The following is a 144,179-nucleotide window of genomic DNA, read 5'->3' on the forward strand; positions in this document are numbered from 1 at the left end:
AAAATAATCAACAGGGGCTTTATGAATGTCAAAAGGTGACTGTAAGATAGTACCATCTGGCAAACACATCTCCTGAACTCTTTTATGATGTTTGGTCTTCAAGTAAGCATGAAAGAATTTAGAGTTCTGGTCTCCATCTTTTAGCCAGCTCTTCTTGGCCATATGAGCAAGCCTAGTATCCTCTCTACCCATCCAGGTTAAAAGTTTCAACTTAGATGCTATGAGATCATTGTCATCCTCACCATTGAAAGAGACTTGAAGACTATTTTTCAAATTATCAATATGAGGCTCTAAGTCTTTGATTATGACATTAGTCTTACCAAATACACTTTTATTCCACAAAGCCACCTTGACCTTTTTAGTTTAGAGGACAGGTTAATTAATCCATGACTAAAGACCTCACGCTTCCACACCCCCTCCACAAAACTATAGAAATCCATATGATCAGTCCACATATACTAAAAGCGAAAAGGACTAGGACCATACCAGAAAGGAGCCTCCCCCATCTAAATAACCAAAGGGGAATGATCTAACATAGTACGCACCAAAACCTAGTAAGAAACATTAGAAAAAGAATTAAGAAAATTAGTATCAATAAAACATCTATCTAATCTGGCCCAACTACGAGCTAATCCACCTTGACCATTGCACCAGGTCATTTTCGGGCCTTTGGAGCACATGTTTATGATACCACAGGTTTGAATACACTGGTTGAAATCTTCCATGGCTGCAAAAGGACGAGGATGACCACCTCTTATTTTTTAGTCATCCTTAATGATATTGAAATCCCCATAGAGAACCCATGGAATGCTGGCAGTCCCCGTTGTCTCCATCTCCGCCCAGAGTTATTTTCTTTCAAATCGGCTGCACTTCGCATATATAATAGATAGAAGAAATACATGACCACTCTCCTCTACTGTCACAGTAATAAGCTGATTAGACCCTGCCACCCATTGTATTGAAACTGCTGAGTTCCACAGCAACCAAATTTTAGCTCCATGCACCTCATTTGTAACAAAATAATTGCGACTGAATTTACCTAAAAAGGACGAGATTCTCTCCTCCAACAAGAAAGGTATAGCCAAGACTATAGTATTAGGATTAAATTGTTTAATAATTTTCTCAACCTCATTTAAGAAGTGTCACCTCCCCTAATATTCTAAAAAAATAATAGGATTGATCATAAATTAAGTTTGGAAGGGCGAGTTACCACCTTGGTAGAGCTCCTCTTATGACATGTATCCACTGGATTGCTGGGTCCCTTAGAGTCTGTACAATAATCCTTGCACATATCTTCCTTTAATTTGTCTCTCTCACTTTCGTGATCAGAATGGGAGAAGTGTACAACCATGAACTTTTCCCCTTGATCTACCAGTTTGGACCCGTCTGTAGAAACATCATTACCATGCTGCATGTCTTCTTGTTCTTTATCAGGAACCATGAGAGCCGGCAATCCTCCTGCTTCATATTCAGCCTACTTCTCATTTACCCTGGCTGCTGGGGACCTTGATTTATTCTTCTTCAATTTCTTTTTTAGGCTTCTCAAAGGATTCTCCCATTCTTCATCTAACTCAGTTACTCTATTTGCAACCAGGTTTATAACTTTTGCACTTACCTCTTGTGATTATGGCATAGGATAAGTTGATTTTATGATTTGCGGGCTCTCTTGCTCTTGTAAAACTTTCCCTGTGTCCTCAACAACTAAATCTTCAAGTGCTAGCGTAGAGGGGGAAAGAGGCTTCTCTGGTTGATTGTCGTTCCACTGAGCAGCAATACTAGTATTGTCCTATCCTTGACTTGGAACTTCGAGGGGCCTATCTGTCCCATTATGCTCCTGGTTATCAACCAGGCCCAACTGTGCTTATTCATCAATCTGGTTAAGAGCTTTCCTGCATCCTCCAAAAATATAACCAAAGCCCCTTCCTGCTCCGTTGGTTGTATTACTTCCTTCTCCCCTCCTTTCTCCTTTAGCAAAACCTTGTCATTGTGTTTGATGCGGTATTCCTGCCGGATACATTTCTGGACTTCCCCATCCTCTGTTTTGTTCAGATTCTTTCCTTTTTCCTGCAAGTGGAATGATTGTAACCCTGTTGGTTGCATTTTGTACAATAGTCGGGCAAGGTCTCATAGACCACTTCTTGCAAATGCCTCGATGGTCTTCCTAGGTAACCAATCCAAAAGGATTAAAGCGGTGACTTAGAGGCATCCATTTCCACACACTCTTGCCCCATCAATGCGTGTGACACATTTTGTAGCATTATCCCGTCTAATAAATGTTCCGATACCTATCGTGAGGATCTTGAGCATCGAATTGTGATAGAAATATGGCGGCAAGCCTGGTAGAAAGACCCAAACAAGAACCAAAGGGGGTTCGTAGTCCTTATTGAAATCTGGAGTCAATTGGAAAGCACGGTAAGGAACCCCCTCCATCTCGCAAGATTCCAAGAAAGCCTTGTTAAAGTCTTCTTCATTAGTCATCCTCATGAAGACATTTCGAAATCTCCTCATAGAAGAAACCAGGCACGTACCAGAAAGGCCCCATCTTGTCCTGGTAAAAGCTCTTATCGTGTCTAAAGAAAGCCTCTTGTAGAGGAACTTGATGACCATGTAGAACTGGAAGGATGAAGCCGCTTTGTCGATCTCTTCTTGAGAAAAGAGAAAACAAAGCTCTCTGTCAATGGTTCTTGGAGGTCTCATCGCTATCTCAACCTTTGGGAGATGCTGAGGAGTTGTTTGGAGCAGATCAACAAAGGATCGATAGCTAGGGATCCCCCTACTAGGGAGGCCTCAACGGCCATCAGGGGCCCTAGCACAAAACCCTAGCAAGGACCTACTACTTTGGTATCTCTCTGTTATATAGCGAATCTGCGCATTTGACAATTAACCAACCAGAGGAAAATAATCTACAAACACAACTCCTTAACCAGTCGAGAAATACGAGAACTTAATTTTGAAAAAGAAATGAATGCCAGCCGAGAGGTACCAGAAATACTCCTTACCCGTGAGGCTCTGCTCAAACGAGGCTATGGTGACAGTCACCCAAGGTGGAAAGCCCTCTCAGTTGGGTGCAGCTTCGATGAGGACTGCTCTCATGAAGTGCTCTGAGCGACGACGACGAAGGCCGCCTCCCAACAATCAGGAGGCTCTTGGAGCAGATCAAGTGCCGAAAGACCCTCAACGAAATTGCCTGAGCCGGGCGATGGTGTCTATGCCGGCGGTGAGCAGCCCCTCACTGGTCTACATCGGCGTACGATTTTCTCTCTCCTCAAGAGTTTGAAAGTCGCCTCACATTTTTCTATCCTTTCCTTTCACAATAAATTTAGAGGCTTTAAAAAAAAAAAGATGTTTTCATATAATGAGCTCAAAAGAGCAACAAATAGTTTCAAAGAAGAGTTAGGCAAGGGCTTGTTTGGTGCAGTTTACAAAAGGGCTCTATACAAAGGTAAAAGACTTGTTGGAGTAAAGAGACTGGAGAAGCTAATTGAAGAAGGTGAAAGGGAGTTGAAAGCAGAAATGAAAGCAATTGGGAGAACCCACCATAAGAACTTAGTACGTTTGCTGGGTTACTATGCTGAGGACTCTAGAAGGCTTCTATTTATGAATACATGAGTAATGGCTCCCTTGCAGATCTTCTCTTTAGAGCACAAAGGCGTTCATATTGGAATGAGAGAGTACAAATTGCACAAGATGTTGCAAGAGGGATCCTCTACCTTCATGAAAAGTGTCATGCTTCAATTATTCGTTGTGACATAAAGCCACAAAACATTTTAATGGACAAGTTTTGGACCACAAAAATATCTGACTTTGGATTGGCAAAGTTTTTAATGCTAGACTAGACAAGGACCTTCATGGGTGTTAGAGGGACAAGAGGGTACTTGGCACCAGAATGGCAGAGGAAGACCCCAACCTCAATGAAGGTAGATGTTTACAGTTATGGAAAAGTTATCTTAGAAATCATATGTTGCAGAAGGAACATGGAATTTAACGTGTCAAACGAGGATGAGATTATTCTTTCTACTTGGATCTATAAATGCTTTGTTGCTGGAGAGTTGGAGAAGATTGTGAAGTGGGAAGAAGTAGATAATACCACCTTGGAGAATATGGTTAAGGTGGGACTTTGGTGTATTCAAGATGAACCAGCTCTTCGTCCTTCTATGAAAAGTGTCCTCTTGATGTTAGAAGGGAATATCACTGATATATCACTGTTCCTCCATGTCCAACCGCTACATCCATGTAAACTTTTGCCTAAAACACAAAACAATTTTATGCTTTCTGGAAGTTTTCATTTTGTTTTATTTATTTTCCTCTTTGCATTGTGGAAGGGCATATATATTCTATTCATTCCGCCATGCCCGGCTGCTATATATACATCCATGTAAACTTCTGCCTACAGTAGCAAAAGTCATTTCTACAGTGGAAGTTTTACTTGTGTAGTATTTTTTTTTTCTTTAAGAAGGAGGGTGTCACCTCCATTTATTAATAAAACCCCCACTCAGGCAGAGGAACAAACACAAATACATCAAAAAATCCAAAATAAAATGCATCCTCAAAAACTTACATTTAATGTAAGGGACGCCCAATCTATCCGTACGTAAAGGTCCCCTAAGCCTTCCCGGACCAACATCTTCTCTAATAAAATCCATATTACTGCCATCATCTCCATATTTAGCCAAAAAATCCGTTACCATACTTACGTGTAGTTATTTGCATATTCTGAAAGCTAGCCAACCCATCACAACACTTGAATCAGGTTCCATCAATAAACCTCTCAACCCAAGAGATTGACACAAACGAAGGCCATCAAGAAGAGCACGACACTAGGCAATAGTATTCGTCGCATGACCATAAAAGTGGGCAAAACCCGCTATCATCTTACCCCTGGAATCCCGAAGTATGCCCCCACCACTAGACCTCCCAGGATTACCACAAGATCTTCCATCAACATTAAGTTTAATAAAACCCATATCCTATGGCTTCCAAGCTATTAATCTTGGTAATTTGTCAAGAACCGAAAGCATAGGACAATTAAGATCCTGCAAAACTGAAAAATCATTAGCGCCCATCAACTTGAATTTCCGCAATCCATTTGAAATATCCTTTAAATTCGCTTTCACTACTCTCAAAATGCCCCTCCAATCAAAATTAACACCCTCCATCCGAGAAGCACGTCTAGTACTCCAACAAGCCCAAAAAATAATAATGGGAAGCACACTAAAGATCCAACCAACCTGCGAAGAAGAAGCCTCATGCCTCTACCATAAAACCATCATCCCATTCCAAGTCAGAACCTGTGGCAACCGAATCCCACAAATCACTGCAAAATGACTCCATATTTTTTTTTGGCCTTTCCCCCTCACAAAGAACATGGTCTAATGTCTCCATATTAGGCTCTGCACAGCAAGAACATTTTGATACCATCAGAATACCCAACTGCATAATAGTCTCATCAATTGGTAATGATTTGCTTCTAGCTCTCCAACAGCAAAATGACATTTTCTTGGAAACTACATCATGCCACAACCATCTGCACTAGGAGCACAAATTTCCTTTTTTTCCGCACGAGCTGCCATGCAGATTTAGTGGAGAAATTACCATCAACCGAAGGAACCCAAACACATTTATCCTCTCCCTCTTTCAATCTAATATCTGACCAAATGATTTTCTGCACCAATTGCTCAGAAACCAAGTAACGTAGCAACTCTACATTCCAACCTAATCCAAACCAAAGAGACTTGATCTGCAACCCAGAATCTCCAATCGCCGATGTGCACTCTGCCAAAATCCCATCTCCTAGCCAATTATCGAACCAAAAGGTAGAATTTCCATTGCGAATAACTCATCTTCAATTTTCCAACACAATTGGCGTTAACCACATAAATCCGCTGTGGAAACGAGATCCCTTCCTCAAATTTATAATCAAATAAATCTGCTTATCCCCCACATATTTAGTAGAGAAAAAATTGGCCCACAAAGAATTACCTTGTTGAATTTTCCAAGCAAACTTCATAAGCAAAGAAGTTTGCAGTTCTAATAAATCACATATCCCAAGCCCCCTTCTTCTATTGGCAAACAATTTTTTCTCCATAAAATCCACTTCCTTTTATTATTCTCGAAGGATGAACCCCATAAAAATTTGAGAAAATTCCTTTCAATGCCGACAAAACTCCCTTTGGTAAATAAAAAAAAATGAAAGTATGTGAATAGGCATACTGTTCAAAACATGCTTAATTAAAACAATTTTACCATCAAATGAGAGAAGTTTACCTTTCCACCCTCTAACTTGATCTGAATCTTAGTAATCAAAGGACCAAACATTCGTAATCTCATTCTCCCCACATGCAATGGATACCTAAATAAGTACAAGGCCATGCACCTTCCTCAAAACCATAGATTCTTTTTAATTCCAATTTTCTATCAATTGAAAAATTAGAAGAGAAAAACATAGAAGATTTATGAGCACTAACTCGCTGACCCGATATAGCCTCATATAAATGAATTACCTCCAAAAGTCTTCTGATTGAAGCTTTACCAACATTAGAAAAAATCAATAGATCATCCGCATACAACAAATGGCAATCATGGTACCCCCACAAGAATTGAAAGGTTTAATCCTTCCCAAGTGAAACTCCCTATTTAACATACACGAGAGTACTTCCTCTGATAAAATAAACAAATACGGTGAGAGAGGATCACCTTGACGAAGACCCCATGAAGCCTTGAAAAATCCTCGAGAACACCCATTCAACATAACTGAGAAATATGAAAAAGAAATACAATTAAAAATCATGTTCCTCCATTTATCCGAAAAACCCAACCTTTTCAATACCTCCAATAAAAACCATCAATTAATCCTATCATATGTCTTGGCCATATCTATTTTAAACATAACATTCCCTCCTCTCACTTTCCAATTCATCCCCTGAACCAACTCCTGTGTAATAGCCATATTATCAAAAATACTTCTCCTCCTAATAAATGCATATTGCTCCTAAGAAATAACTTTATGCAACAACGGAGCCAAACGATACACCATCACCTTCGACAAAATTTTATAAATCACCGGACAAAGGCTAATAGGTCGGAATTGCCCAAAACCCATAGGTTCATCAACCTTAGGAATGAGAACCAGATTAGTTGCACCAAAAAACGTTGATAAAGGCTTCCCCTAAAAAAAATCAATGGCCATCTCCAAAATGTCGTACTTAATAATATCCCAAATAAGAATAAAGAAACTAGCCGAAAAGCCATCAGGGCCCAAGCTACTATCCAACGGAATAGACCAAAGTGTAGATTTTACCTCTTCCATTGAAGGCTTCGCATTTAATGCTTCATTTTCCAGATCTGTGATTGACGGCAAAAGCAAAGAAAGGGAGTCTTCATCAAAATGAACTCCATCAGTAGCAAGTAGATCCTGAAAAAAAATCAATTGTGCCATTATGTACCTCTTCCACAGATTCAAGAACCTGCCCATTCTCCAGCCGCATTTTCTCAACCCTTTTATTCTTCTTTTTAATATGCATCATAGCTTGAAAGAAAGTCGTATTCGAACCCCCCCCCCCCCCCCATTAACCATTTAATGCGGGAGTTTTGACAACCCAAGATTTCCTCTCTATGCAACCATTGTAAATGTTGTTGTTTACAACTTAATAGTTCTGCTTCAGTCTGAGAAGAAAAATCAGTCAAAACCAATTGCTCCAAGGCAACTATACGATTTTCCAGATCCTTTAATTCAACTTCGACTCTTCCAATCACCTCAACATTCCATTTTCTCAAAGCACCTTTCAATGCTTTCAATTTCCTACTAATCCGAAACATTGGACAACCATCTATAAATACATACCACACCTCCTTAACCAAGGGAAGAAACCCCTCGTGTTCCGCATATGCACTGAAAACGAAATGGCCTGGCAACCAAACTTTGCTCACGACATAACGATACCACCATCGGCAAATGATCCAAAGATGATCTCAGAAGCTATTCAACACGTACATCTCCCCATAAATTAATATAAGTCATATTCACCAAAACTCTATCAAATCTCGCCCAAATACACCTCACCCCAAGTCTACCATTACTCCAAGACAATCGATTTCCTACATAAGGCAAATCAAGCAAACCACAATGTTGAATACAAGCATTAAACTTAGCTTTTGCACTGGGAGCCCACACAATACCATCAACTTTGTCATCATTGCAACAAATAATATTAAAATCACCCCCAATGAACCATGGCCAACTACCTGGGTCTTGATCACACAAAAAATCCCAAAGCTCCAATCTCTTATTACTAAAACAACTTACATAGACAAATGTTCCAAGAATTCGCAAACTACCATGAATAAACCAACTATTAACAGCCTGATCTGTCATCGAAATTAATTTAAACTCAAGGTCATCATCCCAAAAAAGCCAAAGTTTTCCCCCCAACCTCAGTATTATGAAAAAAATTAGGCAACTTCATCCATCTCGCCCATCGGCGACATTTATTCTCACCAAGAAAAAAGTTCTAAAAGGGCCACCACAGATGAACCACTTTTATTTAATAAATGCTGAAGCCTACTCTTCGACGAAAGAATAACCCTAATGTTCCACGTCAATATGTTCAACATCAATTAAAGTAATTTTTTTGAGCGAGTACGTCGCTCCAAACAAAAATAGATTTTTCTTTTCTTATCCCTCTAAATTTCTTCAAAGGTACATGCAAATCTGGGTCTGAGTCAAAATATTTTACTGCTAACTCATTCAATTCCTCATCAGGTTCAACATCTGAAATCGCTCAGCCATGCAAAAACAACTCCTCTTCTCTACTCCCTTCCTCCCTTATACATCCCCTATGTGCCAATCCTCCCAGTTCAAACTCCAAAGCCTCATCAATAAGTCTAAGAGAACTCCTAGGAGACAAACAAGCACCCATCCCAGAACCTTCCTCATCCTCAGAGTCCTTTTCTGTTAACTCAAACCAACAATCACGCCAAACCAGAGATTTTTCAATCAAGACAGAACCACCTATCACAACTTCCACGACTTCCATCAACCCAACATCAGAATCCATACAATCAAATTGAGTTTTAGAGCGAACCTGACCATCAGCAGTAACAAACAAAACCTCTTGCGACCCTGTATCCATCCTTGCCTTCCTCAATTTAATAGCATCCAGAATTTCTTTTCGGCACAGCCATTAAAACCAACTTCAACAATTTTTTGTTCTACAGATGGCTTGTCCTACTCCTTAGAACTCACAATTTTCCACACCTTCTTTGGCTTCTCTGATTTCCCCACATCAAGTTTCGCAGTTTCTCCTCTATTTTAACTTCTCTCTTGCCGTTTGCATTGGTGAACAAGGTGACCTTGCTTCCGATAGTGTAAACAAAAGGCATGAATTGTTTAAAAAAAAACTCTTAAAAATGGCTATTTTCCAGCCCTGGCGTTCCCAACCAAAAAGATTGACGTAGTGGCTTTTAAACATCAATCTCAACACAAATTTGCGCTGCTTTCGGATAAGTTACACATGCCGTCGCATTATCCCATTTCAAGAATCGCCCAAAACCTCCACCAATACTTCTCAAGATCGATTCATGAGAAAAATTAGGAGGTAATCCCGACAATGTAATCCATATAGGAACCCAAGGCGAATCCTCCTCCTCAACAAAATTCGGTGTCCAGTGAGAAATTCTATAAGGAACCCCTTCTATATCAGAATTTCCTCGAGCCATCACACTAATAAAATTCTCCTCATTTGAAATCCGAACAAGAACATTCCGCGGATTATGCATTGCCCAACCACAGGAACAGATCACAACCCCAACGATTTTTTATAAAACCACGAACATGGTCAAACGTTGACCTTCTACGCAAGAATTTATGAACCACAGCAAACCTGAAAGGTTTCGCTAATTGCTTGATTTCAGACTTGGAAAACATAAAATACATGTCCTCCTCAGTGAATTTTGGATTCCGAAAAGGAAGCTCGACTTCAAGAAGCAACTGCGGCCTCGCGACCACCACCTCAGCAAAAGCAGGTCCAAACGAAGGAACAGTACGACCATCTAACTTCGAAAACGATTTATGCGCTACAACCCGATTAGAACCAACACCAACACCCTGTCCTACCGTCCCTGACAAAGGTCCAGAAGCAGGGCTGGAGGCTAATGCCATCAGCGTAACCCTAATTGCCTCTCCAAACTAAAGAGAAAAAAAAAAAAAAAAAAAAAACCCTCCACATCATCCGTTTATGATCTCATATCATTATATATATCAATTCACTCAACCAAGTTAACTTGTAATTACAACAACTACTAATGCATATATTTCTATTTGGATTTGTGTTATGTAAATGAGTGGTTTTGACGCTGTACTTCAAGTTGTTGCTCTTGGTTTTTAAAAGCAAGGTATTAATCAGTTTGCCTTAGTATTTCTTTACTTGCTTTTTGTGCTATATATTATGTCACCCAAAAAAAAAAAAAATTGTTGCAACAACCCGTAGGCACTCTCAGTTATTCAAGTAAACCATGATACAAGTTAATCAAGCATTGCCTTGATTTAATTAGCATAAAAGCTTGAAAACAACTTCAAATCATCTGCAAAACTAGCCCTTAAAAACTCCCAGTGACTCAAAGCTGTGGCACGCGGCAGGCGAGGACATGCATGACAGTCAAGAATAACCTCACATATTATATATATATATATATATAAAAAAAAAAAAAAGAAGCTTCATTAAAAATGTAGATGATACATAGATAAGTTTGTTTGAAATTAGGTAGTTCTTTGCTTGAAAATCTACATGATTGGTATACCACGGCGGCGTCCCATCTCATCCCATCTATGAAGAGTAGTCCTTAACAAAAATGTTGGAAATTTTTCCAATATAATTATATATTATATTTATTAATAATAATAATTTGAGATTTATTTTGAAATTTATGAATTATTTTAAAAACTGATAATTTATCGAACGTTTATAAGCTTATACTTATGGTTATAATATTTCGGGTCGAGATGCATAACATAAGGGTTGATTCAAAGTGATGGGGTTCGAATCACCCCTATGCCAATATAGCAATTTTTATTGAGAGAATAGGCTTCACACGGGCTTATGGCCCAGCAGCCCAGCCCAAGAGAAAAAAAAAATTAAATTCCCAATGCGCTGAACGGGTACCACATGTATTGATTGGAGGAGGCCAGGGCGTGTAATTGTTGGACACGTCGGAACAAATTTTAGCAAAATGAAAGATGTAGCTTTTCGTTGGCATCCCTTTATCATCTATAAATAGATTTATTAGCGTGTAGATTTACAAATCTCAAAAGCAAAATTCAAAATTTTCTCTCAAATATTTTTCATTTCTTCGAAACTAATTATTATGGTCTGTTTATTCTCAAGATAATAGATTTATATTTCATGAATAGTAAAATTTGAGAATATTCAGATTTAATTTCGTTTATACATAAACAGTTAGACAAACATACTTGTATTAGATTTTATTATATCTTTGAGATCAATTCGCTAGTAATTCGTGTGCATATCATTACTAAAGGGGACAAATATTATTTTAAGAAAAATGGCATTGTAACGCATCTCGGAACAAACTCTTTTCATTCACTATTTTCATCTTTTGTATCCCTCTTTGTACCAACATACAACACATTAAGAAAGGAAAACATCTATTAAGCAATGGGCATACAGATAGTTGTAACAATAGTTAGAAAGAAACAAAGCATATTGGATGCACCAAATTACAAGTCTTTAAACGGCCAGAACCTTCGGGTCATTACATATTGCCGGTTGCCCCTCTATAAACAAGCCCAAATCCTCCTTTTTCGGGCACTTCCTGGAAATCATCAGCTACTTGTTTTCAAGATAACAAATGACTACTCGTTGTTTTGATTTTGTATTCGACGACACCTAAACAAATCTCAAGTTCTCCATAACTAAATGATTTTGGAGCAACATTCTCACTCAAGGCAAATTGTTCCTTGTTTGTCAGATATGTTTTGGAATATCAAGGAGCGTTAGATATGTTTCTATACAGCCAAACACGATATTTGTAAAATAAAATTCCAGAAATTACCAAGATAATGCATGCAAATGAAAGCAATGAAACGCCAATAATCAGAATGTCCACTCGATTCTTCTTTTTGCTCTCTTTCGGCACTCTTGGATCCGGAGAGATCGGAGACGTACCTACCTTGATAAGGGCTACGCTCGATTCACCCTGTGTTCTTCTTCCAAATTTCAAAGGAAGCCTTTGTTTTCTGCACTCCCCGTCTTTGTACAGCGCAGCTTCACAGTTACAGTCCCCCAAACATGCTTCTCCACAGGCGTCTTGGGTTGAAGATGTTAGGATAGAATAACTATCATTATGCCATTCAGTATGAAGCTCTGCTTCCATGGTATATCCAGTAACTGCCTCGTTGCTTTTGCAACTTTTAGAATCGAAATTTCTTTCACAGCCTGAAGCCCAACTGTCTTGGTTAACACGTTTGAATCCGGGTAGACATTCGCAACCAGCATCTTGATCGCAAAATGCATTGATGCCACAGAGACCCTTAGGGTCACACACGTCTTTTGGACCTGACCATGTGACATTCCAAACACCATTCTGATCCATGTTGTGCGAGTATTGACGCAAGATCCCGTCAGGGTCAAGTGTCAAACGGTAGATTACACCTTTTGTTGGATTTCCCGTTGTAATGTTCACTATTGATATGCCGGTGCCATTGAGCAAGTAGAGGCGACCATCAGCATCAAAATTCAGTGTCACATCAGTTCCTTCTCCAGAAACACCAGCTCCCCAATAACCATACTCAATTGTGAATGGGGTTCCAACCGGGTACATCGCCAGCCATCCATCTTGTTGCATTATGAGACGAAATATGCCCGTTGATTGGTTGGCGGCCGAATAACTGGAAAACATCACTTCATCGGTTGTGAGTTTCTGACCTGGTAAGAAGGTGTCGGTTGGTTTGTCGAAACTCTGCCATATTTTACTGTTATCTGAATTATAGAGAACAAAGTTGCCGGAATCCAACATTGATGCCGCTGCTGCACCTTCGGTATTACCGGCGATTCCCGTCTCCATGCCTTGTGCCGTCTGCAGAACCAGCCGTCCATTGCTTGTGAAGTGCAATTTAACATCACCAGGAACTGGAGGATTGTCTCTGTTGGCTGTCCAGACCAGAGTCTTCTGTCGAATCCCGGCAACAAATATTCCTACAGCATAGCCGTTGCCCTGCTTGTAGAACCCAAAGGCATATAGACCGGAACGTGATAGCCATGAAGAGTTGGTACCCGTAGGTGTTAAGAAAGAGCCTGCCCTGAAAAAGGATTGCTCAGGTTGTTGAGCTTCTGCAATGGAAATTGTTGAGAACAGAAGAAGAAGAGGCCAGATGGTTGCCATCGTCACGGAATTGTTCTCTCTGCGTTATTCTTCCTCTGGATCTGCTTTCAATTGGAAAAGTCAAAGAATGCAGCACGCAAGGATTGAGTGAGGGGTGAATGTTGTGCAAGCGCCCGGATACAAAGGAATCTTAGTCTATGTCTTGGTCACCCAGAAAAATGTTTAAAACATAAACATGTTTAAAACCCCCAAAATAATATTTCGTCTCTCGGAAAAATATCTTCTAACACTTGGTAGATTCCAACACTTTCACAATAATTTTTTTTCCAAAAAAAAAAAACCAAAATCATATTACAAAAACCTAAAAAGGCACCCCTTAAAATTTTTCTTTCGAGATATCTTGTCAACGAATCCTACCGATTTCACAGACAAAAACCTTAAAATACAACTCAAATTTATTTTTTGTTGCAAAAATGCTCTGAGATGGGAACTGGATGAGGGGAGAAAAGAAAAGCTTTTAGTTAGGAATACATAAATTAAATTCTAATTAAGAGCTATTCATAGATGTGGTGCTGTATTTTGTTTTGTCTGAAACGTATAAACCCTAAGGGCATAAAAAAAGAAAAAAATAGCAACTCAATTTTTCAGAGAACTTACAATAGTGGAAGTTGATGACCCGTGTCTTCTCTTTAGAAATCTGTATTGAAACGCGTGTCCGTTTTGAAGACATCGAAAGTAAAAACAATAAAACAAGAACCAGACATTGAATTTATAGGTCTGAGTTAAATGGTGACTATGGAGGGAAAAGTCTTATAAAATCAAAGAATACATAGCCGCCGGTGGAAGGATTGTCCTGTTTTTGGTTGTTTTCCTCTGTTAACAAACCACATGTTTCTGTAATTACTAAAATACTCTTCTGCACAACGTACATATCATTTCTATTTCCTTTTTTCTTTTATAATTATGTAATAAAGTAGTATTTAATTTCGTTGTCGAGAAACATGGAGCCCCAAAAAGTCAGTCATTATTACCATACAGTCTTCCTTCCGAGCTGTCTTCGATCGTCTAATCAAATACAAGTCTTCTTTGTGAAATGAAGGGTGTTGAAGAGTTAGGGTTTGAAATGTGATGTAATGACCCTAATAATTCTGGAATGTATTATGGCGGTAATGAAGTCAGGTAGGAATGGATTTGAAGTGAAAAATGGAATGTAGATGATCCGTTTGTGTAAATGCAGAAAATAGTAAAAATGGAAAGGATTGATATAAGGTTCTTCGAGAGACTCTTAAACCTCTCAAAAGCTTTGTATTCAAATTGTTGATAATTGTTCGGAGATGCCTTTCCTTGTTTTCCAAACTCGACTAATGCCCACGCAGAGTAACAAATCAAAGCAATAAAAAGAGGATACATGTCCTGACTCTAATGGAAATAAAGCAAAAATATTCCAAAAATAATTTTTCATCTCTCGGAAAAATATCTTCTAACACTTGGTAGATTCCAACAATTTCACAATAATCTTTTTTTCAAAAAAAAAAAAACTAAAATTAACTTATTCCAAATCATCATTACAATTTTTTTAAATTTAAACACAAAATATAATAAACAATTCAATTTTTTCAAATCTTAAATTAATAATAATATTAAAAAATAATATTTTATTATTTCAACTCAATTCACTTCAACATCCAAACATAAAATTTTTCTTTCGAGATATCTTATCAACGAATCCTACCGATTTCACAGACAAAAACCTTAAAATACAACTCAAATTTATTTTTTGTTGGAAAAATGCTCTGAGATGGGAACTGGATGAGGGGTGAAATGAAAAGCTTTTAGTTTGGAATAATTAAATTAAATTCTAAGTACTTGGCTGAGATGCCACATTAAAAGCTATTCATAGATGTATAAACCCTAAGGGCATAAAAAAAGAAAAAAATAGCAACTCAATTTTTCAGAAAACTTACAATAGTGGAAGTTGATGATCCGTGCCTTCTCTTTAGAAATCTGTATTGAAACGCGTGTCCGTTTTGAAGACATGGAAAGGAAAAACAGTAAAACAAGAACCAGACATTGAATTTATAGGTCTGAGTTAAATGGTGACTGTGGAGGGAAAAGTCTTATAAAAACGAAGAAAGAATACATAGCCGCCGGTGGAAGGATTGTCCTGTTTTTGGTTTTGTTTTCCTCTGTAAACAAACCTAGGGATGTAACTTGTCCTATTCGGTTAGATTTTAGATAAAATTTATGACCGAATCGGTATGTATCGATTTTACATTTTTTAAAATCGATTACGCTCCGGTTACCCTCCTAAACCAGTATCTCCGATTTTACCGGTTTCTGGTCCGATTTTTCAATTTTTTTAAAATATAAAAATATATAATAAAGTGTTACCTCTTATAATAAAATGTTATTAATAATTTAATATATATTTTTTATGTTTAAAGCATATGATCAATTAAATTTTCATCTTTAAGATTAAACTTTTATTTTATAAATTATAATAACATTATCGTATATATAATTATATTAATAACCTACAATCAAACAAATTACAAATGTTCATATTTAAGATTAACATTTCATGTTATAATTTATAAATTATAATATGAAATTATTTCATATATGATATATAATTATATATATTATATATAAAAATTTAATATATAATTATATAGTATATATAAAACTTATATATATATAATATTTTGTATAATATATAAAATTAATTTTTATATATTTTTTTTCAACCAGTCCGGTTCGGTCCGGTCCGGTTCTGAAAACTACGGAACCGAAACCGGACCGATTCCGGCCGGTTTTCAAAATATAGGAACCGGTTCCGGACCGGACCGGTTCAAAAACAGGACCAACCGGTCCGGTTCGGTCCGGTCTGGTTTTCCAGTTTAAATTTACACCACTAAACAAACCACATGTTTCTGTAATTACTAAAATACTGTTCTGCACAACATACATATCATTTCTATTTCTTTTTTTCCTTTATAATTATGTAATGAGAAACTCTTGTTGCAACCGCCTGGGAACCCTCACGTAACCGGCGTCCACGTGGAAACAAAATGCAATAAATTGAATTCTGTCTCCCAAAGAGCTGCTCCAAGCGTCTTCAACCCTTAAGAAGACGAAGTCCCTCCCAAAGAGCAGACGACGACACACCTTCCTCGTTTGCAGGTTCTTCTTCTCATCTCCTTCTTCACATGCCCTAAACCTCCCTTAACCTACTCTAATTCCTGTATTGTCTTCCTCATACCCATTTCTCATTTCCATATTGCAGACCCAGAGCATTTGTTATCCCCAGACTCTGTAATCAACACCTAGGACCTCATGGACAGCCAGTTTCTTCGATTTTTAACCCTCCAGTCGCCACCCGAACAAACCCAGTTCGTACCAGCTATTATTTAGACCGATAATATATAAAATGGAAAGGAATGAGCTATTGAATAATGCTACTCTCTCTCTTTCTCTGATCTATGTTGTTTGGGACTTTGTAGGGGCACTTTGTTAGGAGGTCGAATTAAAACACAAATGGCCAAAGAACTCTGGAAAGACTATTTTGTTGGATTCCATAGCAGCACAGAAGTGAAAGGCAAAAATTTTGTTGGATTCAAAGTTCAGAGTCACATACGTTGTATATTTTTGGTTTAAGCCTTCATTATTTTCTCTTATTCTTCCATGATCTTCTTTCATTTATAAGTAAAAGAGGCTCTGTTATTTGGTCATGCACAAGGCTCGAATCTCCCTCAGTCTTCAACTTCAAAATCACGCAGATGTCAACTTCCAAGCATCTTTGAGAGTCCCAGTTTGAAGACTTCTCTTCTTGAAATTTCAAGCACATCCGTTTCCTTTTTTTTTTTTTTTTTGATATATCAATTACGAAGGCTGCAAATGGTTTCACTTTTCTATTTCTTGGTGGAGAAATGTTTGGAGAGACTTTACTTTCCCAGCATCTTCAACCCGTAAGAAGACTTTCCTTTTTCTATCTAGAACTCTACGGAAGAAGGCTTTACTTTGGCCTTCTCTTCACTTCTTTTCCTCCCTTTTTTTTTTTTTTTGACTTTTTTTGCTTTTTTTTTCTTTTTCACTTAAGCTTTGCCATGTACAGTCGGTTACACTCTGTTTGCGCATGCCGGTTGTACGTACCATTTTTGTATGTAATAAAGTAGTATTTAATTTCGTTGTTGAGAGACATGGAGCCCCAAAAAGTCAAGTCATCATTACCACACGGTCTTCCTTCCAAGCTGTCTTTGATCGTCTAATCAAATACAAGTCTTGTTTGTGGAATGAAGGGTGTTGAAGAGTATTAGAGTTTGAAATTGTTGTAAACTGTTTGAAATGTGAGGATTACAAATGTGAAATTGAGTAAATGAGTGGTTTTGACGCCATACCAAGTTGTTGCTAATTTGGGTTTTCTAGTCACTGCAAATCAATTTGTCTTTGTTATAGTCACCCAAAAAACTATCGTTGCAAAAATTAATGCACAACCAAGAGGCCGCACTCTTTGGTATTCAAGTTAAGTCGGATACAGGTTAATCAAAGTTCAAGCAGTGTATTGGTTTTGCAAAAAAAAAATAGAAAAACAACTTCAAATTATCTGCCAAACTAGCCTTTAAAAATGCCCAGTGACTCGGTGACTAAGTCAATGCTCATGTTTGCAATCAATGTAGCCGGCAAACCATTGCATCCCATATATGAATACAATACATTAAGAAACCAAAACACTAGTGTAGCAATGGAATATAGATATTTGGAACTACAGCCAGAACATGAGATCTTTTATCTTCTTTATCCACTTCTAAGCAACAGAACGTGCTGGGCACTTAATATTATTTCAAACCATTACATGCTTGGGTTTCGACTTTTGAGACAGATCAAATTCAAAACCAATTTAGAGGGCAGTGAGAAAAGATGTCGGACTGGGAGGGATTGGAATATCAACAGTTCCTTCCAACATATGTAGAACCTTCTTCATTGAAGGACGAAGTGACGGCTCATCTAGAATGCACCAGAGTGCTACCTTAACCATTCTTTCTAGTTGTTTCTTGTCGACCACCTCCTCATTCAAAAGTTTGCCCATCTCGCCACACTCAAAGCAATGGTATGCCCATTCTTCAAGGAGTGCTTCTTCCTCGGGAAGATCAAAGTCCGCATTCCTTCGACAACAAATAATCTCCAAGAGCATAATTCCAAAGCTATACACATCTACTTTGATTGTCACGGGCAAGTTCCGATGCCACTCTGGTGCGACATATCCCTTTGTGCCTCTTATGTCGGTATATGTTTTGGTTTGGTCTGGTTTCAGCAACTTCGCTAATCCGAAATCAGCGAGTTTTGCACACCCGTTCTCATCCATGAGAATGTTATGTGGTTTTATATCGCAGTGAATGATCTGTGGCTCACACTCTTCGTGGAGATAGAGAATTCCTTTTGCTATATTGCGAGCAATTTCAATTCTTCTATCCCAAGAAGGTCGTTGTTTTGATGGCTTGAAGAGTATATCTGCAAGTGAACCGTTGCTCATGAAATCGTACACCAAAAGCCTATTCGGTCCATCATGGCAATACCCAAGTAACCGGACTAGGTTTTTGTGATGTGTTCTCCCAATAACTTTCACCTCCGTTTGAAACTCTCTTTCCCGCTCGGCCAACAATTTGTCCAGTCGTTTGACGGCCACTATCTTCTCGCCATTCCATATTGCCCCTCTATAAACAATCCCAAAGGCTCCTCTACCAAGTTCTTCCTTGAAGCCATCAGTCACTTTCTCAAGTTCTGCATAAGTATATGATTTTGGAGCAACATCCTCACCCAAGCCAAGTTGTTCATTGTTAGATATGTTTTTGTTGGCCCAAACACGATATTTGTAAGCTACAATTCCAGAAACTACCAAGACAATGCATGCAAATGCAATCAAAGAAACACCAATAATGAGGATGTCCACTCGATTCTTCTTTTTGCTCTCTTTCGGCACACTTGGATCCGGAGAGAGTGGAGACGTACCTACCTTGATGAGGGCTACGCTCGAGTCACCCTGTTGTCTTCTTCCAAATCTCAAAGGAAGCCTTTGTTTCCAACACTCTCCGTCTTTGTACAACGCAGCTTCACAGTTACAGTCCCTCAAACATGCTTCTCCACAGTCTTCTTGGGTTGGAGATATTTGGATAGAATAGTTAGTATTTTCCCATACGGTATTGGGCTCTGCTTCCATGGTATATCCGGAAACTGCTTCGTTGCTTTCGCAACTTTTAGAATCAAAATTCCTTTCACATCCTGAAGCCCAACTGTCTTCTTTAACGGGTTTGAATCCGGGAAGACATTTGCAACCAGCATCTTGATCGTTTAGAACACAAAATCCATTGATGCCACAGAGACCCCCAGGGAGACACAAATCGGTCGGATTTGACCATGTGACTTTCCAATCTCCATTCTGATCTAGATTGTGCGAGTAATGCCGCGAGATGCCGTCAGGGTCAATTGTCAAACGGTAAATTATACCTTTTTTTGGACTTCCCTGTGTAATATTCACTATATATATTCCGGTGCCATTCAGCAAGTAGAGGTGACCATCAGTATCAAAATTTAGTGAAACATCAGTTCCTTCTCCAGAAACACCAACTCCCCCATAACCATACTGAATTGTGAATGGGGTTCCAACCGGGTACATCGCCAGCCAGCCATCTTGTTGCATTATGAGACGAAAAATGCCTGTTGAGTGGTCGGTGTCCAAACGACTGGAAAACAGCACTTCGTCGATCGTAAGCGTCTGACCTGGTAAGAAGGTGTCGGTTGGATGGTCGAAACTCTGCCAAATTGTCGAGTTATCAGAGTCATAGAGAACAAAGTTGCCCGAATCCAGCATCGATGCCGCTGCTGCAGCTTCAGGATTATTGAAGATCGTGGTCTCGTTGCCTTGTGCTGATTCCAGAATTAGCTGTCCGTCGCTTGTGAAGTTCAATTTAACATCAGCGGGAAGTGGAGGATCGTCTCGGTTGGCTGTCCAAATCACAGTCTTCTGTGGAATCCCAGCAATAAAAATCCCGATAGCATAGCCGTTTCCCTGCTTGTAGAATCCAAAGGCATATAGACCGGAATGTGATAGCCATGAAGAGTTGGTACCACCGGTGCCTGTAGGTGTTAACAAAGAACCTGGCCTGATAACGAGTTGCCCAGCTTGTTGAGCTTCTGCAGTGAAAATTGCTGAGAAGAGAAGAAAAAGCAAGATGGTTGCCATCACCTCAGAATTATTCCCTCTACGTTTTCTTCCCCTCGCTGTGTTTTCAAATTGGAGAATGAGAATAATGTTCATCAATCAAAGAATGCAATACGCTTCTATTTTCACTGATTAAAACAAGAGTTTTTTATGTCTACAATTTCATGTCGAAATTGTTTGTAATTGCTAATGAAATTTTTAGGTCTCCTGATTTTCTTGATTTATTTCTAGAAGAATTACGTGGATAAACAAAGTGAATTCGATCCCAAATATTACATGGATTAGAGCACGAGCATTGGTTTCTCTATATGCATATTTAAAATTACATCTTTTGAAGATTAATTTTGTATAACAAGGAAAACTCTCACATTGAATTATGCATTGTTGAATCAAATAATAATAAAATATTTTTTTTTCTTAAATATTTTTTTTTAACAATTAGTACCTTGTGCTAAAAAATACAAATTCTATATATCTAATTATTACAAATTTTATATATCAAAATGACTAATTTTATCAATAAATATTAATATATAAAATCAAAGCACGTATCAGAATATTTTTATCAATTACCTCTCTAAATCAATCAATCCAAAAAAAAAAAAAAATCAATAATCACTAAGTACACAAAATGCAAGCGAACACACCCCTTAATTATATATAAATAAAAGTCTATATATGTATTTTCTTTATTTTTTCTTTGAAGCTGGTTCACCGTACTTGGCTGAGATGCGACATTATAAGTTCTATTCATAGATGTGGCCATGTCGTTTTACGTTTTATATGAGATTTATAAAGCTAAGCATTTTCACATTAGCAATAATTTTTCTATATGCATATAAAAAATCACATATTTTAAATATTGATTTTACATATCAAGAAAACTATTTAATTATGCATCTTTAAATCAAATAATAACAAAATATTATTATTATTTTTTTCCTAAAATTAGTTTTTCTTGATATACTTCAAATGAGTAATTATCATATTATTTTTTGTTGATTTGCTTCAAATAAGCAATTACCAATCTGGTTAGGTCCTCTTTGGTTAATTTCTTTGTTTGCGCTGTTGTTGAGAGAGATAAGAGAGTAAGAAAAAATAGTAAAATAATATTTGGAGAGTAAATATTGTTCATATTATACTGTTCATAGCTATGCAAAATTTTGAAAATACATAATTTAATATGAAAATGAATATGAAGATGCATGTGAAAAATAACAAAAAAGACTACTCGATTTTCGATCAAAACACTTTGGGGCTACCTAACGGTACGAAAGAAAATCTGGAGCACGTTGATGTCGAAGGAAGAAAAAAAGCAAAGAATATAAAGAATGAAACCTTACAATAGTGAAAGTTGATGTCCAAGGAAAAAAAAAAGGAAAAAAAGAAAGTTGATGACCCGTACCTTCTCTTTTGAAATCTGTATTGATACAAGTCCGTTTTGATCGAAGGTAGCGACTTGTAATACCTATAATATGAGAGAGTTTTGGGGATGGAAGATCACACCGAGAACCAGACATGGATTTATAGAAATCAGATTAAGAGCACACAAGGCCTAATTAGTGAAATGGTGCATGATTGTGGGGCCCGCTGGGAAAAGTCTTGTACAAGATCAAGACAAAGCATAGCCGCCTGTGGAAGGATTGTCCTGTTTTTTGCATTTCGAGAACTCCCAATATATTCTTTATTTTATTATTTAAAATTTATTATTAAAATTTATTTTTTTATTTTAAATATATTATATATCAATTTGTTTATTTATTTTTATATCATTTAAATATTATATTTTTAATTTTTTTATTTATTAATATCTTTATAATTTTTAATATTTATAATATCTTCTTATATATAATTTCATATAATTATAAACATGTAAAACGTATGATATGAGATAGTTTTGGGGATGGAAGGTCACACCGAGGACCAGACATGGATTTATAGAAATAAGATTAAGAGCACACAAGGCCTAATTAGTGAAATGGTGCATGATTGTGGGGCCCGCTGGGAGAATTGTCCTGTTTTTGGCATTTTGAGCACGCCAATAGATCTTCGTCCTATCATTTAAAATATACCATCAAATTTAATTTTTTTATTTTATATAATAATTTTCATAATAAATCATACATTAATTTATCTTTTTTTTATATCATTTAAATATTATATTTTTTAATTTTTTAATTTATTTTAAATATTTTCTCTAAACTATTAATAATATCTTCGTATCTTTTAATATTTATAATATCTTTCCATATATAATGTCATATAATTATGTTATATTTTAAATTAATCTAAATTTCTAAGTTAAACTAAAATATAAATTAATTTAAAAATTAAAAAGAAGAGATTATATAATAAAATTAATCTAAATTAGAGAGTTATTTCTTTCCAAATGAGAGTATATATATATTTAATATTTTTATATAATTTATAACAATTCTAAAATATATATATATATATTTCATATTAAAATTAACATTACAGAGGAGAGTATAGGAGAGATGCAAGTATATTTGGATGTAGCAATAATATTGTAGCCAACTGGAAATTACACATCTATTAGATAATCCGTTGGATTTCATTTTTAGATTATTTTTTTAAAATTATACAGAAATAGGAGTTTTACACTGAAATATCTTGTCCACAACGCGTTATTTTCACTTTATCTGCTCCACCAGAGACAATTTTTCCACCAAGTTAGATTCCATCTTTCTCGATCGCCTACAGTTAATGTGACACTAGGAATAGCATGGTATTAGTCAATAAAAAGAAGTTGTAAATAAATCAATCTATTCAATAACCAGCTTGACACTTGTTTGAGTAAATTCAAATCAAACTTAACTTGTGAGGGGAAAAAAAAATTCTCCTTAAAACCAAACACCCACTCGATTAGTAAATGACATACATCCGACTCGACTCGACTAAAACTCCTTTATATCGGCTGGATTTAGTTTGGGTACTCAATTAAAGTTTATTTACATCGATAATTAATAATATAAGCATAACACCTTTTATAATTAAATATATAATATGTAACTTAGTTATTTATACTTATATATTGAATATATTTTATAATTTGTATAATAATTAGTCGATAAGATTTTATATTTCATATACTAATATGTAGGAACCATATATAAAATGTTGATATATACTACTATGTTATTTGTATCGTGTTAGTAATTTATATCGACATATAATATATGGTTATTATAGATAAATATCAATGGTTATATATTAATTATTTACAAAATCTTACAATTTTATAATTCAATAAATCAGGGTTTACTAAGTTGTAAAAGTTCTATTAAATTCAGAATTCTATTTTGCAATTTCTCTATTTTTTTTAATTATTCAATTTTATTCAAAAAATAAAAAACTCAAATCGAGCTAAGACAAGCTCGAACAAATATTAAATAAAATTTTCAAATCCGAACAAGACTAGCTCAACTTAAATCATTACATCCCAATTTACAAGTCATCATTAAATGGGCCTTTGTGGTCTATGACATCACATCCACCCACTTGTTGAACGGTGCAAGAATCGAAACCATGTTTAGACTTGAATGATTTTCAGTTGTTTTTTTATTTTTTTTTAACTTTTTTTAGTGTCAATTTGAATATATTTTTAAAAATTAATAAAGAAATATCTAAAATAAATTGTTTTATCTTATAATCTTCCTCCATTTTCATAAAAGAAAAAAATAAAAATAAAGATAGTTTGTAACTTTGTATAAGATAGTTTGATCGCATCGTATCTTTCCAATCACGATTCTAATTAATCCAGCCACTTTTATAAATAAAATAAGATAAAAATACATCCGGAAAGATTTTGTCAATGATTATAAAAGTTGTCGAGAAAATCATCAATCCAAACGAGAGAATTATTTTGAAATTAGGCTTCTCATCAAAATTATAAAATTGAATTGCATGCATAAATACTTTGCAGAAGTTACTTTTAAAATTTGGATGGTAAAAGCATTTATTTAAAGGTATAAATATATTATGATCAACGCATTATATGAATTTTAAATTGTATATTAATTCATGTGTACTGCATGAAACTATATTTTATAAATCGTTATTATGAACTTTATTTCTAAATTGTACATTAATTTTAAATTGTACATTAATTCATGTGTTACTACAACAATTTTGAATTTTTGGGACGATTTTTCTTTGTAATGAAATGAAAATTCTTCCAAATTGTAAGTTTTAAGGATGAAATTCTGATTTCGTCACAAAAAAATTTTGAGACATGCTTCCCGTTCGAACGCGTTTGAACTGTATACTTAGGGATGATAAATTTCATCCCTAGTGAAATAATCATTTGCGATTGGGGGAAAAATTAGTAGGTCGTTCGCGAGAAACTAATTTACTGTTCGAAAGGTCAGTTAATGTTCGAACGATGACACTAATTTAATAAAACATTTAATCAATTAAAGAATTAATAATAGTAATCGACAATTACTTTATAAAAAAAAAAAAGATAAAATGCATAATTAATTAAACTTAGAAAGCATCAAATATTGTCCATACTAAAAATAAAACAAAATACAAATAAAAGATATAAAATACTATGTCCTCAAGTCTTTGAAGATATCCTAGATTGAATCTATTTTTGCCTCTATCTGTGTCAATCGAGTAGATATCGTCTCCTGAGTCCAAGACATGCGATCAATGGCACCCTGAACTCTGTACGTAAGCCTCTAAAGGCAATCTGGATCTTTGTACGCACTATGTTAGTAATATGATCAGCCGTAACAATGCGTGATGCCTCGGGCTGCATGGATGTCTGACTGGCCAATACTCCATGATCAGTCGGGTGTGCATCTCTAGTCTAAGTATCGATTGGTTCTGTAGTAGGAGCACGAAGACGAAGTCTCGAGTGCCCCGTGCTTCGTGACAGGGTGGAGGTGTTGATCGATTCAATCAGCTCCCGAATACGCTCAACAACATCAAGTAAGACCCCAACTGACAATAGGAATCGTGTGATCAGGAGGCCGAACGGCAAAATATCTGTCTTAACGTATGAAACTTCTTATCGCATCCTAGTAAATATATAACCCACTCGGTCGATAAGCATCATACGAGCGACATGTATCAAAAATCTCGTCATATCCATGCCAACTTCTTTTTTGTGTTGTCGATGGTCAATATTGTTGGCGATAATTAAGTTCAGAATCTTGAAAAAATCTGAAAATAAACCTGTTTGATGCTCAGCATCCCATCATAAGAAGGAGCATTTAGACCAACCACCAACTGCCTCACCTCTACATCTGAGAGGCGATCCAGTCCATCAGGATCAGTGCTCTCATCCTCAGCTGTCTCCTCACCAGTTGTAGACTCCCTGGACACCATGTTTGGATATGCAGTCTCCAAATGTGCGATACCGATAAAATCGGCAAGTATGTCTACCGAGAAAGGGAATGAAATACCTTGTATGTCGATAATATATTTACCATCAGCATCCAAACTGGAGGCACCAAGCCCTCTATAAAAGTCGGTGATGAGATCAATATATGCAAAGAACTAGAACGCCTCATCCCTGTGGTCCAAAATCGGTGACCAACCGCGTTCCACGAATACCGATGTCAAGGAGCGGGCCTCGAAATGAAAATCCTGAAAAGCATCGATCTTCACTTGACGCTCCAGTAAAACGTTACGGCCTAACAATGTATCAACCGTACTACTAGAAGAACCTAATTCCCCTGGTCTGGCATGCTTTGACCTTCCCCTAGAATCTAATAGGTACAAATATAATATATAAAACAATCATAAAATTATATAATTAATGAAACAATGTAAATAAGTTTTCTGTATTTACTCGTTCGAACGCTGAAAATAGTGTTAGAAAGGTTTTGCTTTTGGGTTATAACCGTTCGAATGCTGACCAAGAGTTCAAACAGTGTTGCATATAAGCAGTCGAACGGTTGAGACACCGTTCACAAGAAAGTCTTTTGTTCTACTCGTTCGACTGGCATAAAACCGTTCGAACAATGTTGTATATAGGCAGTTAAACGGTTGAGACACCGTTCCCAAGAAAGTCTTTTGAGTTCTACTCATTCGAACGGTATAATACCATTCGAACGGTTTTGTATATAAATAGTCTAACGGTTTAGACATCGTTCCCAAGAAAGTCTTTTCGGTTCTTCCGGTTTTCACATTCGAACGGTGTTGTATATAGGCAATCGAACGACTGAGACACCGTTCCCAAGAAAGTCTTTTCGATTCTTTCCATTCGAACGAGTGAACGGTAACTGGATTAAGCTCAGCAATGGCTGAGTCAACTCAATGACCATTGAAATGAAACGAATCCACTGATTCCTTTCATTTCTTCAACAAAATAACACACACAAGGCCGAAATGTCCATAGACATTTCGGCCTTGTGTTTTGCAGTGCTAGAGTACTAAATCTAAACTTAGAATAAGTTTTATATAACTTCTAATCAATAGTGGAAAATAACAACAAAAATACAAAAATATGATTAAAAAATGTACCTATTTGATAGTGGTAGTGTTGGTCGACGGTGACAATAATACGATGGTGAAATGGTGTCTTATTCACTATCATTCGAAGGTTTTTAAAGTTTGAAAGGCCGTTCGTGGTGCTGGGTCCCTTTATTGTGCAGTACCATTCGAATGTGTTTGTATTCCGTTCTAATGTACATCCTTCTGAATTCCTGGTTGAACGCTCAATTGTAACGGTCTAACGTATATGCACTATATTATTACATATTACTATATACTATACTTTATGTTACCTTATAGTATAACTATACTGTAAGTATAGTTATCAAAATTTATAATAGCTATATTTATACTATACTTATAATAGTTATCATAACTTCTAATAGTAACTATAGTATAACTAACTTATAATAGTAACTATAATAACTATATAATAATTATATTATATATTATTAACTATATTTAGTGTTATATTATTATATAACTTATATCAGTATAGTTATCATTGAATTTTCACGTTCAATCACCACAATTAACCATTCGAACGCTTTTGCCAAACTTTTTCTAGCGGGAAAATTTTAGCGCTCATTAAATTTTCACGTTTGAACTCCACAATTAGTCGTTCGAACGGTATCCGACAACCCAGGTGACAACTTATTCCACTGTAATAAGTTGTATTTTAATTAGAACAACGCTGTTTCAAGGTGTGTAGAACTTATTACAACGACAAAAGTCGCCGTAATAAGTTTTAAAACCTACAAAACCCCTCAACCCACAAACTTCTCTCATTTTCTCATTTCTTCTTCTTCAACCAGCACCCAAAACACTCATCTTCTCCACAATCCTCAACTTTTCTCTCCATAATCCTTCGTTCTATCCACGAAATCTATAAACATTAGCACTATATTGATTCAAGGTAAGTTTATTTTATTAAATTTCTATATAAATTAACTCATTTTCTTCATTATAGTGATAATATTTGTTTAAAAGTCTTTGTCATTATCACCATAGTCTTCTTTCCAAGTCTTCTCTTTTCAATGGAGAGAGATTATTGGATGGATTGAGGCATCTCCGAGGAAACTGCAGCATGTTCATATATATAAGGATAAAAGGTTATACATTCTGCTGATAAATTAGCTCCGTTAGGTTAGTTTGGGTTGTGGAATACTCGACTATTACTTATTATTTTTATCTATTTTTATTAATATTTATTACTATTTACTATTATTTAATATTCTATCATTACTTTTTTACGACTATTTACAAAATATCTAAAATTACCTCACTACTTAAATGTAACTTCAGTCTTCCACGACGCGGCTAATCTTAATAAAATTGTAAGGGTGCAGTTACTTGCACCTACAGTGTATGGAGAGGATATTTATTCAATTTGTAATGATATTTATATATTTATTTTGAGATTACGACAGAAACAAATTTTCCACCATTTTAGATTCCATCTTTCGCGATCGCCCACGGTTAATGTGCGACTAGGAATAGCATGGAATTAGTCTAAACAAGAAAAGTTGTAAATAAATCAGTCTATTCGATAGCCAGCTTGACATTTGTTTGAGTAAATTCGAATCAAACTTGACTTGTGAGGGAAAAAAAAATGTCCTTAAAAGCAAACACCCACTCGATTAGTAAATGACACATATCCGACTCGACTCAACTAAGACTCCTTTATGTCTGCTGGACTTAGTAGTTTGACTCGATTAAAGCATATTTACATCAATAATTAATAATATAAACATAACACATTTTATAATTAAATATATAATATGTAACCTAGTTATTTATGTCTATATATTGAATATATTTTATAGTTATGCTTTATAATTTGTGCAATAATTAACTGATAAGATTTTATATTTCATATACTAATATGTAGGAACCATATATAAAATGTTGATATATACCACTATGTTATCTGTATCGTGTTAGTAATTTATATAGACATATAATATATGGTTATTATGGATAAATATTAACTGATTATATATTAATTATTTACAAAATATTACAATTTTATAATTCAATAGGTCAGGGTTTACTCAGTCTTCCTTCCAAGCTTTCTTCGATCGGCTAATCAAATACAAGTCTTCTTTGTAAAATGAAGGGTGTTGAAGAGTTAGGGTTTGAAATGTGATGTAATGACCCTAATAATTCTGGAATGTATTATGGCGGTAATGAAGTCAGGTAGGAATGGATTTGAAGTGAAAAATGGAATGTAGATGATCCGTTTGTGTAAATGCAGAAAATAGTAAAAATGGAAAGGAATGATATAAGGTTCTTCGAGGGACTCTTAAACCTCCCAAAAGCCTTGTATTCAAATTGTTGATAATTGTTCAGAGATGCCTTTCCTTGTTTTCCAAACTCGACTAATACCCACGCAGAGTAACAAATCAAAGCAATAAAAAGAGGATACATGTCCTGACTCTAATGGAAATAAAGCAAAAATATTCCTCAAGGTTCTAGAACATTTTAAAGAAATACAAATAAACGGTGCACTTTAGGAGATGCTGAAACGATGCGTGCAATTAGGTGAAACGGTGCGTGTAGTCCATATGAAGCGGTGTGTCTTATCTACATGCTGCTGTGCGTTTTGAAACTACGGTACTTCAAGTGAATTCCAACACTTAGCTTACTTCAGAGTAATTTCCTACTTTGTCTTCGCCTCTTCGATGCTTGTAACCCTAACCATCCATGTTCCTTCATCCTCCTTCTTAACTTCATAACATGTGAAGATTACAAATTTGAAATTGAGCTTTGCAGACAAGGTTACGCAGTCCCCCCCCACCCCTCCCAGAGGCTTTTGTCCCCTTGAAACCTCCAAAAGTCCTCCATGGAGAAGTTTGTGTTATTTTTTCAAAAGAGGAGATTGAGCGCTCTGCAGAACCATTATGACTATTATGGATAAATATCAATTGATTATATATTATTTATTTACAAAATTTTACAATTTTATAATTCAATAGATTAGGGTTTACTTGTAGTTGTAAAAATTCTATTAAATTTAGAATTTTGTTTTGTAATTTTTCAATTTTTTAAATATTAAATTTTATTCAAAAATTAAAAAACTCAAGCCTAAACTCTGTCATTATTACCACACAGTCTTCCTTCCAAGTTGTCTTCGTCTTAACTAAATACAAGTCTTCTTTGTGGAATGAAGGGTGTTGAAGAGTATTAGAGTTTGAAATTGTTGTAAACTGTTTGAAATGTGAGGATTACAAATTTGAAATTGAGTAAATGAGTGGTTTTGACGCCATACCAAGTTGTTGCTAATTTTGGTTTTCTAGTCACTGCAAATCAGTTTGTCTTTGTTCTGCTCGATCTACTTTTTGTGCTATTGTTGCAAAAATTAATGCACAACAGGAGGCCGCACTATCTGGTATTCGAGTTAACCCTGATACAGGTTAATCAAAGTTCAAGCAGTGCATTGGTTTTGCATAAAAAAAAATAGAAAACAACTTCAAATTATCTGCCAAACTAGTCTTTAAAAACGCCTGGTGAGTCGGTGACTCAGTCAATGCCCATGTTTGCAATCAATGTAGTCGGTAAACCATTGCATCCCATATATGAATACAATACATTAAGAAACCAAAACACTAGTGTTGCAATGGAATACATATATTTGGAACTATAGCTAGAAAGAAAAAGAAATTATTGCACCAATAACAGTAGATCTGTTATCTTCTTTATCCACTTCTAAGCAACAAAACGTGCTAGGCACTTATTATTATTTCAAACCATTACATGCTTGGGTTTCAACTTTTGAGACAGATGAATTGCAAAACCAATTTAGAGGGCAGTGAGAAAAGATGTCGGACTGGGAGGGATTGGAATATCAACAGTCCCTTCCAACATATGTAGAACCTTCTTCATGGAAGGACGAAGTGAGGGCTCATCTAGAATGCACCAGAGTGCTACCTTAACCATTCTTTCCAGTTGTTTCTTGTCGACCACCTCATCATTCAAAAGTTTGCCCAGCTCACCACACTCAAAGCAATGGTATGCCCATTCTTCAAGGAGTGCTTCTTCCTCAGGAAGATCAAAGTCCGCATTCCTTCGACAACAAATAATCTCCAAGAGCACAATTCCAAAGCTATACACATCTACTTTGACTGTCACGGGCAGATTCCGATGCCACTCTGGTGCGACATATCCCTTTGTGCCTCTTATGTCGGTATATGTTTTGGTTTGGTCTGGTTTTAGCAACTTCGCTAATCCGAAATCAGCGAGTTTTGCATACCCGTTCTCATCCATGAGAATGTTATGTGGTTTTATGTCGCCGTGAATGATTTGTGGCTCACATTCTTCATGGAGATAGAGAATTCCTTTTGCTATATTGCGAGCAATTTCAATTCTTCTATCCCAAGAAGGTTGTTGTTTTGATGGCTTGAAGAGTATATCTGCAAGTGAACCGTTGCTCATGAAATTGTACACCAAAAGCCTATTCAGTCCATCATGGCAATACCCGAGTAACGGGACTAGGTTTTTGTGATGTGTTTTTCCAATAACTTTCACCTCCGTCTGAAACTCTCTTTCCCCCTCGGCCAAAAATTTTTCTAGTCGTTTGACGGCCACAATCTTCTTGCCATTCCATATTGCCCCTTTATAAACAATCCCAAAAGCTCCTCTACCGAGCTCTTCCTTGAAACCATTAGTCACTTTCTCAAGTTCTGCATAAGTATATGATTTTGGAGTAACATCCTCACCCAAGCCAACTTGTTCATTGCCAAATTGTCGAATTATCAGAGTCATAGAGAACAAAGTTGCCCGAATCCAGCATCGATGCCGCTGCTGCAGCTTCGGGATTATTGAAGATCGTGGTCTCGTTGCCTTGTGTTGATTGCAGAATTAGCTGCCCGTTGCTTGTGAAGTTCAATTTAACATCAGCGGGAAGTGGAGGATCGTCTCGGTTGGCTGTCCAGACCACAGTCTTCTGTGGAATCCCGGCAATAAAAATCCCGACAGCATAGCCGTTGCCTTGCTTGTAGAATCCAAAGGCATATAGACCGGAATGTGATAGCCATGAAGAGTTGGTACCACCGGTGCCTGTAGGTGTTAACAAAGAACCTGGCCTGATAACGGGTTGCCCAGCTTGTTGAGCTTCTGCGGTGAAAATTGCTAAGAAGAGAAGAAGAAGCAAGATGGTTGCCATCACTTCAGAATTATTCCCTCTTACGTTTTTCTGCCCTCGCTGTGTTTTCAAATGGGAGAATAAGAATAATGTTCATCAATCAAAGAATGCAATTCGCCTCCATTTTCACTGATTAAAGTAAGAGTTTTTTATGTCTACAATTTCATGTCGAAATTGTTTGTAATTGCTAATGAACTCTTTAGGTCTCCTGATTTTCTTGATTTATTTCTAGAATAATTACGTGGATAAACAAAGTGAATTTGAACCCAAATATTATGCGGATTAGAGTACTAGCATTAGTTTCTCTATATGCATATTTAAAATCACATCTTTTGAAGATTAATTTTGCATAATAAGAAAAACTCCCACATTCAATTATGCATCGTTGAATCAAATAATAATAAATATTTTTATTTTTTCTTAAATTTTTAATTTTAATTTATTTTTTATTTTACAATTAGCACCATGTGTTAAAAAAAATACAAATTTCATATATCTAATTATTAAAAATTTTATATATCAAAATGATCAATTTTATCAATAAATATTAATATATAAAATCAAAGCACGTATAGGAATATTTTTATCGATTACCTTTCTAAATCAATCAATCCAAAAAAAAAAAAAAAAAAAAATCAATAATCACTAAGTACACAAAATGTAAGCGAAACACACCCATTAATTATATATAAATAAAAGTCTATATAAGTATTTTCTTTATTTCTTCAAATTTAAATAAATACTATTCATAATTATGTAAAATTTTAAAGATATATAATTTAATACATATTAATTTAAAGAGATATTATACAAATATAAATATAAAAATACATAAACAATTACCAATGCTCTAAGGAAGTATTAAAAAAATAAAAGACAACTACTCGATTTTCGACCAAAACACTTGGGGCTACCTAACGGTATGAAAGAAAATCTGAGCACGTTGATGCCGAAGGAAGAAAAAAAAGCAAAGAATATAAAGAATGATAGCTTACAATAGAAATAAGAGAGCACACAAGGCCTAATTAGTGAAATGGTGCATGATTGTGGGGCCCGCTGGGAAAAGTCTTGTGAATTAAGATCGAGACAAAGCATAGCCGCCTGTAGAAGGATTGTCCTGTCTTTGGCATTTCGAGAACTCCCAATATATTCTTTATTTTATTATTTAAAATATATTATTAAAATATTTTTTTTTTATTTTAAGTAATAATTTTTATAATATATTATATATTAATTTATCTATTTTTTTATATCGTTTAAATGTTATATTTTTAAATATTTTTTATTTATTTCAAATATTTTTCTTAAACTATTAATGATATTTTTTATATTTATAATATCATTTTATATATAATGTTATATAATTATATTTTATTTTAAATTAATTTAAATTTATAAATTAAATTAAAATATAAATTAATTTAAAAACTAAAAAAAAGAAATTATATAATAAAATCAATCCAAATTAGAGGGTCATTGTCATTATTACCTCCTTCCACCAGAGACAGAGGAGATAAACTAGTTTTAATTTTGTTGCCAGGACTCAGGACCCCAAAATGTCTTTGTCAATATTACCACAAGTCTATTATTTTTTAATTTATTATTTGTGATCAAATGAAAGACGATGGTTCGAAAGAAGATTCTTGGTTGTCCTTGAAAATAGAACGACGTATTTTGATGGCTTTACAGGCTCTGCACATTTGAAGTTCAAATATGAATACCACTTCAAAATGAGATGCCATCTAACTGTATTTTTCCAAACACATGCAGCAAATACGAATCTTTACCAATTCGTGAAGATTCAAGAAAGCAAGGAAAACAAATACTGGAACAACCATAGGAAATGGCCTCGCACCGTCATTATTGCGTGTTTGAATGTGTTTCTTTCTCTAGTGGATGTCATTATTGCGTTTCTTGCGTCTTATCAGGTTTGTTATGTATTTATTATAGTATAATGTTATATACAGTCGTAGAGTGCATAAATATTATGCAGTCATTTTAAAAAAAATAAAGTCTATTATTAAAAAATTAATTTCTTTTCATATGAATCTCGTATTTATTTATTTTTTTCAAAACAACTGCATGATGCTTACACACTCACGACTGTAAATATCATTTTTCTTTATTATATATTTACTTATTTGGGTTTTTGCGTTTTGTTTTAGTGTTTATGATTCTGATTGTTTTATGTGATCTTTACTGGTCCGAAAGGTCAAAGAAGCACTGCTTCACGTTTGTCTCTCTCATTTGTACCATTGCACCACTCACCACTTGATCATTTGAGTGTGTCCACAAACTTTGCATATAAATATTGTATTGGATCAAAACGGTTTGATGCTCGAAAGGTTTGTTGGAAACTGACCGGCATAAGGTATGTTAAGCCTATTAATGCGGGATGAATTCCAACTCAGCATGTCTGAACTTGGCTTAAATAGATATTCTTCTTTCCAAGTCTTCCTATTCTTTCCAAGTCTTTCCATGGAGAGAGATTATTGGATAGATTGAGGATCCATGAGGAAACTGCACATGTTCATATTAGGATAAAAGATTATCCACTCTATCAATAAATTAGATCAGTCAGATTAGTTTGGAGTGTAGAATACTCCATTAGTAAATGACATCTACTCAATTAGTAAATGATACATATCTGACTCGACTTGACTAAGGCTCCTTTATGTCAATTGGACATAGTAGTTCGACTCGATTAAAACTTATTCATACATCAATAATTAATAATATAAACATAGCACATTTTATAATTAAATATATAATATGTAACCTAGTTACAGGGCCGGCTCTTTCATTAGGCGAGTTAGGCAATTGCCTAAGGCTCCTAATGGAAGAAGGCCCAAAAAATATATATATATATATATTTATAGTAGAATTTTTAAGAAAAATATATATACTTAATAAAAAACTTTAATTAACTCAATGAGAATGAGAATATAAACAAGATCAATAGGTATTATGTCATTATTAGTTTTTAAAAGTATCATAGATAATAATTATTTTACCTATTCTTCTTTTAAAAATACACTTATCTTTTGTCATTATTAGTTTAATATATAATTAACATGAAAATTATAAATAAAAAAATCTAATTTTTCAGTATTCATAAAAGGTTTTTGTATAATCCTTTCAAGAGGCAAGGACCATTTTTCTTTTCAAATGTGTAAGTTGTTTATAGAACTTTATTGACAATAATGATTATAATTGTGTCTAAGAGTATAAAGTACTTCATGTAAAACTAGATTTGATAAAATTCTCACTAAATAAAAAATTTTCTAATTATTAAATTTTGTTTTGCAATTTAATAGAACTAGATTTGTTTTGGAATTTTTCTATTTTTCTAATTATTAAATTTTATTCTAAAAATAGCTAAATCGAGCCAAGCTCAAATAAATATTAAATAAAATTTTTAAATTCGAACAATTTCATATGCAAGCTCAGTAATCCAAGGACTAGCTCTACTTGAATCATTACAGCCCAATGTACAAGACATCATTAAATGGTCCTTTGTGGTCTATGACATCACATCAACCCACTTGTTCAATGGTGCAAGATTCAACCATGTTTGGACTCCAATGATTTTTAGCTGTTTTTTTCATTTTTCATTTTTTATTTTTTTTTAACTTTTTTCAGTTTCAATTTGAATATCTTTTGAAAAATTAATAAAGAAATATCTAAAATAAATTGTTTTATGTTATAATTTTCCTCCATTTTCATAAAAAAAAAACATAAAAATCAAGACATTTTGAACAAGACACTAAAGAATTTGATCGCATCTTATATATCTTTCCGATCACTTTTCTAATGAATCCAGCCACTTTTATAAAAAATTAAATTAAATAAAAATACATCTGAAAAGATTTTGTCAATGATTATGAAAGAATTCGAGAAAATCATCAATCCAAACGAGAGAATTATTTTGAAATTAGGCTGCCTGTCAAAATTATAAAATTGAATTGCATGCATAAATACTTTGCATAAGTTATTTTTAAAATTTGGATGTTAAAAGCATTTATTTAGAGGTATAAATATACTATGATCAACGCGATATATGAATTTTAAATTGTATATTAATTCATGTGTACTGCATGAAACTATATTTTATAACTTTATTTCTAACTTGTTTCTGTTGATTACATTTTGGCACGTAAAATGCGAGGAATTTAAACAAAATGTAATGGCAATAAATTTATCTGAAGGTGATGATCTGGCAAAATCTAGGGAAAAGAGCAGTGCTACTCTGCCGCCTGAGTAGCTCCACTCATTTATACCGATAATTAGTTTTTTTGTTTTTATTTTTATATTTTTTAATATATTTAAATATTTTTAAAAAATAAAAAAAAATACATCAATACATTTAAAAGTACTTCCTTAATCACTAAGTAAAAAAAAAATATTTGTCAGAGCGGTATACTGCAGCAGTCAAGTAGTGACGGTAGACCAGCTTTTCTCTTAAAGTAATGGGTGACCTGAAGAAAGAAAAGCAGAATGATCTCAAGAAGCTGATCTACACGAGAAATGATGATTGCAAAAGGAAGATCGCGTGAGAGGAAGTGTCTGTTGCAGCAAAATGCATCTCTCAATTGCCTCATCGAGAAACCGAGAATGATCTTGGCATTGCCTTTGAGCTCTTCTCATGAACTGCTAGAGGGATCTTCAACACGCAGTTAGCTTGTAAAATTTTGTGGACGGATTCAAATTTTATTTCTGATTTGAGTTAATGTATCAATCAGTTTTATAATTGAATTTTGCTATGTACAAGCAAGTTTGTGTACTAATCTGCATACTAATGTTGTTGCCTTCATATTCTAAATTCAAATTAGCACTATTTTTAATAAAATCTACTTTCTGACCAATCATATTAAATGGGTGCGCGTACTAGTGCGCATAATCGCTTATAATTATATTTTTCCTTTATAATTTGATGTTTACATAAATAGGATATTTTATACATTCAAATCCTTTGTCGAATTTCAAGAATTGATTCTTATGGACTAAGGCCCTGGCCGTTTAGATAGTGAAAATGTTTCATTTCATCTCAATGATCTCATCTTATCGTTACAACTTTCTCAAATTTTCATACAAAATATAATAAATAAATCAACTTTTTCAAATCTCATAACAACAATAATATTAAAAAATAATATTCTAACAATATTTTATTCAACTTTCATATAAAATTATCTCATTTCATCTCACTATCCAAATCGCATCTAAATGGATTTGTTTTTTCTTTTTTTTTTCTTTTTTTTTTTTACAAAACTTTTTTTGATAAACAACAGTGTATTATTCCCAAGACTCTACAAAAAAGGAAGAATACAAGAAGGAATTTCCTCCAGTACAATGAGAGAATTATGTAAACCCAGAGCATCTTTTCCAAGAGCATGTGCAATTTTATTACTGTTCCTATCAGTATGTTGCACTGCCCAAGTATCAAGATTAGCCAGTAAAGATCTTGAATCTGCCAATATCATGTTAGTGCTAGTTCCCATCTCTTCAGAACTTTTGAGCCCCTGAACTACTTGCAAAGAATCTCCTTCCAAAATAATATTTCTAAAGCCCAAGTTACAAAATAAAATGGCCTGGAGAGCAGCTATTGCCTTTGCTCAAAAAGGGTTGGGGAACAAGTCCCTTGTCATTCTAAGTGTGGCCTTGACATTGCTCTCCTAGTCATGAATAAAAGTTCCTATCCCCACCTTGCAATGAGCACTATCTAGAGCACCATCCCTGTTTAGCTTGAAAATACCTTGAGGAGGGGCTTGCCATGCTTCATTTATAAGCACACTAGTTTCGGTGCAACCAGAGGGTTTTGATAATTGTCTAACTTCAATGAGTAAATCCTTAGCTTGATGCACTAGTGTAGAAGGATGAGTAAATTTATTCTAGAAAATATATTCATTTCTCCTCTTCCATATCAACCAGCAAACTACAACAAATTCCTCCATATCTGTCTGATTCAAAGTAGCAAACATTTTCTCTACTTGTTCCTTGAAAACCTGGCTTTGTGGTCCACTTTTTTGAATACTACTTGTGCATTGTCCCCATACATTACTAGCTGAAATGCATTCCCACAACACATGCTCTCCTATTTCAGGACTCTCCTATTTCAGGACGTTGCTTACAAAGAGGACACTAAGGATTATTAACCACCTTTCTTATTGATAGATTGGCTCTTGTTGGAAGTGCATTGAGTCAGGCTCTCCAAAGGAAGGTTTTATTGGCATTTGGGATCTACAGGTGCCAAATCTTGGTCCACTCATCTTGCTTAGACTGTAGGGCCGAGGACTGACCTTTGTCACGATCTTGTAGTTCTCCACAGAGATGATATGCACTTTTGATAGTAAAATTATCCTTAGTAGTGCACCTCCAAATCCTCTTATATATATATGAACCGGTATGTTTCGGTTCAGTGTTAGGAAAAGAAAAATCAAAACCAGACTGATTTCGACTGGTTTTGAAAAAAATAAAATCGATACCAGACTGGACCAAACCCGGTACCGGACAAAACCCACCGGTTCGGGTCTAATTCTATCCGATTTGGCACTTCGCCAATTCTTTTTTCACCCCTAGAAGTAACATATAAAAAAGGATGAGGGTAGTGGTCATGAAAATCAACTGAAATAACCAATGGTTAGTGGTCAATTTCTCGGTCTCAATCAGGTCATCCTCAAATTAATTCAAGGGAAATCTTCTCTAACCATTTGTAGAAATGACGTGTTATTTCAGCATCGGACTTATATATTTTGTTAAAGGATCGTGTTACTGTGTCACTTATTCGTAACTCTTAAGTTTAACTTGAGCTATTTGTCGCTTATTTGTTACTACTAATTAGATTTGATGGTTAATTTTATATTTTTAATTATTTAAAAAAATACATAAATTCATTAGTGGTGACTTTTTTAAATATTTAAAAAATAATATAAAATATACTAGCGGTCAAATTTAAGGGACAAATTAGCATTTCCCTTTCTTAAAAAGTCCACTTAAATGTGTCACGTATTCACGTATTCATTTATTAAGGACTCATTTGGATACTATATCAGAATAGTTATGAATAGTAATGAAATAGTTTATGAATAATAGTGAAATAGATTGAGTTAAAATATTTTGTTAGATTTTGAAAAATAAGAGAAAACAAATTAAATATAAGAATATCTAAAACCAATTGTATTTTCAAACGAACCTTAGAGAAAAATATTAGAGAAAACATCTAGTACTTGTGATAGCACAAACCCATCTTGACAAAAATACTGTTCATTCTGAAAACATTCAATTTGATATACTCATTTCATCTGCGAAAACAAACGAGGCCTTAGTCTGCCGCCAAACCAAGATCCAACGTAAATATGTTATGGGTTTGATGTGCTTATATCACTACAAGAAAAATCAACATTTGTGATGGATTATTTATGATGATAATGACTATTTGTAACCTAGTTATTTATAATATGTAGCCTAGTTATTTATTCCTATATATTGAATATACTTTATAGCTATGTTTTATAATTTGTGCAATAATTAATCAATAAGATTTAATATTTCATATACTAATATGTAGGAACCTTATATAAAATATTGATATATACTACTATGTTATTTGTATCGTGTTAGTAATTTATATACACATATAATATATGATTATTATGGATAAATATCAATTGGTTATATATTAATTATTTACAAAATCTTACAATTTTATAATTCAATAGATCAGGGTTTATTTAGTTGTAAAAGTTCCATTAAATTTAGAATTTTATTTTGAAATTTCTTTATTTTTTTAATTATTAAATTTTATTCAAAAAATTAAAAAAAAATCAAATTGAGCCAAGTCAAGCTCGAACAAATATTAAATAAAATTTTCAAATCCGATCAAGACTATCTCAACTTGAATAATTACATCCCAACTTACAAGTCATCACTTGTTGAATGGTCCTTTGTGGTCTATGACGTCACATCCACCCACTTGTTGAATGGTGCAAGACTCGAAACCATGTTTGGACTCGAATGATTTTCAGCATCTTTTCTTTCTTTCTTTTCTTTTTCTTCTTCTTCTTCTTTTTTTTTTTTTTGAACTTTTTCCAATGTCAATTTGATTATCTTTTTAAAAATTAATAAATAAATATCTAAAATAAATTGTTTAATCTTATAATTTTCCTCAATTTTTCATCAAAGAAAAAAATAAAAATCAAGACAGTTTGTACAAGACACTAAAGAATTTGATCGCATCTTCTCTTCCCAATCACGATTCTAATGAATCCAGCCACTTTTATAAATAAAATAAGATAAAAATACAACTGAAAAGATTTTGTCAATGATTATGAAAGTATTCGAGAAAATCATCAATCCAAACGAGAGAATTATTTTGAAATTAAGCTGCCCGTCAAAATTATAAAATTGAATTGCATGCATAAATACTTTGCAGAAGTTATTATTAAAATTTGGATGGTAAAAGCATTTATTTAGAAGTATAAATATATTATGATCAACGCGTTATATGAATTTTAAATTGTACATTAATTCATGTATCACTACAACAATTTTGAGTTTTTAGGATGATTTTCCTTTGGAACGAAATTTTGATTTCATCACAAAAAAATTTCTAAGACATGCTTCTCATTCGAACGCATTCGAACTGTATACTTAGAGACAATAAATTTCGTCCCTAGTGAAATAATCATTCGCTGTCGGGGGAAAAATTTGCAGGTCGTTCATGGGAAACTAATTTACCGTTCGAACGTCCATTGAAATCGTTCGAACATGTAAATTACCATTTTCGAACGGTCAGTTAATGTTCGAACGATGACACTAATTTAATAAAATATTTGCTCAATTAAAGAATTAATAATAGTAATCAACGATTAATTTATAAAAGAAAGATAAAATGTATAATTAATTAAACTTAGAAAACATCAAATATTGTCCATACCAAAAATAAAACAAAATATAAATAAAAGATATAAAATACTATGTCCCCAACTCTTTGAGGACATCCTCGATTGAATCTATTTTTGCATCTACTTGTGTCAATCGAGTAGATATCGTCTCTTATGTCTAAGACACGCGATCAATGGCACCCATGAACTCTGTACGTAAGCCTCCAAAGGCAATATGGATCTCCATACACACTATATCAGTAATCTGATCAGCAGTAACAGTGCGTGATGCCTCAGGTTGCGTGGATGTTTGGCCGGTCGATACTCCATGATTAGTTGGGTGTGTATCTCTGGTCTAAGTATCGACTGGTTCTGTAGTAGGAGCACGAAGATGAAGTCTCGAGTGCCCCGTGCTCCGTAACAGGGAGAAGGCGTTGATTGATCCAATCGACTCCCGAATACGCTCAGCAACATCAAGTAAGACCCCAACTGACAATAGGAATCATGTGATCAGGAGGCCAAACGGCAAAATATCTGTCTTAACATATGAAACCTCTTATCGCATTCTAGTGAATATATAACCCACTAGGTCAATAGGCATCATGCGAGCGACACATATAAAAAATCTCGCCCTATCCATGTCAACCTCTATCTTGTGCTTCCGAGGGTCAATATTATAGGCAATGATTAAATTTATAAATGTAACGCCCTGATCCCGGAGGTCCGGAGAGTTAGCTCTTAATACTTAATATAAATTCCAATACCACTATTGGGGTTTGCACAACCCTACCACGGGGGTTAAACATAGTATTTGTTCTGATATGATAAGATGAGATATGATGTTTCAGTTTATGCTATGCCAAAGAGATTTTGATTATGAATATTTTCGAACTTTCGCTCTGATATTTTTGATAACATGCTCTGATACTGCATTTTGAAAACAATATTCCGATTCTGCATTCTGAAAGAAAATATTTTGTTCTACATTCTGAACTCTATAAATGCTCATGTTTACACACTAGTATATGTCCTATACTTACTGAGTTGTTGATAATTAACCCTTTATCTCCAATTATTTTCAGATAATTTTGATGGTTCGGCTAGAGAACAAAAATATGAAGTTTTAGCAAAGTGTGACGTCCATAGTGGAATAAGTGCCCGACGGTGTATAAGTGCTTATTTGAAAGTCATAGTTAGTAAACTGATTTATTTTTGGTTATTTTGATTTGATGAGTTAAGGATAATTTTGAGTTTTGGAGAGTGTTTAATTTATGTTATTGAGAATTTCTTTGTTGTCCCCCTGAAGGAACATAGATATTTGGGTTGATTAAATGGATTAACATTTTATGGAGTTTTTCTGAATTTTATAGTTGTGTTATTAAAGTTGATATTAAGTATTAAGAGCTAACTCTCCGGACATTTGGGATTGGGGCGTTACATAAACAGTTGAGAAGTTTTGGTTGTTTATGCTATGCATCAACTATTACTCAAAACAGAAATAAATTTTCACCTAGGGCTAGAAAAGGCATTTTTGTAGGCTATCCATTTGGCATAAAATGATATAAGTTGTATGACTTGGAACTTAAATTTTTTTTTTTGTTTCTAGAGATGTAATTTTTCATGAATCAATCTTCCCATTTATTTTACAAAATGATTCATCAACTCATAATTCAAATCTGGACATTAGTTCTCAATCTTTCCATTCGAAGTCAGATGACAAATTTCTTCCAAAGGCAATTCCTGATTACGTTGAAAATAACATATCCCTCATTTATAAATAATTCAAACCAGTTCAATAGTGCTACCATGGATATTAACACAAAGACCACAAATATACCATCTCTTAGTGATGAAAATCACTTTCCTTCTCTTAGAAGATCAACCAGACAACACAAAGCACCTGATTACTTGCAAAGATGTTACTGTAATCTAGTTGCTTCTGCTTCTCATTCATATCCTACAGCTCCTGCCATCAATTCAGGTAATAAATATAGCATTTCTGATGTTATCTCATATTCCAAATTATCTCAATCTCATAAAACTTTCTCTGTTGCAATTTTTTCTGAAATAGAACCAACTCTCTATCACCAAGCTATTAGGCATACTCATTGGAGAGATGCCATGTCTGCAGAATTATCTGCATTAGAGTCAAATAACACTTGGGTTTTAACACCATTTCCTCCAAATAAAAAACCCATAGGTTGTAAGTGAGTATATAAAATAAAATACAACTCAGATGGTTCTATTGAGAGACATAAGGCAAGGCTTGTAGCCAAATGGTACACTCAAAATGAGGGCCTAGATTTTTTTGAAACTTTCTCACCTCTTGCAAAAATGGTGACTGTTAGATGTGTTTTATCACTGGCTACTATACATAATTGGCATATTTTTCACTTGGATGTCAATAATGTCTTTTTATATGGAGACTTAGATGAAGAAGTTTTCATGAAAGCACCTCCTGGCTAAAGGGGACACAAGGGTATGTAAACTGCAAAGTTCCCTTTACGGCTTGAAACAAGCATCTAGGCAATGAAATTCTAAATTCAAATCTGTCTTGTTTGATATTGGATTCTCACAGTCAAAAGCAGATTATTCATTGTTTACCAAGAAGGAAGGAACTTCATTTATGGCATTACTCCTTTATGTGGATGATATTTTACTTGCTAGCAGTGATTTATAAGCCATTGAAGCTGTCAAAATAGCTTTAACAATGAAGATCAAGCTGAAAGATTTGGGTCTAGCCAAATCTTTTCTTAGAATGGAAATTGCAAGATCACAAAAGGGTATTTCTTTATCTCAAAGAAACTTTAGAATTGTTAGTAGATTTTGGTTTACTTGTTGCCAAACCTGCATTATTTCCTATAGATACTCATGCTAAATTGTCAAAAGATGAGGGTGAAGTAGTTAATGACATTTCTGGTTATAGAAGATTAATTGGAAAATTAATCTATCTTACTCATACCAGATCAGACATCACATTTGCAGTCCATCATTTGAGTCAATTTTTGGATAATTCTCGAACACCAAACCTCTAAGCAGCAATGAGAATTTTGAGGAATTTGAAGTCAACTCCTAGGCAAGGTTTTTTATTTCCCAGCTCTTCAAATATTCATATAAAAGCCTTCTCAGATTCAGATTAGGCTAGTTGTTTGGATATCAAAAGATCAGTTAGTGGGTATTGTGTTTTCATTGGTGATTAATTAATATATTGGAAATCAAAGAAGCAACACACAGTTTCAAGATCATCAACAGAGGCAGAGTATAGGTCAATGGCCTTACTGTTTGTGAGATAACATGGATTCGAGTATTGCTTAATGATTTGCATCAGTCACGCAGTCAACCATCATTGTTGTTTTGTGATAATCAGGCAGCACTTCATATTGAAGCCAACCCAGTTTACAATGAGCACACCAAACATATCGAATTGGACTGTCACTTAGTCTAAGAAAAAATTCAAGAAGGATCATTAGTTGTTCTTTATGTTAGTTCTGCTCATCAAGTTGCAGGCTTGACGACTAAACCTCTTGGGTCTAAGCCATTTGATACCTTGTTGTCCAAGATGAATGTGAATAATATATACACATCATCTTAAGTAGGACTATTATAGATTGATATAATTCAAAATGTATAGAATATAAACGCGTGGATGTTTTTCATTGGTTTACAATAGAGTTAGTTAAATGTTAGTTACATTTTACTCTATATAAGGACAGAGCATTCAGTTGTAACTCAATAAGAAAATTGATTACATCAGTTCTTCATGATATTTCTCTTCTCTTAGTTTGCTCTCTAGTTTATCCCTTGATATTCTGTTACATGCAATAAGATGGAAACCTTGTATTATATCCAGTAAATACTGCCTACGTAGAAGATGCTTACTGGAGCTCACAAACTGCCGGTCCCGTCAGTCCTAATGTTTACCTTTATCTCAATAATAAAGATGAGGATTATATTCAGATGCTTATCCTCGACGGCAATGGTTCACAGGTAGTTTCTCGATTATATCCAGGTAGCACCGACAGACATTGTTAGAAATGAAACAAGAACAACAAGAACTCGAACTGAAGTTTTAATATAGAGAAGAACTGATTCTCATTTCCTTAAGTTCAAAATGATACAAGGTTCTGTTACATATATATATATACATTACAGAAGGAGGAAAACGAAAAGATCAAAAGCAAAAGTCCTAAAGTTAACTTTTTATTTTCTACTGTTTTACAAGCAATCTACTGCAATTTGTGTCCTTGATATTGCTTTTTAGCACTTTATTTGCTTTTGTGTGTAATCAGTGCAGTCTTTAAGGTTGACCTGTCGTGCCATGCTTTCCTTTTGTTATTTTGCTTTTCTGTGCCAGTGCTTTACACTTTTCATCTGCTGCATTGTACTTTTCATCAACTTGCTTGTTGCATGGTGTTCTCTGCATGCTGTGGTGTACTTGTGCAGTGTCTTCATGCTTCTTTTCCTTGCCTTCATCAGATTTGGATTGACTAAAATCAATGGTAGTGAGTGAATTGGAGAATTTCGAAAACCATTGCCTTGATGCTTGTTTAAGTCCGTAGATGGACTTATTCAGCTTGCATACCAGTTTCTCCCTCTCAAGCTGCTCTCTGTGAATGTTGTAAGCAAGTGGTAAATCCATACAAATTTCCTCATCAAGATCCCCATGTAAAAAGGCATTATGAACATCCATTTGAGATAAAAACCAGTTTTGAATGGAGGCCAAGGCAAGAAAGACTCGAACTGTGGTGAGCTTGGCCATTGGACTGAATGTCTCTTGGAAATCAAAACCTTCCATTTGAGTGTGTTTCTTTGCTACAAGCCTTGCTTTGTGTCTTTCAAGTGATCCATCAGATTGGAGCTTGACTTTGAAGACATATTTGCAACCAATTGCAGCTTTGTTGGGGGGAAGAGAAGTGACAGTCCAAGTGTTGTTCTCTTCTAAGGCACTGAGTTCAGTGTCTATGGCATCCTGCCAATGCTTGAATTTGACAGCTTCATTATAGGAGGATGGTTCAGAAAATAATGAAAGGGAAGCAGAAAAAGACTAGTGGGAAGGGGAGAGGTGTTTGTAGGTCAAGCGATGGTGGAGTGGGTGAAGAGTTGAAGAAGATGTAGAGGTTGCTGTTTGACAGTGATATTGGTGGAGATAGGCAGGTTGATGCTTTTCTCTAGTGGATCTTCGAAGGGTTGGGGTGATAGGTAGCTCATGTTATTGAGGTGAAGGAGGAGGTGAATCAAGGGAGGTAAAGGGCTGTGGTGTTTCAAATTGTGAGATGGTTTGTGATATGTGATTGGGTGGAGGTGAGTCATTTGTTGGGACAAGTTGTGACATGGAAGTGGGTGAAAATGTGTCATCTGGTAGTGTAGGTGAGAGTACCAGATTTTAAGGAAATGAGAGAGGAGGAGAAGGAATGCAGGTGGGAGATTGGAATGGGAAGACAGATTCATGAAATATGACATTTTTGGAAATGAATGTGAAATGAGTTTCCATGTCATAAAACTTATAACCCTTGACATTTGCAGGGTATCCCAGAAAAATGCAGGGTTTAACACGTGGCTCAAACTTAGTTCTGTGTTGCTTGTTGGTGCTAACATAACTCAAGCGTCTAAAGACTCTAAGGTGAGAATATGAATATGGTGAGGAAAAGAGCACTTCATAGGGAGATTTATTTGAAAGAAGGGGTGTGGGTATTCTGTTGATGATGTATGCAGCTGTTAGGATTGCATCTCCCCAGAATTGAGTGGGTAATGTAGCTTGGAAGAGAAGAGCTTGGGCCACATTTAAGAGATGTTGGTGTTTCCTCTCAACAACACCATTCTGTTGAGGGGTATACACACAAGACTTTTGGTGGACAATGCCATGATCTTTATAAAAGTTTGCCATATCAAATTCAAGACCATTGTCAGTCCTGATTTTCTTTACTTTCTTATTGAATTGAGTGTTTATGAGTTGGAAGAATGATTGTAAAATGGATCTTGTATCTGATTTTAGTTTCATCAGGAAAATCCAAGTTACTCTAGAAAAGTCATCCACAATGGTTAGAAAGTAATGAAAACCTTGAAGTGAGGTTTAAGAATATGGTTCCCACATATCACAGTGTATTAAGTCAAAAGGGAGTGAACTAGATGATACACTTGAAGGAAAAGAAACATGCCTTTGCTTGGCCAAATGACAGATTTTACAGTGAGAATGGTCCTTAGACTTTACATTAGGAATATGAGAATAAATTAAACTCATCCTTTGTGAAGATAAATGTCCTAATCTAAAGTGCTATAGATCCAAATCTTGTTGTGTGGCAGCTTGATTGACTCAAGTTTGATTTGAGAGAGTTGAAGGAGGGTTGATGTTGCTGTCATAAGGACAATGCAGCAGGTAATATAGGCTAGCATGGACTTTAGCAAGTCCAATCGTCATCCATGAAGAGAGGGCCTGAATGAAGCACAAATCATTTGAAAAAAATAGGCATATATTTGGTCTCTGAATGAGCTTACTGACTGAGATCAAATTGAAAGCAAACGAGGGTACACATAGGACATCAGTTAGGATTAATGATTCTGAAAGTTTGACTGTTCCTATGTGTGTAACTTGAGCCTTTGTACCATTAGGAAGTTGTACAAAGGCTTGTATGCAAGAAGAGGGTTTGTCAAAAAATGAGGTGGAGCACACCATGTGGTCAGTGGCTCCTGTATCCATGATCCATTGTGTGTTATAACCATCAGATTGTTCATTTTGGGAAGGTGAGTTGTGTTTGCAGTGATTTATAGAACTGAGCTGATTTAACAGGCAATGTTCATTGTTCATGGGATGGAATAGTTTAACAGGTAATGAGAGAGTGGTGAGGCAGTGATGATTACCTGCTAAGTTTGAGTAGGGTGTGTTTGAGGAGCTAGTTTCAGTAGTGTCTGGTTTAGCAGAAGTAGGAGTAGGTAGAATTGGTTTGGTTTGTCCCAAGTTTAGCTGAGGAAATTGAGCATTGACAAGAGCCATGAGATGTTGTGCTTATGCCTAAGAGAGATTCAACTGAGAAGCAGCTGGAGCAGGTGCTTCCTGAGGTGATGAGGCAACCTATGCAGCAACTTGATTTGCAGAATATGATGCAGTAGGATTATTTCCAAATTTAGTTTTTGTAAATTTAAAATTTGGTGGGAATCCTACTAATTTATAGCACTTATCCTTCGTGTGTCCAACCTTACCACAGTGGTGACAAATCAGGTCTGATTTTTCCCTTTTCTCGAGAACATTTTGGTAGGCTAAAAGGGCAGATGACTCTGAGATGGGTAGTGCTGTATTTCTAGCCTGCCTTTGTCTTTCTTCTTGCAAAATCTGTGAAAAGGTCTTGTCTAATGAAGGTAAGGGACTTAGTAAAATGATTTGCCCCCTCACAGAATCAAAGCTGTCATTTAAGCCCATTAAAAACTTAAAAACATAATCTCCTTGTTGGACCTCGCCAATAGTTTTTAAGGCATCACAAGTGCACTTTCCACAAGAACAACAAGGAAGTGGTCTATAGCTGTGTAGTTCTTCCCAAATAGCATTAAGTTGTGTGAAGTAATCACTTACAGAGAGGTGCCCTTGAACAATGCTGCTGAGCTTGTGGTGGAGGTGATAAATTCGAGCTAGATCAGGTTGAGCAAATCTTTCTTTGAGTTTGTCCCAAATTTGCTTAGCTGAGGTCATGAAAAACACATTAGAGGCAATATCCTTTGAAATAGAATTTAGGATCCAAGCCAATAAAATGTTGCTGGAGTATTGATGGTGCCATCTAGGAAGCCCAATTTGTTTTTGATTGAAATGGAGTGCATAAATGACCTGCTCCAAGATATATAATTCGAACTAGTTAATGGGAGTGACACAATGACAGTATTGGCATTGTCACTGTGATTGTAGGAAGAATGGACTACTTGGGTCCTTAGCAATGGAAACAGGAGAAGAGGAAGAGGAAGATGTCATGGCTCAAGAGATGAAATTTGTTTGCAGATTCAAGCAAACAGAGCAGGACAAATAGCCTTCTCTGATACCATGTTAGAAATGAAACAAGAACAACAAGAACTCGAACTGAAGTTTTAATATAGAGAAAAACTGATTCTCATTTCCTTAAGTTCAAAATGATACAAGGTTTGCTACATATATATATATATATATATATATATACATTACAGAAGGAGGAAAACGAAAAGATCAAAAGCAAAAGTCCTAAAGTTAACTTTTTATTTTCTACTGTTTTACAAGCAATCTACTGCAATCTGTTTCCTTGATAATGCTTTTCATCACTTTATTTGCTTTTGTGTGTAATCAGTGCAGTCTTTAAGGTTGACCTATCGTGCCATGCTTTCCTTTTGTTATTTTGCTTTTTTGTGCCAGTGCTTTACACTTTTCATCTGCTGCATTGTGCTTTTCATCAACTTGCTTGTTGCTTGGTGTTCTCTGCATGCTGTGGTGTACTTTTGCAGTGTCTTCATGCTTCTTTTCCTTGCCTTCATCTTCTGTTTCGTGAGAGACATAGCAGCAATACTAATACCATTTACCATGCAACCCTTGGATCCAATGGAGTTTTCCAGCTTTATTCTTACCTCTATGATGAAAGTGGCAACTTCATTAACACATCCACGTTATGGGGAGTGCCAGAGAACCAATGTGCAGTGAAAGGCTTCTGCGGTGTTAACAGCTATTACACATTCAATGACTACAAACCATACTGTGTTTGTCTTCCTGGGACCAATTTCGTAGACCTCAATGACAAATCTCTTGGCTGCCAGAGAAACTTCTCGGAAGCAGGTTGTAGAGGTGGAAAATATAATTCAGACTTTTATAGCATCGAGACCATGGATAGCATGGATCTTCCTTATGTTAAGGCATCGATGTCAGAGGAAGAATGTCGCCAGTCTTGTTTGGAAGACTGCAATTGTGGGGCGGCACTCTTTGACGGTGGGTCTTGTATGAAACAGGCTCTTCCATTGAGATATGTAAGAAGAGATACAAAAAAGGGGTCCAAGGCATGCTTGAAAAATGGTATGAGAAGCATCAATGATGAAGAAAAACAGGCTCTCCCAAACAAGAAACTCGTTGTCCCACTCAAATAGACAACAGTGATGAAGATTCTTCTTTTAGCCTTTTGTTTTACTGTATTCTAAGGCGTTGCCCTTGCAATCTCTGGCCTCTTCATTTTCAAAAGTAGATTTTTTAAGGTACAAAAGGCTGTTAGAGAATGGAAACTTGGGGCTGACGGAGGAGGTCACCCTAAGATTGTTTTCATATAATGAGCTCAAAAGAGCAACAGATGGTTTCAAAGAAGAGATAGGCAAGGGCTCGTTTGGTGCAGTTTACAAAAGGGCTCTATACAAAGGTAAAAGACTTGTTGCAGTAAAGAGACTAGAGAAGCTAATTGAAGAAGGTGAAAGGGAGTTCAAAGCGGAAATGCGAGCAATTGGGAAAACCCACCATAAGAACTTAGTACGTTTGCGGGGTTACTGTGCTGAGGACTCTTGAAGGCTCCTGGTTTATGAATACATGAGTAATGGCTCCCTTGCAGATCTTCTCTTTAGAGCACAACGACGTCCAAATTGGAACGAGAGAGTACAAATTGCGCAGGATGTTGCAAAAGGGATCCTCTACCTTCATGAAGAGTGTGATGCTTCAATTATTCATTGTGACATAAAGCCTCAAAACATTTTAATGGACTAGTTTTGGACCGCGAAAATATCTGACTTCGGATTGGCAAAGTTTGTAATGCCAGACCAGACAAGGACCTTCACGGGTGTCAGAGGGACAAGAGGGTACTTGGCACCAGAATGGCAGAGGAAAACTCCAATCTCAGTGAAGGCAGATGTTTACAGTTATGGAATAGTTATCTTGGAAATCATATGTTGCAGAAGGAACATGGAATTTAACGTGTCAAACGAGGATGAGATTATTCTTTCTACTTGGATCTATAAATGCTTTGTTGCTGGAGAGTTGGAGAAGATTGTGAAGTGGGAAGAAGTAGATAAGACCACCTTGGAGAATATGGTTAAGGTCGGACTTTGGTGTATTCAAGATGAACCAGCTCTTCGTCCTTCTATGAAAAGTGTCCTCTTGATGTTAGAAGGGACTATCACTGATATATATGTTCCTCCATGTCCAACCGCTACATCCATGTAAACTTTCTCCTAAAACACAAAATAGTTTTCTGCTTTCTGGAAGTTTTCATTTTGTTTTATGTATTTTCCTCTTTGCATCGTGGAAGGGCATATATATCTTCTATACATTAATCCTCCATGCCCAGCGCGCTGCATGCTATATATACGTCCAGCAAAAGTCATTTCTACAATAGAAGTTCTACTTTCGTGTAGTTATTATTTTGTTTCATGTTATATTCTTGCATCTCACATTCTCAGTACGTAGGAGTGCATTATTATCAGTTAGAGGCGTAGAAGTGGATTCCATCGTGGACTCTCTTCGGCCCCCACCCACGTGGAGATCCTCTTTCCATTTCTTCAAAACTAATTATTAGGATCTGTTTATTTTCAAGAGAATAGATTTCTATTTCATGATTGAATAGTAAAATTTAATGGTATTTGGTCTAATTTCGTTTATACATAACTCAGTTAGACAAATATGCCTGTACTAGGCCTTATTATATCTTTGATGTCAATTCGCTAGTAACACATGTGCATACCGTTACTAGTGGGGACAAATATTGTTTTAAAAAAAGTGACATTGTAACGCATATCGGAACAAACTATTTTCATTCACTATTTTCTTCTTTTATATCCCTCTTTGTACCAGCATACAATACATTAAGAAAGGAAAACATCTATTAAGCAATGAGCATACAGATAGTTTTACTAGTGGGGACAAATATTGTTTTAAAAAAAGTGACATTGTAACGCATATCGGAACAAACTATTTTCATTCACTATTTTCTTCTTTTATATCCCTCTTTGTACCAACATACAATACATTAAGAAAGGAAAACATCTATTAAGCAATGGGCATACAGATAGTTGTAACAATAGTTAGAAAGAAACAAAGCATACTGGATGCACCAATTATAAGTCTTTTTGACGGCCAGAACCTTTGGGCCATTACATATTGCCGGTTGCCCCTCGATAAACAAGCCCAAATCTCCCTTTTTCGGGCACTTCCTGGAAATCATCAACTACTTGTTTTCTGGATAACAAATGACTACTCGTTGTTTTGATTTTGTATTCGACGACACCTCAAACAAATCTCAAGTTCTCCATAACTAAATGATTTTGGAGCAACATTCTCACTCAAGGCAAATTGTTCCTTGTTTGTCAGATATGTTTTGGAGTATCAAAGAGCGTTAGATATGTTTCTATACAGCCAAACACGATATTTGTAAACTACAATTCCAGAAACTGCCAAGATAATGCATGCAAATGAAAGCAATGAAACGCCAATAATCAGAATGTCCACTCGATTCTTCTTTTTGATCACTTTCGGCACTCCTGGATCCGGAGAGATTGGAGACGTACCTACCTTGATGAGGGCTACGCTTGAGTCACTCAGATTTCTTCTTACAAATTTCAAAGGAAGACTTTGTTTTCTGCACTCCCCGTCTTTGTACAGCGCAGCTTCACAGTTACAGTCCCCCAAACATGCTTCTCCACAGGCGTCTTGGGTTGAAGATGTTAGGATTGAATAGCTATCGTTATGCCATTCGGTATGAAGCTCTGCTTCCATGGTATATCCAGTAACTGCCTCATTGCTTTTGCAACTTTTAGAATCGAAATTTCTTTCACAGCCTGAAGCCCAACTGTCTTGGTTAACACGTTTGAATCCGGGTAGACATTCGCAACCAGCATCTTGATCGCAAAATGCATTGATGCCACAGAGACCCTTAGGGTCACACACGTCTTTTGGATCTGACCATGTGACATTCCAAACACAATTCTGATCCATGTTGTGCGAGTAATGACGCAAGATCCCGTCTGGGTCAAGTGTCAAACAGTAGATTGGCTTGGTTTGGGCAGTCAAAATACCTGAGTGTTGAGAATGTTTGTAAATAGTAATAAAAAAAATAATAATAAAATATTAAATAATAATAAAATATATGTAAAAAGTAATAAATAGTAAAAAAATAAATAAAAAATAATAATAAAATAAAAAATAGTAGTGAGATATTCTCACTTGGCAAACACACCACACCTTTTGTTGGATTTCCCGTTGTAATGTTCACTATTGATATGCCGGTGCCATTGAGCAAGTAGAGGCGACCATCAGCATCAAAATTCAGTGTCACATCAGTTCCTTCTCCAGAAACACCAGCTCCCCAATAACCATACTCAAGTTCGACTGGGGTTCCAACGGGGTACATCGCCAGCCAGCCATCTTGTTGCATTATGAGACGAAAAATGCCTATTGAGTGGTCGGTGTCCGAACGACTGGAAAGCAGCACTTCGTCGGTCGTGAGCCTCTGACCTGGTAAGAAGGTGTTGGTTGGTGGTCGAAACTCTGCCATATTATACTGTTATCTGAGTAATAGAGAACAAAGTTGCCCGTATCCAGCATCGATGCCGCTGCTACACCTTCGGTATTACCGGCGATTCCCGTCTCCATGCCTTGTGCCGTCTGCAGAACCAGCCGTCCATTGCTTATGAAGTGCAATTTAACATCACCAGGAACTGGAGGATTGTCTCTGTTGGCTGTCCAGACCTCAGTCTTCTGTCGAATCCCGGCAACAAATATTCCTACAGCATAGCCGTTGCCCTGCTTGTAGAACCCAAAGGCATATAGACCGGAACGTGATTGCCATGAAGAGTTGGTACCCGTAGGTGTTAAGAAAGAGCCTGCCCTGAAAAAGGATTACTCAGCTTGTTGAGCTTCTGCAGTGGAAATTGTTGAGAACAGAAGAAGAAGAGGCCAGATGGTTGCCATCGTCACAGAATTGTTCTCTCTGCGTTATTCTTCCTCTGGATCTGCTTTCAACTGGAAAAGTCAAAAGAATGCAGACGCAAGGATTGAGTGGGGTGAATGTTGTGGAAAACCACATGTTTCGTGGAGTTGTACTGCTTTTGTTTCTTGTTTTCCATTGCTTAAGAACCACATGTTTCTATAACCCTTTCATTCTTGATGACATCATGTAAAGAGGTGAATTCGAGCCCAAATATTATAAGTGCTATATAAGTATTTTCTTTTGAATATAAAGAATGAAAACTTACAATAGTGAAAGTTGATGTCGAAGAAAAAAGAAAGTTGATGACCCGTACCTTCTCTTTTGAAATATGTATTGATACACGTCCTTTTTGATCGAAGGTAGCGACAGGAAATACAGAGTAAAACTTGTATACCTATATTATGAGAGAGTTTTGGGGATGGAAGATCACACCAAGAACCTGACATGGATTTATAGAAATAAGAGCACACAAGGCCTTATTGATTGTGGGCCGGCTGGGAAAAGTCTTGTATAAGATCAAGACGAAGCATAGCCATCGGTGGAAGGATTAATGCACAACGCATTATTTCCACTTATCTGCTCCAATTTCGTTGTCAGGACCCCCAAAAATTAAATTCTATAGATTAGGGTTTACTTGTAGTTGTAAAAGTTCTATTAAATTTGGAATTTAGTTTTGTAATTTTTCAATTTTTTTAAATATTAAATTTTATTCAAAAATAAAAAACTCAAGCCTAAGTCGAGCCAAGCTCGAACAAATATTAAATAAAAATTTCAAATTCGAACAACTTGATTTGAGCCGAGAAACAAGGAGCCCCAAAAAGTCAGTCATTATTACCACAGTCTTCCTTCCAAGCTGTCTTCGATCGTCTTAATCAAATACAAGTCTTGTTTGTGGAATGAAGGGTGTTGAAGAGTATTAGAGTTTGAAATTGTTGTAAACTGTTTGACATGTGAGGATTACAAATTTGAAATTGAGTAAATGAGTGGTTTTGACGCCATGCCAAGTTGTTGCTAATTTTGGTTTTCTAGTCACTGCAAATCAGTTTGTCTTTGTTCTGCTCGATCTGCTTTTTGTGCTATTATATATGTAACCAAAAAAACTATTGTTGCAAAAATTAATACACAACCAAGATGCCGCACTATTCTGGTATTCGAGTTAACCTTGATACAAGTTAATCAAAGTTCAAGTAGTGCATTGGTTTTGCATAAAAAAATAGAAAACAACTTCAAATTATCTACCAAACTAGCCTTTAAAAACGCCTAGTGAGTCGGTGACTCAGTCAATACCCATGTTTGCAATCAATGTAGTCGGTAAATCATTGCATCCCATATATGAATACGATACATTAAGAAAACAAAACACTAGTGTTGCAATGGAATACATATATTTGGAACTACAGCTAGAAAGAAAAAGAAATTATTGCACCAATAACAAGAGATCTTTTATCTTCTTTATCTACTTTTAAGCAACAGAACGTGCTGGGCACTTAATATTATTTCAAACCATTACATGCTTGGGTTTCGACTTTTGAGACAGATGAATTGCAAAACAAATTTAGAGGGCAGTGAGAAAAGATGTCGAACTGGGAGGGATTGGAATATCAACAGTCCCTTCTAACATATGTAGAACCTTCTTCATTGAAGGACGAAGTGACGGCTCATCTAGAATGCACCAGAGTGCTACCTTAACCATTCTTTCCAGTTGTTTCTTGTCGACCCCCTCATCATTCAAAAGTTTTCCCAGCTCGCCACACTCAAAGCAATGGTATGCCCACTCTTCAAGGAGTGCTTCTTCCTCGGGAAGATCAAAGTCCGCATTCCTTCGACAACAAATAATCTCCAAGAGCATAATTCCAAAGCTATACACATCTACTTTGATTGTCACGGGCAGGTTCCGATGCCACTCTGGTGCGACATATCCCTTTGTGCCTCTTATGTCGGTATATGTTTTGGTTTGGTCTGGTTTCAGCAACTTCGCTAATCCGAAATCAGCAAGTTTTGCACACCCGTTCTTATCCATGAGAATGTTATGTGGTTTTATGTCGCAGTGAATGATCTGTGGCTCACACTCTTCGTGGAGATAGAGAATTCCTTTTGCTATATTGTGAGCAATTTCAATTCTTCTATCCCAAGAAGGTCGTTGTTTTGATGGCTTGAAGAGTATATCTGCAAGTGAACCGTTGCTCATGTAATCGTACACCAAAAGTCTATTCGGTCCATCATGGCAATAACCTAGTAACCGGACTAGGTTTTTGTGATGTGTTCTCCCAAAAACTTTCACCTCCGTCTGAAACTCTCTTTCCCGCTCGGCCAACAATTTGTCCAGTCGTTTGACGGCCACTATCTTCTCGCCATTCCATATTGCCCCTCTATAAACAATCCCAAAGGCTCCTCTACCAAGCTCTTCCTTGAAACCATCAGTCACTTTCTCAAGCTCTGCATAAGTATATGATCTTGGAGCAACATCCACACCCAAGCCAAGTTGTTCATTGTTAGATATGTTTTTGTTGGCCCAAACACGATATTTGTAAACTACAATTCCAACAACTGCCAAGATAATGCATGCACATACAAGCAAAGAAACAGCAATAATCAGGATGTCCACTCGATTCTTCTTTTTGCTCTCTTTCAGCACACTTGGATCTGGAGAGAGTGGAGACGTACCTACCTTGATGAGGGCTACGCTCGAGTCATCAAGTTTTCTTCTTCCAAATCTCAAAGGAAGCCTTTGTTTCCAACACTCACCGTCTTTGTACAATGCAACTTCACAATTACAGTCCCTCAAACATGCTTGTCCACATTCTTCTTGGGTTGGATATATTTGGATAGAATAGTGAGCATTTTCCCATACAATATTCAGCTCTACTTCCATGGTATATCCGGAAACAGCTTCATTGCTTTTGCAACTTTTAGAATCAAAATTCCTTTCACATCCTGAAACCCAACTGCCTTCGTTAACACGTTTGAATCCGAGAAGACATTTGCAACCAACATCTTGATCGTTTAGAACACAAAATCCATTTATGCCACAGAGACCCCCAGGGAGACACAAATCGGCCGGATTTGACCATGTGACTTTCCAATCTCCATTCTGATCTAGATTGTGCGAGTAATGCCGCGAGATGCCGTCAGGGTCAATTGTCAAACGGTAAATTATACCTTTTTTTGGACTTCCCTGTGTAATATTCACTATATATATTCCGGTGCCATTCAGCAAGTAGAGGTGACCATCAATATCAAAATTTAGTGAAACATCAGTTCCTTCTCCAGGAACACCAAGTCCCCCATAACCATACTGAATTGTGATTGGGGTTCCAACCGGGTACATCGCCAGCTAGCCATCTTCTTGCATTATGAGACGAAAAATGCCTGTTGAGTGGTCAGTGGCCGAACGACTAGAAAACAACACTTGGTCGGTCGTGAGCTTTTGACCTGGTAAGAAGGTGTCGGTTGGCTGGTCGAAACTCTGCCAAATTGTCGAGTTTTTAGAGTCATAGAGAACAAAGTTGCTCGAATCCTGCATCGATGCTGCTCCTGCAGCTTCGGTAGTTCTAACGATCCTGGTGTCCCTACCTTGTGCCGATTGCAGAATTAGTCGTCCGTCGCTTGTGAAGTTCAATTTAACATCAGCGGGAAGTGGAGGATCGTCTCGGTTGGCTGTCCAAATCATAGTCTTCTGTGGAATCCCAGCAATAAAAATCCCGACAGCATAGCCGTTTACCTGCTTGTAGAATCCAAAGGCATATAGACCGGAGTGTGATAGCCATGAAGAGTTGGTACCACCGGTGCCTGTAGGTGTTAACAAAGAACCTGGCCTGATAACGAGTTGCCCAGCTTGTTGAGCTTCTGCAGTGAAAATTGCTGAGAAGAGAAGAAAAAGCAAGATGGTTGCCATCACCTCAGAATTATTCCCTCTACGTTTTCGTCCCCTCACTGTGTTTTCAAATTGGAGAATGAGAATAATGTTCATCAATCAAAGAATGCAATACGCTTCTATTTTCACTGATTAAAACAAGAGTTTTTTATGTCTACAATTTCATGTCGAAATTGTTTGTAATTGCTAATGAAATTTTTAGGTCTCCTAATTTTCTTGATTTATTTCTAGAAGAATTACGTGGATAAACAAAGTGAATTCGATCCCAAATATTACATGGATTAGAGCACGAACATTGGTTTCTCTATATGCATATTTAAAATTACATCTTTTGAAGATTAATTTTGTATAACAAGGAAAACTCTCACATTGAATTATGTATTGTTGAATCAAATAATAATAAAATATTTTTTTTTCTTAAATATTTTTTTTTTAACAATTAGTACCTTGTGCTAAAAAATACAAATTCTATATATCTAATTATTACAAATTTCATATATCAAAATGACTAATTTTATCAATAAATATTAATATATAAAATCAAAGCACGTATAAGAATATTTTTATCAATTACCTTTCTAAATCAATCAATCCAAAAAAAAAAAAAAAAATCAATAATCACTAAGTACACAAAATGCAAGCGAACACACCCCTTAATTATATATAAATAAAAGTCTATATAAGTATTTTCTTTATTTTTTCTTTGAAGCTGGTTCACTGTACTTGGCTGAGATGCGACATTATAAGCTCTATTCATAGATGTGGTCATGTCGTTTTACGTTTTATATGAGATTTATAACGCTAAGCATTTTCACATTAGCAATAATTTTTCTATATGCATATAAAAAATCACATATTTTAAATATTGATTTTACATATCAAGAAAACTATTGAATTATGCATCTTTAATTCAAATAATAACAAAATATTATTATTATTTTTTTCCTAAAATTAGTTTTTCTTGATATACTTCAAATGAGTAATTATCATATTATTTTTTGTTGATATGCTTCAAATAAGCAATTACCAATCTAGTTAGGTCCTCTTTGGTTAATTTCTTTGTTTGTGCTGTTGTTGAGAGAGATCAAAGAGTAAGAAAAAATAATAAAATAATATTTGAAGAGTAAATATTATTTCTTCAAATTTGAAAGAAATATGGGTTCATATTATACTGTTCATAACTATGTAAAATTTTAAAAATACATAATTTAATACAGGCTAATTTAAAGAGATATTATGTAAATATAAAAATGAATATGAAGATGCATGTGAAAAATAACAAAAAAAACTACTCGATTTTCGATCAAAACACTTTGGGGCTACCTAACGGTATGAAAGATAGATTTTCGATATTTTGCAATTTCTCTATTTTGAACTTCAATAGTAAATAAGATAGATTTTAATGTTTTAGTCGGAGTTATTAAGTGGAAATTGATGAATTTAGAAAGTGATGGTATTTTAGAGTAAAGAGAAATTTTAGGTTTTGAGGTATTAAAATAGGTATTTAAGGTTTAGATATTGAAATACGTGAATTGGAAATTTATGGAAGTTACGTGATTATTTTATAGGTGACGGTTAATTTTCGTTCAACACTATGGTGGAAAATTTTCTGAAAAGCTAAAAAATCCAGGTAAGCGAGGTTCCTATGTTAGACTTTACATAAAATAAAATAAAATGAGGTTGCTTTTGAAAATATGCAAGTTTGTTTCGAAAAGAAATCAGAAAACAACCTCAGATATGTGTTTTGCATATGCATAAAAGATGTATAAGAGAAAGTATTTTCTGTCATGACTAGTGTAGACATGAGCTAATTTTGTGCATTTTATTTCTGATCATGCAAAAAGAGCGAATATAAAAATCTAAAAATTTTTGTCGTGAATAAATGAAGATGTTTTGATTCTGTTTATTTCGAACATGTGAAATTATCTGAAACTATTTAGTATTTGGTTTTTGATATGATGTGGCATCTGAAAACCTTGGCATGAGATTCTGATTCTGTATTCTGATTAAAGTCTAATTTTGATGGTTCTGTTATGTTCTGATAAGGCCCAACCACGGGTGATAATAGTGGATACGGCCCAGCCACTGGTAATAATAGTGGCATAAGGCCCAACCACGAGTGATAATAGTGGATACGGCCTAGCCATGAATAGTAATAGTGGCATACGGCCAAACCACGAGTTATAATTATGGATACGGCCATTCCATGAGTTATAATGGTGGTTTATAACCCTACCACGGGATTAAACATGGTATATGTCCTGATGTGATACTCTGATTAATGAAGATGAGGTCTCATATTTTGATATGCCAAAGGATTTTTGAATAAAAATATTTTTATAAAAGTTTCGCTCTGATATTTTTGTAATATGTTTTGATATTTGCATTCTGAAAGTAAATATTTCTGTTTCTGCATCCTGAAGGTAAACATTTTGTTTTGCATTTTGAATTCTGAAAATGTTCATATTTACATACTAGTATATGTTCTCTGCTTACTGAATTATTGATAACTCACCCCCTTATCTCTATAATATTTTTCAGATATTTTTATGGTTCAACTGGAGAAGAAGAGTAGGATGTATTGGAAAAGTCTGATGATCATAGATGAATGAGTACTAAGGGTACAAGTATTTTGGAGGATCATATTTAGTAGTTTTATCTCTAGCGGTTATTTTGGTACGTCAAGTTATGAATAATTTGAGTCTTTGTGGAGATGTTATTTATTTTATTGAGGTTTTTGTTTAGTATTTCTGTGGAGGGACATAGATTTTTGGATCAAATAAATAAGTTAAGTATTTTGTGGAGTTTTTATTTATTTATTATTGATTATTGGAGATGTCCTTGAGTAATAGGAGCTAACTCTCCAGATCTCTGGGAACGGACGTTACAATAGTATCTTGTTTTGTATTCGGCTCAATCATTTTAGTAAAAGATTGGGCCGAGTTTAATTACAATTCAATTAAGAGAACGAGCGGTAGTTACTGGATTACAAAGTATCCATTGTTGGGAATTCAAATTTGCTCCTTCCATACTTCACAAGTAGTCGCTAGCTCAAGACTCCATTTACTAGCCTCACGAATAATTTCATTATCCTCATGAGCGAGATCACATCCTTTCCAATCCAACCCGGGCTATGTGAAACATCAAATCCTTCTCCAGATATACCTCGTCCAAAATACCCATATTCAAGTTTGAATGGGGTTCCAACCTAGTAGATCGCCCACCATCCATCTTCTTGCATTATGAGATGAAAAATGTTTGTTGAGTGATCAGTGTTCAAACGACTGGAAAACAACACTTTGTCGGCCGTGAGCTTCTGACCTGGTAAGAAGGTGTCGGTTGACAAAATAGGCTCAACACAAGCTTGCGACCCAGCAGCCCTACCCAAGGCGCAAGGCACAACTTGCCCAAGGTGCTACAAGAACTGCGGCCCAACAAGCCCAGGCGCAAGTTGCTACAACCCATGGGAAAAATTAAATCCTCAATGCATATTTTATAACTTTAGCAAAAGAAAAATTATAACCTTTCATAAACATCCTTTACTCATCTATAAATAGACCTATGGGCATGTAGCTTTACAGATCTTAGAAGCAAAATTCGAAACTCCCTCTCCTTCAAAAGTTTTCATTTCTTCAAAACTACATATTAGGATCTATTCATTCTAGAGAGAACAAATTTCTATCTCTTGGTCGAATAGTAAATTCGAGGGTATTCAGGTCTAATTTCGTTTATGCATGATGCAGTTAAACAAACATACTTGTTCTAAGCTTCATTGTATCTTGAAGACAAATTTGTGCATACCATTACTAGTTGGGGCGAATATTATTTTAAGAGAAGCAACATTATTGTAATGCACCTGGAAGCAAACTCTTCTCTCACTATTTTTGTCTTTTGCAGCCCCTTTGTACCAACATACAATACATTAAGAAAGCAAAACATCTATTAAGCAATGGGCATCTAGTTGTAACAATAGTTAGAAAAAAAGCATATTGGATGCACCAATTACGAGTCTTTTGACGACCAGAACCTTCGGGCCATTCCATATTGCCCCTTTATAAACAAGCCCAAACCTTCCTTCATCGAGCACTTCGTTGAAATCATCAGCTACTTGTTTTCTGGATACAAGTGACTACTCGTTTTGATTCTGTCCACTCGATAATGTCCACTCGATTCTTCTTTTTGCTCTCTTTCGGCACAATTGGATCCGTAGAGAGTGAAGAGTTACCTACCTTGATGAGGGCTACACTTGAGTCACCCTGTTGTCTTCTTCCAAATCTCAAAGGAAGCCTTTGTTTCCTACACTCTCCGTCTTTGTACAACGCAGCTTCACAGTTACAGTCCCTCAAACATGCTTCTCCACAGTCTTCTTGGGTTGGAGATATTTGGATAGAATAGTTAGCATTTTCCCATACAGTATTGGGCTCTGCTTCCATGGTATATTCCGAAACTGCTTCGTTGCTTTCACAACTTTTAGAATCAAAATTCCTTTCACATCCTGAAGCCCAACTGTCTTCGTTAACGGGTTTGAATCCTGGAAGACATCTGCAACCAGCATCTTGATCGTTTAGAACACAAAATCCATTGATGCCACAGAGACCTCCAGGGAGACACAAATCGGTCGGATTTGACCATGTGACTTTCCAATCTCCATTCTGATCTAGATTGTGCGAGTAATGCCGCAAGATGCCGTCAGGGTCAATTGTCAAACGGTAAATTATACCTTTTTTTGGACTTCCCTATGTAATATTCACTATATATATTCCGGTGCCATCGAGCAAGTAGAGGTGACCATCAGTATCAAAATTTAGTGAAACATCAGTTCTTTCTCCAGGAACACCAAGTCCCCCATAACCATACTGAATTGTGAGTGGGGTTCCAACCGGGTACATCGCCAGCCAGCCATCTTGTTGCATTATGAGACGAAAAATGCCTGTTAAGTGGTCGGTGGCCGAACGACTAGAAAACAACACTTGGTCGGTCGTGAGCTTTTGACCTGGTAAAGGTGTCGGTTGGGTGGTCGAAACTCTGCCATATTATACTGTTATTTGAGTAATAGAGAACAAAGTTGCCCGTATCCAACATCGATGCCGCTGCTGCACCTTCGGTATTACCGGCGATTCCCATCTCCATGCCTTGTGCCGTCTGCAGAACCAGACGTCCATTGCTTGTGAAGTGCAATTTAACATCACCAGGAACTGGAGGATTGTCTCTGTTGGCTGTCCAAATCACAGTCTTCTGTGGAATCCCAGCAATAAAAATCCCGACAGCATAGCCGTTTCCCTGCTTGTAGAATCCAAAGGCATATAGACCGGAATGTGATAGCCATGAAGAGTTGGTACCACCGGTGCCTGTAGGTGTTAACAAAGAACCTGACCTAATAACGAGTTGCCCAGCTTGTTGAGCTTTTGCAGTGAAAATTGCTGAGAAGAGAAGAAAAAGCAAGATGGTTGCCATCACCTCAGAATTATTCCCTCTACGTTTTCTTCCCCTCGCTGTGTTTTCAAATTGGAGAATGAGAATAATGTTCATCAATCAAAGAATGCAATACGCTTCTATTTTCAATGATTAAAACAAGAGTTTTTTATGTCTACAATTTCATGTCGAAATTGTTTGTAATTGCTAATGAAATTTTTAGGTCTCCTGATTTTCTTGATTTATTTCTAGAAGAATTACGTGGATAAACAAAGTGAATTCGATCCCAAATATTACATGGATTAGAGCACGAGCATTGGTTTCTCTATATGCATATTTAAAATCACATCTTTTGAAGATTAATTTTATATAACAAGGAAAACTCTCACATTGAATTATGCATTGTTGAACTAAATAATAATAAAATATTTTTTTTTCTTAAATAATTTTTTTTTAACAATTAGTACCTTGTGCTAAAAAATACAAATTCTATATATCTAATTATTACAAATTTCATATATCAAAATGACTAATTTTATCAATAAATATTAATATATAAAATCAAAGCACGTAAAAGAATATTTTTATCAATTACCTTTCTAAATCAATCAATCCAAAAAAAAAAAAAAAATCAATAATCACAAAGTACACAAAATGCAAGCGAACACACCCCTTAATTATATATAAATAAAAGTCTATATAAGTATTTTCTTTATTTTTTCTTTGAAGCTGGTTCACTGTACTTGGCTGAGATGCGACATTATAAGTTCTATTCATAGATGTGGTCATGTCGTTTTACGTTTTATATGAGATTTATAACGCTAAGCATTTTCACATTAGCAATAATTTTTCTATATGCATATAAAAAATCACATATTTTAAATATTGATTTTACATATCAAGAAAACTATTGAATTATGCATCTTTAAATCAAATAATAACAAAATATTATTATTATTTTTTTCCTAAAATTAGTTTTTCTTGATATACTTCAAATGAGTAATTATCATATTATTTTTTGTTGATATGCTTCAAATAAGCAATTACCAATCTGGTTAGGTTCTCTTTGGTTAATTTCTTTGTTTGCGCTGTTGTTGTGAGAAAGATCAAAGAATAAGAAAAAATAATAAAATAATATTTAGAGAATAAATATTATTTCTTTAAATTTGAAAAAAATACGGGTTTATATTATACTGTTTATAGTTATATAAAATTTTAAAAATACATAATTTGATACAGACTAATTTGAAGAAATATTATCTAAATATGAAAATGAATATGAAGATGCACGTGAAAAATAACAAAAAAAACTACTCGATTTTTAAAGAACTTTGGGGCTACCTAACGGTACGAAAGAAAATCTGGAGCACGTTGATGTCGAAGGAAGAAAAAAAGCAAAGAATATAAAGAATGAAACCTTACAATAGTGAAAGTTGATGTCCAAGGAAAAAAAAAAAAAAAAGGAAAAAAAGAAAGTTGATGACCCGTACCTTCTCTTTTGAAATCTGTATTGATACAAGTCCGTTTTGATCGAAGGTAGCGACTTGTAATACCTATCTATAATATGAGAGAGTTTTGGGGATGGGAGATCACACCGAGAACCAGACATGGATTTATAGAAATCAGATTAAGAGCACACAAGGCCTAATTAGTGAAATGGTCCATGATTGTGGGGCCCGCTGGGAAAAAAAGTCTTGTACAAGATCAAGACTTTGCGGTGGAAGGATTGTCCTGTTTTTGGCATTTTGAGCACGCCCAATCTCATCCTATCATTTAAAATATACATCAAATTCAATTTTAAAATATATTATATATCAATTTTTTTTTTCATATCATTTAAATATTATATTATTAATTTCTTTGAGAGTGTATATATATATATATATGTATATTTAATATTTTTATATACTCTATAGCAATCCTAAAATATATATATATATTTGATATTAAAATTAATGTTGAAGGTGCAGAGTGCGTGAAAAATGTTGGGTGGAAGACGAATAGATGAGAGAAAAATAATTAAAAAATTCTTTATAACAGTAAATAGTTACTGCTAGATGCAGCAATAATATCGTAGCCAACTGAAAATTATAGATAAATTAGATAATCCGTTAAATGCTATTTTTAGATTATTTTTTTTAAAATTTTACAAAAATAGGAGTTTTACACTGAAATATCTTGTCCACAACGCGTTATTTTCACTTTATCTGCTCCACCGGAGACAGAGGAGATAAACTAGTATTCAATTTCGTTGTCAGGACTCCAAAAAGTCTTTGTCATTATTACTATAGTCTTCTTTCCAAGTCTTTTTTTTGTTAAGAATACGTTTGATTATTAAATTCAATTTAATTCATTTTAATTTATCATTATAATTTTTTTAAATTTTAATATAAAATATAATAAATAATTCAATTTTTTTAAATTTTAAAATAATAATAATATTAAAAAATAATATCCTAACAATATTTTATCATCATAATTCAATTCAATTCAACTCATTTCAATATCTATACACATTCTAAATCTTCGTCTTCTTCCAAGTCTACTCTTTTCCATGAAGAGAGATTATTGAATGGATTGAGGCATCTCCGAGGATAAAAGGTTATCCACTGCTGATAAATTAGCTCTGTGAGCTTAGTTTGAGTTGTGGAATACTACAATATTATTTTTTATTTTTTTATCTATTTTAATTAATATTTATTAGTATTTAATATTCTATCATTATTATCATTATTAAATACAACTTCAGTCTTCCACGATGCGGCTAATCCTAACAAAATTGCAAGAGTGCTGTTAGCCTGTTACTTGCAACTTCAATTTGTGTAATGATATTTATTTATTTTGAGATTATGACGCAAACAATTTTTCCACCATTTTAGATTCCATCTTTCTCGATCGTTCACGGTTAATGTGCGACTAGGAATAGCATGGAATTAGTCTACACAAGGAAGGTTGTAAATAAATCAGTCTATTCGATAGCCAGCTTGACATTTATTTGAATAAATTCGAATCAAACTTAACTTGTAAGAGGAAAAAAAACAAATTTGTTCTTAAAAGCAAACACCCAATCTATTAGTAAATGATACATATTCCACTCAACTCGACTAAGACTCTTTTATATCGGCAGGACTTAGTAGTTCGACTCAATTAAAGCTTATTAACATCGATAATTATTAATATAAGCATAACACCTTTTATAATTAAATATATAATATGTAATCTAGTTATTTATATCTATATATTGAATATATTTTATAGCTATGCTTTATAATTTATACAATAATTAATCGATAAGATTTTATATTTCATATACTAATATGTAGGAACTATATATAAAATATTGATATATACCACTATGTTATCTGTATCGTGTTAGTAATTTATATAGACATATATTATATGATTATTATGGATAAATATTAATTGATTATATATTAATTATTTACAAAATCTTACAATTTTATAATTCAATAGGTCAAGGTTTACTTAGTTGTAAAAATTCTATTAAATTTAGAATTTTGTTTTTCAATTTTTCAATTTTTTAAATTATTAAATTTTATTTAAAAAATAAAAAACTCAAACCGAGCTAAGTCGAGCCAATCTCGAACAAATATTAAATAAAATTTTTAAATTCGAACAACTTAATATGAGCCGAGCTATGCAATCCATCGTTACATCCCAATTTACAAGACATCATTAAATGGGCCTTTGTGGTCTATGACATCAAATCCACCTACTTGCTGAATGGTGCAAGATTCATCTATGTTTGGACTCGAATTATTTTCAGCTGTTTTTTTATTTTTTATTTTTTTTAACTTTTTCCAGTTTCAATTTGAATATTTTTAAAAATTAATAAAGAAATATCTAAAATAAATTATTTTATCTTATAATTTTCCTCCATTTTCATAAAAAAAAAACATAAAAATCAAGACAGTTTGTACAAGACACTAGAGAATTTGATCGTATCTTATCTTACCGGTCACGTTTCTAATGAACCCAGCCATTTTTATAAAAATAAAATAAAATAAAAATACATCATCTGGAAAGATTTTGTCAATGATTTTGAAAGCATTCGAGAAAATCATCAATTCAAATAAGAGTTATTTTGAAATTAGGCTGCCATTCAAAATTATAAAATTGAATTGCATGCATAAATACTTTGCAGAAGTTATTTTCTTCTATATATTTATACTTAAAAGCATCTATAGCCCAATGAACAGTATGAATAATAATAAACAGTAATGATAAATAATAACGATGCACAATACTCTTATTTTCCGCTTTTCTTATTCGTCTCTCTCTACATCCTCAAACCAATATTCTTCACAAAATCATCACAACAAATCACAAAATCACTACAACAGATCACACAATTATCACAAAAATCATCACAAAATCACTATAATAGATCACAAAATCACCACACAAATTATAAAAAAGTTAAAAACGCTGACATCTAACACAATCTCTCAAAATATATGAAGATATGTTTGGATCTACAAGGAAAAAAAAGGGCAACAAAAATAAAAGGAGTTAAAAAATTGTCCAAGAATTCGGATCGGTAGGAAATGAATAACATGTGTTCATTTCCTACAAATCAGCAATAGAAGAAAAAAACAAGAAAACAAATAAATAATAGACAAAACCAGAAATGAGAGAACGGGAAGAAGTGTCGAGTCAGCGTGTCATGATGAGGAAGGCGAGATGGCCACATGCTGTTGGTGTTTGTGGGACTGAGAAGAGGAATAGATGGTGATGTGTGGAGTGATGGTGAGCGTAGGAGATGGAGAGAAAGAGAGAGAGAAAAGAAAAAGGGAGAGAGAGAGAAGGGAAAGGAGCTTGTGGAAGGGTGAGGGTAGAAGATGGAGAGAGAGAAAGAGAAAAGAATAAGGGTGAAAGAGAGAGAAGGGGAAGGGGCTTCTGGAAGATGTGTGCTAGGGAGAGGGTGAAAAGGACAATGACACACAACTTTACATTAAAATATTCATATGTTTTACCTTAATGTAAAATTTCTGCACTTACAACAGTTTAAAGTAAATACAATAATAATAATAATAATATATATATATATTTAGTTAGTTGTAAACAAATTGTAGTATATTGTTGTTATATCATCTTCCTTGTGTCCATCAAAACAAGAAAAAAGAAAAATCATCTTCGTGGGTTAGGGCTGCGAGAAACAAAGAAATAGAGAGAAAGGAATAGGCAGGGTTTTCTGCTTTCATTAAACGGTGTCGTAGGGAGGAATGGGTGGGCTATATTATTGGGCTTTTTTTTTTCCTCTATAGACTATAGATATTTAAAAAAAGTCTTTAAAAAAATTAAAATCTGAAAAAAATAATGTTATACAACATTTAATATTTTTTGAAAATATATATTGTCTTGTTATTTCATTAATCAACTTCATTTAATGATTTCTTTACATGTATAATTTCGAAAAGTAATTTTTTTAATTCTGAATAATTTTATTCTTTTAATAACAAATCTTATATTGATTACAAGTTTCATATTTTGAAATTTGAATATTAGTTCTTGAATATATTAAAGTTTATATTAGTAATAAATCTAATATTTACGACACTATTAGTAATGTTATTAATAACACTATTAGTAAGCACTATGATTTCTTACAGTATTTTATTCTGTTTAAATTTAGATTATATAAATATTGAATTTATTTATTATATATGTTATTATTGTTAATGTGTTAAAAGTGTTAATTAACAAATATGACTATATAATTATTGTCTTCTATTTTCGTAATGTGTTCTTTCTAACAAACCTGCTGCCCTTATCTTTATTCCATTCTTTGTCATTCTGTCTTTTTTTTTTTATGTCTTCTATTTCGACAGTTGTTTTATTTGTCTTCTACTTTCTACTTTTTGGTACGTTCTCTCCTTTGTTCTATAAAAAATGCTTATTCTATTAATTTTATAGCAATGTTATTATACATTATATTTGTCTTTCTTTTACTACTTTGAATATATTTATAATAATTCAAACAATAACAAATTAATAACAAAACTTATGAATTGGGCCCACGTGCATCATATAAATATCATATTATAAATAAATTATCAAATTTAATTTATAAAATATTAATCTTTTATTATTAAATAAATGATGAAATTTTGTTAAATATTTTTAAAAAATAAAATTATATAAATAATTAAAATTTTAATATAATTAAAATATAATAATATTCTTAATTAACTAAATTAGACAAACGTCCCTTCAACGTTACCTACTACTAGTATATAATATATATATAAAGCACTGACATACAGAAGTGAACAGTATCATAACGTGAAAATCCCGTAGATACTCATTACCAGAAAAAAAAAATTTCAGCCCCACTTCCAATTTATGTATAAGAAAATTTAGTCCAAATCTTTGTTTTAAATCAAATATATAATGTTTCCTTGACTTCAGGTTTGCATAATTATTTTTTAGGTTAATTACACTTTACCTCCTTGAATTTTCATTCAATTCACAATAAACTTTCAAAATTATTAATTGTATTAAAGTAGACATTCAAACTTTCAAAATTTCTCAATCCCTCCTTACGTATACCATCAGCGTTAAATCTAACGAAAATTTACTGTAAAGATATAATTTTTATCTAATTTATTATAATTGACCATATAAAATATGAAATAATATATGCCATCTATTATCAATAATAAATCATTAATCATTAATCATATATAAAATTATTTTATACTTAAGTTGCAAGTAAGTATGAATAATCTATATACACAATGAAATTATTTAATATTCATTAACTATATATAAATTAATAAAAAAATTATTTAATGATTTATAATTTATTATTAATTGATAGCATATATTATTTTAAATTTTATATAGTCAATGATAATAAATTAGATAAAAATTATATCTTTACAGTAAATATTATGCACATGAACAGCACGTGTCAAATTTCTTTTTTTCCCTCAATAATTGAAAGGATTGTCGTACATCTTGAGCAAATTAAAGAGGATTCTTTACATGTTGATTTTCAAATTGCCTCTCCTAAATCATGTGCATGATGTGGGGTACGTACGAAGGCTGATGAATCTTGTCTATTTGTTGGCTTTCAAAGTCTTTTTCCTCACCGTGAGTGACAATTTTCTACCACAGATGCTATCAAGAAAGCATATACATATGTCATGGCGTGAGAAACCCAAACATTGTAGCATATTGGTAACAGGACGTGTTTTACTGATGAGCATATACCAACGTAATGAGAAACCCAAACAGTGTCGTTGCTAATACCAACAATTAGCAACGACAAAACACCTAATTGGTATTGTTACCATATAATCTTCTTTCCAAGTCTTCGTCATTTTGGACTGAGGCATCTCCAAGGAAATTGCATGTTCATTATCAAGATAAAAGATAAGAGTAATCCTAGATACAATCGTGGAGTGTAAGTTTATTTTTCTTAAATTTAAATCCTTAATTTACCCATGAATTTTAAGGGACATAATATATATCCTCTAAGAAATTGAAAGCTACTAACCTACCAAAAAATAAAAAATGAAATTACAACATCTTTTGATTATTCAAGAATTACTATATTTGGTACATCGTTGCCCATCTTGGGGTTTGAGAGTGTATGGTCATAAATTTGTAGGAAGACCCAGCAAAACATTGATTTGTCATTCAAATTTCAATGCAAATAAATAGACCCAATATTAAATACTCGAGTCATTAGAAGAAAATACACTGACATATTTTTTAAACATCTCTTATATACAAATCATGACACTATGTTCAAATCTTAAAGTTTCTACGAGTGAATTCGATCTGGTCCAGTCGGTCCATAAGGTATTTGAGGGACTGGACCAGAGCACTTCAGTTCACCATTTTTTCACCGAGGAATGAACCGAATTTCCTTATGGACGGACTTGTCAAGGACCATAAAAACTAATTTGTCATTATTACCATATAGTCTTCTTTCCCAGTCTTCATCTTTGTGGACTGAGACATGTCGAAGGAAACTACATGTTCATTATTAGGATAAAAAATTAGAGTAATCTTCGATACAGTCGTGGAGTGCAAGTTTATTTTTCTTAAATTTAAATCCTTAATTTTCCTATGGATTTTATGGGACATGATATATATTCTCTAAGGAATTGAAAGCTACTGACCTACCAAAAAATAAAAACATGAAATTACTACAGCTTTTGAATATTTAAGAATCAAAATGTTTGGTACACCGTTGCCCGTCCCAAGGGTTGGGAGTGCATGGTCATAAATTCATAGGAAGACCCAGCAAAACGTTGATCTGTCATTCAAATTTCAATGCGAATAAAAAGATGCAATGTCAAATACTTGAGTCATTAGAAGAAAATACACTGACATATTGTTTAAACATCTTTTATATACAAATCATGACAATAAACTTGAATCTTAAAGTTTCTAGGGGTGAATTCGGTCCAGTTTGGTCAGTCCATACGGTATTTTAAGGATTAGACTGTACCACTTCGGTTCACTCTTTTTCCACCTCCAACCGGACCAAATTTCCTTATGGACCGGACCAGACCGTTAAGTATTTGTCTGGTCGGTCCGTTCGGTCCAACCCAACACTAGATGGGTAAGTTTTATATTTTTCGGCCCAAGTCCTGACATTTTATCTCATTTTTAGCCTAAAATTATTTATATACAGAAAATTACCTAATTACTTTAATTAAGTGTAAATAGTAGAGTATGTATTAATGGCTGATGTATTTACATATAATGACATAAATTGTTATATGATTTATGATATATTATTAACAGATAGTATATATTATTAATGTTTGTTTGCAACTTAGGTATCTTAAAAAAAAATTCTAATTACTTTAATTAAATGTAAATAGTAGAATATGTATGAATCTATGATGACATAAATTATCATATGATTTATGATATATCATTAATTGATAGCATATATTATTTAACATTTTATGTTGTCAATAATAAACGCCAACCTTGGCTTAACACGGGACTTACCAGGTTCCTCACCTACTTGTCGACCCCTGAGATGCGACGGTCGGTGTTGTCCTAGGACAAAATGAGTTGGATAAATAGATCCAATTCAACAATTAGTTCCAGGTCGGCTATGCCGCCTGACATTGTTAATGAGGAAGACTGTGCTTTTGAAGCAGTTGAGTCTTCTGCTTTGGGATCTTGGAAGATTCCAAAATTAGATGTTAATAAACTCTATCGGACCAACTGGTTCGAAAGAACTCTGCACACACAACATTGCGTACGTACTGTTGAACAAACTTATGCTATATCTAAATCCCAAGAAAAATGTTATCTGTTCCCAAAAGATCAGATGATCAAGTTCTTGCAGGAAGGATTTAGATATATACATATTAGATCTGTCTAAATTGCTGCCAAACCTTTAACAAGGAGAGGTATCAATGTATCTGTTCTTTTCTATCTCAGGGATGCCAGATTCAATCAATTTGAAACAAGTATTCTCGGAATGATCCAATCCTCCCTAACGGATGGACCAGTCCATTTTAATTGTTATCCTGATTTAACTCTTACTATTGATGATAATCATATTTCAAAATGTTTAACTTTAAATATTTTGACCTCTGGTTATGACATGCTTGAAGGGAGTAAACCCTCTCACTTTGATTTATAGGATTTATTATCGTCTTTTAAAAACGAATTTAAATCCAAGAGCAATTGCAAAACCCATCCAGGGAAAAACTCTACTGATCCAGAGTTCAACCCCAGATGCGGAAGTTTCAACCCCAAAAATGATTTTCTGGAGAGATATAACTCTTCCCAAAGAATGGATTTTGGAAGAAGAAGTTCCTCCTATCCCTCGAAATCCTGTTGATAGTTATCCAAGTAACATTCAACAGTATTTGGATGGAACCATTAAAATTAGTTTTGAGCAGACTAGATCTCCAGGGCTAAGAAGAAATTCTTATGCTGGATCTAGTTCTTCTTTTGAAGGGTCAGAAATTCCAGTAAGAAGAGACCAAAATCTCAAACAATTTCTGGAAGATTCTGTTAAAATTACCCAACCTGTTAACCCTGTTTTAAAATTGAAAGGATTCTCTACGTCCTCTCAAGTTACTTCTGCTTTTTACTCAGCACAGGATGCTGGTTCCTCTAAAGACCAGCCTATTCATAATGAAGCTGATAAAGAAGATGAGTCTCCTTTATCACCCACAGCTTCAGAAATGGTAGCTCCTGTTGCTCCCCAGATTCATCACAGTCTAACTGTGTTGAATAAGCCATTTGCGTTTGATCTTGTTTATCTTTTTGAAGAATACAAACTTTCAAAAAATAGTGTTAGGCGAAAAGCCTATCATACAAAGTATTCTGAAAAAGAAAAACAACGTGTTAAGCGGAAATGGAAAGAAGAAATGAATAAGCAGCAACAGCATATTCTTTTCTTTGATTTTGTTGAAAATATTTATGTTTCTAACAACACTTTGAATGTTGTTAAAACTGATTTTGTCCAGGAAGAAGGTAAGATGGTAGTTCAGTCAAGTCATCCACCTTTGGAGACTATTCTCATCACCCATAAGGGAGTTGAGATATCTGCTTCACCTTTCAAAATCTCGGAAACTGTTTCCAGAGATCCTGAGAAGGACAAGATTCTCAAAGAAACAAAAAAGGTTATTTCTCAAAATAACTTTGTGAATCTTGCTCTTCATACGATCGGACAACAGTTAGATAGGATTGAAGAAAAGGTTGAAAAACCTGATCCTATTCCTTTGGTTTTAAATACAGATCAACCAAAGAAAATAATTGAAAAACCTTTGATTATCTTACCTGAAAGTCGAGCCAAAATTAATTTTAAAAATCCTCAGGCACAGACTTTAGATAAGATTGATCAAATGCTTAATGATCTGAAAAAAGAACAGCCTTCTACTAGTGCTTTGTCTAACAAAGAAATAAAAGAAGCAGTTCTTGTTGAAACTACAGATGAGTCTTCTAACGATCACTCCTCTGAAGAAAAGGATCTTGATTTACTTGAAAACAATTTTCAAGATATTGTTTTAAAACCTGAAATCGCCAGATTTTCTTCAAAAGGACCCAAACCAATGAGTCTGACGAAGAACTGGTATTCCAGGCCTACTCCTCCTGATTTACAGTTTGAAGAAAAAGTTTTTCAAAGCCAATCTTCTTACTCGGCTGACAAGGTTTACGAATGGAATATTGATGGTTTCTCTGAACAAGAAATCATGAATACCATGAGTAAAATGTCCCTTGTAGCAAATGCTTATGTGAATAATAATATCAGACAGTCTGATATTGTTAAGATTTTAACACAAGGATTTTCCGGTGTTTTAAGAAACTGGTGGGATAAACACCTGACCAGAGATGCCAAGGAAACCATTCAGAACGCTGTCAAGTGTAATGATGAAGGGTTCCCTATTTTTGATGAATCCATTGGATCTGCTCAATCTGATGGAGTTAATACTTTGATTTATACAATTTTAAAACATTTTATTGGCACACCATCTGATATAACTAGTCGTATCAGCGACCAGTTAAATAATCTTAGATGTCATCAGATGTCTGATTACAGATGGTACCAAGATGTTTTTATTTCCAAAGTAATGCTTTGGGATGATAGCCAGAAGCCTTACTGGAAGGAGAAATTTATTGATGGTTTACCTCGCTTGTTTGCCTACAAAGTGAAGGATGAACTTACTGTTACTGGGTCTCTTAATTACGATGCATACACCTATGGTGATATATGTGCAGTAATAAAGAAACTTGGTATTAGTATGTGTAATGATCAAAGGATGCTCCGAGAGCAGATGAGAAATAGCAAGAAAGCCAAATACGAAATGGGAACATTTTGTGAACAATTTGGACTTCCTGCTATAGCTCCCTCTAAAAGGAGACACAAGTTTTCTAAATCTCATGGTGGTATCAGGAGAAAACCCCATGATGAATTTTATAAGAAAACTCATAAAAAACCATTTTCTAAGCCATTTTCTAAGAAAAAGAAATCTAAAGATTCTTCTCAAGGAACATGTTATATCTGTGGCAATTCAGGGCATTTTGCCAATAAATGTCCCCAGAAAGCCAAAAAAGATAAAAAATTTAAAAAGAAACTTAATCAGTTGAATATTGATAGTAATGATAAAGAAGAACTATTTCGACTCCTAGAAATAGCTTCGTCTTCATCATCTGATATCCTTGAATTCAGTTCAAGTGATTCAGAATATCACTCAGAAACTGAATTTCCAGATTCTACTGGTCCTAAGCTAGGTTGCAATTGTAATGATACTTGTTGCCAGACCAAAGGGAAGACGATTCATACCCTGACCAAGTCTGAAGAACAAGAGAATTTATTGCTAACCTTGATTTCCCAAATTACAAATCCTGAGCTCAAAGAAGAATACCTTCTTAAGCTAAAAAAGCTTCTGGGTCGACAAGAACCAGAACTCTCAAAACACAGGATTAGTTTTCAAGAAACCTTAGAAAGATTTCAAAAGAAAAAACCCAAGGAAATTTCTACTAATGATTTGCAACACGAAATAAATCTTGTTAAAAAAGAAATCGTTGAACTCAGATCTGAGGTTAACAACCTTAAATCTGAAAATGAGATTTTGAAACAAGAATTTTTAGTGTTTAAAATTGATAAACAACTTGATCAGGACATCCCTTCTGACAATGAGCAAACGAACGACTCTGGTTCTAGCCAACATGAGTTAGCTGCTGATAACCAGATTTGTTTAATCCATCATACCATTCCTCCGAAATGGTTTTCAAGGGTTACCATTGTGGTTGCCCATGATTTTCAATTTTCTGTTGTTGCTATGATTGATTCCGGATCAGACCTGAATTGTATTCAGGAAGGACTCATTCCCAGCAAGTATTTTGAAAAATCTTCTGAGAGATTGTTTTCTGCAAATGGATCTCAGATGAAAATTACTTATGAGCTGAATAACGCTCATGTTTGCCAAAATAATGTTTGCTTTAAAATCCCTTCTGTTTTAGTCAAAAACATGTCTGACAAAGTGATTTTAGGCATTCCTTTTATTTCTGCTTTATATCCTTTTTTGACTGAAAAAGATGGTATTACTACCGACCCTTTTGGTCAAAAGGTCAAATTCAAATTTGCATCTCGTCAAGAGATTGATCAAGATAAAGGTTTGAAATCTTTACTTTTTGCAAAACAAAAGCATCTGAATTTCCTTAAACAGGAAATAAGATACAAAAAGATTTCTGAACATTTATCTTCGCCCATTTTGATTTCAAAAATTGATGATTTCAACAAGCGTCTTATTTTTATGTTTGTTCTGATTTACCAAATACTTTTTGGCATAGGAAGAAACACATCGTTTCTCTACCCTATATCAAAAATTTTGATGAACGCACAATCACCACTAAAGCCAGACCAATTCAGATGAATAGTCAGACTTTAGAATTCTGCAAAAAGGAAATTGCAGATTTATTGGAAAAAGGTATAATTAGAGAGAGTGAGTCCCCTTGGTCTTGCCCAGCTTTTTATGTCCGAAAAAAGGCCGAACTAGAGAGAGGTACCCCTCGTCTAGTCATTAATTACAAACCTTTGAACAAAGTCTTACAGTGGATTAGGTACCCTATTCCCAACAAAAATGACTTAATTCATAGGTTGAGTGATGTTGTGGTCTTTTCCAAATTTGACCTTAAATCTGGGTTTTGGCAAATCCAGATAGCCGAGTCAGATAGGTATAAGACAGCCTTTGTTACTCCCTTTGGTCATTACGAATGGAATGTGATGCCATTCGGTCTCAAAAATGCCCCTAGTGAGTTCCAACATATCATGAACGATATTTTCAACCCGTTCACTACTTTTACCATCGTCTACATAGATGATGTTCTTGTTTTTTCTAAATCTATTGATGAACATTGGAAACATTTAAATTCGTTTCTAGACATCATTAGACTCAATGGTCTTGTCGTTTCTGCGAAAAAGATCAAATTGTTCCAAACCAAGATCAGATTCCTTGGTTATGATATTTCTGAAGGGAAAATCAGGCCCATCCAAAGAGCCATTGATTTTGCCGACAAATTCCCTGATGTCATTCTTGACAAAAACCAGTTACAGAGATTTCTAGGATCTCTTAACTATGTTGCTGATTTCTACAAGGATATGAGGAAACAATGCCGTCCTTTGTTCGAAAGACTTCTTTTCAATCCTCCTCCTTGGACAGAAATCCATACTAAAATAGTGAGGAAGATCAAAGCACATGTTAAAACTCTTCCGTGCCTCGGTATCCCCACTTCTGATTCATTTAAAATAGTTGAAACAGATGCCTTAAACATTGGTTATGGTGGCATTCTGAAACAATCTGTTTCACCAGGTTCTTTTGAACAAATTGTTCGATTCCATTCTGGAACCTGGAATCCTGCACAAGAGAAATATAGTACTATTAAACAAGAAATATTATCTATAGTACTATGTATTTCTAAATTTCAATCTGATTTGTTAAACAAGAAGTTTTTACTTCGCATTGATTGCATGAGTGCTAAATTTGTTTTAGAACAAGATGTTCAAAACATTGCATCAAAACATATTTTTGCACGATGGCAAGGTATATTAAGTGTTTTTGATTTTGATATTGAATATATCAAAGGCACTGATAATTCTATCCCTGATTTTCTTACCAGAGAATTCTTGCAGACACCCAACCATGAGCGTAAGCAAGAAGAAAGGAAAAGAGAAACAGAGAGTGAATCCCCCACCTCCAATACCCAGTATAAAACTCATCAAGAATGAGTTTGGATCCTCCATTGTGCCCAGTGCAGCCACAACAACACTGGATATTGCCAACAGGTTCATACCTCTTGGTAAAATTGCGCAACCGTCGACCTTTGCGTCTACGGTTTCTACCCCTTTTGATCCATATGCGAAAGCAATTGCATCAAAAGGACCCACTTTGATTACTCCTCAGTTTTTCCTCCCAAAAGGAAAATCTTTGTACATGAAGAAGCCATTTATTAACCATCTGTTCCATATAGAACCCAGCCGTTCTAATTCTACAGATCCGTTTAAAATAGCCTCTTCCTATTTCCCCCCTAATTTCCACTGGATACCTGAAGATTCCTCTAAAAATCTCCAGTATTATTCCAGTATTTTAATCCTCACCAACTCTCTTGTCATAAAACCCATTTATGATAAGAATGATTCCACCAAACTGATCTATCACAGTGCTTATATCCTTCGAGTTACCACAGAAGAGGAATGGGGTACCAACCCATCCACTCTTAAAAGACTCCCAGATTCTGCACTAAGTTATAATTATTTTGATTACATAACTGCCTGGAGACGTTTCATGTTCTTTCAGGTACCAGATATGAGCCATTCATGGTTCATCAATTTTGATACAAGATTCAAAGGAACTTTCCCTTACTGGTTTCTCCAATGGTGGGACCAATTTGGATTAATTTCCCAGAATCTTCCTAAGCAGCTCGCCAGAGCTTTTACATTTTATCAATAAGTTGCTGGTACAAAATTGAACCGGCATTCACAGATGTTTCCTTATGAGCTCCATTTCTGTAGAACTACAAACTACCGTGGATCTTCAAATGGACTTATGAGAAAAATGCTAATATAATGGACCGAGCTTATTTCACAAAATGGTGGGATAGGTTTGGATATGCTGAAAAAGTGATCAGCCAGATGATTAAAGATTTCCCTCAAGTCGCCCCTGATTTACAAGACAAGAAGGAATTCCCTGCAATTAAATCTGGTTCAGTAATACCTGAATATCCTTTGATAATTCAGGCCCCTGATTCACCAACTTTTTCATCAAGAGGAAAAGCCACCAGCTCATCCTCAAAGAAATCTTCCAAGTCCGCCAAAGATAACATCCTCAGCAGACTCGGTAAAAAAGATTTGATAAAATTGTTGGAACAACAACTGTCTAAGTCTACGAGTGATAATTCTGAAGAAAATTCAGAAGCATCTTCTGAGGCTTCATACAGTAATACTTTCGGTCATGATTCAGAAGGCATTCCAAAGCTGGAAGATGATTGACTACTACTTGAGTTCAAAGAAGACCAACCATAGTCCTCTTTGAGATAATTAGCACTCTGAGTCTAAAAGCAGCCGCCCACAGAGACAGCTAGAAGACACAGAGTCGACCGAATCCTAAATTTTCGTCTTGCGCCCAAAGCAGCCGCCCACAAGGACAGCTGGAAGACACAATGATGACACTCTGAGCCCCGTGCTTAAACAGTTACTCTACTGTTCACTCACGGATTGATTTACTGTTTTACTTTAATTATTGTAAACAGGAACTCCTTATTTCCATATAAGGAGAGCCTCGTTCTAAGCTAAGGCAGAGCTCATACCAGAACTCACTTGAGAGAAAACCTCTGACCCTCTCTACCCTGTTCTTGACTCTCCTTATTTACCCCCTGATTTCTGTAAGTGCAAATCAGCACTACCAACTGCTTGTAATTACTTTAAGCTTGTTAATTTTAATAAAGTTTATATGTTTATTACAATTAATTTAGCATACGCATACATGCATATGGTCGGTTTAACCGCCTATTTATTTTGTGCTTGCATAATTTAATTATTGTGCAATATATATATATATAACTTAAAATGTGGTCAATTGATAGAAGATATTATTTAACATTGTTGGACAGGATCAGACTGGAACCGATCGAACAATATATATAAAAAATCACAGACCCTGGGACTGGACCAAAATCCATTTAGTCCCACAAATGGAGGACCAAAACTGACCAAACAAATTCTTGGTCCGGTCTGGATGAAAATTTTAGACCCCTAATGTAACACCTCGTATTTTAGTGTATTTTTATTGAAAGATTATTTTTATTAATTCAAAAATTTATCCTCTTGTTTTAAAAATTATCGGATATTTTTAAATGGTTTATTTTATGATCTTTAAATTGTAAAAATTAATTAGTTATGTTTTCTTAATATTTATTATTGTGATGCATTTAAATTGTCCTTTATTTTAAATTAATTGATTGTTGGATTTAATTATTTTTATTTTCATTTTATCATTACGTTTAAATTATTTTAATTGACTTGCTGTTTTAAAATCTTTTTCGTTAGATCAATTTCGTGACCTAAGATATGAGGATTGTACCTCATTTCTTTCCCTCCATTTTTCCTTTTTCCTTTTTTCTTTTCCCTTCCATTTTTTTCTTTCTTCTTCATTTCTTCTCTCTCTCTCTCTCTCCTCTCCCACGCGGCCTCTCCCCTTTCTCCCCCGTGCGTTTCCTTCTTCTCCCCAGCCCGCCGCCAACGCGTCGCCGTGGCCGGCACCGCCCACCCCTTCAGCTCCCCCTCCCTCCAACGACCACTCTCTTCCAACCTCAGCCTCCCTCGCGCCACCGTTAGCCTCCACGAGCTCCTCAAAGCCGTGGCGTTCTCTTCGCTCCAGCGCCTCCGTCGCGCCACCTCCGGCCACCATCTTTTCACCACTTCATTCTCGACCCCCTAGCAACCTAACCCACCCATCCTCAGCTCCGATCCGCCACCGGTGAAGCTCCACCATCCTCATTTCCGTTTTGGACTTTTTGGCCTAAAACCGCCCTCTACGCTGCCACCCACGGCAAGCCGCCACCCACGGCAAACCACCACCACCACTAGCTTCACCGATATCCCTAAGCCATACCCTATCAATTTTGAGTCTTGGTTTGTCTCCGTTCAAAAGTGAGTTTTTGAAACCCAGGGTCACAGTGTATTTTGCACTGTTACGTTACTGTGCCGCCACTTCTAGCACCTCCGTGATCTTTCAAAAATTATATTATAGCATTGTAAGTATTTTTTCAAAGAACTTTTGAGATTTAATTGTATTTTGCGCTAACTCATATTTACTGTGAATTAGTTGGTTGTGCCGGACTGAGTCCGAGGAGTAAGGGGGTCGGTTGAATTGGATTATGGAGTTGCTTGTGTGATTGGTTTATGATGTGAGATTTATTGGCGGTTTCGGGTTTAAATATTGGTGTTTTGAGTTTGACGTTGGTTACGGTGGATATTGATGATTTTAGAAAGTGGTGATATATTTTAGAATTATGAGGGTTTTAACTTTTGAGGAATTAAAATAGGTTATTTTAGAAGTTTAGACTTAAATATCGAAATATGTGATTGATTGGAAACTTACGGAAATTACGTGATTATTTTTATAGGTGGCGATTTATAGTCGACTCGATATTTTTGAGAAAAATTCTGGAAAAGCTAAGAATTCCAGGTTAGCGGGATTCCTATGCTAGGCTTTATATGAGTTATTTAGACTGAGGTTGACTTTCTAAAAATTTTGCATATTTTGTGATGAAAAGTGAACTTGGGAAAACAAAACCAACCTCGATCGTTTATTTGCATACTCATGAAATCTGTGTGGAAAAGAAAAAAAAATATTTTCTGACATGCATTGTGTAGACATGAGCTAAATTTTGTCATGTTGTCTATGAAATCTGAAAAAAAAAAAAAGCAATATTGAGAATCTGAAAAATTGTGCATTTATTTAGAAAGATGCTCCGACTTTTATTTTCAGTATGTGAGAATGATCTGATTATGTTTTGATACTCTGTTTTATTTTGATATGGCATCTGAAAACCTTTGGCATGGTGTATTGATTTTGTATCTGACTCTGTCTCTGCTCTGCTCTGTTATGCTATGCTCTGTTTAGGTTGGTACCAACTTCTCTGTCTCTGAGTGCACCCACTTTGGAAACAAAGTGGTTTTATTGTGATCTTTCCTGTGTGCACACTTAGGGCTCCAAGAAGAATAAGGGAAATATTTCACTTCTGTCTCTGTCTGGTTTGGCCACCAGGGATAGCACAACCCTACCACGGAGGTGAAACATGGTCTCTGCTCTGTAAGATGCTCTGTTTTGATATGACGAAGATGCTCAGGTTATGTTATGCTAAAGTGTTTTTTAATATGAAATGGATCTTTAAATATGAACAGTTGACTCTTTTGGAGTATGAAAAGATTGAAAAGTCGCTCTGATTTTCTAATATCATATTTCTGAGATCTGCATATAAAAATATAATGTTTTGTTTCTGCATACTGAACTTTCTGAAAAGACTCATGTTTTCATGCTAGTATATGTTCTCTGCTTACTGAGTTGTTGATAACTCACCCTCTCTTATCTCCAATATTTTCAGATGATTTGAATATTCCAGTTGAGGATTAAGAATATGGAGCATAGGTAAGAGGAGTTAAGAATAATGATTTAAGCAAAGGAGGTCTACATGAGTGTTGAAGATTTTGTTATCCAGTAAGTTTGTTGCATTCTGATGATATGAATTGTTGGGAGGTTGATGTTTTTATTAAGACTTTGTATTGTCTTGGATTAATTATACTGGAGTATTTGATGTGAATTAATGAGATGATAGAGAAAATTTTGATTATGTACTATGTGGATGGAAAATGATTTTTAGCGACATAAGTTAACTCTTCAAATCCTCGGAGACGGGGTGTTACAGTTGGTATCTGAGCCAGGTTTGAGATTCTGCAGACTTTATGGATTGAGGTTTTGGATATCGATTCGGTTTAAGAATTAATTTCCTATTTGATATATAGAGATTTGAAAACTAAGACATGATCATATGGATATTTCAAGTTTGAGATTCTACAGACTTTATGGATTGAGGTTTTGGATATCGATTCGGTTTAGGAAGTAATTTCATATTTGATATATAGAGATTTGAAAACTAAGACATGATCATGGGGATATTTCAGGTTTGAGATTTTGCAAATTTTATGGATTGAGGTTTTGAATATCGATTCCGCTTAGGAAGTAATTTCATATTTGACATATAGAGATTTGAAAACTAAGACATGATCATGGAGATATTTCAGGTTTGAGGTTCTGCAGACTAAAAACATTCGAGTTTTGGATATCCGTGGGTTTAGGAAGAAATTTCAAATTTGAGGTGTAGATTTGTAAAGAATAAGAGCTGATTTTGTGGATATTTAAGGTTTTAAATTTTACAGACTTTATGATTGAGTTTTGAGATTTTGAGGTTTAGGAATTTTAGATCCGACAAGCTTACTTTGTGGACTATTAGAGATAATTTTTATAAGATTTAGGGTTTAGATTCTAAAGATGTACGGGAGTTTGGAGCGATGTTGGATTTACAATTATCGATGGTAGGAATGACTATATGAGTTGGTTAAAGATATGGCTAAGAATGGGTAAAACCATATGCGCAATTCTAGAAAAGTTTAAAAGTTTAATTTGAAATTATTATTATTTTTATTTAAGTTGAATTTATTTCAGTTTATTTGATTTGATTTGATTTGAATTGAAATTATGTTATGTTATGTTATGTTATTTTATTTATTAAGTTTATTTTATTTTATATTTTATTTTGTTTTGTTTGTTTAGTTCAAAGTTGAAAAATGGGTTAAAGGTTAAGTTATGGCAGGAAGATGGTACGACTGAGAATGCCATTGTTTGGTATAAATATTTAGTGTAGTAGGCTTGAACTTTATCGACTTGGGTTGTTTTATAATATCGAGGCATGAAGAGAACGGCATGGTCTGGGTGATCTCTTTGAGGAATAGGATATTTGAGGTTTTAGATTCCGTGGAGATAGGACGGGAGGCTTTAGAATAAAAGGTTGTAAGTTTAATGAACTTCAAGGTTAGACTTATGCAAAGTTCATCTAAGGTTGAGGCCCTATAGTTTTTAGGAAATAAGTTTATTGGATTTAAGGTGGTAGGTTCAACAAGCATTTGAAGGATTACTTAGATTAGAAGTCATTGATCTTGCTGACTTCGATAAACAGTTTGATAACATTTGAGACTTTAGAATTTACAAGCTTTATAAAGTGAATGTTTTAGATTTAGGGCCATTGATCTTGAGAATTTCGGAAAATGATTCTCTCAGGTACTAGTATTAAAAACAACACATATAAGATGGTAGTAAGCAAATAGGACACTGGAAAACTAAATTAGAAATAATACGAAGAATCTAAAATAGGACATGACAGAAATAATACCAGTAAAAAAGGTTCCTTGGCTGATCAACTTCAGAGATACCATCCCCCAAATCATCAATACTAGTGGATAGGCAGCAAACATGCAAGAACACAAACCATCTAAGATATCACAAATCATTAAGGCAAGAACACAAACCATCCAAGCTATCACAACATGCAGCAGCAAATAGGCAGCAAAAGCAAGCATCCAGCTTGAAGAAATAGCAGGACAACATCGCTAGCCGTAACAACAGCAACAAACATCTAGGCAGCAAACAGAAGAACAACAACGAGCATCAAAGCATCATACAGTAACACCTTGATTCCTGGAAGTATCAAGACAACATAATAGGTTCATCCATAATACAATTTGAAATCCAATTTCCAGAGATCAAGGCTAGAATGCCATAAAACTTAACGCGAAATGTTATAAATGTAAGTACGGACCGTCAACAACTTCACCATATTTCCCAAAAGCTTCCTTAAAACTTTGCTCATCTGTGGCATATGAAAGACCTGAAATTGATAGTTAAGAGAAATCTTAATAGAAAGAAATGACTTCACTATTACTACTACAAACGAAATATGATTGCACCTCCAAATGGTGAAATAGAAGGAAAATATACAAACTTGTGAATTAGAACTTAACCATCAGTGAAGTCTGAAGTAATTTTTCAAAATGTATGTTTTCTTGGCATTGGACCAGTCTCTTGGTAGAACATAGGTGGAGTATTAAGCTGAAAAAAAATCTTGCATATTTTTACAACCAACATGCATTAATTAGAAACTATTTGTTCTGTTATTTATTGCAGCTTTTAGATTTTGGGTATCACCTCCCATGAGCCAATTCTAAGAAATGAAATGGAATTGCCATCTTAAAGGTGAGGAGAGTCCAAAAGCACATTGAAACTGTTGATGCATTGAAGTTGCAAAATTCCAAACCAAGAAGTAGTGGAGGTAAAATCCCATGTCAGCCACAAGCAGATTCATCCAGGCAAAAGTCTATGCTAATGGAAATACAGTAGGTACAACTGAGGCAGAGGGAGCCTACAGGGAAAATGCCACTTTGATTATACATTGAACTTCAAGTTGGTGCTAAGCAAGGTTTGGATAAAACCTTAAGCAGATAGGGTTATTTTGGCATGGATCAAACCTTTTTAGGAACAACTTCAGTTCTCTACAATTTCTTCCTCCGTTCTTTTCTGTCTGTGAACAGCTCTGTCATCTAGTTCTACATGTTTGATCCATACAAACTACAGAATTATGAAAATATGAGAAATTAGAGAACTAGATTCACGAGTTGGGACAAGCGGTGAAGGGACTTGGAATTCATCTTACAAGTTCTTCCATTGTTGTAGGAGGGGATCAGAGAAGGTGGCTTTAATTAGATGGGTAGCAACAAGTGGAAATGTGCTTATATGATGGCAACTAGGGACAGAATTATAGGCATAGAGTTTTGCAGGGAGAAGTTTTAGGATTCTCCAGCAGTGGCTTTAAAATCCTGCGGTGAAAATAAATTGAAAAAGAAACACGAGATTGTCGCTACAATATTATAACACAAGGATAAAATGGTTCCAAGAAAATTAGCGAACTTACCTCAAAATCCACAGTCTGGGTCAGAAACATAGCCTTGAACTGAAGAAAAAATATTCCCCCACATGCACCAACTGATGGTTGAAGCCACTTAGATTTATTCAGGATCCAGTAGAATAAATAGATGGAAACTAAGGCCTCATAATCATTCATAGCATCAGCCATACAGATTCTAAAAATGCCAAAGAAAGTAAATTGAACAATAAAATTGAGCCAATTACCTTGCTGTTTAAGGCAGCACTTCGAAGAAGTGTTTTTGTGTAATTGGGTTGGATACTCAAGGCTCAGTAGAAGATGAAGCTGGATGATCATCTGAAAACAAATGTTAACAATTGAGTTAAAATTTAAATAGATAATAAACTATTACAAACAAGATTTCAAGCTTCAAGTAATTTAAATATAAATTTATCTTCAAGGTCAATCAATCGTATGTATTCTTCCAACTCCCAAATGTCGACTGGTTTAGTACTTAACCAATTTTGGGAGCAAACGAGGGCTTGCACAATCTCTGGAGATAATGAACTTCTAAAAGGATCCAAGATACCTACTCTAGTACTAAACATTGACTCTGAGGCACTATAAAGTGGTTCAGGATGACAATGTAAATCTAAACTCCAAATAAGCTACAAACTCAATAAACCCATCATGCTCCACAAGTCTAAAAGGCAATCCATACCTAATAAAAAACTTAGCGGTTGACGCCCTAAATTTTTCTGTATCATACTTCACTAGTCCTTGTGCTACACACTCTTCGCTCCGCATCCCTCTTAGCACTCAAAGTTTGACTGTTTTGGACTCATTTAATCCTAAAAGGAGAGGTTTCACACGCATTCAATAGGTGGTGCATTATTGATGAAGTGCCATTATTGTAGTGGCAATTAAATAGTTTAGCGCAATAATTATATTTAGCTATCAAAGTTAATAGGTTCCACTCTAATAAAGTGTTCCCATACCACTGATTGATTGCTAGGTTTTTGTTTTTATATTTTTTTGGTAAAGGTGGGATGAAACCGTTAAGAGTGTTGTGTATATGTGGATGAAGGGTTAGAAGACTCTCATGCTCATCCAGATCCTCTGGAATAGAAGAGGAGTTACCACCAACTCCCTAGGTTGTACCAACATTACAACTCATAGAATCTTTTTCCATATGTTATTGAGTAATAAAAACCACCAAACACAGTAGAATAAATAGTTAAACACAAATAATCAAATACAGAAAAATAAATCATCAAACACAACAACATAAATAATCAAAGAATAAATATAGATAGAAGCTACTATTGAGAGCATCTATTTTATACACATGATGTGACATCATCTAGACCACACATCTCCCCAAGTGAGTGTTGGGAACAATCAACTAGAAGCAGCCATGCAGTGAGTGCAAAGTGTGCACTGCTACAATGGTTTCTCTCTAGCATTACTCATAATCAAATACTGATCTAATTGGTTCCAATAAATCTTGTTCTGTTTTAGTATTTCCAAGATAAGGTAATTTTCCGAAGTCTTGTTCAAGGGTTTGAAGCAAACAAATAAAATTATATGATCAAATACAGCATAAATGGAAGGAAGAGAGACTGTAACCCCATGTCCATCTTATCTGCATGCTAATTGCTTATGTCAACTAATGTTCTCTATATGTCTGTCTCACTATATATGCACTGCGTTTTCTGATTTCAAGCACGCATATTGGTTTTTGGTTAAAATTAAACTCTGATAGGCTAGGTGCAGGAAACCTCAATGCCCAAATATGAGGGCTGGAATACATAAGAGGGCTAGAATACAAAGCATCGATTTCTTCTTTTCTTTTCTTTTCTTTGTTAAAATAAAAAATTTTGATTGTCAATTTCTTAAAATACAAAACCAAATGCCCCTTAGCAAGAATCACATGATTGTTGTAGCACCACAGATTGGCCCCATTAATGCCATTGATATAATCCCTTATGTAATGCAGCAGTAGTCATGTAAGAAAAGTTTTCATACAGTTTTTTGGCCTTGTTGATATTGATCACTGTCGTATAAGGGTGTTGCTCCCACCAAAATGTGAGCCTTGAAGTAAAATAGTAGTTGAGTTTAAAAAGAGAATGGTACCCTATATGGATACTGCCCAACTGGTGTCTATAACAATGTGATATAGTTCTTTCATGAACACCATGAAAGATGTACCTCTTTAGGTACCTTCTCAAGCTTGTCAGCGTACGACATAAAAGTAATGGCTTGCCAAAAATGATATATAGACTGGGCCGAGATATAGATAGAATGGCACATAGAGATAAGTCATGAGGCCAGAAACATATTTATTTAGAAAAACTTTGGTTTAAAACAAACAAATGAAGCATACCAATAGGCCTGTGCATAAAAGGTGCTGGACCAATCCTTCCACAAGACCCACTATTGGCCCACCCGTTAAAAGTCGAGTTCATCGGATTAAGTGGAACAATGAGTTGGCTGCGTATTATATCGGTTGAAACTGACTGATATGGTTAACTCATAGACCTTCTGAATGGTCAGGTCGGGTCGGGTCGGGTCGGGTTGCCACCTTGACTGGAGCTAGAGTCGGGCACAAATCCAGTTTTTTGAGTTCAGGTTGCAGGTCTACTTACGTATACTACAAAGTCCTTACAGCCCAAAGAATACTTTCACCGTAAACCTCACAAATCTATATATAACCCATACAAATACTCCTCAAAGATTATTCTATTCAAACATTCTCATCAAAACAGACCCAAATGAACAAAGAGAAGAAAATGAAAGTTGCTTGGTGATTTTCAAGGGTAGTTGTGGTTTGTGGGAGGCATTGGGTCCCTTTTTAACATATTTTTTTCAAGTTTAAAAATAGGGATGACAATATGTGACCCATAAACTCAACACAAACAAGACATAAAATTAACAGACTTGTGTTTGATATAAATAGATTCGGTTCAAAACGGGTGTAAGATACGATCAATAAACGAGTCAATCTGCAATAACTAGTTTAAATCTTATTTCAAAATTAAAATTTTATTATTGTTGGGTTGTAATATGGATATTTCTCAATATACTTATGTTTTATAGTTAGGATTGTAATTTTGGACCAATGCTAATATTTGTTATTGTTGAATTTGTAATATTGGTTTTATTATAGGTTAAAATTTAATAAATATTGATAATTTTTAAATGTAGTCTAGTATATAGTCTTATTGTTTTTTTAGATAATGTGGCTACTAATAAATATAGATTTTAATTTTTATATGAAATTATGTTAATCAAATGGGTTATGCGGGTCATCCCAAGTAATGAGCTTTTCTTCTTCCTTGTAGTCTCATTGAACCTATTGCTGCCATACATTCTCCTTACCTTCTAAGTGGAAGGAGGCTAATCGCACCTTATGATCCTCGGCAATGGCTTGAAATTCAAAGAACTATACCGGTCAATTTCCCCACATCGTTGGATCATAGCTAGAGTAACATGGAAAGTCCATTGTACTGTCATGGATGCAATTGTTGGTGTCTTCCTTCTCTTTGGTGCGGAATCCGTGAGTGTGACCCCATTTATTCCTGCTTTGAAGAGTCTTTGTCTGGCCGAAGGAAAGGTTTCTCTTGTGATGCCTCCAAAAACTCCTTGATTGCCTTCAAACCTTCTTCCATTGCTTGAAGTCGTGAACTAGTGTCTTTGGCCCCTTCCCATACCTCATGCAAATTGTATTTCAAGCTTTCAAGACATTCCTTAGTTGTAGTCATGCTTTGATATCATTGATGGAACCATGATTTTACTACGATGAAAAGTGATAAATTGTGATCCAATTAGGGCTGGAACAAACCACAAGTTTTATATTCTTTCTGATGATTGAAAATAAACTACAGACCCTAGTATTTATAGTCATATACTCCAAACCGTATACAGAAACCTACTCCTATTCTAATAAAAATAACAATCATACTCATATTCTAATTAGAATAACAATCCTAGCTGACATGAACTAGTTTAAATCAATAAAACAACTGACAGTCATAATAACTTTTCCTATAATAAAACAAAACTCCAACCCACTTCATGTCCTACGCCACTGTTTTGTAGTAGACTTCCAAGTTCTGTTTCCATTAGTTTGAGATTTGTGGTTTTTAAATTCAAAATGAAAACAAAAGAGCTTTTGAGAGTTTCAAATCTCAGAGGGGCTGATAGCTTCTGACTGTCTGCTCTGTCAAAACTAAAACAGAAGGCTTTCAAAAGGTAGAGCGGTGGACCTAGAGAAAGAAAAGACAAAATAAAGTCACGTAGGTTGGGTAGTAAACCAGTAGTGGGAAGTAGTAACTATATCATTACTCTTGTGTTTGAGTGTATTTGGATAGTGATATGAGATGAAATGAGATTCATCAACATCGAAACCAACCCTAAATGAATTTCAAAATCCATCATGATTAGACATTACAAAAAAATGTTATGAATGCTTCATGTTTTTCTCTTCACTTTTCAATTAGGTACTTTGATTTGCTTAAGTAGGCTTTTTCTTACGCTTCCCTTTGCACTCTATTTTGTTTTTTTTTAGCATATGGTGTCTTTGTGGGGTTCTTGGATCCAAAGAGGTGGATCTTTGTTTTTAGAGATTTGTATCATTCTTATTTACTTTGCCGTTATCTTTTGCTCTTTCAGCTTTTGTTTGATATTCAAAGCTAATCTACATTTACGTGTGAATCCGATAAATTTCTCTCACTTTCAAAAAATATCTTCTAACACTTGGTTGACTCCAACACTTTCACAATATTTTTTTTTTTTTTGAGAAAACATCAAAATCAAAATCATACAAAAACATAAAAAGGCACCCTGAAAATTTTTTCTTTGTAGATATCTTGTCAATGAATCCTACGATTTTTGCAAACAAAAACTTTAAAATACAACTCAAAATTATTTTTTGTTGCAAACATGCTCTGAGATGGGGAACTTAATGAGGGGAGAAAGGAAAATTTTTTAGTTTGGCGTAATGAGAACAAGGAAAGGTGTCCGCCGTCCACACATGTTGGGCAAAATTGGGTGTACGGGAGGGGGAAAAAAAATCCAATGAGATGTTTTTGGTTGAATTCTCATCTTTCTATGGCTGGGGTACTAATACAAGAGCTGAGAGACAAGGACTGTTTTGCATGGTCTCAATTAATATAGGATGGGATTGTCAAAATTGCAACCCAATTTTAAAGAACTTTATTCTTAAATAAGTTCCAACCCATTTTAAAGAACTTTGTTCTTTACAAAAGTTGCATGTCAAAATTGTTCGTTATTTATTGTTAATGGGATTTCAGGTCACCTGATTTTTTTTTGGTTTATTTCTAGAAGAATTACATAGATAAAGAAAGTGATTCGAGTCCAAATATTATTAAGGTTATGACTTGTTTGGATGTTAAGATGAGACGAGAAATCTGTTAATAATAATGAAATAATTTGAGTCAAAATGTTTTATGAGATTTTGAAAGATGAGAGGAAAAAAATTTGATAAAAATATTATAAAATCTTATTAAAAAAATCAAAGCATAGCGGATTGTCCTGGTTTTGGTTTTGTTTTCCTCCGTTCACAAACCACATGTTTCTATAATTCTCAGCTTGGCAATCAATGTAGTCACTAAACCATGGCATCCCGTATATGAATGGTAGTCCAGCTTCAACAAGTTAAAGCATCAAGTACAACAAATTAAGAAACCAAAACACTTATGTATCAATGGAATACAGATAGTTGGAACTCTAGCTACAAAGAAACAGAAATGATTGCGCCAATGACAAGAAATCAAACCATTGCTTGCTTGGGTTTCGACTTTTGAGACAGATAAATTGCAAAACCAATTTAGAGGGCAGTGAGGAAAGATGTCGGACTGGGAGGGATTGGAATATCAACAGTCCCTTCCAACATATGTAGAACCTTCTCCATTGAAGGACGAAGTGACGGCTCATCTAGAATGCACCAGAGTGCTATTTTAACCATTCTTTTCAGTTGTTTCTTGTCGACCACCTCATCATTCAAAAGTTTTCCCAGCTAGCCGCACTCAAAGCAATGGTATGCCCATTCTTCAAGGAGTGCTTCTTCCTCGGGAAAAGTCAAAGAATGCAGCACGCAAGGATTGAGTGAGGGGTGAACGTTGTGGAAAACCACATGTTTCGTGGAGTTGTCCTGCTTTTGATTCTTGTTTTCCATTGTTAAAACCACGTCAGCAAACATCGAAAAGTCATGATAATAATGATTCAAAATTCAACACTAGCTTTTATTTTCTATTCCCTAGACTTTCCCGTTATCCAAGCGCAAATAAACAAACATAAACTGCAAACATAACATAAAAACCGAACTCTTCCATGAAAGAAAAATAAATAAATAAAAAAACACCAAACTCAACCAACGTAGATTCAACAAATAGGCACCGACCCACGAAAGACGAGCCCAAATCTGCATCTGGGTATTGCATAAGACGGAGGATTTAAGATCAGACGGGGCTGAGGAGCTGAGAAAGTTGAGGTTTGGACTCCGAGTTCATGCCAATGATGATGATCAGAGGAGTGAAGCCGTAGTGGGTGATGACCTTGGCCTTCTTCACGGCCCACGTGCTCCACTCCTTCAAACTCTGTGCCATGGGTTTTTCCTCCGTCGAGGCCTTGGACCCCTTGCCGCTAGCCTTGCCCTTGCTCTTAACTGCTAAGTTACACAAATTAATTCAAGCGAAAACACCCAATTATATAATTAAATTAAATTCTAAGTACTTAGCTGAGATGCCACATTAAGAGTTATTCATAGTTGTGGTGTTGAAGAGTATTAGAGTTTGAAGGGTGTTCCTTCCAAGTCAGTCATTATTACCACAAAGTCTTCCTTCCAAGCTGTCTTCGTCTTAATCAAATACAAGTCCTCTTTGTGGAATGAAGGGTGTTGAAGAGTATTAGAGTTTGAAATTGTTGTAAACTGTTTGAAATGTGAGGATTACAAATTTGAAATTGAGTAAATGAGTGGTTTTGACGCCATACCAAGTTGTTGCTAATTTTGGTTTTCTAGTTGTCTTTGTTCTGCTCGATCTGATACAGGTTAATCAAAGTTCAAGCAGTGCATTGGTTTTGCATAAAAAAAATGGAAAACAACTTCAAATTATCTGCCAAACTAGCCTTTAAAAATGCCTGGTGAGTCGGTGACTCAGTCAACGCCCATGTTTGCAACCAATGTAGTCGGTAAACCTTGCATCCCATATATGAATACAATACATTAAGAAACCAAAACACTAGTGTGGCAATGGAATATAGATATTTGGAACTACAGCTAGAAAGAAAAAGAAATGACTGTACCAATAACAGGAGTTCTTTTATCTTCTTTATCCACTTCTTAAGCAACAGAACGTGTTGGGCACTTATTATTATTTCAAACCATTACATGCTTGGGTTTCAACATTTGAGACAGATGAACTGCAATACCAATTTAGAGGGCAATGAGAAAAGATGTCAGACTGGGAGGGATTGGAATATCAACAGTCCCTTCCAACATATGTAGAACCTTCTTTATTGAAGGACGAAGTGACGGCTCATCTAGAATGCACCAGAGTGCTACCATAACCATTCTTTCCTGTTGTTTCTTGTCGACCACCTCATTATTCAAAAGTTTGCCCAGCTCGCCACACTCAAAGCAATGGTATGCCCATTCTTCAAGGAGTGCTTCTTCCTCAGGAAGATCAAAGTCCGCATTCCTTCGACAACAAATAATCTCCAAGAGCATAATTCCAAAGCTATACACATCTACTTTGATTGTCATGGGCAGGTTCCAATGCCACTCTGGTGCGACATATCCCACTGCATCTCCTCCCCCTCCACCGTAAACTGCAACCTCACGAGCTCCCCTCCACCCACGGCCTCAACCCATGCACGACAACACCCCGTTAGCCACCGTGTGAAAGATGTCCAACCTCCATCTCCACGTAAAACTGACACCACCACCCCTCACTTGATCACTGCGGAAGCCCCAGCTCCTCTGCGTGCCAACCCCGCAAGCCCTCCTCTATTTTTGCAAGACCAAAAAAAATAGAGTAGCAAATGCAGCCACTGCCTCATCTTGGAAGAGCCACCCCTCGGCACCAGCTCTACCACGATGTCGCCTTCTAGACAGAAAGTGCTGACCAAGCATATTAGCCACTGCTCACTCTCGATAAGTTCACGACGTACCCCACGGCCTTCCTACCTTATGCTTTGGTCTTCTCCATGCTCTCTCTCTCTCATCATTCTCTCTCTCGCTCTCTCAGTGTGTAGTCATCGGATCAACCACCTCCCACTCTCCCAACGCCGCCGCTAGTTACAGTCGGTAAGCCTTTGCAGCCTCTCACGTCTTGGCCCTTCCTTGTTTTTATGGTTGTTTTCTTAAGAAGGAAATATATATATATATATATATATTTGTTCATTCTATTCAGTTTGTTTTATTTTTGTGTGTTTTAGTTTTTAGTTTTTGGCCTTTTAAGGGGTGCTCTTTCGGGTGATTCTTTTTTTAGAATAGGTTTTGTTCCTCTTCTTTCTAAGATATGTGTTTATGGATATACTCCAAGATCTTCATTTCAAAGTTCTGGAACCTCTTCTTTCTTTTTTCTTTCGGTCCCGTCTGTGGTGGTTGAGTCGCCTGGAACGGCCATATTTGGGGCAAGAGTTGGTCGAGAGGGGGTGGGCGATGCTATGGCCGGTTGGTCGTGCGGCGGGAGGATGGTGTTCATGTGAGCTGGGTGCTCGTGTCGTCTAGGCTCGGGTTGCCGATGCTTGTGGTGGGTGCGCTGTACTGGGCTCACGTCAGTGCTCGTGGAGGGTGCCGGTAGCAAAGAGGGAGATGCGCTTGGGAGAGAGCGGCAGAGTGGGGCGTCGTGTTACGTAATATGCAAAAGAAGAAGAAGAAGAAGAAGAAGATGAAGGTAGAAGAAGGCAATAGAAGAAACAGAAAAGAAAAGAAAAAAGAAAAAAAGAAAGTAGAAGGGCAGCTAGCCCACTTGTTTTTTTTGTGTTTTTGTATTTTTTTTAATGTGTTTTTGGTTTGTAGTTTTCTATTTTTTAATTTTGTAATAAAATAGAAATAGGCTATTTTGGACTTGGTGTCTCTAGTAGCAGAGTCCCGTATTCTTCCTATTTGGGAGGACTGAGGGGGTTAGTGTTTTTCTTCTTTGGAAGAGGGGTCGTTTAGTTCTGTTTTTACAAAACGCTCTCTTTATTAGGAGAGAGTTTTATAGAAATTATGACAATATTTGCCATAAATGAATTTGTGTGTGGGGGGTGCCTGAGAGCAGATTCGTAGTTTGACTTGTAGTGCGGGTTTTTTCCTATATTGATAAGTCACAGCTGTAACTTCGGTTTATGAAATAAAGTCTATTTCAAAATATATATATATATATATATATATATATATATATGTGAGGTGTGCTATTACCATTTTTGCCCCTTAGTATGATGTTTCCAGTTATATTATTTCGGATGTTTAGTTTAATGGATTTATATTTTAATGAGTTGATTATGTATGTTGGGTTTGAAATCATGAGTTTTATATTACGTACAGCTTATATTTTTAATTGGATGTATGTAATGCTCCGTTCCCAGAGGTCCGGAGAGTTAACTCTTAATACCTAAAATCAACTTAAATAACACAACTATAAAATCTAAAAAATCCCATAAAAATTAATCCATTTAATCAATCCAAATATCTAAGTTCTTCTATGGGGACAATAAAGAAAATCTCAATAGCATAAATTAAAAACTCTCCAAAACTCGAAATTATCCTTAACTCATCAAATCAAAATACCCGAAAAATAAAATCAGTTTACTAACTACGACTCTCTAATAAGCACTTGTACCCTCAGGCACATATTCCACTCCGATCATCACACATCGCCAAAACTTCCTATTCTTGTTCTCCAGCTGAACCATCAAAATTATCTAAAAAATATATAGAGATAAGGGGTGAGTTGTCAACAACTCAGTAAGCAGAGGACATATACTAATGTATAAACATGAGCATTTATAGAAATCAGTATGCAGAACAAAATATTTTCATTTTCAGAGTGCAGAAGCAAAACATGTTATTAAAATATCAGAGCGAAGATTTAGAAATAATTTCATTCAAAAAATCCTTTTGGCATAGCATAAATGATCATCATCATCATCATCAGAACATTATATCAGAACAGAAGCCATGTATAACCCCCGTGGTAGGGTTGTGCAATCTGCGAATAACCAAGCAGAACATAAATCACTCTGTCTCCAAGGTGTGCACTCAAAACAGAGATCACTACTATAACCCGTGGCAGGGCCGTATCCACAATTATAACCCGTGGTTGAGCCGTATCCACTATTATTACCCGTGGCAGGGCCGTACTGAACAGAACGAAAACAGAATCAAATTTATAATCAAAGAGTCATGCCAAAGGTTTTCAGAAATCACATCTTATCCAAACAGAGTACTGAACATAATTATATCATCTTCACAATCAAAACAAATCCAAGGCATATTTACATAATTATGCACAAATTTTCATATTCGCTCTCTTTTCAAAGTTCAGAAACAGAATGTCAAAAATAAGCTCATGTCTACACCAGTCATGATGGAAAATAATTTCTTCTTAAACAGAATCTCATGAATAATGCAGAACAAATAACTGAGGTAGTTCAAATTTCTTTTCATAACCAAATATGTATATTTTTCAAAAAGTCAACCTCAGCTAATTTTATTTTAATGTAAAATCTAGCATAGGAACCCCGCTTACCTGGACTTCTTAGCTATTTCGAAATTTTTCTCAAAAATGTCGAACAATAATTAATCGTCACCTATAAAATAATCACATAATTCTTGTAAATTTCCAATTAATCTCATATTTCGATATTCAATCCTACGCTTCTAAAATAGCCTATTAAATTCCTTAAAACCTAAAATTCAAATAATCACTTTCTAAAATCGTTACTATTGATTTAATAACTATGACTAAAAAAAAAATTGATTGGGTCTGGGTGTTACAATGTAGAGGTATGGACATATAGTATTAAAGATATACTGATGTTTTTAACTAAATAAATAAATATTTGAAATATATTATTAGTATTAATATTTTCTTAAAATATGAATTCTTTAAGTACATAGTAACTGCAAGACTATTATTTTGAACTCTTTAAAGAGATACTAGTTAGTCTAATTTTTATTTAATGAAATCTTTGGCCTCGTACTTTAATCAGTTTTGTTATAATGAATATTTAAACCAGAATTGTATTTTGTGGCATAATTGTATTTATTACTATTATTATTATGCAATTTTAGGAATATTCCGAGTTTAATAGTTATGGAATATTGAGAAATTTAGGAAGTGATGGTATTTTAGAATTAAAAGAAATTTTAGGTTTTTGAGGAACTAAAATAGATATTTCAGGTGTAATATGAGATTATCTGTTCATTGGAGATTTATTTAAGTTACATGAATTTTTATAGGTAACGATTAATATTGTTCGGCATTGTTGAGAAAATTTTCAAAAGGCTAAGAAGTCTAGGTAAGCGGGGTTCCTATACTAGTCTTTGCATAAAAAGAAAATGAAATGAAGTTGATTTGAAAATATGCATGTTTGTATTGAAAAGAAGTCTGAAATCTCATATATGTGTTCCACATATGCATGAAAGCTGTATAAGAGAAAGTATTTTCTGTCATAACAGGTGTAGACATGAGCTAATTTTGTACATTCTCTTTCGGACCTATACAAAAAGAGCGAATATTAAATTATGAAAATTTGTACATGTGATGTGAAAATGTTTTGAAACTGTTTTTGAACATGTGAAAAGATCTGAATTTGTGCAGTATTCTATTTGGATATGTTATGGCATCGGAAACCTTGGCATGAGATTTTGATTCTGTATTCTGATTAAGTCTGATTCTGATGTTCTGTTTGGTTTCCTTTACGGCCCATCTAGGGGTTATAATAGTGGATGCGGCCCAACTACGGGTTATAATAGGAGATACGGCTCAACCATGGGTTATAATAGTAGATATGACCTAACCACGTGAAATAATAGTGGATACGGCCCAACTACGAGTTATAATAGTGGATACGGCTCAACCACAGGTTATAATAGTGGATAAGGCCCTTCCACGTGTTACAATAATGGCTTATAACCCTACCACAGGGGTTAAATATGGTATATGTCCCGATGTGATGCCCTGATATGATGAAGATAAGATCTCAAATTTTGATATGCCAAAGGATTTTGAAGAAGAAAGTTTTCTGAAAGCTTCGATCTGGAAGTTTTGGTAACATGCTTTGATTTTACGTTTTGAAAGTAAATGTTTTTGATTATGTATTCTAAAAGTAAATATTTTGTTATGCATTCTAAATTCTGAAAAAGTTCATGTTTACATAATAGTATATGTTCTCTGCTTACTGAGTTGTTGATAACTCACCCACATATCTCCACAATATTTTTTAGATGATTATGATGGTTCCACTGGTGAGTAAGAGTCGGCTGGGTTAGAGAAGTTGTGAAGTTCGTAGAAGAATAAGTACTCAAGGGTACAAGTATTTATTTTTGGGACTCTCTTTAGATGATTTATGATTTTATGTTATTTTTGGTACTGTAAGTCGTTGAAATTTTGAGATTGTGTGAAATTCTAATTTATTCCTTTGAGGTAGTTAATTAGTGTCTTGATGGAGTGTCTTATATTTTTTGGTTGAATAAATGGATTTTGTATTTTGATGGAATATTAGATTGTATAAATTTGTTATGAAAGATGACGTTAGGTTACATGAGTTAACTTTCCGGACCTCCGGGTACGGGGCGTTACAGCATATCTCCACCCCTCTCTCTCTAGCTGTATCCAAGGACTTTTGCATGAGCTTCGTCTTCCCATTTCAATTTTCATCTTTGTGGCACAACTACGAAGTTGATAACAGGGAAAGTTCCTGTATTTGTGTTCTCTACTAACAAAATCCAAGCCTTCGAGATTAGGGTTTCCTTGATGGGTTTTGCATTTAATTTTGTGATTGGGTTCGATTTACAGTGACAATGGTTGGAATCTGAGTTTTTGTTGAACGTTGAAGATGCTGTCGTTGTACATTTTTTTACTTGCTTGTTCATACTTTGCCATTTTTCTCTCTATGTGTGTTTCCAACCGCAACCATCCAAAGCCCAACTTTTTGGTAATGAAACGTGCGCACTTGTAATTTTCTAGTTTGCACATGTTGTATCCCGGTGATTCATCTCACTCTGTGTTGGGTTTCGGTTGCTATGGTGGATGATAACTTGTACCTGAAGGTTATCTACCACCATTTTTCAAATTTTAGGCTCACATCATTTTTACCCAATTGGCACTTTTTGAAATATTGTTTTACATGGCACTTCATTACAGTTCATAAATTTTTATTTTCTGATGTAGATTGATTTTTGGGGGTTTATTGGATTTTCGAACGAGGTCTTCATCGTGCGTGTTTGCTGTTTTGGTCAAAACATTCCAGTTTGTATAAGATGAATAATACTGGTTAATTAATGCTAAGGGGCATGGGTCCACTTACTTCTGTGACTACTTCAACTTTACATAACCACATATATATACTTCTTCCTGCCCATTATAATTGATCCATATATCAAGTGAATCAGTTTAGTTGATGATTTGTCAATGCATTTCATATTAGTACTCTCATACCCTTGGGTCAAAACTTGCATGATGCTCAAGACCAACGTGCATTATAAATATAACCATAGATTCACTACATATCCAAGACCTTAACTATATTGAACTATCCAAAACCATTACTATATTGGAGTATGTAATTCATTTTAGCTCCATTATTGTGTTTGTTTCCATTACTGAACATGTTGCTGAGATGCTATTGGCTGTTACTCTGTTTCATTATTGACCATGTTGTTTGGTTGGGAAAGGGGGTGGGGAGGTTTATGGTAGTATGAGAATATAGTAACAATTGATGAAATATGGTTTCATTCGTTTCAGTGGGTTACAAAGCTAGGGGTCAAGGCAGTTTTGTAATAGGAATTATGGGTGCAACTGCTACAATTTTTTGTTATTCATGTGATATATTTTGGAATGTATATGTTGCTGTTATAATCTTGTGAACTCTAGTGACTCAAACCAATCTATATGATACTGTTATATTTTGTGATAATGCATTTCCCTTTATAACATCAATATTATAAATTCCCTGTTCATAATTAATTTATGCACATTGTGAGCTTCCGCAAAACTATATACCCATATTGTGATCTATTTCCTAAGGAATTGTTGACATCTTGGACAGATCATGCTGCCACAACTTTTATTGTTACTATAATGTAAGAAATGTGGATAGTGCACACCCCAACTTCTTTTGAGCTGTTTGCCTTTATTCTCTTTGCAAGAAATGTGAGAAACTTTACTAGTGTTTATTTACTTTGTGATTTTTACTTTCTGTGCAAAAATCATGGAAACTAGTAGCGGTGTGTCCATAAAATGCCCTCATCCTATGAGGGCAGAAGATGAGCTGGTATTGGGACGAAGACCTCTATGTTATTGTGGCATTCCCTCCAAACTGCGGACGTCAGCCAAGCCCAAAAGTTTTGGGAGGTGCTTTTTGAATTGTCGATATTATAAGGGTCAAAACCAATGTGAATTTTTCGAATGGATTGATCTCATGCATTGCGGCTTCATCTCCACTCGAAGGATATGTGGTGATAGGGTAGTCCACCTCGCTAGTATGAGACCTACTTGAGCATGTACCCTCCATCTCACTGTTTGTCTCCATCGATGGGGTTTCTTTCGAACTACTCTCATTGTCCATTATAAATAACGGAATGCTTGTGTGTAAAAAAAAAAAATAGCTGAGCATGCGGAAAATTTGGAGTAAACCAAAATGCATAATCACAATATTTCAATAATACACCGAAATGCATAAGGTGAATAATGTCACAAATTCAGAAAACAAATTAGAACTGCGAAAATGTTAACAGACATGACAAACTCAAATACAATGAATCCCGTAAACCACATAGTTGTTTATGGAACGAAAAAACACTGCAAAAGATAATATTTCAGACATGCATAAATTAAATCACAAAAGACTCTATCTCAATAAATGGTTATCTCTAAAAAACCATACAATCAGAACAAATCGACAGACAATCCCCTTGAAAATGCATCCATTTCGTGACCAATCACTACAAACTCCAAGCCCACTAACTCCTGCGACTATCCGAGATCGACACAAACAACCTCTACACTTTTGTGCTCAACAATGGGTCGAAGGCCTTGTTAAATTGCTCAGGCGGTAGGGAGGTTGTACTTCAAGCAGTTTCATACAATGCCTTTGGAGATCAAATGCTCCATCAGACTCCATGCTAGTATCCCCTTTAATGCGCTTCCTCGACCTGCTGTACTCCATCCCTGCCTGCTCCCTAACTTCGGCACTACATTTAATAGCATCAAGGGTCTTGCTCATTTTCATTTGAACACTTGGGTCTTGGATAGGCCCTCCCCTCTGTCGTCTATGAGATCTGCTGGCATATGAGGCGGAGAAGGGTCTCGGTGGTTGTTGGGGATCTCCCGAGGGGCCTGCATCATGATCAGTAACTGGTCAGCCACGGCTTTGCATCTCCTCATCAAGTAAGCGCTCATCGTCACTGTCTGGGGTCGGATCTGTCGAAGCCCGATGCATTATCCCAGTCGTAACTGAACAACCAAATATTGCGCAAAGTTGTTCATACTTTGGACATCCCATTGTCTTTAAATGCTTCCGTGATGATTTCACCTAATATTGAAGAGAGTGATTAGATACAATTATGGAATGTTGACTAAAACCTCTAGGAGAAATAGAAGACGCAACAGTTTATATCGTACCTGAAGGGCATTCGCCTAGTGTTCCTCACTAGCAATTGGGCCTTCCTCTCTGGGTCCCCCTCCAAACCGGTTTACTTCATAAGATCAGTAAATTTGCGTTGTCTTCGCTTGAGACGAGCATGTTTGCCTTTAACTTGATCAGAATTTAAATTTTTTGGGCCAACGGCAGACAACTTTTCAACAAGCCTCACATGATCACCATTTGTGATCCTCCCTCCCCTCAATCTATCCATGAGGGTGTCTTCATACAACATGTCTATAAGCAAATCCTCGAACCCATCATTCCATAAGCTTCCATCACGGGTCGAATCGATGGTATCATGGTCCATATGGTTCTAATGTATGCTCAAATGAGACTGATGATTGAACATGAAGTGAGATGATATACCAAATTGGGTTTGTTCCAAACCAGCGTTACATTTGAATGACACAATGACATGATATAGAAGAAAGTTGGTAAATAATGACAGCAATTGTGAATAATATCAATTCTAGAATGAACTAACTAGGTAAAAAGGTTAGATGGAAGAATGTAAAAAGTTGAAAACCAGTATATTAAAAAATGAACTAACTCACTTAATTAAGACATTCATACCTTTTGAGATGATGACCTAGATGTTGAGCGTAACTAGTAACGCTACAACAAGAAATGGTAAAAGTTAGGCCTCCATCAAAGCCAAAAAAGAACAATTTGTGCTCCCCAACAGTGTGGATGATATAAATTAGGGTGATACAAAAAAATTTCAGACTCACTCCTCAAACATTTCCCTTTATAACATCAGAGATATTATTGGATTGGTTATTTTCATTTCCTCAACAAAGCATATTATGGTTGGAATAAAACTCCAGCTTTCTTATAATCAACACCAGCCTAATGTTGAGGTGGTAAGAACTAAAGGCTAGCATTTATCAATCCACCAGATTTATAGAAAATTAATACACCACAACATTTCCAAACAAAAAAGTATACATGAAGAAAAACAGAGCTAAACTTCCTGTGCACTTGGGCTTGGGCTATTTCTACGAATATAATATCTATGATTATAAAAAAAAGAAGGCATTTCCAAACAAAAAAGAGCTATAAACAAGATCAAAAGAAAATGAGAGGTACACTGTTGTTATATAATATTTTGATAACTACTTCAACTTCACATGCTACAAATAAAGAAACTTACTAGAGCATATTAGAAATGAAAAAGCCATTGGTAAGAGAATCAACTTCCAGTTTCCGACTACTTAAGGTGTCAAACAAATCAAAAGGTATAATTGTTACAGTAATATAAATTTTACGCTGAAGCCAGTTATTTGTCATTTCTTTTACATAATGGTTTCAGTTTTTTGTGCTGAAGCTGGTGTCACAAGAGTGTGTTATTGTTCACATGGGTGCTATACTTCACACATTGAATACCCTGGCAGCTTATTCACCGAGCTTCTTAACTATGTTTCATTAGTAAAGGTGACAAGCACATTTCAGTTTGCCTTATTACAATTTCCCATAAATGGCTGGGATGAATGGTAGTAGTTTTTGTCAGTGAAAGGAGGCTTGTAATATAGGTTCTTTTTTTTTTTTTTTTAATGAATGGAGATCGAGATTGCAACTAAAATTTTGTTTGAAGGGACATGTTTGTCGAGGGATATCGACCTTCTACTTTGCCATTGTTTATGTTCTAGTTGTTATTGCTTACACCAAGAATTTCTATGATTAGCTATATATAAAAAAAAAAAAAAAAAAGGCCAAACCATTTCAAGGCCTCAAAAAATTTCAAGAAATTCATGAAACTCTCTGAGTTCGTCTCTAATGCTCCTCTCTACCAAGCCCTGATCCTTGTCCATACTTTTCTAACAATAAAAAAACTAGCAATCCAAATTTCAAGGCTATAACCTTTAGAACTCAAGCCTAATCATGTGAGCCCCAGACAAATACATTAATCAAGAAACTACCAACTCCAACGCACAAAGTTTTTCCAGACATATCACGCATGGATAATAATCAATATTTATGAAAATATAAATTCCCTTACTCCAGTGACTCGAAATTTAAATAATCTGCAAATATATCTGGTAGAAGCGTGTCTTAGGACCGGTGGTAGTCGAGTTATGGAGGGTCCGCCATCTATTGTGATATTTGGGGATGGCATTGCAAGACTTGCAGCGGTTCATTGGGGTGCCTTCCGTTAGGTTGGGCATTGTGCCTTTATAGACCATTTTGCACGGCAATGAGATAGCTGAGCTCAATACACGAGAATACCTTGATACTATTTCAAACCACGTGAAGTTGTCTTTGTGGGGGTCACTTCTTTTCGTCTAAAGGCTGCACAACACAGGCTATGCTTTAGGACCAGAGATTCGGCTAGGTGGGGGTCAACATTACACTGGCAAGGCACAGGTTAGGGCTAGAGATTCGAAGAGTAGGATGATTTGAAGTTGGAAAGGCTTCAAGCACAGTGTCTTCATGGGAATGGGAACACAAACGGTGTCAATACAAGGGGCAGAGATGCGATTCGGAGGTGAGATGAGCCGATACCAGTAGTTACGGCATGAAGGAATTATTGGTTTGGGGGTATGGAGCGAAATAAAATCCATGAGACTCATATATTGCATCTTCAAAGAACCATAAATGGACGAAGATTTTCTAAGATTATGAAGGGTGGACGCATGAAGGGAACAGGAGCTTCATTATAGACAGATGAGGGTGGTTGAAAGATGGAAGAAAAGTAATGGCTAGAGGAAAGTACAATTAGAGGAGGGACAACAACTACTAGTATGTGGTATTGTCATGTCGATGAACAGTATAATAAAATTTTGAAACACAGATGTCTCGGTTCGCTTTTTGCGTGAATGGTCATTTGGATATTTGATCTCATCTCATGGATAAAACAAGATAAAAATTTCATGTCTGGTCTATGCCCCCAAACCAGCTAATGTATCAATCAGTTTTCTAATTTGATGTTTACATAAATAGGATATTTTATACATTCAAATCCTTTGTCGAATTTCAAGAATTGATTCTTACAAACTAAGGCCCAGACCCCATTTAGATAGTGAAAGTGTTTCATTTTATCTCATCTTATCATTACAACTTTCTCAAATTTTCACACAAAATATAATAAACAATTCAACTTTTTCAAATCTCAAAATAATAATAATATTAAAAACTAAGATTCTAACAATATTTTATTCAACTTTCATATAAAAATATCTCATCTCATCTCACTATCCAAACCGTACCTAAACGAATTTTTTTTTCTATGAATTTTTTTTTTTTTTTTTTTTTTTTTTGGATAAACAACATTGAGAACTGCCAAGAGCAAAATTAGCCAGTAAAGATCTTGAATCTGCCAATATCATATCAGTGCTAGTTCCCATCTCTACAGAACTTTTGAGCCCCTGAACTACTTGTAAAGAATCTCCTTCCAAAATAATATCTCTAAAGCCTAAGTCATGACAAAATAAAATGGCTTGGAGAGCAGCTACTACCTCTACTCGAAAAGGGCTAGGGAATAAGTCCCTTGTCCTTGATATTTCCCTTCTAGTCATGAATAGCAGCTCCTATCCCCACCTTGCAATGAACACTATCCAGAGTAGCATCCCAGTTTAGCTTGAAAATGCCTTAAGGAGGGGCCTGCCATGCTTCATTCATTGGCACACTAGTTTTAGTGCAACTAGAGGGTTTTGATAATTGTCTAACTTCAATGAGTAAATCCTTAGCTTGATGCACTAGTGTAGAAGGATGAGTAAATTTATCCTTGAAAATATATTCATTTCTCCTCTTCCATATCAACCAGCAAACTACAGCAAATTCCTCCATATCTGTTTGATTGAAAGTAGCAAATATTTTCTCCACTTGTTCCTTGAAAACCTGGCTTTGTGATCCACGTTTTTGAATACTACTTATGCATTGTCCCCATACATCATTAGCTAAAATGCATTCCCACCGCACTTGCTCTCCTGTTTTAGGATGTTGTTTACAAAGAGGACACTCAGGATTATTAACTAACTTTATTATTGATAGATTGGCTCTTGTTGGAAGTGCATTGAGTTAGGCTCTCCAAAGGAAGGTTTTATTGGCATTAGGGATTTGTAGTGCCATATCTTGGTCCACTCATCTTGCTTAGACTGTAGGGCTGAGGACTGACATTTGTCACGATCTTGTAGTTCTCCACACAGATGATATGCACTTTTGCCAGTAAAATTATCCTTAGCAGTGCACCTACAAATCCTCTTATATATATATGAACCGGTCTAGTTCGGTTCGGTGTTAGAAAAAGAAAAATCAGAACCAAACTGATTTTGACTGGTTTTGAGAAAAATTGAATCGGTACTAGATCGGACAAAACCCGGTATTGGACTAAATTCACCAGTTCCGTCATACGATCCAGTTTACCAGTTCATCTATTTTTTCTTCACCCCTAGAAGTAACAGATCAAAAAGGATGAGGGTAGTGGTCATGAAAAACAACTCAAATAACCAATGGTCAATGGTCAATGTCTAGGACTCAATTTGATCATCCTCAAATTAATTCAAGGGCAATCTTCTCTAACCATATGTAGAAATGACGTGTTATTTGAGCATCTGACTTATATATTTTGTTAAAGGATCGTGTTACTGTGTCACTTATTTGTTAGTACTCTTAAGTTTGAATCGTGCTACTGTGTTGCTTATTTGTTACTGCTAATTAGATTTGACTGCTAGTTCATTTTATATTTTTAATTATTTTTAAAAAATAAATAAATTTATTAGCAGTGGCTAATTTTGTAAATATTTAAAAAATAAAAAATAAAATAAAATGTACTAGCGGTCAAACCTAAGGGGTAAACTAGCATTTCCCTTTCTTTAAAAGTCCACTTAAAAGTGTCACGTATTCATTATTAATTAAGGACTCATTTGGATAGTATCTCCGAATAGTTGTGAATAGTAATGAAATAATTTGTAAATAGTAGTGAAATAGATTGAGTTAAGATATTTTATTGAATTTTGAAAAATAAGAGAAAAAAAATTAAATGTAAGAATATCTTAACATTTTATTTTCAAATGAACCCTTAGAGAAAAATATTAGAGAAAACATATACTTGTGACAGCTCAAACCCATCTTAGAGAAAAATACCGTTCATTCTGAAAACATTCATTTTTCTGCCGCTAAACCAAGATCCAACGTAAATATGTTACAGGTTTGATATGCTTATATATGCTATAATATATGATAGAGTGAGCAGTAAGAGGCCCTGCGTCTAGTGTCTACTTAATTATTTAGGGACCTTTTAAATGTTTGTGAATAATAGATCGAGGATGTTGGATTTTCGCTTTATATTAATGTTTGTATTATGTTTTATATGAGATGTATCCCCAAGGGCAAGGTAAAAAGATAGCAACTCTATTTTTCAGAAAACTTTGGGACTACCAGCCAGGTATGGGGTTATTCTTGATGTGTTTTAGGTAAGGGAATAAGGTTGTGATACTGTTTTACTAGTATTTTATTTTTAATATATGACCTTCGTGTATTGATAATATATTGTTCACTTTTTTAGTGGTTCCAGTATAAGGCTCTGATACTATTTTATTAGTATTTTATTTTATTTCATTAAAGACTATTTCCGGCGATCCAAAAATGCAGGAAATACTTTTTTAGTCAAAAATGCATATTTTTCACAATTTTCACAGCGGCAGGTAAGTATTTTCGACCCAAATTAACTATGGTTGGCACACTTTTTGCCATGAAAGTTTGCACTTTTTGCAAAGAAAAAACTCGTCAAAAATAAGAGTATTTCTGACATATATTTCACCCGTAGCTTTTAAGTACTATAAGTTGATGCGTATTTCTGAGGAGTCAGCTACGACTTGAAATGGCAGGAAAAAGTTATTTTGGACAAAAATATAGATTAATTGCGACAAAATCACTCGTGGAAAAAAGGCTAATTTATTTTAGTGCCAGCTAATGTTATGAAATATATATATATATATATATATATATATATATAGACACACACACACACACATATAGAAAAGAGTATAAACAATAGTGTCATCCTAATTTCCTTATGGACCAGACATGTCAAGGACCTAGGACCACAAAAACTAATTTGTCATTGTTACCATAAGTCTTCTTTCCAATTCTTCGTCTTTGTGGACTTAGGCATCTCTGGGGAAACTGCATGTTCATTATCAGGACAAAAGATTAGAATAATCCTAGATACAGTCGTGGAGTGTAAGTTTATTTTTCTTCAATTTAAAGCCTTAATTTTCCTATGAATTTTAAGGGACATAATATATATTCTCTAACGACTTGAAAGCTACTGCCCAACCAAAAAGTAAAAACATGAAATTACTACAACTTTTGATTATTCAAGAATCAATATATTTGGTACACCGTTGCCCATCCCAAGGTTTGGGAGTAAATGGTCATAAATTCATAGGAAGACCCAGCAAAAAGTTGATCTGTCATTCAAATTTCAATGCAAATAAATAGACCTAATGTTAAATACTTGAGTCAATAGAAGAAAATACACTAACATATTGTTTAAATATCTCTTATATACAAATCATGACAATACACTCGAATCTTAAGTTTCTAGGGGTGAATTTGGTCCGGTCCAGTTGGTCTAAAAGGTGTTTTTGGGACTGGACCGAACTACTTCAGTTCACCCTTTTTCCACTCCGGACCGAACCGAATTTCCTTTTAAACGGACCTCTTAAGGACCAAGGACCATAAAAACTAATTTGTCATTATTACCATATAGTCTTCTTTCCAAGTCTTCTTCTTTGTGGATTGAGGAATCTTCGAGGAAATTGCATGTTCATATTCAAGATAAAAAATTAGAGTAATCCTAGATACAGTCGTAGAGTGCAAGTTTATTTTTCTTAAATTTAAATCCTTCATTTTCCTAAGAATTTTAAGGGACATGATATATATATTCTCTAAGGAATTGAATGCTACTGACCTACCAAGAAATAAAAACATGAAATTACTACAACTTTTGATTATTCGCGAATCAATATATTTGGTACATCGTTGCCCGTATTGGGGGTTGTTAACCAGTTGTAATGGAAATCAGTTGTTAACCAACCAAAAAGAAAATGCTACAGCCTCCAGTATTAATGTTACCAACCTTTTCTAATAACGAAACTCGTTACTGCTTTCATTATAGCTTGTAATTGACAAGCAGGGCAATGAATACAAAGGCATCATTAACTACATGCTAAGACAAAAATTCTCTCAGGTACAAGTATAAAAAACAACACATATAAGATGGTAGTAAGCATATAGGACACTGGAAAACTAAATTAGAAATAATACAAAGAATCTAAAGCAGGACATGACAGAAATAATACCAGTAAAAAAGTTCCTTGGCTGATCAACTTCAGAGATATCATCCCCCGAATCATCAATACTAGTGGATAGGCAGCAAACATGCAAGAACACAAACCATCTAAGATATCACAAATCATTAAGGCAATAACACAAACCATCCAAGCTATCACAACATGCAGCAACAAATAGGAAGCAAAAGGTGAGGAGAGTCCAAAAGCACATTGAAACTCTTGATGCATTGAAGTTGCAAAATTCCAAACCAAGAAGTAGTGGAGGTAAAATCCCATGTCAACCACAAGCAGATTCATCCAGGCAAAAGTCTATGTTGAGGCAGAAGGAGCCTACAGGGAAAATGCCACTTTGATTATTACATTGAACTTCAAGTTGGTGCTAAGCAAGGTTTGGATCAAACCTTATGCAGATTGGGTTATTTTGGCATGAATCAAACCTTGTTAGTAACAACTTCAGTTCCCTACAGTTTCTTCCTTTTTTCTGTCTGTGAACAGCTCTGCCATCTAGTTCTACATGTTTGATCCCAACAAACTACAGAATTATGAAAATATGATAAATTAGACAACTAGATTCACGAGTTGGAACAAGCGGTGAAGGGACTTGGAATTCATCTTGCAAGATCTTCCATTGTTGTATGAGGGGATCAGAGAAGGTGGCTTTAATTAGATGGGTAGCAACAAGTGCAAATGTGCTTATATGATGGCAACTAGGGAGAGAATTAGGCATAGAGTTTTTGCTACGACTTTAATAATGCTCCCAAGTGTAGGATTGTCACGAAGTAATAACTCGGTGAGTCCAAGATCGAATCCACATGGAAGGGAGTAGAATTGCAATCCAAAGCAAGAAAATAAAATAGAACAAGAAAACTTAATAGGAAAGATTATTAAGGATTGATTGAGTTGCTGAAAAAAAAAATCAAAATTATGGAGAAAAATATCAATATCTTAAAACACTAAGGCTTTGGGATTCACACACAACACATCTGATGATAGTTTCAACAATCTATTTTTTAACTCAACTAAACTTCATACAAATGATGATCTTAGTCGGATGATTTAGCAATTAAAGCACATATTACTTTTCAAAGATAGTTTCATGAATTGGATTGATTTTAGGCAAAACAGATCTAGAGAATTTACGTACAAAGAATTCTAAGCATTCAACATGTCCAGAGTTTACGATAAATCAAAGAATTATACAGAATAAATCTCTTTTCTAGAATGGTAAATCAATCCGAAAACATCAAAACTTAAACATAAAAACTACAAACATATTGTTAAGAACATACCAAAAGATGGCTGGACTTTTTACCCTATACCTTAGCAAGGTGTTTAGCAAACCATAAGTAAAAGAAAATAAAAAAAATAAACTATGGTTTTTCTTGGCCTCCCTCCCCTCAATTTCATGCTAATGATATGCTTATATAGGGTAGAAAAGAAACCCTAATGTTTTCATAATTCCCAGCTAAAAAATCGCCTAACTTTTAAGACTTATACTGGCAGTCTCATACGTGCTTCAGGAATTAGAATTTAGAAATCCTTATTAGAGACAAAGTTGTAGCCCTTTAAGTCATCTTACCAACTGATAAGAATCCCATCAATCGGATATTTGAGTAGAAAGTTATGATCGAGAACTAAAGTATGTTCAGGCTATCTCTTAGCGCATTTCAAACTTGGATTTCTTGTGAATTCCTTCTGTGATTTCTTTCACTTTTTCTTGGTCTAAATTACTCTCAAACCATACAAAAAATATACCTATACATTAAGACTCATTTTAAGCACAAGATTAACAAGAGAACATTATTCTAAAACAGTCTATACTATGCATGAATTAACCTAAACTAATATAATAAAGCTATCTACTAGTGAGATAAATGTGCAAAACTAAGCTATTATCACACCCCCCCCCCCTCTCCCCCAACCAACTTATTGGTAGTCTCTAGCAATCCAAGTGACTCAACATAAAAGCATGAAATGAGAAATTAAAACTTCAAAATTTTCATTACTTTAGCACAAAGAATTTAATGAGAGGTTAAAACACTAACAATTACAAAAGATATCCACGTGCCATCAATACTCATTGTAGAAATTGGGTTTAGCCAACACAAATATGCTTCAAGTTTCAAAATAAAATACGACTAGAATCTTTATCCAAAATTATGCTTCGACTCAATCCTCACTGGTGTTAACATTCAAAAGAATAAAGTCACTCTGAACATTGTGCACACTCTCAAATATATGTGAGCAGATTAATGTATAACAAGAACAATTATCTCACATATAAATAAAATGAAAAAACGCAAATAGAAGAAAATAGATAGTCTCATGAAGGGATGCCAAACACATTAAGAATTTTATGCCACCCCATCTTGATTTTGTCATGTCAATTTCTAAACTATACCCTCCTCAAGATCAATTAGGAATTTTATTAGGACGTAACGTAGGGTGAAGTGGGAAGATTAGAAACAAAAGGTAATGGGTAATAATGAAAAGTGTTTCCAAGAACAAGCAAAGAATAACTTTGAATGTATCATCTAACTTTCGAATTCATTTTTTGACTTTTCAATGCAACACTTTCAGTCCTTCTCTTTCGTTCTTTTTTTTTTAGAGATTTCTTCTTTAAAGACTCTACCAACATATTCACTAGCTTTTTCTTTTCTTCTTTTTTTTTTCTTTTTCTCTTGTACATGTTCATCATAAATTTTTCCAAACTTGGGTATGTATACTTTTTTTCTCTGGAGACATTGCGCCTGCTCCTCGAACTTCCATCTCAATGTGTCTTTTCCAAACTCTTTTGTATGCCTTTTCCAATGAAACAAATCTATAGCATTCATTCTTGAAAAGGGTTTATGAAAGAAAAGCTAAAATTAAAGGTTCAAAGGGGTTACTAGTAATATTGCACAAGAAAAGAATTAAAGGCTCAAAGTAAATAAATATGGCCTAAACTCATCTCTTGAGGACTAGAATAGTTCTTCAATATCCATGGCTTCAAGATTTTCAAGTGTAGCATAAAATTTGATGTACTCTTAGTGTTAAGCCAATTTGAAGAATAATGAGACTAAACAACAAAATATTATACGCTTCCAAATGAAAGTATGGATTAATTTAAAATAACCCTCTCAAATGAATGGATTGGCTCAAAATCTCATAAGGGTTACATGTCTCCACATGCTATCTTCAAGATTTTCAAAATCATATCTATCCTTCAACTAGAATTATACTCGTGTGGCTAGATTGAAAATAGAACATGAATGAGCATGAGAAACAATGGAATTCTTAAGTAGAAGTAGCATAATAAACTTCAATTTCAATACTCGTGCTAAAGCAACAAAAATAAAGAATAGAGATAAATATTTGAAAAACAAACATAGAAAAATGAATTGAAAGCAAAACCTGCATGAAAAAATCCAAATCATCTCAAGACTCTACCCCCAACCTAAAACTTTCATTGTCCTCAATGTAATCAAAGTAAAACAATAAAGAATAGAGATAAAGAAGAGTACCCTGAGGCGATGACCACAAACTAAGACTTTTATACCTGTAGAAAGGGTTAAAAGAAAAAAGAAAATGGAAAAAAACAAAAATAAAGACAACCTAAACTAAGACACCTACACTAAAACTAATCATGTGGCTAGTCATGATAAATAGGCTCCTCCAAATTAATGGACTCTTCCCCATGTGAAAAATTCTCAAGAAATGGCTTAAGAAGCTGTCCGTTCACTTTAAATTTATTTCCATTCTTGGGGTTCTCAATTTCTATAGCACAATGAGGGAAAACCGTTTTAACAATGAAAGATCCGGTCCACCTAGATCTCAATTTTCCTGGAAATAAATGCAACCTAGAATTATACAATAGAACTTTTTGTGATGGTTTAAAAGATTTTCTCAAAATGTATTGTCATGAAAGACCTTCATTCTCTCTTTGTAAATCTTAGAATTGTCATAAGCATCCCTGCAAATTTCTTCCAACTCATTCAATTGCAATTTTCTTAAAGGGCTAGCCTTGTCTAAATCAAAATGCAACATTTTAATAGCTCAATAAGATTTATGTTCCAACTCCACAGGTAGGTGGCAAGTTTTTCCATAAACAAGTCTATAGGGAGACATACCAACATGGGACTAAAAGCAGTAGTAAGCCCAAAGACCATCGGTTAGTCTCAAAGATCAATTTTTGCTGTTTGGATTCACTATTTTTTCTAAAATTTGTTTTACTTCCCGATTTGCAAGCTCAACTTGACCACTTGTTTGTGTGTGATATGGGGTCGTAACTTTATGATTAATGCCATATTTTCTCATCGAAGTCTCAAAAGGTTTATTACAAAAGTGTGATCACCCATCACTAATAATGGATCGAGATATTCCAAACCTTGAAAAAATATTCTCCTTCAAAAATTTCAAAACAACTTTGTGATCATTAGTTCGGCAAGGAATAGCCTCTACCCACTTGGAAACATAATCTATAGCTACTAGAATGCACAAGTATCCAAAAGAGGAAGGAAATGACCCATGAAATCAATGTCCCAACAATAAAAAATTTCAATGACTAAAATTGGGTTCAGAGGCATCATATTTCTGCGAGTCATTCCACCCAATTTTTGACAAAGCTCACAAGATTTGCAAAAATCATGAGAATCTTTAAACATGCTAGGCCAAGAAAGGCCACATTGCATAATTTTTGCAATAGTTTTCCTTGAAGAAAAATGGCCTCCACATGCTTCATTATGACAAAAGGAGATGACACTATTTATTTCATTATCAGGGACACATCTCCTAATGATTTGGTCAGGACAATACTTGAATAAATAAGGATCATCATAAAAAAAAGTTACGTACCTCGACCATGAAATGTTTCTTGTCTTGGGCATTCCAATGAGAATTTTTTTTTTTTTTTGCCAAAAGGAGGACGACACCTCCAGCACTTTATTAATACCCTCACTTGTGGCAGAGGAAAATCGTGGTTACAAAAACCCCAACTAATTAAACCAGTCAAACAACTCCCCACTCAACTACCTACCTACTCTTCAAGTCCCAGTTTAACAAAACTTCTTATAGATAACATAAGCAGTACTCATTCTATCCAACTTGTATAGTCCCCTTAAAGAGCACGGTAGCTGATCAACCTCAGAAATGAATAATTCCTGTCCAATAGCACCACATCTAGCAAGCTCATCCGCTACTTTATTACCTTCTCTATACAAATAAGAAATAGAAACATCCAAGCCCTCCAACAGAGAAACTAAAAGATCCCAAAAATCCTAAAGATACCAAACTATATAATATTTACCCACCAACCAATCAACCACAATTAAAGAATCACATTCTATGTCAATGTTAAAAAATTCCAACTGCCGACAGTATTTCACTCCTTCCACAACAGCACGTATCTCAACTTCATTGTTAGTAACCGAATCAAAAAATTTTGAGAAAGCAAAAATTAACTTCATCACGCAAAATCCCCCCACCACCCCCCATACCAGGATTACCAAGGTAACTACCATCTAAATTTAGTTTCAATCTACCTGATGATGGTCTTAACCACCGAACAGCCACAAAACAACCAACATTCTGCAGTGAAATGTTAAGCCCCAGATTGTGCAGAACCCGCAAGTCACTACTCTTCAAATTCCTTCCTTCAAAGCCATTTGCAATGATCCTCACCCAGTGCTTAATTGACGTCCAAACTTCCATCAAATTTTCATATTTCCCTTCCATCCCTGCCACACATCAGTGCCTCCACAACCTCCAAACCACTAAGCTAGGAATTAATCCCAACATCAAGCCACTTTGAGAACTCCTTGCTCTATTAAACCATAGTTGAGTCCGCTCTCTCCATCTTTGAGTTACTCTAAATGGCATTTTGAGTTCAACTGAACACTTTCTCCATACTTCCTGTGCAAAATCTTCCATACACAAAATATGATCCAAATCCTCCTCCTTCCCTTCTACACAACAATCACAGCGAGACACCATCGGTCCCCAATTTTCGAACTTGATCATCCACACTAAGGCAATTAAAAGTTGCTTTCCACATACAAATTGATATTTTCTTTGGTAACCATTTATTCCTTATCCACTTGATCATTCCAATGAGATGGTGTTTTACCTGTGACAATAAAATTAACGATATCAGCATACCAAGGTAAACTAGCAATGGAAAACAATTTCTCATCAGGAAATGAATCCTTGATAGGCAACGCATCCATAAAATCATCAAAAGTAAGGCGTGATAGATGATCTGTCACCACATTTTCTACTTCCTTTTTATATTTGATGGTATTGTTAAATTCTTGGAGTAGAAGGATCCACCTAATCAATCGTGGCTTAGCATCTTTCTTTGAAAGAAGATACTTTAAGGCTGTATGATCAGTAAAAACAACAGGAGAGCCAAAAATGTATGCACGAAATTTATCTAGAGCGAACACCACAACAAGTAACTCCTTTTCAGTTGTAAAATAATTCATTTGAGCACTATTTAAAGTCTTACATGCATAATAGATCACATATGGCTTTTTATCCTTGTGTTGCCCTAGAACAACTCCTATTGCATAACTACTTGCATCACACATGATTTCAAAAGGCAAAGTCCAATTTGGTGGCTACATGATTGGTGCATTGGTAAGCATGCCTTTTAGCTTATGAAAAGCGTTTTGGCAACCTTGGGTCCATCCAAAGGGAGTGTCATTTGTTAAAAGGTTGCACATAGGTCTTGATATGGAACTAAAGTCTTTTATAAACCTTCTATAAAATCCAGAATGCCCTAAAAATGAACTAACATCTTTAACAGTCTTAGGTGTGGGCAAATTAGAAATTAGATCAATTTTTCTTTGTCAACCTCTATGCCCTTGGAAGACACAATATGGCCTAACACAATCCCTTTCGAGACCATGAAATGACACTTCTCCCAATTTAACAACAAATTCTTTTCTTCACACCTAGTCAACACTGCTTCCAAGTTAGAAAGACATCCATAAAAAAGATGTCACCAAACACATCCATCGACGTGCTTAGGGCATGTTGAGAGGTTCTGCTAGCGTTTCAGTTGTCGTTTCTCGGCAAGCACCATGTTTTTTCATTGAGGGGGCTAGAGCCCACCCGTCAACTTCTTCTTCTCATACTGCATGCCCTTCCATTCTGTCGGGTAATATGGGCTTCGTTGGTACCCCGCTGAGGGTTTAGGTCATGCTCGAGATGGCGGAAGCTCCATGGGAAGGCCGAACCCCCCAACGACTTAGGATACATGGCATGGTATACAAGAGCGAGCCAACAAGGGGAGGATGTCGGTCATCCTCTTGTCTTCAACCTTGGCGAGGACATGGTCTCTATCACAGAGTCTCCCTTCGATTACTCCCATGAGCATGAAGTTACTTTAGCGAAAGTGTCTTTGGAGAAGGCCCCTTTACTGAGACAGAAGCCTTAGATGTCTTTCCATTGGGAGGAGGAGCGGGCTCAAAGCTGGGGTCAAAAATCTAGGAGGTGACCTTCAGGACGGGTGAGGTACCAGTGGCCGTGTCTCAGTTGGAGGCCGTGGTAGCAGCAATGGAGGCTAGTTAGGTCTCGGGGGTCCCACCTGAGATTGAGACCATGGTGGCGGTAGTGGAGGTCAAGGAGGCCTTTGGCAGTTCCGCTCAAGACTGAGGCTACGTTTGGGTACCAAGAGTACCTCAAGTACTCTCAATACTATTCTTTATTTTATTATTACTTTTCACCTACTTTTTTACTATTCATTACTTTTTATCTACTATTTATTATTCTATTATTACTTTTTCACTACTTTTTCACTACTATTCACAAACATTCTCAATATTTTTCAGGTATTCTCACTACCTAAACGTAGCCTGAAACAGTGGTTAGAGCATCAAGGGCTAGTGATGCGGTGCCAAACGATAGTGCAAGGGATGAGCATGAGGTTCTTGAGCAGCCGGCGATTGGAAGGGAGGGCGAGGACCCGGGGGATGCACCCAGACCAAAACTTGGAAGGTTACTAAGGTCCCCAAGGGTGAGGCAGTGGGTGGTGTTGGGACCTAGTCTAGTCCCCCGCCTGAGGGGCCCGGTGACTTCTTTACCCGTAGACCCTTTCGCCTTCCCGGTAGTTAGGGTGCTTGGGATCTCCCTATGAGGCTGAAAGGATTGAAGCTGTGTAGGCCGAGTTAAGGTTGATAGGGTTTGCGCTGAGTCCATCCAGAGGATGGCCAACAACCTAAAGGACTATTTCTCTAGGGTAGGTTTTGGCACGTCTCTTATTGTTCCCATTTTCTCTCCTTTCCCATCTTTTCTAACTTGGCTTGCTTCTGTGATAGGGAGTGGAGCAACTAGCGATTCTCATCGTGGACGATCGAGGAGCTCTGGAGGAGGAAAATTGGGCACTCTACTTTCTAGCCAACCTGATTATAGGGCATGCTAGGTAGGTGAGCAAGGAGAAGGATGAATTGGAGGAGACCCTTTTCAAGACAGAATTCAGTCGGCGATGAAGGCAGAATAGGGTTGCCCAGCTTCATTGGCAGAGGGTCAAACTCAAGTCTAACCTTGCCAAGTTGCAAGAGGAGGTTAGCCAGCACCGCCTCAAGGCTGCACTTTGAGGGGAAGCATAGGACAACCTGCAAGAGTCATTGGACCTCCGGACGAATGAGTTGGAGGGGCTGAGGGAGTCAGTGTGCGAACTCCAAGAGGAGAACTGAAGGTAATCGGAACTCGAAATTTCAATGGTAAAGGCACCGCCATTACTTCTTCAGTATAGGGTAAACTCATACTTGTGAGCAGCTGGTCTTCCGTTAGCAACATACCTACCTTCCTTGCTATCTCCTAGTATTTTCCATTGAGGCTGCGGAGCTTGTCCTGCATATTCTTCTGCTCCTCTTCCTTATTAAGTCCTCTTTGCATATTTCGGGATCCCACATGCTCAGTGTCACTGGATCCTGCCCCACCATCCTGCTCCTGTTGGGGTTTTCTGAGCTCATCATTTTCTTTGTGGAGTGTTTGTAATTCGCCAGTTAGCCTTGCTATCCATTCCTCCATAGTCTTCAACCTTACTTCCATAACATCTCCCATGTCTCTCCTGAGTTGCTCAAAATGGGTTGTCGCAGGCATGAAAAAGACACGCAAGATATATTACAATCCCACAAACGGCACCACTGTTAACGTAGTATTTTGCACACATTTGGGCCAAGCTCCAACAACTCAAGTCTTCAAAAAGGGCCTGCAAAAGATAGAGAGAAGGGCAACTTAAAGAGGGCGGCCTAGGGGCCGGTAACCTCCGATGCCAAAGTTAGTAAATATTCTTGGAGGATAGCAAATAAATAAGAGAGTCTAGAGATCAGAGAGAGATATTCTCGTACCTGAGATTTGTTATTTATATTATAAGTCTGGATGGACAGATCGTGTCTATCCCTATGAAGTCCTCGTCCTTCGTATTATTCTCTATGTCAGAGTCTTTTAATGCAGTGTGGCTCTGCGACAACGTCATTAATGTGGCTTGTAGCCTAGGTAATTGAGCCATTAATACGGTATGGTTCTCCGACATCCTTCTCTCAAACTACCTTCTTAATAATCTGTTGATGTCTTTCCTGTCAGTAGATTAAGGGTTCCCCACATATTACGCATGTTGTGTGAGCGAGCACTTAAGGACCAGACACTACTTGAGGGATCCCCAGATTGATGAGTCTCATCCCCTGCAGCACCGTCCCTCCTACAGGTCGTGTACAGAGGAGCTTTCCCGTGGGCTGGGTTAGGGACTTTCTACTCCAGGCCAGGCTTTTGATCTTACTTCTTTTCTATTCACAGGCATCTTGGGCTTAGTGGGGGAAAATCTCCTTACACCTATAATAGGAGAGTGTGTTGGGGATGGAAGACGCCAAGAATCGGACATGGAATTTATAGAAATAAGAGCACTAGTGGAAGGATTCAAGATTGTCAGGTTTTTGGTAGGGGCAGGGGTGGCAATTCATTTTTTCAGGTCATGACTGTGTCGTGTCAAATTATAAATATTCGACTATATGGGTCAACTCAAACCTGACATGTTAAGCTAAACGTGTCAAACTTTCAAACCTTAACTCGACCAATTTAGATAACGAGTTGTGTTGTGTCACCCGTTTTGCCATTTTAATAATTAATAAGAAATATGTCAATACAACACGACTCATTTAAACCTGTTCCAGGTAAATTGGTTGAACTAACGCGCATAATATATTTGACCTGATTAACATAATTTCATATAAAAGTTAAAATCTATATTTATTAATAGTCACAATATTTTAAAAAAATAAGATTACCTACTAACAAAAAATATCAACATTTTTTTAAATTTTAACATATAATAAAACCAATATTACAAACCCTACAATAACAAATATAAGCATAGGTTCAAAATTATAATCTCAACAATAAAAAGATAAGCATAGAGAGAAATACTAACATTACAACTCAATAATAATAAAATTATAATTTTAAAATAAGATCTAAATGGGTAAAAATGGATTAATTTCGGATTAAACGGGTTGATCCGTTTATAAAACGTATCTTAACGGATCAATATGTTTTGACTTGAACTCATTAACATCAAATCTAAATTCGCTAATTTCGTATCGTATTCTTATAAGTCCACGAATGGTATTGCATGTTGGTATCCCTAAGTTTTAGTATTGTAAGTATTAAAATACTCTTATGTACAAGGCGTTACATCCACTTATCGGTCCACCCCGGAGATAAACAAGTCTTTTCCTTTCGCTTTATTTCTCCGTGATTATGTAATAAAGTTGCATTCAATGTCGTTGTCAAGACTCAAGAACCAAGGACCCCAAAAAGTCGTCAATGTTATAAAATAAATGTATTTTTATAAAATTTTATTACTTTTATAAAAATATTCTTCATTTAAAATATAATTATAAAAAATATTGTGTGTCAAATTATTTTCTTATTCATATATATTTGTGGTATGACTTGTGTTCATATATTCATAAATATATATATATATATATATATATATAATTCGATCGCACACAAGAGTTATGTACTTGTAATCCAGGTAATAACGTAATATTTATTATGGAATTTATTATTTCTATAAAGAAGAATAAAAATAATTAAATATAAATATTATTCAATGTAAGCTGATGCTCAACGTCAGTAGTAGTGTTGTTATTGTATCAATATAAGCTTGTAAAGGCATCATCCCGTACATGACATTGACAAGAACACTTTTACTATAATGGAAAGTAAAGAGTTAAATACCAACTACAACCAGAGAATACACAAACAGGCACCTAAAAGTAAAACTTGTAGGAAAAATTACACTTGGATGTAGAAACTACGAGGCTGATCAAGCAGTTGACAGCCAGCCTAGCCTAGATCACACTGAAAAAAGAAGTAGGGCTGGGAGGGATTGGAATATCCACAGTTCCTTCCAGCATAAGTAGAACCTTCTTCATCGAGGGCCGGAGTGATGGTTCATCCTGAATGCACCAAAGTCCTAATTTAACCATTCTCTCCAACTGTTTCTTGTCAACCTCATCATCCCGCCCAACTAATTGGCCCAAGTCGCCAGCCTCGAAACAGTGGTAGGCCCAGTCTTCAAGAACAGCTTTTTCCTCTGGTAGACTCCAATCCACACTCTTTCGTAGACAGATGATTTCCAACAACACAATTCCATAGCTGTAAACATCTGCCTTGACTGTTATGGGCAGTTTCTGATGCTACTCCGGTGCAACATATCCCCTCGTCCCTCTAATGCCGGTAAAGGTCCTGGTTTGGTCTGGTTTCAGTAGCTTTGCCAATCCAAAGTCAGAGATTTTTGCACACCCGTAATCATCCATGAGAATGTTCTGGGGTCACAATGAATGATTTGTTGCTCGCACTCTTCGTGGAGATAAAGGATTCCTCTTGCTATGTCGCGAGCAATTCCCATTCTTTCTTCCCAACAAGGTTGTTTTCCTGGTGTGAAGAGTATATCTGCCAGTGATCCATTGCTCATGAACTCGTATACCAAAAGCCTATGAATCCCATCATGACAATACCCGAGTAGACGGACCAGATTTCTGTGATGCGTTCTCCCGATCACTTTCATCTCAGTCTGGAACTCTCTTTCCCCTTCAGCCATCACTTTCTCTAGCTTCTTCACTGCCACAATCTTCTGGCCTCTCAATGTTGCCCCTTTGTAAACTGTGCCAAATGATCCTCTTCCAACCTCTTCCCTAAAGCCATCGGTCGCTTTCTCAAGGTCTAGATAAGTAAATGGTCGAAGAGCAACATCGTCGCTCAGCTCAACATCTCCATTAAACGGGAGCTTTCTATACCAGAAATGATTTTTGTAGAAAACAATTCCAGAAATTACCAACATCATACCTCCAAAAGTAAGAAAGACAGCACTAATAATTAGAATGTCTAGTCGAAGGCCTTCCCCGTTTTCTTTCGGCATATCTTTACTTGTAACAGGTGTCGATTTACTTAACCTTGATGAAAGCTATCGCTGAATCACTAAATTTTCTTCTTCCGTATCTCAATGGGGGCCTTTGTTTGTTGCAGTTCCCGTCTTTGAATAGTGCAGCTTCACAGTTACAATCCTCTAGGCAGGCTTGTTTGCAATCTTCTTTGAGTAGAAACGACATAATAGAATACGAAACATCTTCCCATTGGGTATTAGCCAGCTCCTCCATGGTGTAAGTATTCATTCTTGTTGTTGCAACCAGGAGCACTGAAACTTCTGTCACAGCCTGGAGTCCAATTCCCCGGGTGTACCATTTCAAACCCAGGAAGACATACACATTTAGCTTCTGTATCATTCGAAACACAATAACCGTTTAGTCCACAGAGACCCTTGGGATCACACAAATCATTCGAAGATGACCATACAACTGACCATATTGAGACAGCTAGAAGAAAATTAGGAGGCGTAAATTGTGGATCAAAGCTACATGTTGTTGTTCCCTATATGAAGTTTTGACTTTACTCTATTTGGAATGACAAGCCCCTGACTTACAAGAAAACTAGAGGAGACGCTTGCTTCATTTGGAGTCTGATATGCAGATCATAGGAAATAGATAGCTATCCTCTATTAATTTATTTTCCCAACACATTGTGCAGATTCAGTCTATCTTAACTTTTTGTATATATTAGAAGAAGACATCTTGTAATATTTTCAATTCAATTCAATCAATACGAAAGCAGTGGTGACCACATTGGTTCCAACACCAGATATTTTCTTTTGTTATGGTATCAGAGAAAGAGCTTTGAATCTCTCTGTTCTAACAATCCTGACATCTCATCTTCATCTCAAAAAAAAAAAAAAAAAACTTCCTCTTACCCACCCTCATTATGGCCGAACCTCACCAACCTGAAGATGAATTTTCCAATCCCTATTTCCTACATCATGGGGAGAGTCCTGGACTTGTTTTAGTCTCACAACCATTAACCCCTCATAATTATCATGCTTGGAGTAGAGCTATGTATGTAGCTCTCTCAGCCAAAAATAAATTAGGCTTCATCAATGGCACCATCAAAAGGCCTGCTGAAACAGATGCCAAATACCCACAATGGCAGAGATGCAACCATATGATCCTATCTTGGATCACCAACAGTCTCTCACCTGAAATTGGTGGATACATCATGTGGTCAGACTCGGCATCAACAGTATGGGATGAGCTCAAGAAAAGGTTTGCAAGGTCAAGCAATAACAGAATTTTCATGCTTGAACAGCAGCTATCAACAACTAAACAAGAAAAACATCCAGCAAGTGTCTATTTTTCAAAGTTGAAATACATCTGGGAAGAGATAATGAAGTATGAAGAACCTTTCAAATGCGCAACAATGGATTGTGGGGCTATTTCCGTGCTGAACAAAAGGCTTGAGAGAAGACAGATTATGCAATTCCTTATGGGATTGGATGACACTCACGCAGACTTAAGAAACCAGATTCTGTTAAGGACCCGCTGCCCTCACTAGATGAGGTGTTCAATCTTGTCCTACAAGGAGAGGCAAATCATGAACTTACTAACCCAGTCCAAAATGTTTTGGAATCTGCAGCAATGGCAGTCAACAGTGGCAGACCTCAGAACCAGAAGGGAAATTCCAAGCAGACAAAAGGAAACTACAAAGGATCGGGTCCTAAGGAGCGAGCACCATGCACGAAATGTGGGAGAACAAATCATACTGTGGAAACTTGTTGGGAAATCTACGGATACCCTTCAAACCACAAAATGTATAAGCCAAGAACTGGAGGTGGAAACCAGCAGAAGATGGCCAACAATGCATCCTCAGATGAAGGCTTGGGGGTGACAAATCTAAACATCTCACCAGACCAGATACAACAGCTTATAGCCCTTTTGCAGTGCCAAAATTCCACTCCATCTAGCAGCAACTCATAAAATCAAGGTATAAATATACCAAAACATAACGGTAAGCTTCTTGCTGCTTCATCTATTTCCTTGAAACATTCTTTGAGCTGCACAAACAACATCACCAATAGAAGTGCATGGATTCTTGATAGTGGGGCAACTGATCACATCACAGGATTTCTTGAGCTCCTTACACAGAAAAAGTTTTTGGAAAATGTCTCGGTTAATCTACCCAATGGCACTACGGTACCAGTTTCACATATAGGGACTGTCATCATTTCATCTGCTCTCATTTTAAAGAATGTCCTATACGGACCTAATTTCCATTACAATCTCATTTCTACAAGTCAGATTAGTCGAGACCTAAACACTTGTTTCATTTTCTTGGCTAAACAATGCTTTATTCAGGAGCTGGACACTTGGAGGACGATTGGAATTGCTAGAGAAAAATAAGGGCTCTATCTTTTGGAGAATAATCAGCTCGGGGACAAGCTGCCATCTCACCAACCCTTGGCCAACTCTTCCTCTGTTTTGACACCAGAATTGTGGTATTTACGTTTGGGACACCCTTCCGATCAACGCCTCAATTTATTACATAGTATAGAGCCTAATATCCCTCCTTTTGTTGACAAGCATCAATGTGAAACTTGTCATATGGCAAAACAAACCCGGTTGTCTTTTCCAAAGAGTCAAAAATTTGTCGATGCACCTTTTAATCTAATACACATGGATATTTGGGGCTCTTTCTCCGTTAGTTCACTCAATGGTGCTCATTATTTTCTAACAATAGTTGATGACCAGAGTAGAATGACATGGATTTGCCTCATGCGTTCTAAAGGACAAACAAGACAAATCATACAAAGTTTCTTCAATCTTGTTGAAAATCAATTTCAATGTAAGATTAAAGGAATAAGGTCTGATCAAGGAAAAGAATTTCAAATGACCGAATTGTTTGCTTCAAAATGGGTTGTTCACCAACAAAGTTGCATCTATACTCCCCAATAAAACTCCATCGTTGAAAGAAAACACCTACACTTGTTGAATGTAGCAAGAGCTCTCAGATTTCAAGCCAATTTACCCTTAAAATTCTGGGGAGAATGCGTTGTCACAGCAGCGTATTTAATAAATCGAATCCCTTCTCCAAACCTCCAAAACCGATCCCCATATCAAATCATTTTTTCTAAAATCCCTTAATATTCTCACCTAAAGACTCTAGGATGTCTATGCTATGCATCAATTCTCAATCCACACCGATCCAAGTTTGATCCAAGAGCATGTAGATGCTTGTTCATAGGATACCCTAATGGCATTAAAGGTTACAAACTCTTTGACTTGAAGACTCAAGAAATCTTCATTAGTCGTGATGTAATCTTCTATGAAACCACATTTCACTTCCTAAACACAAATCAGCTACCCTTACTTTTACAAACACCTCCTCTCTCAAGACTTGATGACCTGGCCGTAATACCAAACCCCTTCTTAGAATATTTTGAGTCTCCAACAGCAGCACCTGCTCAAACCAGCCACGACACCACTATTGAAACTTACCAACTCGCTGAGCATTCCCATCCTAGTGACACATCCCAGCCAGAGCTACACTTACCTACACCAACACTCATTGACCCTAAGCTGAGAAGATCCACTCGACAAAGAAGGCAACCTAGCTATCTCCAGGATTTCCATTGTCGACTTGTTACCTCTCTAGCAATGCCACATGGTTCTCTTGTTGTACAGCAAATAGATGACGGTAAATCTCATTCCCTTTCCTATGTCCTCAATTATGATAACATGTTCCCGGCTCACCGTAGCTTCAGCTTAGCCATCACCATGGAACCCGAGCCCACCTCATTTGCCACAGCTAGCCAACATTCTCATTGGCAAATGGCTATGCAAAATGAACTCAGAGCCCTTAAAGAAAATGACACTTGGGAGTTGACTACACAGCCGAGAGGAAAAATGGTTGTGGGATGCAAATGGGTGTTCAAAACAAAATACAAAGTAGATGGAACCATTGAGAGACACAAGGCACGCCTCGTAGCAAAGGGATATACACAGAAAGAAGGGGAGGATTATTTCGAGACTTTTTCCCCGGTAGCAAAAATGCCTACTGTCCGCTGCCTCTTGGCCACTGCTGCCTCTAAAGGTTGGTCCCTCTACCATCTAGACATCAATAATGCTTTCCTCTATGGTGATTTGGAAGAAGAAGTCTACATGTCATTACCACCGGGATATGGTAGAGAGGGGGAGAATCGTGTATGCAAGCTGAAAAAGTCCCTCTATGGTTTGAAACAAGTTTCAAGGCAATAGAATCACAAGTTAACTTCAGTCATCACCAAAATTGGGTTCACACAATCCAAAGCCGACTACTCACTGTTCTTCAAAAGGACAAAGACATCTTTCACTGTCATGATTGTTTATGTTGATGACATGGTGATAGGAGGAGACAATGAGATCGAGATTCAACACTTGAAAGAGTATCTTGAAAAACACTTCAAATTGAAAGACCTTGGGAAGTTGAAATTTTTTCTAGGGATAGAGATAGCCCGCTGTTCAAAAGGGATTTCCATATGCCAAAGAAAATATGCATTAGAAATCTTACAAGATTGTGGGTTAATTGGAGCAAAATCCGTTCAATTTCCAATACAACAAAATTTGAAGCTTAATGAGGAGGAAGGACCCGAACTTGCTGATCCAAAAGAGTACAGAAGATTAATTGGCCGATTGCTATATTTAACGATCACACACCCAGATATTTCTTACTCTGTGCAAGTCTTGAGTCAATTTCTAAACCAATCGAAAGTGGCTCACTGGAAGGCAGCCCTTAGAGTTGTAAGATACATAAAAGGATCTCCATCACAAGGTTTATTTTACCCAACTAACAAACCACTGCAGTTAGTAGCTTTCTGTGATGCCGACTGGGGAGTATGCTCGAAGACAAGAAGATCAATCACTGGATTTTGCATTTTTCTGGGAGATGCTTTGGTCTCTTGGAAATCAAAGAAACAAAGAACAGTATCTCGATCATCAGCAGAAGCCGAATATCGCTCGATGGCATCTACCACATGTGAATTGGTTTGGTTTCGGAGCCTGTTACAAGACCTCGGTGTAACTCTCAACCAACCTGTTCAATTATTTTGCGACAATCAAGCTGCCATCCATATTGCATCAAATCCAGTTTATCATGAAAGAACGAAGCATATTGAGATTGATTGCCACATTGTTCGGGAAAGGATTCAAGAAGGTTTATTGAAACCATTTCACATTTCTACAAATTTACAAATTGCTGATATTTTAACCAAGGCAATCGGATCTAGACAGTTTCATCATTTACTAAACAAGATGGGAATCCACTCTATAGCTTCTCCATCTTTAAGGGGAGTATTGAGACAGCTAGAAGAAAATTAGGAGGCGTAAATTGTGGATCAAAGCTACATGTTGTTGTTCCCTATATGCAGTTTTGACTTTGCTCTATTTGGAATGACAAGCCCCTGACTTACAAGAAAACTAGAGGAGCCGCTTGCTTCATTTGGAGTATGATATGCAGATCATAGGAAATAGATAGCTGTCCTCTATTAATTTATTTTCCCAACACATTATACAGATTCAGTCTATCTTAACTTTTTGTATATATTAGAAGAAGACATCTTGTAATATTTTCAATTCAATTCAATCAATACGAAAGCGGTGACCACATTGGTTCCAACACAGATATTTTCTTTTGTTAGACCAGTTTCCATTCTGTTTCAGCTTATATGAGTACAGTCGGAATATGCCATCTGCATCAATTCTCATAAGATAAATAGTTTCCTTTGTAGGATATCCTCCATCGGTTAGATTCCTAATGTTAGCACCGGTAGCGTTGAGCAAGTAGAGATGGCCATCAGGACTAAAGTTTAGCGTTACGTTATCTCCACTTCCAAATGTCCCAGATGCCCAATAAGCATATCCAGCGGTGTCTGGAGTGTCCACCGGATATTGAACAAGGTGTCCATCATGTAGCATCTTAAGACGAAAGATACCCGTTCAGTGATCAGTTGCTGATATACCAGAAAACAGCTCTGTACCTGCTAAGAGACGTTGACCGGGTAAAAGGGAATCAGTCGGATGTTCAAAACTCTGCCATAGCATTTTTTTTATCAGAATTATAGAGCACAAAATTCCCAGAATCAAGCATGGCGCGCAGCGGAAGTAGAACCAACAGAATCAGCTATGGTACTGAATCTTTGCTCTGGTGTCGATTGCAGGACAAGCTTGCCATCCCCGGAAAAATGCAAGGTAGCATTGCTTGAGACTGGAGGATCGTCACGGTTTACAGTCCAGACAACAGTTTTTTGAGGAATTCCAGCAAGAAAAATACCAACAGCGTAGCCATTGCCATGCTTATAAAATCCAAAGGCAAAGAGGCCAGAACGTGACAACCACGTAGAGTTGATGCCGGGCTTTAGAGTAGAGCCTCGGATTACATTGGACTGTATTTGTTGAGCTGAAGCAGTAAAAAATGCACAGAGAACGAGAAACACAATGATAGAATCCATAACGAGCAGAATGAGCTCTTGGCAACCTCTCTGTTCTCCTCTGTTTTGTTTCCTTTCGTATGAAGTTAGAGGCCTAAAGTAATTGAAGTTTAAAAATAAAATCCGAAAAGTTTACAAATAATTGTTTCCACTTTCAACGTCGACTTACGAGTCAACCGAGACAAGTCATTGCAATCTTGAGGACTACGTCGTGGGTTCATCATGATCGCAAGGGTTTTTGAAGTCAACCGTTCATGCACGCGGGGCCAGCGAGGTTTTTGACGAATTCTAAATGAGACAGTATTAATTTCGTAAATAAATAAATTAATATTATATTAATGGGTTGCTCTACGACCACGATTTTTTTTTTTTTTTGAATTTTTTCATACATTTATTTTTTAATACTTTTAAATATTTTTAAAAAAAAAAATCATAATAATATTAAAAAATATTTCATTAATTATTAAGTAAAAAAATTAAAAAATAAAATAAAAAATCACAGCGGTAGAATGGAGCGGTGGCTGTAGCATTTTTCTATATTAAAACAAAAAAAAAATTAAAAAGCAATTCTTCTAATATGGAATGCACCAAAGGGTTAAACCATTTTACTACATATAGTCACTTTTAGCACACTCCACTAATGTGCCAGAATTCAATATTTATTTTATATTAAAAGAAAGTGACGTAACCAATCACATCTTATACAGTCACTTTGTCATACTCTTTGTGCACTCTGTTGATGTGATTAGTTGCATCATTTTTTTAATATAAAATTAATGTTGAGTTACCACATTAGTAAAGTGCGCAATAAATATACAAAAGTGATTATATGTAGCAGAATTGAGTCTTAATAGTCATTCTCTCCAACTGTTTCTTGTCAACCTCATCATCTCGCTTGACTAAAAGTCTGTCTGGAATAATAAATTAAAATAAGGGTGCAAATTGGTCGGTCCGGCGATAGACCATCATTTTTTTCGGACTGGACAGGACCGAACACCCATAGGGACCAGACCGGACAGGTAGCTATCAGTCCGGTCCGGTCGGTCCATTCGGTCCGACTTAATTATTTTTTTCTTTTTTTCTTTTTTTAAATCAATTAATAAAAAAATTTATTTAAAATACTAAATTAAACTAAGTGACTTATTAATGTGAATTATGTAACAAATTCAATAAAAAAATATTTTATATGATCAATGATAATAAATTAGATGAAAATTACATTATTAATTTAAATAATTACTATATAATTAACTAATTGATATTATATATTAGTTAATTGATAGAATATTAACAAGTGTTAATAACATATTTAAAATTTTATATTGTTAATAGTGATAGGTTAGATGAAAATATATATAAAATATTGTTAATTTATAGAATATTAACAAGTATTAATACTATATTTAAAATTTTATATTGTTAATTATATAATTATTATATAAATAATATGCATAAAATATTTTTTTTATTTTTATTTTTCATTCGGACCGGTCCAGTCTGATCTGGGGTGGAAAAATCTTGGATCGTGGACCGGACCGAAACTTTTCGATCTTCTAAAACATGTACCGAGACCGACCGATCTCAGTCTCGATCGTACCGTTTATCACCTCTAGTTTGGATTGAAACTCATCTCACTACTATTCATAAATTTTAACTCATAAATCATATTATTATTCACAAATTATCTCATCTAATCTCTAAATCTAAATGAGGCCTATTTGATCCAAGTCATTTGACTCAAAATAATAGTAGACTCACTCTTCAAGAACAATTCTATCTTTAACTATTCACAAATATTTCCTTTCCATACATGTTCAAATATAAAACTCTTTCTCAATTTTAACTTTTCATTTTTTTTCATTTAATCATTATTTAATAATTATTCAAACACAAAATCTAATATAATTTTTTCCAAACTCCCAAACAATACAAAAAATAAAATAAATACCTTTTTCAAATTTTAAAATAAAAGTTATATTTAATTTTTTTTAACTTTACAATATTTTTATTTAGTTTTTTTTCTCTCATTTTTTTAAATATAATAAAATATATTAATTCAAATCATTTTACTATTATTTACAAACAACTTCATTACTATTTACAAATATTACGAGATATTCAATTATCCAAACAGCTCTAAAAATAAAATCCAAGATCAAAGTTTACAAATAATTGTTTCCTCTTTTAACGTCGACTATTACGAGCCTACCGACACAAGTCATAACGATCTTGAGGACGTCGTTGTAATTTGTGGGTTCAAGCACGCAGGACCGTTGACGGATTCAAAATAAGACATTATTAATTTATTAAATAAATTAGTAAATATGATATTAAATTTTTTTTTTTTTTAATAAAAAGCCGTTCTTCTAATCTTTTAATTTTTAAAACAAATCTAAAACATCATTATTAGAATATTTTACCATATTTTAGTTATTTTTAAAAATCAAATTAATAATGTGTGGTCGATATTTTTTTCAATTATGAATATAAACGAGTCGAATTCAATCCAGCAATAAAAGGTTATTATTTATTTATCGGGTCCAGGTTAGAGATATAATTAGCAATCCAGAAGATAATGGTATATATACATCCAAGGAATTGACATCTACTGACCAACTAAAAAATAAAAACATGAAACTACAGCTTTTGATTATACATTCAATATATTTGGTCCCCGTTTATAAACATATTGAATTTATATTTGATTATAAACATGAAACTACATCTACTAATCAACGTTTTGCTGGTCTTCCTACAAATTTATGACCATCCAAGAAATATATTAAATATATTCAAATTTCAATGCAAATAAATAGACCTGAGTGGTTTTTCTTTGAGTGTGTAGTAATGGAGGAAGAGAAGTTAGCAAGGAGATGGGAGAACCTCACACTGTCAAGGGAGGAAAATGTAGTTTTCCTGGTTCCTCCTGATGGAGTGAAGGAGGGTGTTTTACGTGGAAGATTTTGCATTGTTGGGGAGGTGATGGCTGAGAAGGGTTTGAATAGTAAAGCTTTTCGAGTGACCATGTCACAAATATAGAGATTGAAGGGATGGGTGAAATTCAAGGACGTGGGTGATCATCGATTCTTGATTGAATTTCAGTTCCTTGCAGATAAGGACAAAGTCCTTGGTGGGCGTCCATGATTCTTTGATAGGAATCTAGTCTCCTTTCAAGAGCTTGATGAATCTATCCCGCTGAACATGGAGAAATTCCAGTTTGAACCTTTTTGGATTCAACTGCATGGGTTACCTTTGGTTGTTATGAATGCAGATTTTGGTAAGAAGTTTGCTACATCATTTGGCCATGTGACTCATGTTGATTCGGACTTGGATGGCATGGCATGGCATGGGGCAAATGCATGAGGGTACGTGTGGCAGTGGATTTGAACAAACCTTTGTTACGTGGAAAATGGTTGCAACTGGAGAACCAGAAGTTTTGTGTATCAATAAAGTATGAAAGATTGCAGTCCTTTTGTTTTCATTGTGGTATCTTATCTCACAAAGCAAAAGTGTGTCAACCCCAGAGAGTTGCTGATCATGATGGAGAATCCACACCAATGTAGTTTGGACCATGGCTGAGGGCTCAACCGATGAACACTAAGGTCTTCAAAGTTAGAAAGTACGGTGGTGCAATAGGGGATAAACACTAGCCAAGGTGGCAGCAGGCTGAGGCCCCTGGAGGAACCCATCATGAGGAACCTAATTCTAGAAAGGAGCCTGATCAGGAGCAATTCACAGACCTCCCAACTAAGGCAGATACTGAGATGCATAAGTCAAAAGAAATATCTGGTTGCTCTAAGGATGGTAGTTTCCTAAAGGGGGAGGATTCGACTGCCATTAGAGGGAGCTTTTTCAGCTTGTGATATGCAAACAGATCTTTCCTTTTTTGAATCTGAGGTGGCTCCAGAGCAGGGTTTTCAGTTCAAAGTGGGGCATGAGCCACTTAAATATGATTTGGTAAGTGTTCCTAATCATATCACCTCTCCCTTAAAGGTGTCACCCCAAAAGCAGAATGGGCCTTCTTTCTCTGAGCAGGCATTAATAAAAACTGAAAGGCCCAAAACGAAGAGGGCCACATGGAAAAGAAGGGCTAGGGAGGTGAATCAAAATGGGCCAATTAGTCTGGGGATGGCTACTCGAGATAGAAGGAAAAAAGGGGGTCAATACTCAAGTGGATGTAGTTGAACCCGATAAGAAAAAAGAAAAAAAAGACTTGTTACTAGTGTTGATGCAAACAATTTTGATTATGAGTTGGTGGGAGCTGCTTTGCAGCTCCACCAACAACAATGATAGGCCTTAGTTGGAACTATAGGGGACTTGAGAACCCCCGTACAGTTAGAGAACTTCACTTGTTAATGAAGACTAAGTGCCCCAAGTTTGTTTTCTTAATGGAAACAAAATGTGGAAGGAAAAGGGTGGAAGAAGTAAGGAATAAACTAGGGTTTGACTCCAGCTTTGTAGTTGATAGTAAAGGTTTCAGTGGTGCTCTTGCATTCTTGTGGAATAGTACTATTGATTTCACGCTTGAGTATTTTTCTCAACACCATATTTCTATGAGTTTGAAACATGAAAGCTCAGTAAAAGGGCTGTTGTTTTCTGGTTTTTATGGCTCTCCAATTACAGCTAACAAACCAGATAGTTGGAAGCTATTGAGGATGATGAGACCTAAGACTGAGCAGGCATGGTTTTGTTTTGGAGATTTTAATAAAATCTTACATCATCATGAGAAGTATGGGGCAACCAGCCTGTCGACCTTACCAACAAATGGAACTTTTTAGAGCTACGGTGGATTTTTGTGGCTTAAGTGATTTGGGTTTTGTTGGGCCTAAGTTCACCTGGTGTAACAACAAAGAGGGTGCTCAATTTACCAAGGAGAGACTTGACCATGTTTTTGGGAATCTCTTAGAGACTGAATTGTTTGTTCACTGCAGTATTCAAGCCCTTGCAACCCAAACTTCATACCATAGCCCTATTTTGATGTCTCTACAGTGTGGGGGAAGGGGTTTGCATCATGAAGGAAGGGGTAGGGAGAAGCTCTTCAGATTTGAAGCCAACTGGAATTTACAAGAGGAGTGTAGCAGCCTAATCCAATCAAGTTGGTCAGCCCAGTCTTCTCAGTAGGGATTTTCTTTGAGCTCAGTTTAGAGAAACCTCAGCAAGTGCAGAGACTCTCTAGTTGCGTGGAGTAAATTTTCTTTTCCTTAACAAAGGAAGTCCAAGCTGAACCAGCTATCTTCTTTGCAGAACTCTAACAAGGGATCTAATAATGTGGAAATCAAGAACTTTCAGAAGGATATTGACAAATTATTGGAAGAGGAAAATGTCAAATGGCAGCAAAGGGCCAAGCAGAATTGGTTGAGAGATGGAGACAAGAATTCTAAGTTTTTCTATAGGTGTGCTAACCAAAGAAGGAAGACCAATGAGATTACTAAATTGGTTCTTGATGATGGCAGAATGATCAATGATATGGAAGGTATTGCTGAGGCTTTCTGTCAGCATTACATGGCTCTTTTCTCTTCGTTGAATCCTTCTAGTCTTGAAGCATGCCTGAGTCATATTCAGCCTAGAGTAACTGAGGCCATGAACAACAATCTCTCGAGCCCTTTCACACTTGAGGAAGTCAAGGAAGCATTGTTCCATATGAACCCTCTGGGCTCTCTAGGCCCGGATGGTTTTTCAGCTATCTTTTACCAATCTCATTGGGGTGTGGTACGAGGTGATGTCACAAAGGCTGTGTTAGAGGTACTAAACCATGGAGGGGATATAGGGTCCATCAATGACACTTACATTGTTTTAATCCCCAAACTGAAAAGTTCCCAAACTGTACTGGATTTTAGACCCATCTCTCTCTGCAATGTGCTTTATAAGATTGTATCAAAAGTGCTATCCAACAGACTTAAAAGCGTTCTTCCCCAGATCATTTCACCCACTCAAAGTGCTTTTGTTCCTGGTAGAATGATTCTAGACAATGTAATTGTTGCTTTTGAAGCTTTGCACTCAATGTCTACTAAAGGGAAAGGGCAACAAGGCTACATGGCTGTAAAGTTGGACATGAGCAAGGCATATGATAGGGTGGAATGGGCTTTTTTGGAAAAGGCTATGATGAAGATGGGTTTCAATCCGAGGTGGATCTCTCTGATTGTGAAGTGTATATCCTCAGTTTCTTACTCAATCCTTACAAATGGGGTTCCTCAAGCAAGTTTTGTTCCATCTAGAGGGATTCGACAGGGGGATCCACTCTCCCCATATATGTTTATACTTGTTTCTGAGGTCCTAAGCAGCTTATTGAATCATGCTGAAGCTGTCAAGGATATTCATGGCTTTCCTATTTGTAGAGGCAAACTAAGCATTAACCATCTTTTCTTTGCAGATGACAGTTTGCTATTTTGTAGAGCTAATGCAATGGAGTGGGTTGCTCTTAACAGGTTGTTGGGCCTTTATGAAAATGCATCAGGACAACAACTCAATAAGTCCAAGACTTCAATATTCTTTAGTGTCAATATAAGAAAAGCTCCCAGAGATTATATCCTAAGCATTGCAGGAACTCGATCCACATCTTGCTATGAAACCTACCTTGGCTTACCTGCTCTCATAGGCAGATCAAGGCATGTTGCTTTTAAAGGAATCTTGGACAGGATGAGAAACAAGATTAGCAATTGGAAAATAAAGTTCCTTTCACATGCAGGGAAGGAAATCTTATTGAAAGCTGTCATTCAACCCTGCCTACTTACTGCATGGGGGTTTTCAAATTGCCCAAGTCATTGCTTCATGAAGTTAATAGAGTAATGCATCAATTTTGGTGGGGCCATATGAATAATGAGAAGAAGGTGCATTGGGTTTCTTAGGGACAAATGGGGAAAGCAAAGGGGGCAGCTGGTTTGGGGTTTAGGGACTTTGAGAGTTTCAATATGGCTTTGCTAGCAAAGCAAGGTTGGAGACTTATCCAATTTCCTAATTCACTAGCTGCCAAGGTTCTTAAAGTGAAGTATTTTTCCAACTCTGATTTTCTTCATGCCAAAGTAGGAGCTAAGCCATCTTTTATCTGGAGAAGTATTTGTGCTGCAAGAGATCTTATTGAGAAGGGTTCTATATGGAGGATAGGTAATGGTCAGGATACTAAGATCTGGAACTGTATGTGGCTGCCTCGACCCTCAAGCTATATGGTCCAAACTCCTGTCCAGGTCTTGAATGCAGAAGCTCGAGTTGCTGAACTAATCAATGAAGAGACTAAACAATGGAATCGAGGCTTGGTAGTATCTGTTCTTGGGAATGAGGTTGCTAAAGTTGTTCATAAGATTCCCATAAGTGTTACTGGGGTCAGGGACAGACTCATTTGGTTGGGGACAAAGGATGGGCAGTTTACAGTGAAGAGTGCATATCACAAGCAGAAGGAGCTGTGGGAATTGAACAAGGGTCAGACCTCTCATCGAGCTAAAAGTTTTAAGGATTGGACCGGTTGTTGGAAGTTCCAAATTCCAAATGTTACTAAAGTTTTCATGTGGAGAGCTTGCCTTGAGTCACTCCCTACTCAACTGAATCTTTATAAGAAAAAAATTGTTGATTCCCTCATGTGTCCCATTTGCTGTAGAGAAGATGCATCAACCACTCATGCTTTATGGAGCTGCTCATCAACCATGGATGTTTGGAGACAAGGTCCCAAAGTTCTTCTGAAAGGTTCTAACTCTGCAAGCTGTTTTAAAGATTTGGTGGAACAGTTTCTTTCTACTACTGATCAGACCTTGATGGAGCTTTTTTCTATGACAGCTAGAGGTATTTGGTTGAGAAGGAATAAGCTGGTTTTTTAGAATTCTTTTATGCATCCCACGCAGGTTGCAAGACAGGCAGCCATTCAATTGGCAAATTTTAAGGCTGTACAATTTAGTTCAAAGCAAGTGATCAAGCAATCACAATACCATCTTTCTGTATGGGTTCCTCCTCCAGTGAATTTCATCAAAATTAATTGTTACTCAGAACAGAATTGGGATTGGCTTGGTGGCTCGTGACCATGAGGGCTCCATTTTGGGTACCAAAAAACTGTCAAAATCTGGTGTATTGGATCCCCTATTAGCTGAAGCTCTTGGTGGCCTTTATGCAGTTGGAATGGCAAAGGAGATGGGGCTGCAAGCTATTTTTCTGGAAGGTGATTCTCAGAGTGTAATTCAAGGCCTTTAGAAGAATACTGATCGTTGGGATAGTGTGGGGTTGGTCTTACATGATACTAGAGTAATGTTGTATAGTTTTAAGAAATGGTAGGTGACTTTTGTAAGAAGAAGTGGCAACCAGGTTACTCACTGTCTAGCTAAGGATTCCCTTGACCTAGATGAGGATGTGATTGAACTGGTAGTTTTGTAATCTGTTTTCCTCCTTTGTTTCTTGATATCAATGAAGTTTGATACTTTCCTCTCAAAAAAAAAAAATGTTAAATACTCGAGTTATTTGAAGAAATACACTGATATTTTTAAACATCTCTTATAAGTCATGAAAACTCACTCGAATCTTAAGTTTTTAAATTCTCATACGGGGACACACTACTGAAAAATCCTATATGGATAATATTAAATATTGTAAATTCTACATGATTTGTCTATTTCTCTTTAGAATTTACTTATTTAATTTGGTCAAACAATTAAAAAAGATCCCTATACAATTATTAATTTTATTTAAGTTAATTGGTTTCGGTAGGTTCACCTTAGATATGTCCTCATTTTGTTTTCGGTACTTTTATTCTAGGCTCATAAACATCAAGAATGCTACTCACAAGTCATATGAAAGACACATTCTCTACATTACTGACCGACATGATTTGATTAGTTAGAAACGTTTAATATTAAATCATCTTGTTAATCAAACCATGTCATGCCAACAATGTTGAGGGTGTGTTTTTTATATCGATTTATAAATATAATTTTTCAAAGTCCATGCTATTGTGCTGCCCAGCACATACAGTTGAGCAAGACCACTAGGCATTCTGCCTTTATTTTTTAAAAATTTTAAAATAAATTAAAAAATAATAATAAGATCCACCAACAATGAAATCCAGGAGCAAAGTAGTATTTTCCATTTTCCAATACCCCCTAATGCACGGTTAGTCAAAGTCCTCCCATTATTGGAGGTCAGCAATCCTTGAAAGCAATTGAAAAGCAAAGATCATGGTGTGAAAGTTTAATAAGTATAAAGTTCAGTTTTAGAAAGGTACAAGCCTAAAGACTATTTTTTTCATCAACGTCTAATCATGCGTGATTGTAGAGAACAGGATTGGATTTACACTCATAAGAAAGGAATGTTGGATGCCTTACTTTCACATGGTTGTATTTTTTGTTGAAATGGGGATGATGTTCAAATTCCCAAAATGCATTACTGACAGCTGACCCTCCCCTTTTTAATTTGATTGACTCAGGAAATGATCAATTTCCTATCGAGCACAACCACTCATTGTATTTTTTTTAAGATAAAAAGGATAGTAGGAGGGAGGAATCAAATCTAGTTTTCTTACTTCAACGTGACCCATAATACAATCACTCATTCATCCTAACCAATTAGTAGAATCTATCTCTCAACCATAATACAACCATAGTACCTTCTTCTTCTTTTTCTCTGAAGGCACGCGGCATATTTACACTAATAAATAATTACTTGCAGGATACATGCGTAAAGATGGATAGACTTTAGAAGACAGCCAATTACAACTAAAACAACACATAAAAATAAAATAAAAAATAAAAAAAGTGATATAGGACCACATCAAGATTGATCCCCACCATTCTCTATTTACTTGGATAAACCAAAAGAGGAACAATTAGAACATTGGTTTTGATACAATCCTACTTGCGAATTGTGAATCCACATTTGTAAACCATGACACTACAACAACAACAAAAAAAATTTTTGAGACGAAATAAAAATTGTCCCAAAAAATGAGTTTTAGGGATGGAATTTAAATTTGGTCCCTAAATACTAACGACAGTCGTTTACTGTTCAAACCATCAATATTGCGTTTGAACGTGATATGTAGGGACAAAAAAGTTTGTCTCCAATACAATTATCATTCGAATGTGTACTAAACCGTTCGATCATAAAATAAAAAAAAAAAAAAAAAAAAAAAAAAAAAAAAAAAAAACCATTCGAACAAATATTAGCTACGGTCGAACGAAAAATTGGTGGGATAAGTTAATAAATTTAGCAGGAAAATGACTTACCATTCGAACAATTTATTTGTGTGTTTGAATGAATTATATTTCATTCGATCGATTGGTTTTGACACAAAAGAAGTTGTTCCAAATAATATAAACGTTCGAACATGGATAGTAACCGTTCGATCTGTACTAATTGTGGTGCCCCCAACCCCCACTTGTGTTTTGGAGGAAGTCGTGACTCCTGGATGTCGACCACTCAGGTCATACTATTAGGGACCTTGGTCAAGTCCTCAAACACTAAGGTCCTCTAGCTCACGTCTCCTTGTGATGACCAATTGCACATTGTCTTCTTGCTTGGTCTTGAAATGATTATGACAATGAAAGGTCCCTAAGTTAATGGAAGTTTGGTGTTTAGTGGTGGAAAAGATGAATATAGTGATGATGATGTATTAGGATGATCTAAGATATGAACTTGTGAGTATGATGCAATGTGGCACGGCTTGATGTTGTTCCTTGATGGCGCCGCCACTTGGGTGGTGATTGGGGTTTGGATGTGAAGTGAGGCTAGGGTTGGAAGATGGAAGATGGAAGATGATATCCTAAAATGTATAACGTGATTAGGTTGGCTAGGATTTTCGACTATGTCAAATATGGAAGGAATTTTGTGGTTTGGATGAGGCTAAGGTTGGTTCCTTGAATTTAGGGATTCAAGAATGGAAGATAGGGTTTGGATCCTAATTTATAGGACTTGCTTATGGAGGCTCCTAAACTATAGGAATGGCTTATGGAGGCTAGGGTTTTCGGCTATGGCAATTGTCTAGAGGCTAGGGTTTTCGACTATGGAAATTGGTGATGGATGAAGGGTTATTTTTAGGAAAGATGGTAATGTAAAGAATCAATAATATGAAGGATGAGGTTAGGATATGTTTGATATTCGAGAAAGTGCAAGAAAATATATGAACATGCAAGAAAATGTATGAACAATGATAGGTAATTGGATGGAAAATGGAGAATTACTCATAAGATAATAATGGAATCATCATATATTCACGAATTGCAAGGTGATGTCCCTCTGCTTGGGATTCACAAATTTCACTCAAGAAGCCAAAGTGCAAAAGCACCGAAAAATGTTAAGAACAACTCAAACCATCCACAAAATGAATTTAGCCAAAAGATACAAATGAAATGTCAAAAAGACTTATTTAAAGCAATAATATAGGAGAAAAATGTCTCCTTTCAAATATTCTTGGGTGGGCCCCATGATGGGCTTGTGGCATGGTTTGGCCCGTGGTTGGCCTTGGCTGGCCCATGACATGGGCCATGAGCATGGTTATGGCCTGCTACTGGTGTGCACCTAGGTTCTGTGATGCTACTGTGAGTAGGAGGTGTCATGGCCCAGGCGTGGGCCTGGGCGTGGTGTTGTTGTGCCCAGGCAGCGACCTGCCTAGGCATGGCCTGTTGTTGTGCGCATGGTACTGTCTTGGCCCAAGCCCATGCATGGGCCTAGGCATTGGCTGATGTTGTGCGCTGGGTTGTTGTGCGTGCTGCTATGGTGCATGTTGGGGCACGACCATGGCGTTGTCATGGCCAAGCTATGGCTAACCTCGCTAGGTGCTTGTGGCAGTGTCAAGACATGGCTCGTGGGGCTATCAAGGCTTGTCGGCGACAGTGTCAAGGCATGGCTCGTGGGACTGTCAAGGCATGTCAACAGCAGTGTCAAGGCATGGCTCGCGAGGCTGTCAAGGCATGTCAGCGGCAGTGTCATGGCACGGCCCGTGGGTGGTCAAGGCTTGTCATGGCATGGTTGGCAGCTTGACCGTGGGCCACTTTCCTTGGGGTCTTGACACATACATCCATAGCATATTGTGATAGCAAAGTGTGTGCATACATGCAATACAAGAGTGTGTGATTAATTCACAACGGAAAAATAAATAGGACATCAATTAATTCTAACAGTACCAAAAAATTAAAATTACATCATTAAGCTAATGTCCATAAGCCATAAGTCTTCCAACCTCATATATAAAAATATTACAGTAATCCAAATTTAATCAAGCCAATAAATTACACTTAATAACAAAATAGGAAAAGAGCTCAATCTTCACTCCTTAGGTGGGGCCAGACCTCCATACTCGTACATATCCTTTGTGTCAAAGTCTACAATACTGCGGAGCAAAACCGCAAATAGGGACACCATAGTGAGATTTTACAAAATCTCGATAAGCAAAACCAATTCTAAGTTTCTAACACTCAAAATGCATGCAAGTGGAAAAATATGACATTATGCAATTAGGAAATTTCAAAGAATTATACGCTTGTAGTTTATCAAACTCAAGTATATACCCATTTCTCACACAAGACACAACACACCTGAAAATCACATTTTTAATTTGAAAATATTCATTTGATTGAAGTATGCACCATGGTCTCCCCTATGGACCATCCGCACACTTTGGTTCCCTTCGTCACACCATGGGTATCAACCGTGCCAAGCAATGCCTAGCTCTGTGCCCTGGGCATACTTGATTAGACATTCTCTAGCCTTCGTTAGCAGAGAGGCAACGGAGTCGCCCGAGCCCATTGTCGCCCGACGACAACTGAGGGGACGTCACTCAGTTTTATGCACTCCCGAGTGACCAAATGAGCTCCTTTGAGTTAATGGTCCATCTCGGCTTGAGGTCATGATACTCACACACCCGACATACAATCCATATAGTCATTTTATTAATGTATGCATCATGGTCTCTCCTATGGATCATTCACACACTTTGGCTCCCTTCGTAACAACATGGGTAATGACCGTGCATGTGAATTCGTAACAAGCGATGTCTAGCTCCATGCTCGGTGCATACGTCATCAGGCATCCTCTAGTCACCGCCAGCAAAGAGGCAACAGAGTCAACCAAAGAGCATTACTGTCTCGCTCGAGCTCGTTGTCGCCTAAAGACAACCCAAGGGACGTCACTCAATTTTATGCGCCCCCGAGTGACCAAATGAGTTATTCCTAGATAATGTCTCATCTCATCTTGGAGTCTTCATAATCACACCCCACAAAATCCTTTGGCATAAAAATTTCAGCTTATATACACAAAATTAGAGTTTAATGACATAATTATCAACTACAACTATGAATTATAATGCAGCAAAAAATGCAATAATTAATAAGTGAATGACATAACGACAACAATATTTATTATGACAAACACAATATTTCAACAGCACATCCATTCCCAACATTAAAACCAACTACAAATTTCAGTCCCAACACTTCTCAAGGGCCCTCGGCCACTACACAATTTCACAGCCAGACTACAATTTCAAGCCCAACGCTTTACAGGGTATAATAGCCTAATCTATTAGGGAAAATCCTATGCCAATAATTTATTTAAATCAAATTCTATCTCCATGTATTTTAATTTAGGAGTCTTCATTACCGATTCTCCCTCTAGTATTATTATTTTGATCTTAATAATTTTGCTCCTTTTAATCTCATCCATAGATAGGGTATGAGAATTAGAGAAATATCTATTTACTTTACATCTCAACCACTCATTTTTATGAGTACAATAAATAAGTTCAGCTCCATCACCCGAAAAACCCATATATACTTCAGAAAAAGAATTTCAGCCTCTTGGAGTGGAACCCTAGCTTAGATCTCCTCTAGAACAAGACTATAATCATCTAAGTTCCTATTTTTTATTCATTTTCCCTAGAGATTTTTGTTCTACACACAATAAATAGCAACCAAGAGTCTTATTATATGAAATTTCTGCAGTTCCAGCCAAGAACCTTTTCCCTCCAGTTCTTTTAGCTCACACCTCTATCTTTTTGCTTTGATGCTCTAGTTCACACCCTTGGGAAGAAGACTAAGTCAGGTAAAAGTCTAGTTCCAAATCCTTTGTTTGTTAGGTCTATGCTTAGCAGAAAACAACAACAACTCAAGTTGATTTTTGAAAATCCAGCTGCTGTCCAAATTTGTTTAGTGACTTCCAAGCTTCGAATTTTCTCACATATTGCTTCTAATACTTGTTTAGTTGGGTGTATAAAAAAGTGGAGGGAAGTTACAAACAAGCATAAACGTGCAACCTACAGCTTGAAGGGGTGAGATGATTTTCTGCCCTGTTTTGTTCCAAGTTATACAATTTCTACAAAACATTCTATAGTTTTAACTCTACTTCTTCCTCTATTTGAATCACTTTTTAATTATGTTTAATCCTCCAATCTTATATGTTAAAAAAGTAGATATTAGTATGTATTTTTAACATTTTCCTCAAATTAATAACCTAAGTAAACAACCAAAGATTTCATTCAAACTAGTAAGTTTTGTCTTAGAATTTTCTGGTTTATCAAGAACTATCTTTGCTGTTTTATGCCATGTTTACACAAAAATGAGGTTTCTTTTCAATTTTTCTTCAACACTAGTATCCTTTGTTTATGTAGTTGGGATCATGGTTAATTGAAGGGAGTTTTAAAGCAAGAATATAACCAAGTTGCTGGCTATACAAGTTAGTGCAAAAATGTTTTGCTATGCATTATGTTTTAGTTCAAACCAGTCAATTTTCATCTCTATTTTGCATTTCATCTTTCACTCAACTAAAGTTACTTATTTGAGCAATAAAGTACTGAAAAACAAGGGCCAAACCAGCCATCAAGTAAGCCTTAGTTCTTCACACTTTTTGGTTCCAACATGGTTACCATAATAAGCTGTCAAATATCCATTTTGGTGAAATTTCCACATTTTGATACTTTCTTGTTCCCTTCAATTCCTAGCAAATTTCGATCATCTATAGATTCTTAATCCATAATTTTCACCTATCTTTCATGTAGAAAACTCAATAGTCTTTATTGAACAGCAAGCATGTTATTAAAAATATCTATGAATTTCTTTATATTGCTTGAAATGAGGAGTTTGAAATGGTTTGACTTAGTGCGAAGTATGGAAGTATAACATGAAATTGTTATACCTTCAAGAAATGGATGGTGAGAAGGAGATAATAAATTTGATTAACTTGGTTTCTTGTTGAGCTTGTTTGATATGTAAGGAAGTTGAAAGGATAGAGATTGTGCCTTGTAGTTGACTTTCTCTAAGTGAAGAGGAAGTTAAGGAAAATGCTTTACTTGCTTCTTGGATTTAAAGTAAACATCTAGCTAAGAGTATAGTTAGGAAAGCTTAATATGAAATGGGTATTGATATGTTCATTCCATTTCATTGAATAGGATTTATTGAAGTGCAAGAGGAAACAATGGTTGGGCTCGGAGGTAAGTAGCTATGACCAAACTTCTTACACAATATTTTTCTTCTATTAAATGCTCTCTTTTTCTTCAAATGCTTATTTTTAATGAAAAAGTAAATGTATATAATGCATATAATGTATAAGCTTTCTTGGTGGCCCATGTTAAGCATTGTTTTATTTATTTATTTATTCAAGAGCGGGCAGTCACCTGTCCAATAGTGACTCCCTCATGAATTTATTAATAAAGCCCTCACTTATGGCGGAAGAAAATCGTGGAAACAAACAAGGCCCATGAGGAAAAAACTCAAAATGCCCAAACCAGAAAAAGACCCTAGATAAGCCTATGAGCATAAACATGAACATGAAAGCCAAAAACAATAAAAGGACTATCGACATCTTAAGGAAGGAAGTCCAGATAAATCCAAATGGATCAAACCTCTAAGTGCCCGAGGTATGATAGAATTATTTGTATAGACCAAATCAACACCAAGGCCCATGTTAAGCATTGTATTAATTATAAATGTGTGTATAAGTATGATGTAAAATATTCACATTCAAGGTTGAGATCATGAAATTTATCATGTACATATTTTCTTAAAAACAAGTGATTTTATCAATATAAAGTTATAGCATGAAATGCATTTTCGTATGAAAGAAAAGGCATATTGCATTGGACTAAGAAAGATAATGAAAATATTATGAAAGGAAAAAGGAAAGATAAAAGGAAATGAAGGTTTTATGTATGAAAATACGTAATGGCCAACGACGGAATGATAATGGTACCAAAGAGGGGCAGATTGGAACACCAAATCGATTCTATTGATAGTGCACCCAGTGGCGCCACGGGCAGAATCAGGTCCAAAAGAGCGCTAACCTTAACACACAAGGAGTAATAGTGTGTACCGGCTAAAGAAAATTTAAAATTGATTCACAATGTTTAATTGAAATGTTTTAAACTTGTATGACTGTTAAAAAAAAATGAGTAACTGATGTATGATATTTTAACTGTATAGTGTAACTGCTTACCAAGTATTAGACTCACTTTTATGTTTAATGTTTTAAACATCCAAGTAATGACATAGATGAA

General features: G+C 35.7%; 5 protein-coding genes, 1 long non-coding RNA gene and 4 pseudogenes across 8 annotated transcripts in view; 3 read left to right on the plus strand and 7 right to left on the minus strand.

The window, feature by feature from the left end:
- Window positions 1–3,342: 3,342 nt before the first annotated feature.
- On the plus strand, window positions 3,343–4,379 carry LOC121249267 (annotated as a pseudogene).
- Window positions 4,380–11,923: 7,544 nt separating this feature from the next.
- Window positions 11,924–91,913, minus strand: LOC121250626 (G-type lectin S-receptor-like serine/threonine-protein kinase LECRK1). 2 transcript variants are annotated; one of them, XM_041149799.1, is made up of 2 exons: window positions 91,855–91,913; window positions 11,924–13,493 (listed from the first exon to the last, which is right to left on the minus strand). In XM_041149799.1, the coding sequence occupies exon 2, from the start codon at window positions 13,393–13,395 to the stop codon at window positions 11,998–12,000; it is 1,398 nt and encodes a 465-aa protein (XP_041005733.1). In that variant the 5' UTR covers window positions 13,396–13,493; window positions 91,855–91,913; the 3' UTR covers window positions 11,924–11,997. The 2 variants fall into 2 exon arrangements, with proteins under 2 accessions (XP_041005733.1, XP_041005734.1); XM_041149800.1 differs by lacking the exon at window positions 91,855–91,913 and adding an exon at window positions 15,300–15,487 and having other exon boundaries at window positions 11,924–13,436.
- On the minus strand, window positions 18,141–22,102 carry LOC121250624 (G-type lectin S-receptor-like serine/threonine-protein kinase LECRK1). The gene is made up of 3 exons (XM_041149798.1): window positions 21,957–22,102; window positions 18,229–20,610; window positions 18,141–18,181 (listed from the first exon to the last, which is right to left on the minus strand). Exons 1-2 carry the CDS (start codon window positions 22,069–22,071, stop codon window positions 18,233–18,235), a joined length of 2,493 nt encoding a protein of 830 aa, XP_041005732.1. The 5' UTR covers window positions 22,072–22,102; the 3' UTR covers window positions 18,141–18,181; window positions 18,229–18,232.
- On the minus strand, window positions 30,571–32,183 carry LOC121249268 (G-type lectin S-receptor-like serine/threonine-protein kinase LECRK3). Its single transcript, XM_041147981.1, has 3 exons — window positions 31,956–32,183; window positions 30,817–31,861; window positions 30,571–30,769 (listed from the first exon to the last, which is right to left on the minus strand). Exons 1-2 carry the CDS (start codon window positions 32,181–32,183, stop codon window positions 30,821–30,823), a joined length of 1,269 nt encoding a protein of 422 aa, XP_041003915.1. The 3' UTR covers window positions 30,571–30,769; window positions 30,817–30,820.
- On the plus strand, window positions 48,047–51,232 carry LOC121249269 (annotated as a pseudogene).
- LOC121249270 (G-type lectin S-receptor-like serine/threonine-protein kinase LECRK1) lies at window positions 52,341–54,039 on the minus strand. Its single transcript, XM_041147982.1, has 4 exons — window positions 53,896–54,039; window positions 53,546–53,756; window positions 53,196–53,501; window positions 52,341–53,029 (listed from the first exon to the last, which is right to left on the minus strand). The coding sequence occupies exons 1-4, from the start codon at window positions 54,037–54,039 to the stop codon at window positions 52,341–52,343; spliced, it is 1,350 nt and encodes a 449-aa protein (XP_041003916.1).
- LOC121250625 lies at window positions 55,472–64,776 on the minus strand (annotated as a pseudogene).
- A 94-nt stretch (window positions 91,914–92,007) lies between the features above and the next one.
- On the minus strand, window positions 92,008–93,503 carry LOC121249271 (G-type lectin S-receptor-like serine/threonine-protein kinase LECRK2). The gene is made up of 3 exons (XM_041147983.1): window positions 93,203–93,503; window positions 92,107–92,408; window positions 92,008–92,064 (listed from the first exon to the last, which is right to left on the minus strand). The coding sequence occupies exons 1-2, from the start codon at window positions 93,501–93,503 to the stop codon at window positions 92,200–92,202; spliced, it is 510 nt and encodes a 169-aa protein (XP_041003917.1). The 3' UTR covers window positions 92,008–92,064; window positions 92,107–92,199.
- A 26,557-nt stretch (window positions 93,504–120,060) lies between these two features.
- Window positions 120,061–127,797, minus strand: LOC121248717 (annotated as a pseudogene).
- A 13,654-nt stretch (window positions 127,798–141,451) lies between these two features.
- The window catches only part of LOC121250695, a 3,774-nt gene continuing 1,046 nt past the window's right edge, over window positions 141,452–144,179 (plus strand). Inside the window, exons 1-3 of one of the 2 annotated variants that reach the window (XR_005937836.1) lie at window positions 141,452–141,733; window positions 141,893–141,959; window positions 143,076–143,117. This is a non-coding gene — a long non-coding RNA (uncharacterized LOC121250695). Of the gene's footprint in view, window positions 141,734–141,892; window positions 141,960–143,075 lie in introns of both variants that reach the window. The other variant, XR_005937837.1, reaches the window with a different exon arrangement.

This window comes from Juglans microcarpa x Juglans regia, chromosome 2D (assembly GCF_004785595.1).
Source record: "Juglans microcarpa x Juglans regia isolate MS1-56 chromosome 2D, Jm3101_v1.0, whole genome shotgun sequence".
NCBI classification, from domain to species: Eukaryota; Viridiplantae; Streptophyta; class Magnoliopsida; order Fagales; family Juglandaceae; genus Juglans; species Juglans microcarpa x Juglans regia.

Excerpts from the sequence above, each read along its gene's own strand:
- LOC121250626 (XM_041149799.1), bottom strand. The coding sequence starts at position 13,395 with ATGGCAACCATCTGGCCTCTTCTTCTTCTGTTCTCAACAATTTCCATT.
- LOC121250624 (XM_041149798.1), bottom strand. The coding sequence starts at position 22,071 with ATGTCTGGTTCTCGGTGTGATCTTCCATCCCCAAAACTCTCTCATATT. Across the intron at positions 20,611-21,956 it reads TACAGATTTCAAAAGAGAAG|CGAGGGGAAGAAAACGTAGA; the intron begins GTACGGGTCATC and ends TTGAAAACACAG.
- LOC121249268 (XM_041147981.1), bottom strand. The coding sequence starts at position 32,183 with ATGGCAACCATCTTGCTTCTTCTTCTCTTCTTAGCAATTTTCACCGCA. Across the intron at positions 31,862-31,955 it reads GGATTCCACAGAAGACTGTG|GCAACGAGACCACGATCTTC; the intron begins GTCTGGACAGCC and ends AATCAACACAAG.
- LOC121249270 (XM_041147982.1), bottom strand. The coding sequence starts at position 54,039 with ATGTGGTTTTCCACAACATTCACCCCACTCAATCCTTGCGTCTGCATT. Across the intron at positions 53,757-53,895 it reads ATCTGGCCTCTTCTTCTTCT|GGCAACGGCTATGCTGTAGG; the intron begins GTTCTCAACAAT and ends TTCTACAAGCAG. Across the intron at positions 53,030-53,195 it reads AACGGGAAATCCAACAAAAG|GTATTTTGACTGCCCAAACC; the intron begins GTGTGGTGTGTT and ends CTCAACACTCAG.
- LOC121249271 (XM_041147983.1), bottom strand. The coding sequence starts at position 93,503 with ATGACAATCAAAGTAGATGTGTATAGCTTTGGAATTATGCTCTTGGAG. Across the intron at positions 92,409-93,202 it reads TGATATTCCAATCCCTCCCA|CAGTTAAGAGCAAGGGCAAG; the intron begins GTCTGACATCTT and ends TGTGTAACTTAG.